Source organism: Girardinichthys multiradiatus, chromosome 7, assembly GCF_021462225.1.
Source record: "Girardinichthys multiradiatus isolate DD_20200921_A chromosome 7, DD_fGirMul_XY1, whole genome shotgun sequence".
Lineage (NCBI taxonomy): Eukaryota > Metazoa > Chordata > Actinopteri > Cyprinodontiformes > Goodeidae > Girardinichthys > Girardinichthys multiradiatus.
The window spans coordinates 48,192,606-48,334,057 of NC_061800.1; the positions used below are offsets into that span (position 1 = coordinate 48,192,606).

General features: G+C 42.6%; 8 protein-coding genes and 1 long non-coding RNA gene across 11 annotated transcripts; 4 read left to right on the forward strand and 5 right to left on the reverse strand.

The window, feature by feature from the left end:
- Window positions 1–17,992: 17,992 nt before the first annotated feature.
- On the reverse strand, window positions 17,993–19,071 carry LOC124871529 (methylmalonic aciduria and homocystinuria type D homolog, mitochondrial-like). The gene has a single exon (XM_047370901.1). It carries the CDS (start codon window positions 18,930–18,932, stop codon window positions 18,126–18,128), a length of 807 nt encoding a protein of 268 aa, XP_047226857.1. The 5' UTR covers window positions 18,933–19,071; the 3' UTR covers window positions 17,993–18,125.
- Window positions 19,072–21,901: 2,830 nt separating this feature from the next.
- On the forward strand, window positions 21,902–23,506 carry LOC124871739 (ASNSD1 upstream open reading frame protein-like). Its single transcript, XM_047371254.1, has 4 exons — window positions 21,902–22,107; window positions 22,238–22,291; window positions 23,219–23,294; window positions 23,365–23,506. Exons 1-4 carry the CDS (start codon window positions 22,033–22,035, stop codon window positions 23,403–23,405), a joined length of 246 nt encoding a protein of 81 aa, XP_047227210.1. The 5' UTR covers window positions 21,902–22,032; the 3' UTR covers window positions 23,406–23,506.
- On the forward strand, window positions 23,419–28,919 carry asnsd1 (asparagine synthetase domain containing 1). The gene is made up of 3 exons (XM_047371251.1): window positions 23,419–24,810; window positions 26,106–26,287; window positions 28,574–28,919. The coding sequence occupies exons 1-3, from the start codon at window positions 23,419–23,421 to the stop codon at window positions 28,827–28,829; spliced, it is 1,830 nt and encodes a 609-aa protein (XP_047227207.1). The 3' UTR covers window positions 28,830–28,919.
- zgc:136439 (uncharacterized protein LOC678627 homolog) lies at window positions 28,843–32,572 on the reverse strand. The gene is made up of 8 exons (XM_047371252.1): window positions 32,277–32,572; window positions 30,454–30,543; window positions 30,295–30,374; window positions 30,100–30,215; window positions 29,931–30,028; window positions 29,260–29,328; window positions 29,124–29,182; window positions 28,843–29,027 (listed from the first exon to the last, which is right to left on the reverse strand). The coding sequence occupies exons 1-8, from the start codon at window positions 32,466–32,468 to the stop codon at window positions 28,907–28,909; spliced, it is 825 nt and encodes a 274-aa protein (XP_047227208.1). The 5' UTR covers window positions 32,469–32,572; the 3' UTR covers window positions 28,843–28,906.
- On the reverse strand, window positions 30,718–32,270 carry LOC124871740. The gene is made up of 2 exons (XR_007039105.1): window positions 31,245–32,270; window positions 30,718–31,162 (listed from the first exon to the last, which is right to left on the reverse strand). It is a non-coding gene; the product is annotated as an uncharacterized LOC124871740 (long non-coding RNA).
- A 1,326-nt stretch (window positions 32,573–33,898) lies between the features above and the next one.
- On the reverse strand, window positions 33,899–55,985 carry sympk (symplekin). Its single transcript, XM_047371362.1, has 26 exons — window positions 55,826–55,985; window positions 55,436–55,557; window positions 54,163–54,228; window positions 53,900–53,953; window positions 52,716–52,789; window positions 52,496–52,622; window positions 52,173–52,422; window positions 51,902–52,072; window positions 51,298–51,770; window positions 51,056–51,206; window positions 43,228–43,447; window positions 42,996–43,146; window positions 41,917–42,152; window positions 41,372–41,453; window positions 41,183–41,296; window positions 39,932–40,079; window positions 39,506–39,666; window positions 37,844–37,952; window positions 37,661–37,761; window positions 37,486–37,576; window positions 36,987–37,088; window positions 36,122–36,309; window positions 35,829–36,005; window positions 35,655–35,744; window positions 35,382–35,546; window positions 33,899–34,182 (listed from the first exon to the last, which is right to left on the reverse strand). The coding sequence occupies exons 2-26, from the start codon at window positions 55,496–55,498 to the stop codon at window positions 34,015–34,017; spliced, it is 3,732 nt and encodes a 1,243-aa protein (XP_047227318.1). The 5' UTR covers window positions 55,499–55,557; window positions 55,826–55,985; the 3' UTR covers window positions 33,899–34,014.
- Window positions 55,986–56,964: 979 nt separating this feature from the next.
- LOC124871624 (solute carrier family 35 member F5-like) lies at window positions 56,965–71,949 on the forward strand. Of its 2 annotated transcripts, XM_047371073.1 has the most exons (15): window positions 56,965–57,122; window positions 58,070–58,211; window positions 58,915–59,064; window positions 59,362–59,424; window positions 59,501–59,582; window positions 60,489–60,679; window positions 63,578–63,659; window positions 63,773–63,860; window positions 64,088–64,152; window positions 64,241–64,345; window positions 65,192–65,351; window positions 65,435–65,525; window positions 65,610–65,764; window positions 68,520–68,601; window positions 70,289–71,949. In XM_047371073.1, exons 2-14 carry the CDS (start codon window positions 58,077–58,079, stop codon window positions 68,584–68,586), a joined length of 1,434 nt encoding a protein of 477 aa, XP_047227029.1. In that variant the 5' UTR covers window positions 56,965–57,122; window positions 58,070–58,076; the 3' UTR covers window positions 68,587–68,601; window positions 70,289–71,949. The 2 variants fall into 2 exon arrangements, with proteins under 2 accessions (XP_047227029.1, XP_047227030.1); XM_047371074.1 differs by lacking the exons at window positions 63,578–63,659; window positions 63,773–63,860; window positions 64,088–64,152; ... (4 more) ...; window positions 68,520–68,601; window positions 70,289–71,949 and adding an exon at window positions 61,805–63,557.
- A 5,798-nt stretch (window positions 71,950–77,747) lies between these two features.
- On the forward strand, window positions 77,748–90,065 carry gpr39 (G protein-coupled receptor 39). The gene is made up of 3 exons (XM_047370999.1): window positions 77,748–77,896; window positions 78,077–78,927; window positions 88,717–90,065. Exons 2-3 carry the CDS (start codon window positions 78,144–78,146, stop codon window positions 89,202–89,204), a joined length of 1,272 nt encoding a protein of 423 aa, XP_047226955.1. The 5' UTR covers window positions 77,748–77,896; window positions 78,077–78,143; the 3' UTR covers window positions 89,205–90,065.
- A 22,328-nt stretch (window positions 90,066–112,393) lies between these two features.
- Window positions 112,394–128,014, reverse strand: LOC124871669 (ly6/PLAUR domain-containing protein 1-like). 2 transcript variants are annotated; one of them, XM_047371136.1, is made up of 3 exons: window positions 127,903–128,014; window positions 124,999–125,127; window positions 112,394–113,559 (listed from the first exon to the last, which is right to left on the reverse strand). In XM_047371136.1, the coding sequence occupies exons 1-3, from the start codon at window positions 127,949–127,951 to the stop codon at window positions 113,312–113,314; spliced, it is 426 nt and encodes a 141-aa protein (XP_047227092.1). In that variant the 5' UTR covers window positions 127,952–128,014; the 3' UTR covers window positions 112,394–113,311. The 2 variants fall into 2 exon arrangements, with proteins under 2 accessions (XP_047227092.1, XP_047227093.1); XM_047371137.1 differs by lacking the exon at window positions 127,903–128,014 and adding an exon at window positions 125,343–125,431.
- Window positions 128,015–141,452: the final 13,438 nt, after the last annotated feature.

Genomic DNA, 141,452 nt, shown 5'->3' on the forward strand with positions numbered 1-141,452 from the left:
TCCAATACGGACGTTATAAGTTAAGCAAACAAATCAAATAGTTGCATAAAAAACTGTATCTTTCATGCATGAAGTGAAAAAACACGATCTCTTCATGATGACAGCTGTTGGGGGCGGGACACAGATGAAAGTAAATTGGTTGGGATGTTCAGGAACAACCCAGGCTCAGCCCTGATGGTCCCTAGGAAGCGCTGGAACACTAGTGTCACTGTCCACATCGAGGTCAGATTGACATCATCATGACAGGACCCTCTGCTCCAAAATAAAGCGGAGCTGCCTATGAGGGAAAGCCCTAACCCTGAGTTCTGTAGGACAGGTTTATGGTCAGAGCAGGCTGAGCTGTTTGCTTACAATGACAAGTATGCTTGGAAGGGTAAAGGCAAAAAACCTGAATGTAGCATACCAGCTGTCAAGCATGGTAATGTCAGCATCATGCTGTGGGGCATTTTTACTGCAAGCAGTATTCCTGCAGCTAAATGGTTGAAACCTGGACAGTGGGGCACTCCAACAGGACAATGATCCCAAACACAGATCCAAAGCAGGATAGCATTAGGCTTGTTGGATGACCTTCTCAAAGCTTTGATCTGTTGAAAACTTAGAGCTATGCTTAAAATTTGGTTTAGTGTCAGGAAACCAACACATTTAATGTATCTGGCAGCGAGTGAACATTTTTTCCTTATGGTTGATGCATTGGAAACAGGAAAAATGGACAAGCATAATGACTTGACTGAGTTTGATCAGGGCCAAATTGGGAGGTTTTCCATCAAGGTCAGACGGCTCCTCGTCTGGAACAACCTACGCTGTAAATGACAAAGCGGCTTCTTAGTTATAGCATGAGTGGTTACAACACAGCAATGCTGTGTCATATCTACCTCTGGCCTGTGGACACGTTGCTATTTGGTTTTAGAAAGAAGCAACATTCAGAGGCATCAAGCCTCCAGTGAAGTCAGCTCAAATACAAGAGCTCAGCCAAATGCTCTTTTTATACTCACAGGACTGAGTCATGAAAGTCCACTGGAACGTTCACTGGAGTCAGAATCTGACTTGGAAAATTAAAGATTTTACCTCAAAATTCAATATGGCTGCAGAGCCGGTGAAGCATAATGAAACTCACAATAATAAACTTGCCCATCTTATGGTGAGTATCTCCTCAACTCTTTCACAAAGAGGCAAATCCTTTGTTTGTACCTTATTGTTTGAATCCATAAAATACAGAGAAGCTTTTCTTAGATTGTGTTTCTGATGGCAGTTAGTAGCCTAGAACGCTGTTAAATCTGGCCAGATGGAGACATATGGAGGTCAACATTTAACTAATATTTAGTATAATTTATTTATAGCCAATAACAATGTGAAATGACAAAGGATTTAAAATATCAGCATAACTTTACTTTTGTCTTTGTTTAGTTTATCTGGACCTTGTCATTACTGCAGGTATGAGCAGAAAAATTCATTTTAGAACAAGATGCTAAATAATATGGAAAACAAACAAAACTGTTTTAGTTTTTTATTCATTTTCTTATTTAGATTTTCTTTTTAAATAGAGGAAAAAAAGAATAAACTAAATAAATATAATCAATGAAATGAAGGTTGCATTCATATTTTTTTGCGTATTTTTGTTCTTTTTCGGCCCAGACTCTCAAACCATGTTATTTGCTCTATGAAGACCTGGTGTTTTTAATGTATAGCTGACTGTTTAAAATTCATCCAACCAACTGAAACACATCCACAGACGTGGGATCCACGGCTAATTCACATTTCTTTTTTAGCTGAAGCAAAAAACATAAAAAATTAAATCTTAATAGTGTGCATTTAAACATTTTAAGCAAAAATAAACATTGTATAACCATCAAACTTTCTCAAGAAATATGCAAATGTGCAACAATATATGTGCAATATATAAATGCTACTGATGTTTCCCAGTAAGGTCAGAGATGTCTAACCCTCACAGAGGCCTTCACCGGGTGAAGTTGCAGCGCGACAGAGAAAGAAAATGATCGGACAGTAAACACGGAGCAGGTAACTACAGGTCAGAGGCTCCTGCAGACAGGAGTCTAGGGTTTCATTCAGCTGCAGTTCTCAGAAAAGTGTGCACAGGGATTCTCAAATGGCTCTTAAATTGTAAGGAGGTGACATCATTAATGAGGTGTTGTCTCGGAGCACAGCAGCTCCAGGTCTGACTCTGATTTGGAGGCCTTTCAGTTGAGAGTTTACAGGATTTTTTCTGTACCAGAATAAAAATCTGCATGTTGTGAATTATAGGCGCAGGATTGTCCTTTCGTGGCTAAGGATGAAAGTGTTTTGACTGTCAGGATACACCACTGGTACCTTACATGCATTTCATCATTTTGTTTCTTATTTACGGTTGTTTGGGTTTCATCGGGGGGTTTATGCAGAGGATCTTTCTCCAGTTTGCTGGAAGGAATATGAGTTTCTTCTATGTGGCAGATGTTGCTGGAAACATATTTTAAAATAAAATTATGGTCTGCATGTTTGCTTTTTGTAACAGGGCTCTAATGTTTCATAGGATTTAATCTGGAATAAAGACAACGATAATTTAATTACTCATCAGCTTTGTTGCAATTTGTGACACTTTAGTACACTAAATTATCAGAGCAGTAATTTAAATAAATGCAATAAATGTGTATAAAGCAAATTAAATACATTCTAAATATCATTTAAAATAAACTAAAGTAAAATATACATAAATACATTTTAAAATGTATTTTTAAAATGGAATAAGCAAAATTAAATAAACCACAACCAACCTAAATGTTCACAGGATCACCATCACACATTTTGGTTAAATGTTCTGTTAAAGGCCTGCTGTAATTTGAAGACTGAAGATAATTGAACTTTTGCAGAAACTAACAAAATGTTTGCAAATGATTAAACTTTCAGGTGAAGAGCTTTTGGAAAACACCTGCTGCAGGTGAGTTTTTCTGCAAGCAGGAAAAAATGCATGTAAAGCTTGGATTCGGATGACTTGCATTTATCTCCGGTTGTCAACAGGAGAGAATCAGAGGTGTAATTACAGGCTGCAGCAGAAGAGCTCCTCCTGAACCATTAAAGTAATAAACACACTGAGGACACAAGGACAGATGTTTCAATCTGGATGGATGAGAATGGACCACATGGATCTAATCTGAAAGGGACGCCTGCTGTTTTTTGTCAAAGATGAAACCTCATCTCTATTGATCAAGGAGGTGTTTTTAGATCTTCAGTGATGAATAATGCCCACACATACTCAGTAGCATTGTGTTGCTGCTTCTATGTGGTTTCCACATGTTTAGGAGCAGGTTTCTGACTTGCACGTATGCTGATGTAGTTTTAAACTCGCAAACCTTCCAGACTGATCCTTCCAGCTTTGGAAGGCCTATTGTGAAAGAAACAAAAATGCTATCTGGGTTGTTTCAGTTCTCCCTCAGGCACAAACAAATGAGGAGGTTGGGCCCCAATGACATCTTCCTCTTTCATCTGCAGATTTATGGCTAAATTCAGCACAAATTTAACATTTCTCTTGGGATATGAATTAAGTTTAGGGGCATTAGGGCCTAAGTGAGTAAATAATGGAGTCTGGAAACTTCATGCAAAGTGTAAAACGTGTATTTTTATTGTCTTGCACTTTATAAAGTTCTTTGTTTGTTGCAGAACAAATTAAGCTCAGTTTTTTGTTATTTAGTTATAAACAACAAAAAATTGTGTTTATGTACTTTGGGTCCCTAATCAGACAAAAGGTACCTGTTCTGACCTGAAAAACCCGAGGGAGGGTCAGAAACTCCAGGTTCACCAAGAACTAACATGCAGAAAGTTCAACCTGTGCAGAGCGAGTTTTAAACATGACATTCGACTTTACAGAAGATTATCAGAGCAAAGATTAAAGACCGTCTGTGGAGTTATAGAAAACAGATGCAGCCATAGTTGTTAATTTGCTCATAAAATGCTATTCTTAATGCCTCAATCAGCCGGGGTCATCAGTCACTGCCAGAGGTGAACAATATTTAGACAAGCTGGAGCTGCAGAGTGACACTTCAAGGTTCAATTCAGTTCAGTTTATTTATAAAGCGCCAATTCACAACACATGTCGTCTCAAGGCTCTTCACAACAGTCAGGTTCATACATTCCAATTAATCGTAATCATTGAACAGTTCAGTCAGATTCAGTTATTTATTCAAAATGGATAAAAAGTTTTTCTATCTAAGGAAACCCAGCAGATTGCATCCAGTCAGTGACTTGCAGCATTCACTCCTCCTGGATGAGCATGTAGAGACAGTGGACAGTCACTGGTGTTGACTTTGCAGCAATCCCTCATACTGAGCATGCATGTAGCGACAGTGGAGAGGAAAAACTCCCTTTTAACAGGAAGAAACCTCCAGCAGAACCAGAACCAGGCTCAGTGTGAGCGGCCATCTGCCACGACAGACTGGGGGTTTGAGAGAACAGAGCAGAGACACAAAGAGAACAAAGAAGCACTGATCCAGGAGTACTTTCTATGGGAAGGAAAAGTAAATGTTAATGGATGTAGCTCCTTTAGTCGTTTCATCTAGAAAGAAAGAACAGATAAACTCTGATCCAGTTTTCAAGGTTAGAGTCTGAAAGAGAGCACATAGAGTTAGTTACAGTAGAAGCTCAGTCAGTAGCCATGTCTAGGAGAGAGAAAGGGTTAAACACTGAAAGACAGGACCATGTGGATCATCTGTAGAAGGTGAGCATTAAGTTGTTGCAGAAGCTCGGACGATTCCCCTCTCCAGAAAGGTGTCACAGGTAGACACAGAGTCAGGCCAGGTGTAGCTTCTAGGAAGAGAAAAGAGAGAACATGAAGTCAAAAGCTGAAATAACAGCAAATAATGCAAAATTGGAGAGTAGTATGAGAATGTAGCAAAGAGGGTGAAAGTGGTCATTATGTCCTCCAGCAGCCTAAGCCTATAGCAACATAACTACAGAGATAGCTCAGGATAAACTAAGCTGCTCTAACTATAAGCTTTATTAAAAAGGAAAGTTTTAAGCCTTAAAAGTAGACAGGGTGTCCATCTAGAGCCCACTGGTGGTCATTGTTATACTAACAACCACAAGGATTGGGATACCTCTCTCTGTCAGACTGATTATAACCAGTGGAAAAGAGAAGGGGTCATACAGGTAGCAGAAATGGAGGGTGTGTTTGCACCTCAACCATAACTGAGCCGGTTTAGGCTAAACCTGACTCCCCCTTACCCACACAAGGTCTTCTCTGTCATTTGCATGTTGACATGTAAATGTGCCTCAGCTGGATGCATAAACACAGAAGAGAGAATAGTGGCAACAACTGGCTGTACCTGCTGCTCTTCTTGAAACTCAACTGAAAAAGAATGAAGTACCATTAATCAAAAGTTAAAAAACTGATGTGAAAAAGCCTCAATTTTCCTTCAATGGCTACCACATCTCCAGCAGTGGAAAAGGAGGTTTTCATCATGGGTTTTCAGCTGATAAATCTACAGCAAGTCCGTGATGCTATCATGTCAGTATGGACCAGAACCTCTGGGGAATTTTTCTGACTCCTTGTTGAATCTATGGCATCAAGAAATAAAGCAGTTCTTTAGGGAGAAGAGGGTCTGACCCAGTGCTAGCAAGGTCTACCTAATTAAGTGGCTGTATATATTCATCACTTCTAGTTCCTATTTCTTTATAACCTGAAACTTGGCCTACAGTGGAAGATCAACTGAAGGACGAAGCATCTCTCAGGTTCGGTGACATATCTTTGAATTTCATTTGCTTTTCTGTTTCTATTGCAGAAAGGTTTTAGGCCTTTAGCTTCTTCTGTTGTCCTCTTGTCCAATTTCGATATTTTTTTTAAGAACTGCATGCAGGCCTCCACTTTTATGGAATCATCTCGTTGGAGCTAAGAAACCCATTTCCTGTGTTATCTTTGGGATTTTCCAAGGATTCAACTAAATGAACTGGAATAAATTGTGTCTTTATAGCAATCCGCTGTTAAAACTGGTCCTTTGTAAAATTGTCTGTTATGGATTGACACAACACTGCTTTTGGTGTTGAAGAAAGGAGAGTTTTTACTGGTTTTTAAACGAAGAGCATCTGTTTTAGTCTGAAGTCAGTTTTCTTAAGGTTCCTCATATTTTTACACTTGGATATCCGACCTGCATAGTTACAGGAACTCTCCAGTTCAGCTCTGGAGTTTCTGCTGGAGCAAACTGAGCCGGTCCTAATAAGTTAAAAAGGATTTTGTGAATAAGAGGTTTCGCCTATGGGTGCTGTCTCATGGCATGAGGGAGCAGAACTCAGCAGCATAAGCAGATATTTTGAGCGCAGAGATAACAATAGGCTCATGTGTCTCTTTGTGATCTATTCAGGCCTCAAATAGAGCATTGAGCCGCGTGGAAGCCTGCACACAGACCGAGCCTGTGCAAACAGATTAGTGGGCCGGTGTGTCAGCCCGCCGGGCTCAGGTAGCTGTCATCAGTGGTCAGACGGCTGCTCTGTTATTTTCAGCTGCAGGTATGTCTGCCTCCTTTTTCTGCACAACAACCTGTGTTTACAAGGGCTAAATTTATCCCTGATGGATAAAAATATGAGAATGACCATCCTCCTTCGGCCTCACACTCACCGGTCCGCAGATAAAGAACAGATCAATGTGGAGGATATAATCAATTTTTCATATATTCTTTATGTGTGAGGTGAGGTTTTTACAGCTATTGCAAAAGACCCAAAAGGTGTTTCAGAACAGACCTGTTTGACTGATTAATATAACCAAGCTCAAATCTGCCCACTAAGATTCGCATAGACCTGTGGTGGTGATGATCATCTTCATCCATTTATAAAACACGGCAGTGCTGCGGTCTCTTTGTCTCTGTGGACATCTGGGCCCTAAGACTTTGATATGTGCCTACCAACTCCAGCACAGAACAATAAACATCAAAGGTCACTGTCTGGCTGTGACAACGTGGCCACCTTTCCCAAAATGACGGCCCTTCTTCCTAGGACACGAGACAGCAAACATCTGACAGCTGTTTTGGATCAATACCATTCTGCAGCTGAGCTGGCAGCACACCAAATGGGCCGATTCACCCAGCTGTTTGAACGACTGCAGCCAAATCAGCAGCAGAGTCACCTTTACTAAAATAACAGGCTCAAGGACATGTTTTAGAGGAACACAGCTGGTTTTCATTCTTGTGCTCTGGGTGGATAATAGGAGATAGGTCTGTGCTTCTAGAGGTGGAGATCGTAGTCTGCCCACATCTATGGTCCAAAGCTGGAATATCATTCAAAAGAAGGCAGTGGTACTAAATAAAAATGCAACAGTTGCTGACTTCAACCTGGTTACCTTCATCTACTGTATTTTACCAAAAGCTGAACAGGTTGTTTGAGTATATCTCCAAGGAGCTCTGAAGGCCTCAGTTAGCATGCTAAATATTAAAGTTCATGATAATTAGAAAAACTCTGAACCACTATGGTTATTTAGAAGAGATGAGGGAGAAAGATTAATCTCTTAAAACAATATCTGAATGAAAAAAAGACCTCTGGTACAATTTCCTTTGTAGAGATGCTTGGCCATAATAAAAAGAATCACGTTTGGGGAACACCTTACAGCATATAAGCTCATTCACCTCATACCAACTGTCCAGTACAGTGGTGGAGGGATGATGATCTGGGCCTGTTCTGCAACCACAGGGCCTGGGCACCTTGCAATCCCTGAGTGGACTATGAGCTCCTCCGTAGACTAAAGTAAGAGTCAGATGGAAGTCAATCTGTCCAACAGCTGAAGCTTGGTCCAAACAGGTGATCTACAACTGAATGGCTGAATAAGAAAGATTCAGAGTGCTGCAATGGCCTAGTTAAAGGCCAGATTTAATTCTAAGTGAAATGCTGTGGTGGGACCTTCAAACCGTCAGTCCATCAGATTACAGCACCTGCTCGTCACATCCTGTACACTCTGGGCTTATTCCATCTCATGCCAATACTTAGGAACTGTTATATTTCTTCTCATGGATCAGAATTCCTGAGTTAAATGGGAATTCTCCCCTGAAGTGGGAATTCTGTTGTAAAAAGTCAAATATTTCTGACCACCCAACTTCTAAATCCAAAGTGGCTGCTGTTGGTTAAAAAACGGGGTGAAGTTGCAGTAAAAAGTTTTTTTTGTTTACAATTCTAAAGATTTGTACCTCATTAGTGTAGAATAAGTAGTATGTAACTACTGTTTGAATATGTTTATTTTCTTTTGAAAAATAAAATATTCTAGCCAACTCATTGTTATGGGTTTGTTTTCCTAGTAGTATTTATCCTGTTTACTGAAGGAAACAATCAATAAATCCCAGTGGGGGTCTGCATTTTTACTGAAACCCAGTTCCAGTAAAAACTGGAATCCAAGTGAGATTCCAAGTGGGAATCTCGGAATTTCACTTGGAAGTGAGATTCCCACTTCCAAGATCTAAACTCAGGGAAGTAGAACATAGTCTTCCTGAGAAACATAACTCAGGGCATCATTTCCCAGTCAGCATCAAATGTACTTTGAAAGTTTCAACATGGCTTGGAGTTTAACAGGTGTTTGTTTTTTATTTCTGAGTTTTCTATGTGGTGTAAAGTAATATTTTTCCTTCCATAGTGATTTAGAAGTTTGGGTATTGTGTCATTAAAAAAAACTAATGCTTAAAAAAGTATTTTTCAGTGTTTTGGGGCTAATAACAGCTTTGTAGCACTTAATGAAGTTACATATTTATACTCTGATCCTGTTGTGGGTGCGGTGCTTGGTGGGGTCTGCCCTGTTGCGCCGGTGGGCGGGGGTGGGGTTGCGGGAGGCCCTTGCCTTGCCGTTGCGGCAGCTGTGTGGTGGGGGAGCGGGGTGTGGCAGGGGTGCTTAGAACGGGGCTAAGAGTGGAGCTTGCGCTGGGTGGGTGGGTGTGGCTTTGTCGGCCTCTCTGCTATGGAGTTCCCCTGTGGGGGTGTTCCCCTGTGGGGGAGGGGATTCGTGGCGTTTGGGTTCGGGGGCATGTGTTCGATATCGGTGTCCTTGTTGGGGGTGGCCCTGTGGGGAGGTTCATGTTGGGGTGCACTGGGGGTGGGAGGCTCATGGGGTTGGGATCGGAGCTCATTGAGGGGTCAGGACTGGTCCGTCCTGGGGCGACTCTGGTTGGCGGGCTGGTTTGGGCCATGTGGACCCCTCTTTTGTACATAGCCCCGTCTCCGGAGGTGGATAGGGGTTGTTGGGGACTGGGTTGGGGGGGGGGGCCGGGCCGGGACCGCCCGGGTCTGGGGGGTGCTGGCGCTGTCTGCCTGTCTCTGCCACAGGAGGGAAGGGGACCATCTCCTGGGTCCGAGGGCTGGTTGCCCCTAGGGGGTACCGGCACCTGCACCTGGGAGTATAGAGCATGCATGGGGAGTGTGAATGAGTGTATGACGTCCATTGTTGTTTGTCTTTACGTTGGGTGTGAGTGATTTTATGTGTATGCATGAGGGTGGGAGTGGGTAATTGTGACTGAGTGCCTGTTTTTTTTTTTTTTTTGTGACAGGTTGGGTCTTGGACTGCTCCCTCTCCTGGATCAGCTTAGGCCCCCCCATCTTATGGGGGGCCTATTTCCTCCCTGCCATACTACCTGCCGGTGGTTGGAGTCTTTGCCCGCTGGTGTACTTGTGGTTCTCGGTGTCCGGGACCGGGTGCTTTGGTGTGTGCTGGCTCACTTCCGGTGGCTGCTTGCCGGGGCCTGGTCCCCTGGGCTCTGTCGGGCCTCTGCTTGGGGGGTGGTGTGTCCCGGGGTCTTGGGCCTCTGGGTCCATGGCTGGATCTACTCGGGCGTGGACGGCTGCCGGCGGGGCCTGTGGGCTTGTTGCTGCGGCTCCCTGGGGCTTCTGCATTGTCACTGCTGGGTGGTTCCCCTTCTTCTCTGGGGGGGTTGCGGTAGTCCCGGCGGTGGTTCTCCTGGGGTTCCTGTGCTTTTGGGGGCCTTTGGATGTCTGTGGCTCGGATCTCCTCAGTGTCCGTCCAGGGACCATGGGGCAGGTCTGTGGGTCCTCACACTCGCTATTGCATATTTTTGTGGAGAAACTTTGTATACAAAGCGCGTCCACACTCATACTCACAGGTGTTAAACTTCAGGTGTTGACAGATACACAGATGTTCTATATTGGGCTGCACCTCTCACTAAGTACATTTTACATTCATAAATACCGTGTACTATTTTGTTAAAAAAAAAAACAGCTGTAGGTGTATAAGCAAGCAGGGTGTAATCTTGTATTCTCTTCATCCTTCTTTCTCTCCTCCACTCTTTCCTTCCTTTCTCCCGTTTTCTCCTTTTGCCCCATCTCTCTCTTTTTCAAGCTTCCGTTTTCCTTCTCATGTCCGTAACAATTTAAATATTCCCAAAGAAGTTTATAATAAAGTTTCTTTTATAAATATCAAGCAGAGCTTTAAAGCATTAGCTGTGATGCTCTGCTTGTGAAAATAAATCTGTTGGGCTCCTTCTTGTCACTCAGACAACAATTCTGAGATACTCTGCCGGACAGGACACGGTAAAAAACAACAACAACAAAAAAACTAATGCTTAAAAAAGTATTTTCAGTGTTTTGGGGCTGATAACGGCTTTGTAGCACTTTAATGAAGTTACATATTTATACTCTATATAATAATATAATGTAGACTGGGTAATGTAAGTACTTTATTTCAAATGTGGGAGGTTTTCAATTTTTAGCTGATCATTAAAGTATTGTGCAAAAACAGTTCTCTTGGTTATAATGGAGACTTGATTACTCCAAGATGCCTCTCTTTCCTGCAGTTCTAAAGATGTTTCTATGATGTGGTGAAAGATAAACTTGGATCCTCATCCAGCTTGGTTTGTCACACTTCCAGTTGGTTTAAATTTGTTAATTAGCGCTCTGGTTGTTGATATGGACAGTGTAGGGCAGCAACAATTTTTAAAATATGCCTTTGTTTCACAAACACAAGCGAATTTTCCTCAAAGCTTAACAAGGATGTTGGTGGTTCCAGTAGTTGTGGTAGCAGTTTCTCACGCATCATTGTTAGGATTTTCAGTTCCAGTAGAGGGCGCTGCAGCACTAACTGCCATGCAGTGTTGATCAGAATCCACTTTCCTGAACATATCTGATATTAGGTGTAATGATTTAAAGGCCTTGATTACTAATAATTATTAAGAGAAAACATGACGAAGAAGGAAAAGTTTAATTCACTTTGTGAACTAGGCTTAATAAAAATTATAAAAATGTAACAGATTTTTCCAAACACATATTTATCCAAACAACAAAATTGACGGTGAAACCTGTTGCTACAGGATGAGGAGGCAAGTAGGATTAGTTTGGAGAATGATGCATGCCCACTAGTACCTCTTGAAACGATGCCAGTTATGGAGTGAAAGAAATGGAAAGATCTAAAAATTAAAAATGAAACGATTATCTGTACTCACAGGGTTTGATCTCTGGTGAGGCAGAAAACAACACCCATTACTTTTAGAAAGAATTATGATCAAATGTGTAAAATAGTAAAAGGAAGATAATATCTAATATATACTAGCATTTACAAACATTTCTCTGGCAACGTTAGATATACAGTGAAGCAAAAGTGGGAACTAGAAATGAATGTTGTCATTGAAGATGGGGAACAGGAGGAGATTTGTGAAAAGGGTTATGGGACCACCCATAGTCCATGGGTGGAAAGCATTTGATTGGAAATTAAGAACGAGTTTCTTCAAAATATCCTCCAGCACATCAAAATATGACAAAAGTGTTACAAATTTATGCTGGAGAAACTGCAATCAGATTGGGGACCACCCTCACATTTTTTGGGATTGCCGGATATTGATCTCATTCTGGCAGGGAGTCCAAACATAAATTATATATTGGGTTGGAATCCAGGAGGAAATATTGAGAAAAGGAAAGTCCAGTTATTATGGATTCTTCTACTTGTGGTGAGAAAAGTGATAACCCTGTCCTGGCTTAAGCCCCTGCAGATGTGTATATAATGGAAAAGATAACAGCAAACTTCATGTACGACTTGACATTTTTCTGAGTGCTTGGATCCCGGCTCTCTCCCAGTTTGGATGGCCAGCCAGATGAGAACGTAGTAATGGGTCATAAGGAGATGTGTTGACCCTTTGTCTCTGTTATTTTTGCTAAGGTTTTTGTTGCTTCAGATATTCTGTGCAGAAAGGCTTTCTTCTGGTTACCTCAGAGCACAGGAAGCCCAAAAGCAAATGTGAGCTCACAACAATACATCACAAGCATCAGGGCATAACTTAACAACTGGTTTAAGGTGTAACAGATCTATGGTAGACATATTTATCATTTGTTTTAAAACAATGTAGATTTTTTTATTATTATTATTTTAGTGACAAATTATTGGGTCATTCTGTTTGATTGGGCCTGTAAATCTATCCTTTAAAAGTATCCTTTATTCTATCCAATTTTATTTTGTAATAGTGGTAATGAAGACAAAATAATGGAGAATGGAATGTATGGAAATGCTGTGTTTATGACAATTAGATTATTGCATTAAATGCCGGACAAATTATATATTTTGTTGAAATCAATTATTTAACCAACATATTATATCGTGCCAACATTCTACACTCTGTAAAAAATGATGTAGCAGTCATGGTTATTGGTTTTATACAGTACATTTGCATATACCCATCAGCAAAATCTGTAATTTTGGCAGATCAGTACAGTTATTCAGATTGATAAATTTATACAAAGAACAGATTTTTGCCAGATACAGAAGAAGAATGAAATGGAATAAGTGCTTTGCTCTGATGGTTTTAATATGATGACTGTTTTTGTGAAATATAAATTAGTTTATGTAGAGATGTGAATTTATTATTATCATTATTATAAGGCTGATTAGGACAGCTGCTCCATGGTTACCAGAAATTTCTATCTACACGATAAATATACAAAAAAGCCCAGGTTAGTTTTTTTCATCTGTTTCATTTATCTTTGTTATTTAATTTAAAAAAACAGATGTTTTTAAAAAGGAATCCATCTAAATTGAGCTTCTTCACAATCACGTCACAAACAAATCAACAGATCCATCAAGTGGTAGAACTGTGACACTGCAGGACATAAAATCATTCATTAATCTACTATACCTGTTTCTTCCATAGTGGGTCGTGGGGAAGTTGGTGTCTATCTCCAGCCGTCTACGAGCGAGAGGTGGAGTTCACCCTAGACAGGTCGCCAGTCCATCGCAGGGCAACACAGAGACATGCAGGACAAATAACCACACACACACTCATTCACACCTAAGGGCAATTTAGAGAGACCAATTAACCTAACTGTCATGTTTTTGGACTGTGGGAGGAAGCCAGAGTATCCAGAGAGAACCCACGCATTCACAGGGAGAACCTGCAAACTCCATTCAGAAAGACCCCTGGCCGGGAGTCAAGCCAAGGACCTTCTTGCTGCAAGGCAACAGTGCTACCAACTGCGCCACCGTCTACTGCCGCTAATTCAATTCAGTTCAGTTCAAAAATACTTTATTCATTAAAATTAAATGTTGCGTAGCTCATATTATGCAGGTTTGTTCAAAGAGCCGTTGTCCTACTGTAGATCGGCAGAAGCCTCTGACTAAAGACACTCTGTTGTTGTACGACAGTCTCATGAAGACTGGCCCGGATTTGGAGGAGCAGAAGACTGCCTTCTCTATTCACCCAAGCTCTCATGGCTGACACGCCATTTCAACATAACTTGGCCGTCTGGGACAGTAACTCTGGACAAGCAGACCGGTTTGGTGGTTGACAGGGGTGTGTGTTTCACCTACAGGGGGATCACACTCCTCAGCCTCCCTGGTAAGGCCTACGCCAGGGTGTTGGAGAGGAGAGTCCTGCCAATAGTCGAACCTTGGCTTTAGGAGGAGCAGTGTGGTTTTCGTCCTGATCATGTAACACTGGGCCAGCCCTACACCCTCTACAGGGTGCTGGAGGGTTTATGGGAGTTTGTCTAACCAGTCTACATGCGTTTTGTGGACCTGGAGAAGGCATTCGACTGTGTGCCTCGTGGTACAGTGTGGGACTGCGTTCCAGGAGTACGGAGTCTGAAGCCCTTTATTAGGGGCCATCTGTTCAAGCAGAACAGGAGTTTAGTTCACATTGCTGGCATTAAGTCAAACTTGTTCCTTTCATGGACAAGATTTCTAAGTGAAGCCAAGGGCCGGAGGGGGTATGGTTTCAGTGGATTTCATTCCTCTTTTTTGCAGATGACGTGGTCCTGCTGGCTTCCCCTAGCCAAGACCAACAGCATGCACTGGGGCGCTTCACAACAAAGCACGAAGCGGCGGGAATGAGGATCTCCCCGTCCAAGTCTGAGGCCATGGTTCTCGACAGAAAAAGGGTGGCTTACCCTCTCCAAATTGGAGGGGAGTTCCTGCCCCAAGTGGAGGAGTTCAAGTATCTTGGGATCTAGTTCACGAGTGAGGGGAGAATGAAGCAGGAGACCGACAGACGGATCGGTGCGGCTGCTGCAGTAATATGGAGTCTGTGGCGGTCCATGGTGGTGAATCGCCACAGAGATTTACAGGTCGGTCGACGTTCCTACCTTTAACTATGGGCAGGAATTTTAGGTCATGACCGAAAGAACGAGATCCTGGATACAAGGGGTCCAGGAGGTCATGCCTCCATAAGTTGTGATAAATGATGCACCAGAATATTTAAACTATTTTTATTTTATAATAATATTTAACATGTCCTTGACCTGTAGATTGGGATTTCTTTATTGAATGTGAATTAAAAGCGAAGTGTGTGCAATCCATTGTTGTTTTTACTGTTAGCAGCCTGAGTAAATGACAAAGAGAAATAACTAAGGTAATTAATTCAAACATGTTGTTAAACTCTCAAAAAATGATCATAAACAGAGTTTACTCATTCTGTCTGATGAAAGTTGCTCCTAAACTCACAGAATCTTTGCTCATTCAGTGTCTCTTATAGAGGAATCCAGATAACTAGATTTTTCCTGTTTTTAATCAGATTAGATCTGAAAACCGAAAATATTTTGTTCACTTTATTTTTGTTGAACTAAAATAATGTTTTATCACTGAAGAACTTGTTGACTTCCTGTTGTGGGCGGAGATGTACACAGGTGGGCACAATTGTCAATAAAAGGCCACAGGTTGCTCGAGGTTTCGCTTCACCCAGGCCAAAAGAAAACTGAACGCTGTATTTGTTCTTCCTCCGTTTGTTACCGGCGTTTCCAGCCCTTTAAAGATGAAAATGTCAACATCTACATTGCTCACCCTTGCAGCCATCAAAGACACCATATGGACCTCCAGAAACGTGTACCCCACCTCTCACCCAATAACTGCTGGATAAAGCCTCCAGCCCCCTATTAACCCCTATGGATGGAGGAGTCTTTTTGGCTGCTCAGGTATTCATGGATCACCGCAGCAAATCAGTATAACATTTACAGTTTCCTGACACAACTGAGCATCAGAGTCGAATCCACCATTTCAAAGACGTGGACTTTCCCTGCTACACCATGAAGGGCCTCTCAAAGCTCTAAAGACAAGCTGTCATATTCATGGAGGTGTCTGCAGGTTCGTGTGTGTATATCTCCTATACTACCTGTCAAAAGTTTTAGATACACTTTCTCAATCAATGGGTCTCTTTATTTTCATGACTATTTACATTGTAGTTTCTCACCAAAGGCATCAAAAGGATGAATGAAGACACATGGAAATATGTAGTAAACAAAAAGTGTGAAATAACTCTAAATATTTTTATATTTTAGATTCTTCCCTTTGCTCTGATGACTGCTTTTGCTCTCTTGGCGTTCTCTCCATGATCTTCATGAGGTGGTCACCTGAGATGGTTTCCAGAGAGTCTTGAAATAACTTCCTAGACGTTCATTGAGAGAAGGTCAAAGGTTAATATTTCAGTCATCACAGCATAGGGCGGCTACTTTGAGGAATCTAAAATATAAAACATATTTAAAGTTATTTCACAATTTTTTCCTTGCTGCTTAATTCCATATGTGTTCATTCACAGTTTTGATGCCTTCAGTGAGAATCTACGGACAATGGAAATAGTTATAAACATAAAGAAAACCAGTAAATGAGAAAGGCGTTCTAAAACTTTTTACTGGTAGTATACTTCCTCTCATTCCACAGCAAATCATCACAACTTATCTCCTTTCTTCCCAGGGTGTGACCAGCAGGTTTAACCTCACAGCTGAAGTTCATTAAGGCTCATCAGAAGGAGCGGGTTCCCTGGGGCAGATGCCAGATTGTTTTGCTCACATGAGTGGTAATCAGGTTCTCTTCTTCTCAGTCTCTAACATTCCTGGAGTTCTTTGCTGTCACTCCTCAACAGAAATCAGTTTCCTTTGTTGATACTCAGCACTTGGACTGCAGGAAACTGCTTTCTCGTTCCCCGTGTTAGTTTAAAGGTTTCTCCTAAAGAATCTCCTCACTTCCTCTCAGGCTGCCCTGAGATTACAAGTTACATGTTCTCCTCTTTAACTCATCGCTCACTCACCTGCCTGTCCACCCTCCAATGTTTCACCGATCCACTACTCCAACATGGACCAGAAGGACAAGAGAAGACAATCACCAACTATATACCAATCTCCTGCCAACCTCAGCCTCTGTGGATATACTCATCTCCTCTGCACCAGTAAACTTTTCTAAAGTTGTGCATAACTGTTATGTATGTACGACTGAAGTTGAATCTAACTGACCATTAAAGTTGGTGATTTTTAGCTCTGCCATGTGAATCCAGCACCACCCAACTACTTCCCACAGGAGGGAAAACTTTCTTTCTCACAGTGAATCTGAGGCCTTCTGAGCATCTGGCAAGTTCTCCAGTAACCAGCATGTCACACATAAACCAACACTTACCCACAATGTGTGAGCAGACCTGTGGCCACCTGTATCTGTCCATCGGTCAAATACCGACAGCACAAAATCTGGAATCACAGCTTATGGAGGATCAGTTAAATCACAAATATTTGGGATATTTAGATTTTTTAGGGAGAAAATAAAAACTAAACTAGAAGGTCTTTTTATTTTGTCCTTTATGCCTCCATTGCTCGGTGCCTCACAGCGATGTGATGGACTCTCATGTCTGGGAGGAGTTGTGGTCCAGGAGAGCAAATCCAGCTATGTTGGAAAATTATTATTCTATACAGCCCAAAATGGTGATTTTAGTGATTACTATAATGAAACACATTATATAGATTAACTGCACACTAACTGATGTTTTCAAGCCTTTATTTCTGTTAATTAGGATTTTCTGCTTACAGCCTAATTAAAACGTAACATTTCAGATTAGAATATTACACCAGACCAATAAAAAAGATTTTAAACATCTACTTTAAATGCCCATACCATGCAAGCCCTGCAGGTCTGAAAACAAACAGGAGGGTTGATAAATGACTTTCTTGAAAACATCAAAAATGTTGTTGGTAACCTCAAACTTTTATTTAGAATTGATCAAATTAAACCACTGTAGATAATTTAATGACTTGTTACTAATTGAAGGAATTCTTTTAAGTTGGAGCTACATTTTCTTTTTAGAGTGCAGCAATTATTTGTAAAATAAATTGAAACAAAACTTGTCGAATCCACAGCTTGATGTTCTAAACTCTGAATCCACTGTGATGCATCCATTTTAGTTTCATTATGATTCATTGTGGGATATTACTAATTGACTTATAAAAATCTAGCATTTTGACTTGATTTATCTGACATAATTATTTAAAGTGGGTCAAGAATTTGTGAAAATGTTTAAAACATTTCTAAGTCATATTGTCATAAAAGCAATACGTTTCTCTATGAAAAGATACCATTAAATAAATGAAACTAGGAATGAGACGCCAACATCCGATTGGTTAAAATCCACAGCAAGTTTACACCATTTGTATTGATTAGAGCTGTTAGCTCCACCCACTGTCTGATAAAGAGGGCTAATAATAAAATGAATGCTCTTTGTAAACAACATTTGAAAAATATGCGTTTCATAAACTATATATACTTCTTTCCAGTTGTAATAAATAAATAAATGATGGCGCGTTTAAGTAAATATATGTTTATTTTTTGAATTATAGCACTTTCTGACCTCCATACTCTCAAAGAAATAAATGCCAACACCTTAAAATGGTGCAGGAATAAACAAATCAAGTTTTTTTTTTTTTTTACTGGGTGTTTAGATGCTCTGCAGCTTCTCTAGAATGAAGGATCTAGATGGTGTGCTGGTGAAAATTGTCCCAACAAAGACATGCGTTCCCCAGAGGGAATGTCGGATCACTCTGCAGCAGCCCAGGTCCTCGATGTGGAAGCCCAGCTGAGAGTATCTCTCATCCGTTTCAAACAGCGTGTTGTTGGTGTAGGAGCCAAAAAACGCCAAGCCAGAAGAAGGGTCGATGAAGTCAGCCCAGTACCCTTCTAGCTGCAGAGCCAGGCAGATCTCCTTCGCTCCATGAACAAACTTCTCCAGCATCTGCTCCCTCTCCTGCTCCACATCTGTGCTCCACGAAGTCATATCGTTCTGGGTCTTCTGGGTCACCGTGATGATCATCATGTCAGAGGAAGGAGCCTCAGGAAACATAGAAAGGAAATCTTTCCTTAATAATTCAGGGCAGGAGAGTACGGCACACTCCACCCTGGAGTCGGAAAAGGAAAGTTCAGATGGAGGAACCTCCTGGGAATCATCTCCACTGATCTGGAAAACCCGGAGCTTATTTCTCCTGTTGTGCTCTCCATCTCCCTGCAGGGGGCAGTGTATGTCCACTGGATCAGACAGGTGACGGTGATGGTCCAAGAGGTCCGAACCGGCAGGGTTCTGGTCAGATCCAGTTGGTCTGACTGTGACCAGACCAGAGTTTCTTACAGTGCGAGGTTCTGCTTCAGACATGGATCTGCTTGCAGCCATGCTGTGAACCAACACACTGATCCCGGGAAGGTACCTAACCAGCCTGGTTCTGCCAGACAGAACCGGACTCAGACAGGCCATTCTACCGAACCTCTGCCTGCAGAAGAATCCGTGTTTCGTTCCGTTTTTTCAGCGTTTTTCAGTTCAATAACAAAAACTCGTTGCGTCCTTGTAAACTCACATTCGCACATGCGCATTTCCGACCTACTTCTTCACTCCAGCATTTTACATTCAGTTGGGTTATTCGCCCTCTAGCGGTCTGGAGCATAAACTCCTCTTTTTTAACTTTGAAGCTTGTGTCATTCTGCCCATAAATAACCTTCATGCACAAAACCTAAGAGACAGCAGCGCAGTACAGTAACGATGGGATCATAAACATGTAAAGTGTTTGCATAAAGTAAAACATGTAAGGAATTTAAATAAATTAACACGTGTATAAGGGAACAGATATGGCAAAAATTTTATTAAAAACAATAAAATAAAAACTAAAATGTAAGCATTACTTAAAACGACGGAAACGTTAAAAAGCTAGTTTAAAATCAATATCTTGGACATGAACCGATGAAATAATCTTTAGACATTATGACTGAGCAGTAATGTTTTTAGCCTAGAAGTAGGAACGAACCGTTTCTGCACATCTCGGGTTTTCAGGCATGTTTCCAGAGCTCAGGAGCATCGAAAGTAAATGCTGCTTCCTGTTGACAAACAGAGAGCCAGCGCAGCAGTTTAAAGACTGGTGTTTTATGATGAACTAGCTGGCTGCCAGGGTGATTTATTAATTTATTTATTTATTTCCTGGAGACCTGTGTATGGCCACTCATACTGAGACCATCTGTCCGCTACTTTTAAAACCGTCCGTCTTTAACACACCTGTGTCCAAATTATGTCCTCAGGCGTCATCATATTCTGGAGAGACCTGCTACGGAGCCATTCATTTGATTCAGGTGTGTTGGAGCATGCATAAGGGTAGCACAGAGACTGGGGTTCGAGACATCCCTCAATCCCCAAAAAGATGGCCAATCATACTAAGACCGGTTGTGCTGCAGATTTCCTCCTGTTGAAGACGACTAATTTCTCTCTACTTTTGCCATATGCTTGCTCAAGACTGGGCGGTGCTTGTTAGAAAAATATGTATACAAACAGCTGGACTATTAAATAAAAATCCTTTCATTGGTTGGGATTATATGATCAACTGAATTTGACTGCATGGTAGAATAATAAAGGGACTGAGTTGGACTGTATGTAATAGGTTTGCATGAGTGGACAGAACTGGACTTATTGGATCATATAGTTATTTGATGTGGCACTATATACATGTTAATTCTATTGAATTAGACTGGACTGCACGGTGATGTGGCGGCCAGCATTGTGGGACTGACAACCTGTCCAGATATAAAGTGTCATATATAAAAATTATACAGTACAGACCAGACGTTTGGACACACCTTCTTGAATATTGTAGCTTCACACTGAAGGCATCAAAACTATGAATTAACACATGTGGAATTATATACTGAACAAAAAAGTGTGAAACAACTGAAAATATGTCTTATATTCTAGGTTCTTCAAAGTAGCCACCTTTTGCTTTGATTACTGCTCCGCACACTCTTGGTATTCTGTTGATGAGCTTCAAGAGGTCGTCACCTGAAATGGTTTTCACTTCACAGGTGTGCCCTGTCAGGTTTAATAAGTGGGATTTCAAGCCTTATAAATGGGGTTGGGACCATCAGTTGTATTGTGCAGGAGGTGGATACAGTACACAACTGTTAAGAGGAGACTGTGTGAATCAGGCCTTCATGGTAAAATAGCTGCTAGGAAACCACTGCTGAGGACAGGCAACAAGCAGAAGAGACTTGTTTGGGCTAAAGAACACAAGGAATGGACATTAGACCAGTGGAAATCTGTGCTTTGGTCTGATGAGTCCAAGTTTGAGATCTTTGGTTCCTACCACAATGTCTTTGTGTGGCGCAGAAGAGGTGAACGGATGGACTCTACATGCCTGGTTCCCACCGTAAAGCATGGAGGAGGAGGTGTGATGGTGTGGGGGTGCTTTGCTGGTGACACTGTTGGAGATTTATTCAAAATTGAAGGCATACTGAACCAGCATGGCTACCACAGCATCTTGCAGCGCCATGCTATTCCATCCGGTTTGCGTTTAGTTGGACCATCATTTATTTCTCAACAGGACAATGACACCAAACACACCTCCAGGTTGTGTAAGGGCTATTGGACCAAGAAGGAGAGTGATGGGGTGCTGCGTCAGATGACCTGGCCTCCACAGTCACTGGACCTGAACCCAATCAAGATGGTTTGGGGTGAGCTGGACCACAGAGTGAAGGCAAAAAGGTCCAACAAGTGCTAAGCATCTCTGGGAACTCCTTCAAGACTGTTGGAAAACCATTTCAGGTGACTACCTCTTGAAGCTCATCAACAGAATACCAAGAGTGTGTGGAGCAATAATCAAAGCAAAAGGTGGCTACTTTGAAGAACCTAGAATATAAGACATATTTTCAGTTGTTTCACACTTCTTTGTTCAGTATATAATTCCACATGTTAATTCATAGTTTTGATGCCTTCAATGTGAAGCTACAATATTCATAGTCATGAAAATAAAGAAAACTCTTTGAATGAGAAGGTGTGTCCAAACTTTTGGTCTGTACTGTACATGAGACAAAAAATAAAATATAATAAAACCTAAACAAGCAACAAGTTAAACAGAGCTTTCATCAAGTGTTCAAGCTCACAATTTTCTGAGTTACTAAAATAAAAAATAATAACTTTGAGTTTTACAGAGTTTACAATATTTGCAGCATAGAAAAAAATAAGACTCAAGATCACTCTAAATCTTTTTTTGTTACATCACAGCAAAAAATAAATGTGGAGTTGTTTCTGATTCTTTTATTGCAAAACGTGCAGCAGCCAGTGGTCTGTAAATTCAGCTATGATACATTTCACAGGAAATATGTCAAAATTACAATGTAATTCTCCTGCTTTATTAGAGATGCAGTAGTTTCTGCGTGTGTTGCCTGTCCCATTATGGCGGCGACGTTGACGTACGACTCTGACGCGTTCGTGAACCGGATATGGTCTGATGGGGGCGGGGCCTAACCCGGATGCTGAAACTGCAGCGCTCTGCCGCTGCTAGCTCCGTTAAACTGTCTGTTTTTGGCTTTAGGACAGAATGTCTGCGCAGAATTTAGACAACAGCGAAGATGTGAGCGAATGTTCAGCGTTGAAGGAGGAAATGAACAGAAAGGTTCGTTAAAAACGGGTTCTGACGGTTAACACACAGGAGGATTAACACTAAATATGTATTAATATTCAGGTTTGGATATTTTACATGAACCCGTGGTTGTGGTTTGGTCAGCTGTGTCTTTATTTTGTAGGTAAAGGAGCAGAAGATTATTGTGGACGAGCTCTCTAATCTGAAGAAAAACAAGGTGAGCAAATTCTGAACCAGGTTTTCACAAATTTAACATTCTAGGTTTTAAACTAGAGCAGATTAATGACGTTCAAGGCAGTGAAAAGGTGGAGTTGCTCGTTAGCCGTTTATCAAACCGGACGCCATCATCTGAAGCTAACTTCAGTTTGGTTCCGGAAACTCTGGACCCGCATGTTTAGGTGCTTCCCTCCTTCTACACCTCTGCCTCCCATCAGGTTTGATCACCTGATGGGAGGCAGAGGAGGTAAAGCGTTTAAATCAGATCCATCTGAAACATGGAGGCCACAGGTGTGTGTAAAATGATACTATTGTGGAAGTTATTTAATCTTATTACTCTGATCTGACTTGTCCACCCTTGTCCAATGATTGCTATTATAAAAGGACCAGACTTTTCATTATTTCTGTTTTCAATCTCAGATTAAAAACATGTGATCCAAAGATTGAGAAAATCACCATGAGCTGCTAATAAAAACAGAGTCTAAATGTAGGATTAACCAGGCTAAAACCGGGTTAGATTGGATGTGGAAAAGAGAACATCAGAGTGGAAATCATGTCCTGCTTTCTCCACCAGCTGCAGGATGAATGTCCAACTCTTTACCTCCCAGTCAAAGGGCCATCGTCACCCTGACAACTGACCCGGGTTTCTGGGGCTGAATCCTAGAAGGGTTCCAGGAGGGACAACAAAAAGCAGCCAATGAAGGCATAAAGGAGGTCAAAGGGCAAAGTTCTATGTGCTGAACTCAGTTCTGGTTTGGGTCATATGAGCTGGAATGAACACTTGTTATATTTTCAGATGTTCCTAACTTAATGACTGAAGTCTTCATTATCTAGAGAGGAAAACCTGGATCCAGGCACATGTTCAAAGGTGGTCCAAAGTCTGAAAAGTTTAAATGGATCAAATGTTTTCTTGTTTGATTTCCTGCAGAAAGTTTACCTCCAGCAGAGGAACAGCAACATCTTCTTCCTGGCAGACAGAAACCAGACTCTGAGTTCCTGTAGAAGTAAGTAGGACCAGTTTAAACTTCTGCCTCTGATGGAGATGTGATCCTGACGTATACCATGTGTTTGCAGAGGATCTGGATTACATGAAGAAGGAGCTGCAGGATCTGTGACGTCACCGCCACCATGTGTGGCATCTTTTGCCTGTTGAGTCTGTCTGCAGCTCAGTCCAAGCAGGACAAAACAATCTGGGAACATCTGCGGAGAAGAGGACCCGACTCGAGCCGGGACGTCACGGTTACAGGGACAGACTCTGGTTATCGGTGCTCATTCTCCGCCCATGTTCTTCACATGAGGGGCCTCCTCACCCCTCAGCCACTTCAGGACGGCGCTGGGAACGTCCTGATGTGGAACGGGGAGATCTTCGGAGGCCTGCCTGTGAATCCTGAGGAGAACGACACCACTGCTGTCTCTCAGATGCTGGAGTCCTGCAGAACACCTTCAGAGATCCTCTCGGGCCTATCGGCCATCCGCGGGCCGTGGGCGTTTGTTTATCACCAGAGGGTTGAAGACTTCCTCTGGTTCGGGAGGGACTTCTTCGGCCGACGGAGCTTGCTGTGGAAGTGCGCCTCGGAAACGTTGACTCTGACATCGGTGGCAGCTCGGGCGTCGGGGCCCGATCTCTGGAACTGGACAGAAGTCCCAGCAGCTGGTGTGTTCAGGGTTGATCTGAAGGAGTTTGCACGAACTGGTTCTGTTTCACTGGAGATGTTTCCGTGGGATCATGCCGGTAATCCCACAACCAGTTTGGAATCTTTTCCCAGTGACTGCAGGATTGTACCAAACCAAGCTGGTCTCATTCTCTCTTCCCCAGTTTGTCCTTTAAATGTGTCACTTCCTGCTTCAGTAAGTAAAACAGAACTGCACCCAGAATCCCGTTTATCTGTTGGGGACCTGGAGAAGCTGCTGGCGGGAAGAGAGCGACCGGATCAGGTGAGGCATCTGATCCAAGTCCTCAGTGAGGCTGTGAAGAGACGAGTTCAGTCTCTGCCTTTCAGACCACAAGAACTCTCTTCTTCTCCCAACGATTCTGCAAGTGTTGCTGTACTTTTTTCAGGAGGGATCGATTCGATGATCCTGGCCGCTTTAGCGGACCGCCACATTCCCAGTCATCAGCCGATAGATCTGCTTAACGTTGCCTTCAAACTCCAGGAGCCAAAAAAACACAGCAGCTCTGCAAAGAAACTCGGGAACCACAAAAAGGATTCCCTGGACTCCAGGAGCGACCCGACAGGTTCCCAAACATTCGGCCCCTTCGACGTTCCGGACAGACTCACGGGAAGAGCCGGGCTGGAGGAATTGCAGCGCTTGAATCCAGACAGGCATTGGAATTTTGTTGAGATCAACGTGACTCAGGAGGAGCTGCAGAAGATGCGTCAGGAGCGGATCTGTGATGCGGTCCATCCTCTGGACACGGTCCTGGACGACAGCATCGGGTGTGCCGTGTGGTTCGCTGCGAGAGGAGCCGGAGCCGTCGAGGAGGACGGCGGTCCGACAGCCTTCACTTCCTCAGCCAAGGTGAACGTCCAGCTTCACGCTCCATGAATGAAGCTTTGTGGCTGTGCAAAAGTCTTGAGTCAACTGTCATTTCTCTTTCTTCCTTTAAAGTAGAGATGCACCGATCAGGCTTCTCCTTGTTCAGCAGAACATGTGGGTTTCACCTGCATGTTCTGATTCTTGTTTTTAATTCCAGAACCACAACAGATGAGAGAAAAAATGTGCTGCTGTTTCTTTGATTGTTTTGGATTCAGCAGAAAATGGAGGATTTATATAATTATCCCCATTTATGCAGCAAAGCTGAGCGTCACCCGATTTCTCTTTATTCCACTCAGGAAAGTAGTTTTGATGAATAGGGAACAAAAAATCATATTCTGCAGAACCGAATGTTGGTGCATCTTTTAATTTATGGTGTTCTTGACTAACATCTCTGTCAAACTGTTTCATTTACCACAGTTTGACAGACAGGAAACATGTTTTAGGAGCAACGAGGTGAATCCCAAGGAGGAAGTGTTGACTTTCTGTTAAGTGTCTAAAAGTCAAGTTTTGAAATGCATTAATATTAATATGAAATGCAGCCAAGCTCTTTAGTAGGCCTTAAATCTGTACGTTGGTTCATCGTTTGTTCTGCTGTCTGTCTCTGGATGATGAATTTGGGAGTTAATGTTGAGAAAACTACAAACCCCATGATGCCTTAGAAGCCTTCAGTCAATGAACTCCGCCCCTTTAGGGTTAGATCATGTAATACTAACGTGGTTGTGTTTTCCTCTCATCGGAGAAAAGAGTAAATGTTAATGAGCTGCGGCTTTGATCACAGTAGCTGAGGAGGTAGAAGACGGTGGAGAAGATCAGTCTGCTGTCCTCCTCCATCTGTTGGAGGCTGGAAGCAGAGAAACATGACATCAGATACTGATGCTTCCAGTTCTGTGGTTCTGAGGAAGCAGGCCAGGTTCCTCAGACATTCTCCGCCCTGGTGCTCAGGACCGTCCTGCAATGTTTTAGGTGTTTCCCTGCAGCTACACACCGGCCTTAAAGGATTACCTGGCTTCTGCAGCCTTGGTGGCCTCCTGGGGGAGCAATACAACCCTGTTACTGCGGTGTGGTGGAGCAGGGACGTGTCTAAAACATGCCGGTCCGTGGGCCCTGAGGACCAGGGTGGAGAGAAAAGTCTGGAAACCTGAAGCGAGGTTTGGCTGCTTGAGAGGATGTAAAGAGATGACGGATGAAGCAGGACTGCAGGCTGCTTTATTCTGTTTCTGAATCCACACGGGCCTCCTCATGGTCCTTCCTGTGTTTCTACATCTACCTACCTGCAGGTAATCCTGACTGGGATCGGAGCGGATGAGCAGCTGGCGGGTTACTCCCGTCACAGAGTCCGATTTAACACGTCTGGACATGAAGGACTCCTCCGGGAGTTGTCCATGGAGCTGAGCAGGATATCCTCCAGGAATTTAGGCCGGGATGACAGAGTGATCGGTGACCACGGGAAGGAAGCCAGGTAGGGTTCCCTGTGGGTCGTCTTCCCTGAAAGACCTCCACATAGTCCGGAGAAGTCGGTAAACCCGTTGGGCTTCGTTCATTTGTCTCTTCTAATGGCTGCCAAAGAAATATTGTGGTTCAACATGTTGACCAATTTTTTTATGAATGCCATTATTAACAGGAAAACATGGTGGATCTTTTCTTTCCAGAACTAAGTTGAAATGTTGAGGAAGAACAGCTAGAATTTGTGATTAAATATAGAGAATAAATCAGAACTATTTTCAGTGTGATTCTGAAAGCAGGTTTGTTCTCTTCAAGTTGGCCTCAGAGAGAAATTATTTCTTTGAATAAATCTGGTTTTAACATGAAAAGTTAGAACTCATATACAGGTGCTTCTCAAAATATTAGCATATTGTGATAAAGTTCATTATTTTCCATAATGTCATGATGAAAATTTAACATTCATATATTTTAGATTCATTGCACAATAACTGAAATATTTCAGGTCTTTTATTGTCTTAATACGGATGATTTTGGCATACAGCTCATGAAAACCCAAAATTCCTATCTCACAAAATTAGCATATCATTAAAAGGGTCTCTAAACGAGCTATGAACCTAATCATCTGAATCAACGAGTTAACTCTAAACACCTGCAAAAGATTCCTGAGGCCTTTAAAACTCCCAGCCTGGTTCATCACTCAAAACCCCAATCATGGGTAAGACTGCCGACCTGACTGCTGTCCAGAAGGCCACTATTGACACCCTCAAGCAAGAGGGTAAGACACAGAAAGACATTTCTGAATGAATAGGCTGTTCCCAGAGTGCTGTATCAAGGCACCTCAGTGGGAAGTCTGTGGGAAGGAAAAAGTGTGGCAGAAAACGCTGCACAACGAGAAGAGGTGACCGGACCCTGAGGAAGATTGTGGAGAAGGGCCGATTCCAGACCTTGGGGGACCTGCGGAAGCAGTGGACTGAGTCTGGAGTAGAAACATCCAGAGCCACCGTGCACAGACGTGTGCAGGAAATGGGCTACAGGTGCCGCATTCCCCAGGTCCAGCCACTTTTGAACCAGAAACAGCGGCAGAAGCGCTTGACCTGGTCTACAGAGAAGCAGCACTGGACTGTTGCTCAGTGGTCCAAAGTACTTTTTTCGGATGAAAGCAAATTCTGCATGTCATTCAGAAATCAAGGTGCCAGAGTCTGGAGGAAGACTGGGGAGAAGGAAATGCCAAAATGCCAGAAGTCCAGTGTCAAGTACCCACAGTCAGTGATGGTCTGGGGTGCCGTGTCAGCTGCTGGTGTTGGTCCACTGTGTTTTATCAAGGGCAGGGTCAATGCAGCTAGCTATCAGGAGATTTTGGAGCACTTCATGCTTCCATCTGCTGAAAAGCTTTATGGAGATGAAGATTTCATTCTTCAGCACGACCTGGCACCTGCTCACAGTGCCAAAACCACTGGTAAATGGTTTACTGACCATGGTATCACTGTGCTCAATTGGCCTGCCAACTCTCCTGACCTGAACCCCATAGAGAATCTGTGGGATATTGTGAAGAGAACGTTGAGAGACTCAAGACCCAACACTCTGGATGAGCTAAAGGCCGCTATCGAAGCATCCTGAACCTCCATAAGACCTCAGCAGTGCCACAGGCTGATTGCCTCCATGCCACGCCGCATTGAAGCAGTCATTTCTGCCAAAGGATTCCCGACCAAGTATTGAGTGCATAACTGTACATGATTATTTGAAGGTTGACGTTTTTTGTATTAAAAACACTTTTCTTTTTTTGGTCGGATGAAATATGCTAATTTTGTTAGATAGGAATTTTGGGTTTTCATGAGCTGTATGCCAAAATCATCCGTATTAAGACAATAAAAGACCTGAAATATTTCAGTTAGTGTGCAATGAATCTAAAATATATGAATGTTAAATTTTCATCATGACATTATGGAAAATAATGAACTTTATCATAATATGCTAATTTTTTGAGAAGGACCTGTATGAGGCACCTGTTATTAAAATGGACGCATGTTTTTTCTCCATCTGAGCCTAAAACTCAACGAACATTTTTCATTTCCTGCAATAAGTCTGATTTTTCTTTACAATAAACACAGTTTTTGTAGATTTTTCCCGGCCCAGACCTGAGGTGTGAAACATTGGCAGCAACGTTGATTCTGATCAACTTTAAAAAAGGAATCAGATTTACTTTTTCATCCTTTATTTGTAATTCATGAACAAATCCACACCTACTGGATGACAGCGTACCACGAAACATGGAAGAAAGAAGTCTGTCCTGTTTTCTCTGCAGGTTTCCCTACTTGGACGAGGACGTGGTGAGTTACCTGAACTCCCTTCCCGTCTGGGACAAGACGGACCTGTCTCTTCCCCGCGGCGTCGGTGAGAAGCTCCTCCTGAGGTTGGCGGCGAAGCAGCTGGGCCTCGGCCAATCAGCTGTCCTGCCCAAGAGAGCCATGCAGTTCGGCTCGCGCGTCGCAAAGATGGAGGACCGCCGTGAAAAGGCTTCAGATAGATGCAGGAGACTCCTCACGGGGCAGACCATTTAATGATGGGAAACACTTTTTACAGTCAGACTGATCTGTCTGAATCATAAAAAAAATCTTTTTTTATTAAAAGATTTCTTCTAAATCATGTAAGATTTGTCATCCTGAAGTTTTTCCTTAAAGTAAAGGTCACATTCCAGGTAAGACTGCAGGTTTCCGACATCAAAACGTCCAGAGATTTCATGAACGTAAACCGGTTTCCTAACAATGAAGAAACGACATGTATGAATGTGGTTCTGTTGTATGAACGGATTCAGAGCGAACAAAGAACCCGACTAGATCCCTGATCTGGGTTACCTCAGAACGAGCCAGGACACAAAGTTTCCAGGAGCGTCTTTTACTTCAACTGGAGCGTCCTGATGAGTAAAAGTTCGGAATGAGAATCCAATGAAAACACGGAGATGTTAAATCGTGACGTTAGGATTCATTTTACCTTCTTTTCCTCCAGGAAAGTGTCCAACAGAAGAAGACTTCTCTTGGAGAACACGTAGAAACACGGGCACTGAAAGAACAAACATGATGATACTCAGCATCCATTCAACGGTTCCTTCAAACCACAAACTCAGATTTACTGGGATTTTATCTGACAGAGGTTCCCTAGAGAACATCGGAGAACATCCAGCATCATGATCACCAAGGAACACAGCAGACAGGTCAGGGAGAAAGTTCTGGTTCACTTTAAAGCAGGGTTAGGTTCTACAACAACATCCAGAGTTCTGTTCAATCCATCATCAGAACATGGAGAGAGGATGGACCACCTGCAGACCTACCAGGACATGGACGTCCACCTAAACTGGGTAAGGAGAGCGTTTAGCAGAGGAAACGGTAACTCTGGAGGAGCTGCAGCTCAGGTGGGACAGTCGGTCCATTCCTCACTAGATGTTTGGAGAAAACCAGACACCTCATACCAACCGTGAAGCGTGGTGCTGGGGGGAGGCCTGACGTTTGGGCCTAGTCAAAGTCCACACTTCAGTCTGATTAAATGCTGTGGTGGCTGAGCAGAAACCTCAATGAACCGAAGCAACGTTCGAAAGAAGAGCGGACCAGAACTTCTCCACATGGATGTGAGACTGAAGTGAGAAGCTGCTTCTCTGATGAACTCACTGCTCTCCTTGACTCCGTCTCTGAAGGCCGAGGTTTCTCCTTCATGCAGAGGACGCGGAGATCATGGTCCACCTCCAGTATCCCATACTTCTGGGTTTCTGCAGAGCAACATGAACAGAGTTAATTACTGGTTGTGAATACTGGGTAACTGGGAAGCCATGGAGCTCACCTTCATCCCTGCACTGGTATGAAAGCACCAGGCAGCTGTCTTCACGCCTCACCTGCAGCTGAGAAACCTTCTCTGTAACTTGAGCCAGGCTGAAGTCCTCCTTGAAGAGCGTATCTCTGCAGAACCAGGTCAGAAACGAGCCTGAAATCCTACAGAACCATGTTTGATGGTCTGGATGTAAAACGAGAAGCTCACCCCCCGACGACGAGCACCTGGTCCTGGATGTAGAAGTGTTTCACAGCGAGCTGCAGGCAGGCGACGGCGCCGAGACGCTCCTGAGAACAACAGCATTTGGTTCAGTGGAAACTTTGAATCTGGGTTCTGGTGTTAAAATTCTGTTCATGTTTGATTTACTTCGTTGCTTCTGGTCCGATCACTGAGGACCCGGACGTCTGGAAACTGTGCGGCCCATTCTTCAAACGCAGCCTGGTACACAGCGTTGGTCTGTGGAGATCAAGAGATTCTGCTGAAATATCCAGAACTCTCACTAGAACCTGTTAATGTGCTCTACAGAACCAGGCAGTCCAGTTTACAGCCAACATTTACAAAGGGTCCTAAATTCAGATCTGATTTAATATAAATGGTTCTGGTTCTAAATGATTCCAGACAAGGTCCAAATGATCAGATTCAATTTTATTCAGATAATTAGTTTCTGAAAGCCCAGCAGAACCCAATTAAAACTCAGATCAGTACATCTGTCAGATAAACTGATGCATTTGATACGGTCCAACTGAGCCAGAACATTCTTTAAAAACGGATTCAAATTCAAGCTGACAAGCAGCCCGAGTTCCTGAAGAGTCGTTTAGCCTCAGCACAGTCCGATCCGGTCGGGTTAAAGTCCAGTTGACTCAGGTTCAAACCCACTAACTGGAGGTCCATCTCAAATCAGTACAGTTGAGTTTAGAGATCAGTCCAAACGGCAGCTTGTTTTACATGAACCCGGGTCCAATAAGTGGTCCGTCTCTGGACCTCTGCAGCACCAGGTGTCATGCTGAGGAGCTAAACCCTGCAGGACGAGCTGGACCACAGTCCGATCTTTGTTTAAATCTGGAAGTGACAGAACCTTCTCTGCTGCCGGGCCCAGACTGCGTTGTGTGAAGGAACCTTCTCTGCTGCCGGGCCCAGACTGCGTTGTGTGACAGAACCTTCTCTGCTGCCGGGCCCAGACTGCGTTGTGTGACAGAACCTTCTCTGCTGCCGGGCCCAGACTGCGTTGTGTGACAGAACCTTCTCTGCTGCCGGGCCCAGACTGCGTTGTGTGACAGAACCTAAGTCAGAGTTTCTATTTTAATTAATTTAAATAGAAACCCACATGTACCGGTCCAATTCACTCCGTCTGGAATATAATCCAGCTGAGTGCAAATTAAAACAGTCCAGTGTTCAGTATTGGGTTTCACTGCGGTTCCGATACGACCACCTTTCATGGATCCTCACCAGGATTATTCGACACTAATGGCAGATAAAACTTTTCTTCTGGAATCTTCCTCTCTATCTCCACCCAGAACTATTCTTCCTCACATCAACCAGAACCCAAAGGAGAAGAAAATCATTTTTAAAAGTGGACTTTGGTTTCTTCTCCATCCGCCCATCAGACGTCAAGATGTTTCCTCATCTCAGATCCTGATGTTTCTCTCCTGCTCCCATCCCCTGAGCTTCCACCTGCATGATGACAGGACACCAGTACCAGTACCTGCTTCTTATTTGGGTTCTTGTTGTGAGCTTTAGATGGAGATGAAGAGGGAAATGGTTTTCTGTAATCCTGTCCAGGGTTGAGTTCTGGTTCCTCTGGTTTTTAAGCAGGACTCCGTGTAATGAGCTTTACTGACCAAAGAAGCCTTAAAATCGCTCTTTGTTCTGTTTTTACCACAAAAACGTTCCTCAAACAACGAACTGGGTCCAATAGAATCTCTAATTGGAGTGAAACGGCCCAGTTCAAGTTTGAAGATTCTTCTTGTAGTAGATGTTTAACTAGAACGGGTCAAAGGTTGACTAGAGTGGGTAAAAGCGGCGGAATCATTCATTTATGCCAAACGTTCATTCCAATTAGTATCAGGAGAAAAGGTTCATTAAACTCGGATCGGTTCTAGTTAGGATCCGATTCAGTCCGGTCGTGTGAACAAGTTCTGTATTTAAAATTCAGTTTGATCAACAAAAACTCATCGGTTTTTGGTTCCTACCACCACATAGATCCCGTCCACGGTTCCGGACCGGCTCAGAGCCCTGATCCAGCGGGTTATCAGCGGACACTGACCCACCGGCAGCAGCGGCTTCGGTACCCCCACCAGGTGAGCGAACCTGCCGCTGCTGTCGGAGGAAACATCCCTCTGCAGTCTGGTTCCGTACCCGGCGGCGAGTATCACGGCTTTCATTAGAACTCTGACCCGAGATCTGAGTCAGGGTTCTGGTACCAAGTCCACCTTAATAACTGAGTCAAAGTTCCAATTCTTCTTTGTGTTTCGCTGGAGGTTTGGAAAGAGCTTATTGTGCCACTATCGCCCCCTGCTGGAGGCTCAGAAACGGAACAAATAAACTTTCTAACTGGTTACAGAACATCTACCGGAACAAATCAAGCTGAAAACTGCAGATTATGAATAATTCATTTTCAACGACTTTCATTTAAATTAATCCTGATTTATTCTTTACTTCATAAATCCATCTAAAACTATTTGAATTTGTCCTGTAATCTTTTAACTCTTATCCTCTTATTTTTATTCACCTTATAATTTTTCTTCAGCAGCATTGAAGCAGTTTTTCATGGTTGCACCATCCATGTTCCAAGCCTCACCTGTGGTCTATGGATCATTCCTGGAACAGCGAGGTTCCGGCAGGACTGGAGGTTTGGAAGACTACCAATTATTCTAGAATTGCGCTGCTCAAGGTGGTAGCAGGTTGGAGTAGCTGTTACATTATTTTCAAGAACTGTCTTCAGTCAGAGGCTTTTTCAAATGTGCTGTAAGACAGACCGCTACAGGAGATCCTTCCTGCCCACAGCATCTACAACGGCTCTTTGAAGAAACCTGCAGAATATACGCTACAACATTTAATTTCCCTTTGGGATTAATAAAGTATTTCTGAATTTGAATTGAATGGGAACTCCTGTGGGTTTTATTTCATGGATAAAGTTGGAACCAGAAGATCTTAGATGTTTAGTGTTTTAATTTCAACTTGATAATTCATTCAGATTTATTCCTGCATTTCATTCCAAAACTAATTCTTTCAACATGTTCCTCTAGAGGTTCAGGTGTTAACATGGAATCGACACGCAGGACAGGACCATAATGGTTTCAGGACAGGAAGCCAGTCCAGCTGTAGGTGGTCATTCAGGAATGCTTCTGCAGCGTTTGAGCAGAGATGGAAGAAACGGGGAAAGTTTTGGAAAACACCAAAAATAACATCAAAGATGGATCCAAAGAAGCCCAGCTTACAGATCACACCCATGTGTTCTGGAAGGATGACTCAAAGCAGTTTCTAAAGCCAACATATCACCAGAACCCAGTTCTGGATCATTGTCTGATGCCAGATGAACAAAGATCTACATCTACAATCTGCTCCTCACTACAGCCTCCGTATTTTTCTCTTTTTATTGTTTCTAAAGTAAAAAACTCAAATTGTGTTAAAATAAAAAGAAACGCTTCTGCATGCGGTGAAACCTCAATTGCATGAAGTTCACCAGTTTAAAAATGTCCAGAATTTGTGAAAGCTGCTGTGAACACAAAGACCTGATCCTGATCTACATTCAGAACCATTCATGTAGAACCTGTGATCAGACGGACAGCAGACAGGAAAGATGAAACGGAAGTTCTGATAAACCAAAAACTTAATTTTATTCACCAACTCGGGTTTTTCTCCAGATGACTTTACAAAACTTTTCCTCATTTGTTTTCTAGTCAAAACCACAATGACAGAAATGTTCATTTAGTCCACATCGTCCGACCCACTTCCAGCTTCAGGCGCTGCCATGTTTGATTCAGGATCTTTGAGCGACTCCGGCTGATCCGAAGGTTCAGGCTGGGGCACCTCCATCGGCTCCTCAGCTGGTTCTGGAGGCGGTGTCGGTTCCTCTGCATCCTTTGTCAAATCCTCCTGCAGAAAAGATTTGAACGGAACACGTTTTAGACAAATACTGACATCTAGTGGCAAGGTTGAAGAATGCAAGTTCTGGATCATTGAACATGAGTTGAATTTGTTTAAAATATTTAGTGCTGCGTGCTCGTTTCATATAAAAAAACATCTGAAGTTTTACATGTGTCTCCTTAAATCTTTATTTTAAAAAAACCTGCTTTTTGGCGTTTTTTGTTACTTTAAGGACAGATTTCTTGTTGTGAGCTTTTAGATGACCACAACACTTACATAATTGGCTTACTGTACAAAAAGAAATAAATGATTCAGTTAAACTTAATATTTCTACTGTTGCACACGGAAACTTAAAGTTTGGTACAATGTGCACAGCTTTAAAGACAAATAATAGAGATTAAAGCCTGTTAATGTTGAATTTCTGCTTCTAGTTCGTTGTAATGACTAAGTTAACGGCTGTCTTCATTAGATGTTCCTCTAAATCGGGTCTGAAGGGTTTTCTTCTCCTCCCTCTGAGCTGCAGAAGTTTTAATAATATTAGGACATTATTTTCTAAATCCAAATTAAATCCTAGGTTCTCCATTCTGAAATGTAAACATGTTAAAATTTGAGGGATAAATTACAACATAATGAATGAGACAAACTGTAGCAAGTAAATGATAAGATGAATAGAACAGGAAGTGCTTTTATTTTGTTATTTCCAGTAGGAAGTTTCCTTGTAATGTAGCAGCTAGCTTAGCAGAGAGAGGAGGTTGGAGGTCAGTTACGTTTATTTTGTTCCTAAATGATCCAAAGTCATCTATTTCAGCGTTCAGTTGGAGAGACGTTCATGTGGTCATTATTATGAAGCTACAGCTAACAGGAACCGGTTGTTATGAGCCATTTACATCCCATAATAATCCACCAACATCACTGGCTAATAATGAAGCTCATCCTTTCACAGTAAAACATGCAGCAGCTGCAGTCTGGAGCTCACAGACCAGCTTCCTTTCACTCTTCATTACAGGAGATAAAAACTGGAACTAAGACTCGAGTCTCAGACCACGAGTCCAAGTCAAGTCATCAGAGCTCTAGTCTAAGTTGAGTCTGAAGGGTTTTATTTTTGGGACTTGAGAGCGAGTCTGAAACTCGAGTCGTCATCCCAGACATTACCTGAAGTCACCAACAGGGGTTTACAGAAGATCCATGTTTTTAATGATCTATCTTACCTGGGAAATACTGTCAAGAGTTTCAGCTAGTGGTGTATGTTCAGCCTCTTCCTGCTCCATCGGTTCCTCTTCATCCTTTAGTAGAATCGGTTCCTGCTGGAGAGGCGGCTCGGGTTCTATGGACTCCATGACAGAAGGTTCTTCAGCAGCTGGAGCCGGTTCAAACTGGAATATCAGAGGAAATTACAGTGAAAACCACAAAAATGACCATAAACAAAAATTAAGCAAAGCCTCGGTAGACTCCTGAAAAAGTGATGAGAAGTAACTGCTCACCTCCTTCTCCATGACTGGCTCCACAGGCTTTGGTTCTGGCTTTTTATTTGCTTCCAGGACCACCATGACGGAGGTCGGGATGTGAGCTTGCTGTTACAGACAATGGGGCAGGAGGATAATCAGGGCTGTTGCACAGAGACATAAGTTGGAAGAGAAAACAGGTCCAGGTCTAACCTGATGAGGCGTGAAGGAGAGGACGTGCTGCAGGAGAGAAGCTCTCATCTCTGGACAGCGCTCGAACACACTCGTCAGCTGTGCAGGGGGCAGCTGAAGGAGCACGCTGTAGGACTGAGGCTTCGTCCTCTGGCAGCACTTCACGAATCCCTCCCACACTTTAGGATACTTCCACACCTGCAAGGACAGGAAAACACTAACTTTTAGGAACAGGTGAGGAAAAGGGATAAAAACCTCTGAAGTCCTCCAGAAAGGTTGGAGAACTGATGGAGACTTTAGAATAGAACAGAAACCTGCTTGACTATCAGGCGGGACAGGATGTTCATGACAAACCCGACCAATCTGGGGTACATGGTGAGAGACTGGATGACGGTGCGCATGAGCAGCATGGGGAGAGGACTCTGCTCCATCAGCTGCTGCATCACCACGGCCAGGACCTCAGAGGTGTAAACGTTCTTCTCCCCAAAGCAAAGGTTGGTGGCTGTTGGTGAAAAACAAACTCAGATTCATTAGATATGTTCAATAAATCCGCCTGAACACATGAAGATCTTTCTTCTGAAATCCCAGCAGGAACCAAATCAGATTTTCTAGACATATTTAATCCCCAAACTCGTCTGATTGGTGGAGTTTTTCATGCCAATTCTACAAAATCCCCAAACTTCAAACCTTATGTGACAAATACTGTCATCTAGTGGTGAGCTTGAAGACTGCAGGTTCTGGATCATCTTTTCAAACATGAGTTCAATATGTCCGAATTATTTTGTGCTGCGTGGACTGTTCGTTGCAGCTGGATGGTAAGATCCTTATGGCTGCAGGAGACTGGAGGTAGGAAACGGTAGCAGCTGCACCACCCAGTATGCTGAGCGGTGCTGGTGTGGTCTGTGAGAAGGTTGTAGCCTTGGCATAAGGCCAGCTTGGCCACATCTGCTTCAATCTCTTATATTCAAGCCAGGTAGAAGCACACAAGCTCCACATCATTGATCTGCTGCCGCCGTGCTCCACAAGAACCTCGGCACACGGTCCCATGACCCCCTCTAGAGCACTTAGTGACCTCTCACGCTTCGTCACATAAAGTTGTGGTGTTTTCACTCCCAAAGTGACCGTCTTGAAAAGCTGAAGCAAGCTGTCTTACCCGAGGCTTCATTTCTGAACACTTACCTTTTATGATTGACTTCATGTCACACTTTGTTGAGTCGATGTTGTGTAAGGCGATGAGCAGGTCTCCTGGAGTTAGAGGAGAAACCGAGGAGCTCCCCTCACCTGTGAAAACACAGAAACTCCACGCTTCAATCCCTTCATTCATCCACAGATGCTGGTAATAAACAGCATCTGTTGTTACTCGGGGTGAAACGGTACACACACAAAAAAAAAAAAAAAAAAAATCACATTTCGCTATGTTTTCAGGATGCTTTGGTCCGCAGGAAACACAGAATCTTCTTCATTTTCTCAAAATAATTGGATTTTTTTATGAAACTCGACAGTTTAGAACTGACTGGAGATTTGGTTTCAATGAGTAAGTAGCAGAAGCAGGCGTAGCAACGCCTGGACAGATATATACAGCTATATGACCTCCTGAAGATCTGATTCAAAGCGTGAATGGAAATACTAAAGAGGGAGAGGAGATGACGCCCCCTAGTGGAAGATGAAAGAGTCATACTGTGTTGAGTTCCCAGCAGTCTGTTGAAAACCTCCTTCACAACAATCGGGTTGAGTTTGATGAGTTTTGGTAGAGCCTGGATGACTTCGCTCTGAGGAGAAAAAACAAAATCATCCGTCAAACCCAAGACCAGAGGCGTGGTGATGAATCCTTAAAGGAATCTAGAGAACTCCACCTTTTCCAGACCGTTGATGACAGGGATGAGGAAGCGAACATCTGGCACTCGTTTGTGGTAAAGGTCTCGCACTCTCTCCACCAGCTCCGGTGATGGAGGCACTGAACGGAGGAACGACAGACTCGCATCAGTACCAGAGCATTTTCATGTGGACCTTTCAGTTTGGGTTCAAATCGTTTCTACCTTTATCGGTCAAAATGTGCAGACAGCGAGTGACCAGAGTCTCTGCTCCTTTAGGGCAGTTTTCAACCAGAAGAAGCAGCTCAGGAGAGTTCATCCCCATTCCACGGATCTGCAAGGAAAACAACCCAAACGCACATCAGAATGATTCAAATTACAGATGGACCGGTCCGGCCTTTCCGGGCCGACTCTGACCAGAACACACAGAACTACTTCCTCTGTCCAGAGAAGATGTTACAGGATTTGATCCATTTCAGCATCAAAACAAAGTTGCTGACCTGGACCTGATTTTCATTTAGCAGGTTGATGCATTTATGGATGGAAAACTGGACCCACTGATCGGTGCATCTCTGACCTGTTTTAGAACCTTTATGTGACCCGCTTCATCTAGCTTTAAACAGAGTGACAGTTGCTCATTTAATGACGTGTTTCGGACTGCAGGTGTTGGGTCGAACCACAGGCCCAGACCCAGCTGATGTTGCTGGGCACCTGGTACCTCTGCCCATCAGATGGTCCAACATTCCTGTCCCGTTTCCTGGAGCAGGTTTTGGTTCATCTGGGAAGTGCAAGGATTCATTCCTGAAATCAAAGCTGAGTTCTGGAGGAAGTTCGGTTTGTCAGATCACTCATCCGTAAAGCTGCTATGATTTATAAAACTAGAACCGGATCAGAGACCCGGTTCTAGTTTTATAAACTAGAACTAGAACCGGGTCTCTGATCCACACAGGCTCAGAAATATACATACACCCCACTAATATTTGTCTCTTAGCAAGTTTCACTTGGACCTCACCCATTCTGTATAAATCAAGAGGTTCTGGCATCATTCTGGCTGATATCGGACCGCTCAGCTCGGCAGAACCATTTCAACTGGTTGGTTTCTTGCACAGATTCAGCTTTTAAGCATGATCCACACATTCTCAACTAGGTTGAGATCAGAACATTCCAGTTTGGATCCGTGTTTGAAACTGTCCTGTTGGAACACCAAACTGGGTCCAACTTCCAACCATCTTGCTGCTGGGTTGAAGTGAAAGGTTTGTAGGTAGTCCTCGTCTACTGATCTTCCAGCCTCTTTGCTGAATGCATCAGTACAATGAGCAGAGAAACAGTCCCACACCATCATGGAGCCACCACCGTGCTTCACAGTCTGCTCAGTGTCTTTGGATCTGGAAGCCTCACCAAACATTCTTCTTGTCATGGAAGCCAAGCAGCTCCATCTCCAGAGGTCCTCTGGCTTCTCCAGGTGGGCAGCTTCAAGGTTCTGGTTTTGGACCAGGAGCTACTTCTGCACCCTGCCAGTGGACCGAGATGTTAAACTGGTTTCCTGTGGGCAGGTACGCTGGTGGGAAATGGATGCTTGTAGGAGCCAAGGTGAGGCTTACAAACCTAAGCACATTGCATGGTGGTGGCAGCATCATGCTGTGGGGCTGTTTGACTGCCAGTGGTACCGGTGTGCTTTACAAGAGGTGGATGAAACGAAGAAGTAGAACTGCCTCCAAATCCTTGGAGGATTATTACAGTTGTTGGTAAAATCGTTCCAACCTAAAAATGGTTTCAATAAATCATTAAAAGCCCAAATTAATTTATATAACATTCCTGGAAACCTCAAACTGGAGCTAGTCTCAGTTTTGTCGAGTTCTGGGACGGAGAAGTTGGGAATAAACTCACGGGCTGCTCGATGGCTCGGAGCACGCTGCGTTTGATGTCAGCGATGGCCTCGGTGTAGACAGACGCCAACTCGTGGACCAGCCGGTGGTTCAGAGGAAGCAGAGACAGATAGAGGAAGAGACACTGTCTCACAGTGTCTTCAGTCCATGGAGCAGCCACCTCTGAGACACAGCAGGGACATCATAGTTCACAGCTTAAACATGTTTTACAGGTCAAGCTGCAGACAGTCTGAACCAAAATACTTTCATGATTTTATTTGTTAAAATCTAGTTCTGCATTTCTGGGTCAAAACCTTCTAACGCTGCTCATCCCTCTGGATTTAAACATCTAAACCAACAAAGACCTTCAGGTGTTATTTTGTCTGCAAACATCTTAAAGTTTGTCGCTGTTTCTACATTCTGTGATTCGTCAGTGAAGAAAGTGAACCTGTGTCTTTGTCGGCTCCAAACAGCAGAGACGGGGGGTTGGGGTGAACCAGGAGCTGCAGGTAGTTCAGGGCAAACTTCTCGATGTAGTCTCTGAGGTGGTCCTTCTCATACATGCGCTTCAGAAAAGCCAACGCTGTGCTCCGAACCTGAAACACACCCAGATGTTCAAACACCCAGAAAACTCCAGATAATATCCGGGTCGCTTTACAGAATAAACATGAAATATTCACTGAATTTATGGCTGATTTTCTTTCTAGACACCCTTCAAAAAACTGGATGAATGGATGGAGAACATCACTTTCAAGTCCTGCCACAGATTCTCAGTTGAATTTAGGTCTGGACTTTGACTAGGCCATTTTAACACATGAATGTAGTTTAATCTAGAACATCCATTGTAACTCTGGCTGAATGTTCAGGGTGGTTGTCCTGCTGGAAGGTGAACCTCCACCCCAGCCTCAGGTCTTCCACAGGTTTTCTTCCAGGATGGTCCTGGATTTACCTCCATCCATCTTCACACCTGAGATGTGAGTCTCTGTACCTCCTCCAGAGTTACCATGGACTTCTTGACTGCTTCTCTGATTAATGTTCTCCTTGTCCAGCCGGTCCGTTTAGATGGACATCCATGTCTTGGTAGGTCTGCAGGTGGTCCATCCTCTCTCCATGTTCAGATGATGGATTGATGAGAGCTCTGTGAGACGTTCACAGCTTGGGATGTTGTTGTAGAACCTGACCCTGCTTTAACCTGAACCAGAACTTTCTCCCTGACCCGTCTGCTGTGGTCCTTGGTCTTAATGATGCTGGTTGTTCTCTAATGTTCTCTAAAGAACCTCTGAGACCAGAAACAACACCTGCTGTTGGACTCGATACACATATTTACTTTGAACTGGATTTATTCAGAGGAGTCACAGTAATTTATTCCAGATTTTATTCATAAAGAGTTTTGAAAATCATCATCCTTCATTAATATGTGTCGGTCCACCCAGTAAGAAGGTCAGGGGTCGTAATGTGACAGAAATGTGAAAAAGTCTAAGACTCTGTCACCAAATGTTTACGTCATTTATACTGGTTTATAAAAGCAGGTCTTCTGTCTGGAGAATGTAGCTGAAGACATTTATGTGGACGGAGGGACATGGAATAAAGACTGGAAGTATCAAACTTCCCAGTTTTACAGTTTCCAGGCTAGTCTAGTCAATTTAGGAGCCCCAAAACACAACCCAACCACAGCAATGAATCCGACCAGCACCATCACCTTCTCCTTCTCATGCGAGCTCAGGTCCAGGAGCACGTGCAGATACTGAAACTGCCTGGAGGGCCGCTTGACGATGAGCTCCTTCAGAGTTGTCATGCCCAAATACACCCGAGACTGAAACAAAGATCAGAGGTTAGCAGATGGTTCAGTGGGACATTCTGAAGGTGGAGGAAACAGCGTCTCCGTTACCTCGTCCTCGCAGTACCGTCGGATCACTTCCAGCGCCGACTCCGTGATGATAGGAGCCTCCAGGACCAACTTTGTGAACAGACTGAAAAAGGAAACGGATAAATTATTCTAGAGTTGCTTCTCATTTTCACCCAGACAGTCCTTAACAAACTTGGATGGATAAATGGAGGGATGAAGGAAGGCAGACAGACAGACGCACAAGGAAACACAGGACAGAAGGGAGGTAGGGCACAAGGAAGGAAAGAGAAGACGGAAGGAAAAAAGGACATAAAGAAGGATGATAAAGAAATGGAGGTAGGACATAAGACTTCTGTCTTAGGATGGAAGTGGAGTAGGATTCAACGGAGAAGGGAAATAAATGAAAACAAGGAGAAAGAAGGAAAGAAAGAAGGAAGGAAAGAGTGTATAGAGGTAATGGTCGTAAGGAATGAATAGATGTAAGGAAACAAGGAAGGAGGAAGGAAAGGATATGAGTGAGAGACAGAGGGAGGACACAAGGAAGAAAGAAAGGAGATTATGAAGGAAGAAGGATAGTGTGGCCTCACCCGTCCCTCTGCTCAGGCTTCTCCTGGAGGCCCGACAGCAGGGTGTAGAGACAGTGGTCGTAGCTGTCCAGCAGCCCCGTCGGCAGCTGGCTGAGGTAGGTGTTGTACTCCTGGTAGAGAAGAGCAAACGCCAGGTCGCTCCTCGTTCGGATGTCGTCCAGAATGTACTCCAGAACTTCTTCTTTCATCATCCCTTCAAACTGGGTCACCAGCCTGGAGAGGAGCTTCACCCTGACCTGCAGAACAGGTTCAAAGCAGAAATCTTTTAAAGAAGAAACCCCATCTGTACCGTGGCAGCTTAAGGTTCTCTGAAACGTTCTTCCACAGGGAGAACCGGGTGGAGTCAGGTTAAAGGTCTGGAAATGAGTTTCCAGAGCTGCTCGCTGTAAAATGACCTCAGACGTTCAGGACTGTTGGAAACGTAGAAGCTGTTCAAAGATCTCGTGAAACGAGACGGCTTTGGAGAAGAACCAACGGAAAACTCAGCCTCTGATGTTGAATCAGACTCCAAGCAGAAACACAGTTCATTATTCCACATCAGCTGTAAGTTACATTCTCCATTATTTTAAATGTGTGTTTATTTGCATTTTAATTTTTCTGAATATTCAGGTCTTTTAATATTGAAATCTTAAAATAATACGATTGTTTGGGAACGTTAACCTCACGGTTTCTACAGGTTTTTCTTTTCCAAACCCAAATTTCAAACATTTTCCTACAAAAAGAGAAATGGACCTAGTTGGGTTTTATCTTTATGAACAATAAACCAAGACAATATAATTCTGAGGCTGGCTTCTGACGCAGCACGCCGGTAAAGTCACTGGTTTATTATTATTCTATTTTAATGTCAAATCTATAACACTTTGATTAATCCTACAATAAATACAGATTCTTTATTTAGAACAGAAAAAGGTCTGGAAACATTTTCCATACTCTGTTTCTTTTCATCTAGAATTATTCAGACCTGGGAAAATAAAAGCTATTTCCAGACGTTCCCTTCATAGGAACCCTGGAACCACAATCGGACCTTCCAAATGAGCTTTTACTGATCCCAAAGAATAAAATGAGCTTTGGGTGCTTACATGGGTCATCCCGCTCTGTGTGATCGCCTTTTCTGAGTGGAGAATACGCTTCACCGCTTTGGAAGATAAAATCCCAATCTGGGAGTCGGATAAAGGCTGGATCACATCTGCCAGTCGAAACACCTTTTTCCTCCCACCGGCTCCCGTCATCCTGCAGGACAGAAACACCACGGAGGGTGAGGATCATTATACTATGGTGGGTGGTGTCTGGTTCTGGAGTGTCATAGCTCACTTGGTCTGTGCAGAGGGAAGGATGGGTTCAGGAAGCCTCTTGACTGCAGGAGCTTCTGTGGTTGGAGGCTTCTCGGTGTAACCCCCCACCACAGAGATGGCCTGGCCCATCATCACCGTGGAAAGTTTCCGCTTGATCAGAACATCTTTAGCAGCAGAATCATCCTCAGTTTGATCCTCTTTGCCCCCTTCGTCCTCTCTGGCTTTGCTCTGTTCCAGACCTGAGATGTAAAAAAAATGATGTCGTCATTTTCTTCAACGCATCAAATTAAAACCTCATTATCTTGATTCCTCAGTCAATTAAATCAGATTCAACTCCTCCTGTTTTATTTCATTAAAATGTTTTATATTTGCTGCAAGTCAGAATAATCAGAGAAGATTTTTATTCCATTTATAAAGCCAGAGGTTTACATACACTAAGATTACTAAACCTTTAAACTATTCAGGAAAGCCCAGATGATGATGTCATGGTTTTGTGAGCTTCTGATTGGTTAATTTATAAACAGGGAGTTAAACAGAGGAACACTTGGGGACGTATTTTAAGGCAACACCTCAATCTGAAGAAATCAGCCGAGATATCAGGAGAACTACAGACCTACACTCTCTTCGCTACATTCTCATACTACTCTCCAATTTTGCATTATTTGCTGTTATTTCAGCTTTTAACTTTGTTCTCTCTTTTCTCTTCCTAGAAGCTACACCTGGCCTGACTCTGTGTCTACCTGTGACACCTTTCTGGAGAGGGGCATCATCCGAGCTTCTGCAACAACTTAATGCTCACCTTCTACAGATGATCCACATGGCCCTGTCTTTTAGTGTTTAACCCTTTCTCTCTCCTAGACATGGCTACTGACTGAGCTTCTACTGTAACTAACTCTATGTTCTCTCTTTCAGACTCTAACCTTGAAAACTGGCTCAGAGTTTATCTGTTCTTTCTTTCTAGATGAAACGACTAAAGGAGCTACATCCACTAACATTTACTTTTCCTTCCCATAGAAAGTACTCCTGGATCAGTGCTTCTTTGTTCTCTTTGTGTCTCTGCTCTGTTCTCTCAAACCTCCAGTCGGTCGTGGCAGATGGCCGCTCACACTGAGCCTGGTTCTGGTTCTGCTGGAGGTTTCTTCCTGTTAAAAGGGAGTTTTTCCTCTCCACTGTCGCTACATGCATGCTCAGTATGAGGGATTGCTGCAAAGTCAACACCAGTGACTGTCCACTGTCTCTACATGCTCATCCAGGAGGAGTGAATGCTGCAAGTCACTGACTGGATGCAATCTGCTGGGTTTCCTTAGATAGAAAAACTTTTTATCCAATTTGAATAAATAACTGAATCTGACTGAACTGTTCAATGATTACGATTAATTGGAATGTATGAACCTGACTGTTGTGAAGAACCTTGAGACGACATGTGTTGTGAATTGGCGCTATATAAGTAAAATGAATTGAATTTTCCAGGTATCTGAAGGTTCCACATTCATCTGTCCAATTATATCCAAGCATAAACAGCATGGAGATGTCCAGCCATCATACGGTTCAAGAAGGAGACGGGTTCTGGTGTGAATCAACACCAGAACAATATCTGAAGACCTTGTGAAGATGCTGCTGAAGCTGGTAGGAGAGTAATTATCCACAGTGAAACCAGTCCTGGACCAACATGGGCTGAAAGGCCACTCAGAGAGGAAGAAGCCATTACTCAGGGACAGAGACCTTCATTACTGGAGACATGTCCTGTGGTCTGATGAGACTAAACCTGCAGTGTTTGGACATAATGTCCATCGTTACGTTTAGAGGAAAAACAGGGAAGCTGGAAGCCTGAGAACACCATCCTAACTGAAGTACGGGGGTGGCAGCATCATGCTGTGGGTGGTGTTCTGCTGCAGGAGAACACCACCCCCAAATACCCCCCTCACCACCCTGAACAACACTGTGTCTGCCGTGGACCACTTCTGGTTCCTAGGAACCACCATTTCTCCAAACCTGAGATGGTCTTCAGACATAGACACTGTTCAGAAGAAGGTCCAGCAGAGACTGTACTTCCTGAGGCAACTCAAGAAGTTCAACCTTCCACAGGAGCTGCTGGTCATCTTCTCCACTGCCATCATTCAATCTGTCCTGTCTTCATCCATCTCAGTGTGGTTTGGTTCATCCACAAAACAGGACCGGTCCAGACTGCAACGAACAATCAGGTCTCCTTGTTTGTCTGAACAAACTTGGCAACAAAGCTGATTCTGAATAAAAAGGTTCTGTGTCTTTAAATATCTGGATGTCATTCATAGCATTCGTTTCGATGTCTCACTATGTGAAACGCCTCTTGCCGTATTCCCCAGAAGCATCATCTCAATCATCCTGATTGGCTGGTGATCGCGACGCCAGCGTCATTCGAAAACCTCTTCTCGCTTTGAGGCATATCTCTCATAGCAGGCTAGCTCAACTGTCCACTGGCTCTCTGCCGACGGGCGCTAGCCCCAGCCTTCACCATAGCCTGGAGCTACAACCACCTGTATTAGCACACCAGCTAACACCATCCGCTTTGAGCGGTACACTTTGCTCTCTGGTTTTGTTTTTGCATTACAGAATATACATATTTACAATGTACAATATACACATATATAATAAAAAAGGTGCATTTGCAACATCTGTATGCTGTTGTTTTGTACTCTATTAAATGTTCATCAGAGAAACAGCCTGGAGGAAGAAACTGTCTCTGTGGCGGCTGGTTTTAGTGAACAGTGCTCTGTAGCGCCACCTGAAGGTAAAACTCTAAACAGTTTATGTGCAGGGTGTGTGGGGTCTGCAGAGATTTTAGCAGCTCTTTTCCTGACCCTTGACCTGTATAAGTCCTGGATGGAGGGAAGGTCAGCTCTGATTATTCTCTCTGCAGTCCTGATTATTCGTTGCAGTCTGGACCTGTCCTGTTTTGTGGATGATCCAAACCACACTGAGATGGATGAAGACAGGACAGACTGAATGATGGCAGTGGAGAAGATGACCAGCAGCTCCTGTGGAAGGTTGAACTTCTTGAGTTGCCTCAGGAAGTACAGTCTCTGCTGGACCTTCTTCTGAACAGTGTCTATGTGTGAAGACCATCTCAGGTCTTCAGAGATGGTGGTTCCTAAGAACCTGAAGTGGTCCACAGCCGATACAGTGTTGTTGAGGATGGTGAGGGAGGTGTATGGGGGTGGTGTTCTCCGAAAGTCCACCACCATTTCCACAGTCTTGAGTGGATTCAGTTCCAGGTAGTTCTGACCGCACCAGTGGACCAGCCGATCCACCTGCTGTCTGTATGCAGACTCATCACCATCCTGGATCAGTCCAATGACAGTGGTGTCATCTGCAAACTTAAGGAGTTTCACGGACGAGTCCGATGAGGTGCAGTCATTTGTGTTCAGAGAGAAGAGGAGTGGGGATAGAACACACCCCTGGGGGGCACCAGTACTTATTGATCTGGATCGGGAGAAGATGCTCCCCAGTCTCACCTGCTGCTGTCGGTCCATCAGGAAGCTGTTGATCCACTGACAGGTGGAGGCTGGGACGTTGAGCTGGGTGAGCTTCTGGTGGAGGATGTCTGGTATGATGGTGTTGAAGGTGGAGCTGAAGTCTACAAACAGGATCCTGGCGTACGTCCCTGGGTGGTCGAGGTGTTGCAGGATGAAGTGTAGACCTAAGTTAACAGCATCATCTGCTGACCTGTTTGCTCAGTAAGCAAACTGCAGGGGGTCCAGCAGGGGGCCTGTGATGTCTTTCAGGTGCTTCAACACCAGCCGCTCAAAGGATTTCATGATCACAGACGTCAGGGCTACAGGCCTGTAGTCATTTAATCCTAGGATGGTGGGTTTCTTGGGTACCAGGATGATGGTGGATCGTTTGAGGCAGGAGGAGACCTCACACTTCTCCAGTGACTTGTTGAAGATCCGGGTGAAGATCGGAGCGAGTTGATGTGCGCAGGCTTTCAGACATGATGGGGAGATGTTATCAGGTCCTCCAGCTTTCTTTGTTTTCATGCGCTGAAAGAGCCGACATCGACAAAGGACGACATTCTAGATATGCCGATCATGCCGGAAGGCATCTTCGGTTCCGCCTTAGCCTCCACGCAACAGCGGTGTGAGGCTTGAAAGAAGAAAGACGAACCGCTCCGTTTCTGACTTCCCAGGAAGACGGAGCCTTCTCCTCGGGTGTCGTCGAGGCAGTCCTACATCCAGGCGACGCCTCGGCCCCTTCCTTTCAAGATTCCCAGGCGACCACAACCCCAGGCTCCTCAACCTGCAGCGTCCGGGCAGGGAGGAAGGCAGGGCTGGCCTGGGAAATCTTGAGCGCCGTCGGCAGCTTCTACGGCGAGACAGCCGGCACAGACCCCTAGTCATCAGGCCAGAAAAAAGAAGAGGGCGACCTGACGGCCCAGCCTTCTCGCGGGTGATGGAGTTGGACGTTCACCAGTTCTGCACACCCAGCTACAGTGTGTGTCCCTTCGACTCTCTGCTGCGAGACGTTCCCCCAGCCGAAGGACGAGGAGGCTCGACTAATGGGATAGCTGGCTCTGTCCCAACCACGAGTCACACAAACACACTCACATGTTCAAAGATAAAGCATGTTTCCCTGTTGCATCGAGACCCAAGGTCGAGGGCGCAGATGAAAATATTAAAAAAGAAAAATAAACGGGTCAATAACATCACTGCTCCTGGAAGGGGCACCCCCCCTCTCGCAGACAGCAGATTGGGATCGGCTCCGCAACAGTTTTATCTCCCCACGCATGCACATTGCCGTCCGTCGATGACGATGACGACTCTGCCAGGCCGCAAGACGGCCCCATGAGCAAACTTTTGAGAGTGGACGGAGAATCCATAGGGACGTCACTCTCCGCTCAGAGACCCAATTGGGCTTACTTCATGACGTCAGCCTGGGTTCAGTGAACTATAACGCAGGGATACCGGCTTCAGTTTGCTGTGATACCCCCTCGCTTTTCTGCCATAGTTTCCACTATGGCAGAAAGTGGAAACTAGGAGGAAATCTGCTGAGGAAAGAAGCAATCAGCCCCATTCCCGCGGGGCAGAGACGTAACGGTTTCTACTCCAGGTATTTTCTGATCCCAAAACGGGGTGGGGGAGGACTTCGCCCGATCCTGGATCTCAGGGCCCTAAACGGTTATCTCAGGAAATACAAATTCAGGATGCTTACACACGCATCCCTTTTACGTCTGGTGCGTCGGGGCAATTGGTTCACCTCGATCGATCTGAAAGACGCATATTTCCATATTTCGGTATACAGGAAATATCTGAGATTCGCTTTTCAGGGCATCTGTTCCGAATACACAGTGCTACCATTCGGCCTCTCCCTGAGCCTGAGAGTGTTTGTGCGCTGTACCAAAGCAGCTATATCCCCACTGAGAAAGCAGGGTATCCGCTTGGCCACATATTTGGACGATTGGCTCCTTCTGGCTCGATAGCACAGAGAAGCTGTGACACACACGCAGATACTCGTCCGACACCTTTCGGTTTTGTGTTGAATTACGGGAAGAGTGTGTTACTCCCGACACAGAACATCGTCTTTCTGGGGTTAGCGCTGGATTCGGTTTTGTTCACCGCTCGTCTCTCAGCAGACAGGGTGCACACGCTGGAATCCTGCCTTGCTTCATTCCGCCCGCTCAGATCAATTCCTTTCAGATTGTGCCTTCGGCTGCTGGGATTGAAGGCTTCTGTCATCTTAGTCGTCCCCCTCGGCCGTCTGCATGAGGGGATTTCAGCGCTGGGTAGCCGCGCACAAGCTTCACCTCGTGCGTCACGGCGCAACAGAGTGTGCTCAGAGTGTGTCAGAGCGCTGCGCCCCTGGCGCTGTCCGGGCTTTCTGAAGAAGGCTGTGCTGCTAGGTCCTGTTGTATCACGGAAGGTGGTCACAACGGAGCCTGTCAGAATTCAGGAATTCACGAGGGCCGATGCATAAGAGGTCTCTGGAGCCAGAACCTCCAGCGGTCCCACATAAATTATCTGGAGCTCTTAGCAGTGTTTCTCATGCTAAAGTGCTTCCTCCCGTTCCTCAGCGGTCATCACGTCCTTGTAAGGACCGACAAACCACCACTAGAGTGGCTTATGTCAACCGTCAGGGAGGACTGTGTTCTCTTCGGTGGCACACTCTGGCTCACAAGCTGATCTTATGAAGCAGCAGGCATCTCCTGTCACTCGGAGCTACCCATGTACCCAGAGCTCTGAACCGTGGAGCAGACATGCTGTCCAGGGGCGCTCCATTATACGGAGATTGGACCCTACATCCAGCCATAGTGGAACAGCTGTGGTTCCAGTTCGAGCAGGCAACGGTGGACCTGTTCGCCTCCAATGAGAACGCTCAGTGTCCACTGTTCTTCTCGATGCGCGATCAGGATGCGCCAATCGGAGTGGACGCCCTCGCGCACGCCTGGCCCCACGTTCTTCTGTTTGCCCCCCCCCCCCCCGGCTCTGATTGCACGTACTCTAGCCGGAGTGAGGGAGCAGCACCACACGCTGATAGCTCCACACTGCCCAGCGACGCACAGGTTGGCGGAGATATATCAGCTCCTGAGAGGACAGGCTTGGCAACTCCCGCTGCGGGAGGACATGTTGTCTCAGGTAGGGGGGATGCAGTGTTTCACCCACACCCAGAGCACCTACAGCTATGGGCCTGGCCTGTGAGTGGTATAAATTGAGCACAGCAGGGCTCCCTCAGAACGTTACAAACACCATTCAGAGTGCTAGGTCTTTATAAGACTGTAAGTGGAGAATTTTTGAAGAGTGGTGTTCTGACAGAGGTCTCCTCTCTTTTCAATGTCCTGTTAGGGTGATTTTGCCATTTCTGCAGGAGCTGGTTGACAAGAGAAAGGCCTCCTTCTAGGGCCTCCTTTTGCAGCCAATACAGCATCAATTCGTCTTGGGAATGACATATACAAGTCCTGCACAGTGGTCAGAGCGATTTTAAGCCATTCTTCTTGCAGGATAGTGGCCAGGTCACTACGTGATACTGGTGGAGGAAAACGTTTCCTGACTCGCTCCTCCAAAACACCCCAAAGTGGCTCAATAATATTTAGATCTGGTGACTGTGCAGGCCATGGGAGATGTTCAACTTCACTTTCATGTTCATCAAACCAATCTTTCACCAGTCTTGCTGTGTGTATTGGTGCATTGTCATCCTGATACACGGCACCGCCTTCAGGATACAATGTTTGAACCATTGGATGCATATGGTCCTCAAGAATGGTTCGGTAGTCCTTGGCAGTGACGCGCCCATCTAGCACAAGTATTGGGCCAAGGGAATGCCATGATATGGCAGCCCAAACCATCACTGATCCACCCCCATGCTTCACTCTGGGCATGCAACAGTCTGGGTGGTACGCTTCTTTGGGGCTTCTCCACACCGTAACTCTCCAGGATGTGGGGAAAACAGTAAAGGTGGACTCATCAGACAACAATACATGTTTCACATTGTCCACAGCCCAAGATTTGTGCTCCTTGCACCATTGAAACCAACGTTTGGCATTGGCATGAGTGACCAAAGGTTTGGCTATAGCAGCCCGGCCGTGTATATTGACCCTGTGGAGCTCCTGATGGACAGTTCTGGTGGAAACAGGAGAGTTGAGGTGCACATTTAATTCTGTCGTAATTTGGGCAGCCGTGGTTTTATGTTTTTTGGATACAATCCGGGTTAACACCCTGCTAATTGAACCTTCTCACTCTGCTCTTACTGGTGCAATGTGCAATGAATGAAGACTGGCTACCAGGCTGGTCCAGTTTAGCCATGAAACCTCCCACACTAAAATGACAAGTTTCAGTTTCATTGTCCAACCCATGTATATCTAATTTAAAGCTGCTGACCTGGGCCGATCCCTGCTGCAGTCATCTGCGTCGCCATCAGTCTGGCCAGATGTTTAATTTGGGCATCAGTGCCAGCTGACTCTACAGGTGTGTACGTGGCCTGGAAGGACGCTGGCATGACATCGGGCAGGTAGACCATGCTGATGAGCACCTGAGCACAGAGATGGACATAAGCAAGGAGGTGTTAAAAGGCAGGATGGGTTCAGAGTGAAGCTGACAGAAAAAAGACGGCGCCTCCTCACCAGGTTGGCTACGTTTTCCGATGTCAGCAGTGGGCAAAGGAACTCAGCCGTGAGGTCAATGGCAGATTGTGGAGCTGAAACCACAGCTGGCTTAGGGACTGTGAGGGGAGCTGGCTCCTCTTTGTCCTCATCGTCTTCCATAAGAGTCGGCTCTGAAGGCAGGATAACAAAACATAGTTTGGTACTGAGAATAAATGCAAAGTCAGGATCTCTGAACATGTGTCGTAACTCACCCATCTTGACCTTCTTCCCCTCGCTGGACTGTTCATACCGAGGCCTTTTGCGCTGCTCCCGTGGTACAGGAGTGTGTCGGGTTATTTCGCTCTGAGGCATTCCCAGATCCAGGAGCAGAGTGCTGATTTGAACCTGGAACTCGAGGCTGCTGGGATGCTTGAGAACCGCTACCAAGTGTAGCTTCAGGTTCTTCCGAACGCTGCTCACCTGAGACTTAGCCAGAGTCGGAGGGAGGTTTGCTGCAAAAATCAATCAATCAATCAAACGTCCATCCATCCATCTATTACACCACTACCCAAACTACTTGGTAGGAAAAAACTCAGGGACTGGATCAGGAGTAGGTGTGACCTCAGGGGTTCTTAACTCTCACCATGCAGCGTCTCGTAAGCTTGCACCACTTCTGACATAAACATTGGTCTCTGACGGGCGATGGTGGCCAGAGAACCCAGTGCTGTGGTCAGGTTAATGCTGGAAATCGCTGGGTGGACCATGAACTTCAACAGTTTCTCCAGGGCGGTCTTCCCCTCCTCTGACAAGGTGTCTGTGGGTTATCCAACACAGAACAGATCAGTTTTAAAAACGGACCAAAAGTATTTTAAACACTTCATAATTTCCTTCTAACCAGACCCTGGGATGTGTACCGTAGCGGATGTAGGAGTGGTCTCTGGGAACTTTGTCCAGACTAATGTCTCCTTCCTGTCTCTTAGGGACGTCGGACTCCGGCGTCCGTGGCGATAGGGTAATGATCAGTGATTCTGTGAACTTGATGGCGTGAGTGCGAATGCCGTCGTTCTCAGAGTCGAGCATTGTCAAAACTTCCCCGGTCATCTGCGTGACCAAGTCCCAGCATGCCTCCTGCATCTCCGACACCGTTTTGGAGTGCACCAACCACTGCCGGAAAGAGAAAAGAAATAAAAACAAGGAAAATGACAGCGGCATCCATGAGACACCTGACTGTGTGTACCTGTAGTGTAACTTTGTACAGCTGAGTAAGGGTGAGGATGACCTTCTTCACCACGTTTACACTCTCGTCCTTCAGCAACATGTTGAGGTTGGCGATCAGCCTGAGGAGAAGCTCGTTGTCCCGTTTACTGATTGGATCATAAAGGACAGGAGGTGCTAAACAGGTGTTTTCTACAATCTGCAGGATTACGACTGGAACAGGCAGATATCTGATGGCTCACCATGCTTCCTCTATGAATCCAATTACAAACTTCCGTACTTCATTCGACCTGTCGGTCTGGAAGGCGATGATCTCCTGCAGAGTTTTAATATTAGCATTAATATTAGAAATATTAAACCCCTCAAATTTGGCAGAAGTGATAAATCAACTGGATCTAAAAGCAATGCAGCAACAAAGAAACACAAGGAGAAACGTTCCTCAGCAACAGACTAAACGTGGATCAAGGCAACAAACGAACTTGTTTCCACCCGTGTTCATTATATTTCAAATAAAATCATATCTAATTCCTAATCTCACACTGAAATTTCACTTTAAATTAACAATCTTTATTTAATGAGGAAGAAAAACACATTAAGACAGACTTGTTTTAACAAAATCACCAAGAATCCCTATAATATAAAAGTAGCTAAAGCAGTGTTTATAATAGATCAGAGTGAGCAGGGACCTTCGGTTATTAATGAATGCCAATAAAATAAGGCAGAGGTGTGTTGATCTCCACAACTGCTGGCCTAAATGTCTCATATCTACAGTCTGAGCAATAATTCAAACATCTAAAGCAGCTGGAACTGAGACAAACAGGCCAGATGAGGACACAGGTTTATTTGCCAGCACACACCCAGGAGGAGCTCACTACTAGATGCAGCAACAAACCCTCCAGCTGGGTCTGCTGTGAAACAAGGGACGAATATGTGGAAAAGCACGGTGGAGGATCTGTGATGCTGTGGGCTTGTTTCTCTTCCAAAGAGAGTCTTTTAAGAGGACAATGATCTAAAACATGTGGCCTCATCAACACATAAATGGTTCAGCAAACTAAAAATCTACCTTTTTCTTCGTGTATTTTAAGAAGTAACCTCAGGGATGCCAACAACTGGGTCAGTGGGTTTTTATTTTAACTCAATTAAGTTTCTGAATTTAAAGGCTGGAGTTTTCACTAAGATTATACTGCTGCAACAAAAGCTTCATTTATTTGAAGGCTTTATGTTTACCAGCAGGGGCAGTTAACTGTGAAAGCTGCTGATAAATAAAACGACTTTTATTGTGAGGATAATTATAGAACCGTAATTTGTTAAAACAGAGCCCGTCTTCTGTTGGTGCAGATGAATAATTATTTTAGCTCCCTACATTATCATCTAATTTTTTTAGATGTCCAGTTTTTAAACAGCTGTCTTAGTTTATTTTACTTACATCCAAAAAGTTGTCGAGAAGAGATGGATCCTTATTGAGGATAAGTTCTTGAACCTGAAAGAAATAGCCAGAATCAGAACAAATTTAGTCCAGCTTCCTCCATCAGTCAGCAGGGGCTGCCCTCAGGGCAGATCAATAAATAAATACTTTCTGATAAAAGCTGGAGAACACAAAACAATACCATAAAATTTACAAACTGATCAACCCAATCCCCAGTGTGGTTTTACTCTGGTTATTATTGTAGAGAGTTTAAGGCAACAAACCTGTTTGAGAACATTAAGCTTTTCATCTGTGGGTATCAGAGCTGCCTGATTCAGAAGCTCCACGACCTGAAAGAAGCCAGAGTTTCTGTCAGCTGCTGATTGAGCGTTTAACTGAGACTGGATCATTCCAACAAACAGTTTGTGGCTTCGGTCCACAAGCAGATCCAACTTCTCTGGTTTCTAAAGGAAAGAACTTAAAAATATGTTTCAGTTAAAATACATAAAACTGTTTAATTCTCTCCAAACGACAGCTTCAATTTCCACCTAATTATCTCTAATGCAGTAGCTACTTTTCCTCCTTTGGTCCATTATTTCTTCCTTCCATCCTTCAACCCTGAATAAATCCAGACAGAATCCTATCTTCTAAGCAACATTCAGTAAGAGTTCCTGGCGTACTCCAAGATGTTCCCAGTCCAGAAGGGATGTAAAGTCCCTCCAGTGAGTTTTAGGATAACCCCAGGATCACAGGGCGGCATTCTTATCGGAGGAACCATCTCGGCTGCCTCCTTTTGAATTGGAGAAGCAGCAGCTCCACTCCAATCAATATTTAGAAGATGGAGCCCCTCACCTTATTTCTAAGGCAGAGCCTGGTCAATGGACAGGAGATAGTTCTCAAGGTCACAATCCACATCGCCTGACCACCCGATGCAATAGCAGGCTGTGAATCCAAGGTTTGACAGCAAGAAATATGGTTTCCCAGTGAGGCAGAGAAGTGCGATCCTGTTATAGTTGAAACACTCTCTGGTCCTGTTTCTGAAAGATCTGGTCCATCAACCCAGACTGTCACTGTTGACCCAGTCCTCCATGCTACATTGCAGAGGCTTGTCAGCCCAACAGCTGAACAATTTCTGGAGACTTAAGCAGCTGATAGGGAATCTCGTCCCCTCCTGGCACCCTGCTGCCAGGGAGCTTTTCAACTAACTCAGAAACCTGTGCCACAGTGATGAACTGGTTCAGACTCAGCACGCTTCACAGAGGACATGGAGACCAGATTAAAAGGCATCTTCCACCTCCTGACAACATCCCCAGTCCCATCCTTGTTTATTGTTGATAGTGGTTAACTAAATTTAAAATCAGCTTTCCAATAGAACAGCCACGAACTCTTGCTGTCTTCTCCAATAAAAGCCCCTTACAGATTCCCTTTGCTTTTGTTGTATGTCACATTTAAAAGCTTCAATTGATTTCATGCATTTTCTCTACAAACTGCCGAATGATCACCTCTTATTGTTTGGTCCCGTTATTCAGCCGAACCGGAAACCTTAATGATTCTTACCTTTTCACTGGTGGTGATGTCGATGACAGTGAGAGGTCCCCCCTCCTTTGAAGGACGCTCCATGATGCTGCTCTTTGTGTGTCACTGTGTGGACAGCATGGTCTGGAAAGATCCTGCAAACCCTGGATAATCCCGGGACACATCAAACAGGTTCAATCGAAATTAATCAGAAAACTGGAGTTCAGATTCAGGCGGATAGGAACACTGAACGAGTCAATAATAAACACATCTCCGTCATAAATAACAATCAAACATGTTTATCATAAAGATTTAAAGGTTTAGAATCTTTAAGCAACACCATTAGCTCAGAACTGTTAGCCGCCATGCTAACAATGATGCTAACTGGTTCCGTTAAAACTTTATTATAACAGTTTATACACAACAACATACCGCGTTATGTCTGCTCTCTGGTTAAAATAAATATTTACACCCCGGGCTTATAAAAGGAATTCTTTCGAGGAGATTTAACTAATTTATTTATTACAAAAAATGTTTGCGCCGAATGCGGGCTGCCATTCTTCCTCGTTTGTTTTAGGTTATTAGCTGTGAAGCAAAGTGTTTATGCAATAGCACCACCTGCTGGACCGGAGAAAAGTCCAAAAATAAGTGAATGAGTGTTCCCCCTCTTCAGTTACCAAGCAGACAAGTCATTAGTTTAGATGTCTTTATGTAAACTTACGTCTTTTATTAGGTTTTTATACTATTTTGCTGTATGATTTTGTTGAATTTGATCTGAATTAATTAATATGAACTCGAGGCTGCAAATAAAACGTGATTTAAACTGAACTGAATTGCACGGTGGCGCAGTTGGTAGCACGGCTGCCTTGCAGCAAGAAGGCCGGGGTCTTTCTGCATGGAGTTTGCATGTTCTCCCCGTGCATGCGTGGGTTTTCTCCAGGTACTCCGGCTTCCTCCCACATTCCAAAAACATGACTGTTAGGTTAACTGGTTTCTCTAAATTGGCCTTAGGTGTGATTGTGTTCATAGTTGTTTGTCCTGTGTGTCTCTGTGTTGCCCTGCGATGGACTGGCGACCTGTCCAGGGTGTTTGCCCCTCTCACCCTTAGATTGCTGGAGACCCACTATGAAATAAGTGGTATAGAAAATGACTGACTGATCCTGTATGGCACTGTTATTATAAGCCTAAGTGTGCATCTTTTCAGAATCCGCTAAAGGCGACTTACTTTGTGTTTTAATGTGCAAACCAATTAGAAAAAAATGAATGTATGTATTTACTAGTTTTTACAGTTTATGAATGAATACGTCAGTGTTTAAACATACAAAACTATTCCAGATTTAAAGGAAATGAAATTGCAAAGAAAATGAACAATAATTTCTACAATATTAACATATTTCACGTTCTGTGCCGCCGGCTATAATAAACATGTAACCTTAGAAACATGCTGTATAAATGTTGAAATTATGATATCCATAAAACCAAATGTTATAATGAAAAACGAGTTTTTTAAGTTTACATAAAATCACCTTTTCCTGGAAAGTAACTCCCAGAAGTCTTTGCACCAGACGTGACGTCACTAGCCAATTACGAAGAGAGCAGGAAATGCTAATATTTATAAGCTGTTAAGTGGCACCAGTTCACAACATAAGCTGTGCTCTCCGTAATATTGCTGTGTGTGAAATGACAGTTAGATAATGTCTCAAGTTAAATGACGAGGTTACTCATTCAGGTAAGAAAAATGGATTTTTATCGCGCTTTTAGTCTGATATTTTAATCGAGCTTGTTAGCGCTTAGCATGATAAACAGATCGCTACACTGCTACCTAAACCTTGCTGTTGAAGCGAGTTTAAACTTTACTAAAGACGTTTTATGTATGTTTATGCCTCTTGTTCACCTCAGTATTATTGTTCATTATGAATAAAATAATCTGGCTTTTTTTATTACAAATAACAATATGAAAATTGTACCACTGACATCAAGTGTATTTAAATTTGTCCCCATTTATCCCAATACCCCAAAATAAATCTCACTGCAACCCAGAGCCTCCAGAACTCACCCTAACCAGTAACCAGAGTCCAGCTGTGTGTAATTTAATCTGAATCTGACTGCAGCTGTTTCTGGCCTCAGATGTTCTTTAGAGAACATTAGAAAACATTCAGCATCATGAAGACCAAGGCCCACCTCAGACAGGTCGGGGAGAAGGTTCTGGTTCAGTTTAAGGCAGAGTTAGGTTCTAGAACAATATGCAAAGCTTTGAAGATCTCAATCCATCATCTGAACATGGAGAGAGGATGGACCAACAGCAGACCTACCAAGACATGGAGGTCCATCTAAACTGACAAAAACTGATATTTTCCATACAGTATCAGTGATATTGAGCTGTTTTACAAAGAAGAATGGGCAAAAGTTTCAGTTTGAATGATGGTTAACATTGGTGGAGACAAACCCCAAATGACCTGCTTCCAGAGGTAGTTCTACAAAGTTCTGACTGAGGGGGGGTGAATACCGATACATGCCACACTTTTCAGATTTGTATTTGTAAAAAATGATGAAAACTTCTTTCCTCTTCACAATAATTCACCACTCTGTGTTGGTCTGTCATAAAATCCCAATAAAACAAGTGTAACACGACAAAAGGGATGAATTAGTTTGTTGTGTTTCTAACTGTGTTGTCAGCGTCCTGATGGAGTGGGTGTTCATCATGAACCGGATGAGCTCTCAGGGCAGCTCTGCATCCCAGCGGAGGCGGATGGCCCTGGGAGTGGTCATCCTCCTGCTGGTGGATGTCATCTGGGTCGCCTCGTCTGAGCTCACCACAGTAAGCATGTTTCATCCCTCCTCTCCTGTTTCAAGGTGGATACCAGTGGTACTAATTCCACTTGATCAGAGGGGCGGTTTTCGGGTTTTTATCCATAAAGTCAAAACAAAACAAATTAACTGACAGTTACCCCTGCAAACAAATCAAAATAATAAGTGATCCAAGCAAAAAATCAACTCATTCTAGATGGTAAAATATGATGACTAGCTCATATGGAAATACTTAAATCACTGAGACACGTATGTCTAGTTGTATACAGTATGTATATTCTGTGTAGCATCTGTTTTTATTTTTGGTTTTATTCCTTGTGTAACATCAACCTGCCAGGGGGAACAGCAGATGGAAATTAGCCTAAGGCTATAATCTGGCATATTTACATTTGTGTAAATGTTCATTAATATGCATTGTCCCTCCTCTTTTTCTTAAATAAAACTATAAATAAACCCAGCAGTCAAAGTGTTAAACAGGTTTGAAGTTTGGCCACCAGTCAGATTGGAGACCATCATGTTCTCCCTTCTGGTCCAGTTAGTTATATTTACTCCTCCTTGTCTGCCTGAATGTGTCTCAGAACAAATGTCATTCTTTAAGGATAAAACATGTTTTAATAAAGAATGGAAAACTCTTAATACAAACCAGAAAATCCACCAGTAAACCAGTAAAAATGGTATCCTAACCTTTTATTCTTGTTTAACCTATTCTGTAGTACATCTTTAAGCGACAGGAGTACAACAAACCTTTCTTCAGCACGTTCACCAAGACCTCCATGTTTGTGCTGTATCTGCTGGGCTTCCTCCTGTGGCGGCCCTGGAGGCAACAGTGCACTGGCTCGCTGAAACGTCGCCAGTCTGCATTCGTAAGTCTGTTTCCTTTCCCAATTTGAGCTGTAGGTCTCTTAGGGTGCACTTATTTTGTTTAAATGCTGCAGCATGATTACAAAACCTGCTTTCTGTCATTTGTCCTAAAAAGGAACCACAACATATTACAACTTATTTAGGATATTTCAGAAAAAAACAAAATGTTAAAATCTTGGTTTTAAAGCAGCAACTTTGATGAAACTGAGTGATTCCTTGGGTTTTCAGTCAGTGCATCACACAGTCAGGATGTAAATAGTTGTTTTCATTCAGGAACTTCATGCTGTGTTGCTCCACAGTTTGCTGATGCTGAGGCCTACTTTGCACCCTGCACCACTGACAGCACTGTGAACAACTGTTTGGTATGTAGTTTACCTGCACAAAAAGATCTGCTCAGGGTAACAGTGAGCTTTTAACTGTAACAGACTGTTTGTGCAGAGTGAGCCCCTGTATGTCCCGATGAAGTTCCAGGATACAGCAACTGACCCATATGACTGTTTAACTGCAGACTGTGAATCTTGTGAGTACATATCTGGTCTTGTTTTTATTTTTAAATGAAGCTTCTAAAAGTTTCATATCATTGATTCTCTAAAAACCCAAGTCGGTGCATTTAATGGTTTGCAGCAGCCAAGTGCTGCTGATGATGAACTGATCATCAGTGTGAGCCGTCCAGACCTGGACCTGCTTGAATGGATGTTCAATGACCTTCAGGGAACTGAGCAGGAACCTCAATGAACTGAAGCAACGTTGTTAGGAAGAATGGACATAAATCCGTCCACAGCTACGTGAGAGACTGAAGTCAGACAACAAATGTTTGCAAACCTTAATAAACTGAAGCAACATTTGAAAGGAGATATGAGATTTCTGACACCTTTTCCCACCAGCAGAGGGCAGTGTTAAGTCGTCAGAATACGCTGACATAATCGTTGCCGACATCACTCCACCCATTCACCGTCTATACCCACCTAATCCTGTAGGGTCACCGGGGGGCCGGTTCCTTTCTCCAGTGGTCATTGAGCAGGAGGCGGAGTCCACGCTGGACACGTCGCCAGCCCAATTTGGGCAACACAGAGGCACACAATCACACACACACACATACCTACTGGTAGTTTAGAGAGACCCATTAACCTAACGATGGTGTTTTTGGACCGATGAAGGAAGCTGAAGAACCCTGTGAGAACCCATGCATGCACCTGCAGAACATACAAACCCCACGCAGAAAGAGCCGAGGCCGGGATCCGAACCCAGGACCTTTTTCAGTGATTCACATTATTGACCCTGTTTTATGTTATTGCTTCTATTCAGGCAGCTAATAATTAGCCTGCATCCAACAGAATTATATTATTACATGATGTATCATTGAGGATTTGAATGAATCCTGTTTTTTTTTCACTGCATCTCCTCCCCTCTCTGGTCCAACACCCAGCCTCCAAAAAGCAGCGGGTCCGTTTCAGTAACATCATGGAGGTGCGTCAGCTGCCGTCCACTCAGGCGCTGGAGGCCAAGCTGTCCCGTATGTCCTACCCAGCTGCCAAGGACCAGGAGGCCTTGCTGCGTACGGTGGGGAAGCTGACCATCACTGATGTTGCCAAAATCAGCTTCTTCTTCTGCTTTGTGGTGAGAAAAAATCGTCTGCAAAAAGCAGTTGTGAAGGTTGTTTTTGTATGGTTGCATCTTCCTTTCTGGTAGCAGAAGTTGTTTACTTTTCTTGCTGAAGTCCTTCCCCTGTCCTCCTTTCTTTGTGTGGCTTCCAGGCACTCTGGCTATGCAGTAATCTTTTCAGATGATCTTGATTCATACTTCTTCAGCCTCTCTGAGGTTGTTTTTTAAAATATTCTTCACTAATAAATACTTTGAAACCTCTCATTTAATTTTATTCTAGATAATTTAAGATTTTTTTTCAAGACAGACATTGATTCAGGAATACTTTGAATCATTTAGTAATTATAAATCTGAGCAAACAAAAGTTACACGTGGGGTTCCTCAGGGCTCCATTCTCAGACCACTTTTATACAACATCTATATGCTAACTTAGACCAGATCCTGGCGTTCTACGTCGCGTACCATACATATGCTGATGACACAGTTATATTTCTGTCACCATATGATGAGCATAGCCCATTACAGTGACTCAGACTGTCAGTAATATTAATGATTGGATGTGTCAGTTTCAAACCTTCTCAGAATCTCCTTGTTTTAATTTTTTTATTAACAAAGTTTGTGTCGTTCAACCAGCAAAGGTTGTGGTCTAAAATTACTCTCACTGTACCTTTGTGTCTCAGAAGCTGAGAGCTGTGAGATCCTAGGACACTAGTCAATACTGAAAGACACTTTAGTGAGCGCTTCCCTAACAGGAAACCGGTTTCAGTTCTGAACCAGTGCTAGCACTTGCTTACCTCCAGGACTTTCTGTTTCTCCACTTTAAGCAGAGACTCTCGCACAGTGACACTGGCTCCATCTCAACATCAGGTCCAAGATCCCAGAACTAAAGAGCCATGGGCTCATGGAGACCAGCTACCAGTCTACAACATTGACTCTTAATAATTTGGGTTTCAGGTGGGCAGTCACATTAGAACAGTTCTAGGGTCCAGCTTTTATCACTTAGGGCGCTTAGCAAAGATGAAATCTTTCCTGTCCAGGCAACCTTTGGAAACAATTATCCATGCTTTTATTTTGGTCTGATTAGATTGCTGTAATGGAGTTTATGTTGCAGTGAATCAGTCCTTGTTCTCTTGTCTGCAGATGGCTGCTGCACGTCTCCTAACTGGTTCTCCAAAAACAGAACACATATCCTCAGTTCTGACCTCACTCTGGTTGCCCGTACATTTCAGAGTTCATTTCAAACTTCTTGTTTTCAGTTTTAAATGTTTGAAGGACCTTCCACCACCGTACCACTTTGAGCTTCTTCATCCCTACTTGCCTTCTGGGCCCCTCAGGTGGGCTTAACAGCTGCTCCTGCAGGTACCAAGTTCTAGGTGGAACCTCAGACGGAGCAGGACCTTCTCTGTTGTTGCTCCTGAACTATGGAACAACCGAACCCTGAATATCAAAGAGGCTCCTTAACTGCCTGCTTTTAAAACTTGTCTTTAAACCCATTTTCATCCTTTGGCTTTTAACATTAGTGAGACTCAGTTTAACCTTGTTTGTTTTAATTGTGTTTATATATGTCTTATTTAATGTATGTTCATAATTTGCCGTTATGTGCCGCTTTTTGTTCCTGCTGTGGTTGTTTTAAAGTGCGTTATAAATACAGTTGGTGTGGCTTAAACGTAAATTAGCTGTGGCACTACATGGGCTCACTGAATCTTATCCTTCTGTTTGTTTTATTATTAGCTGTCATGTAATGGAGACAGGTCACAATCGCTGATTTTAGCTGAACATATAAACAGTGTTTGACTAATTCTTTAAGGATGGTCTGATCTTTACTGTCACCATCTGCTGCTTAGAAATCCTGACTGAAACTGTCTTCGGACCACCGGTTAGTTCACCGATGACACTGGAACATCTGTTTACATGGACAATGAAAGAAATACTGCAGTTTGTGCAGAAAACCCATCTCCCTGGTTTCAATGTGTTGTCATGTTGCCGGCAAATTCTGCCCCCATTGCTGTGGTGTCCCTCAGGGATCTGTATTCGGTCCAAAGATGTTCATTATGTACATAAGAAAATTTATATGATATATGAACTGTACAAGTCGGTAACATTTGTAGATGACACAAATCAGTTTTTGTCTTGGTGAAATTTATATAAATTACTTGAAAATGTGTAAAAAAATCTAACAATTGTTTGACAGGATTACCTGACAGTATTAAATCAAAGTAAAACTGAAATTGAGATTTTGTTAAAGGAATTCAGAAGGGCAGAAACATATGGATGCTGAGGACTTTGAACAAGTTCCTGGAAAAAAAGTTCTGGTGTGATTTAAAAATCTGAGACATACCAAATTAAAATTGATCTTCAGCAGTTTGGAGTAAAACAAATAAAGGCTCTTTGCTGACATTATGTAGAGTCATATTCAATAAAACTGAATATTATTGAACACTTCATTTATGCCACTAATTTCATCACTAAAACACGTTATCTAGATTAATTCCACTCCGATTTCAGGTTTTAAGCCTTTATCTCTGCTAATTATGATGATTGTCTGCTGTCAGCCAATGAAAACACTGCATTTCTGATCAGAACATTACATTAGATAAATAAAACATTTTATTACAGAAATATGGGTTTAATGAGAAGAATGTTTAATATCTGCTTAAAGATTGTTATTTTCTAAAGGTTCTTTTAATCTGACAAACGGGCCTCATTAGAACATGTTCTGGTTTATTGACTACATGACTGTATACTGCAGAGTGTGGCTGATAAATTGATAAATGTATGAGTCGGTTCTCTGGCGGTGAAAACCATTCTGGGTCTCATTTAGAACATAACTTAGAACATTTTTTAGCACTGAAATCACTGTGGTAGAACATCAGGTTAAATGTAATGTTCTCACCTCCTCTGTTTGTCCTCCAGTGGTTCCTGGCTAATCTGTCTTACCAGGAAGCTCTGTCTGACACGCAGGTCGCCATCGTCAACATCCTGTCCTCCACCTCAGGTGATTTTCTCTCTGGTTCTCCGCCTCTCCATTTCACACTATGAAGCTAAAGTTTTAGCCCTGAATTAAGTTTAATGAAAGCTTCTGCTTTGGTCCTGGGTTTGTCTCTTTAGGCCTCTTTACGCTCATCTTAGCAGCCATCTTCCCGAGTAACAGCAGCGATCGTTTCACGTTGTCCAAACTGTTAGCCGTCGCTCTCAGGTAAGGAAGACGTGGAGACATTTATCTGATGTTTAAACAGGGAGAGGTGCTGAAAAATGAAGGGAATTTGAGTCTAAGATGACGATTGTTTCTTTATTTTTCTGTTCAACTGGCAGATTAATGTTGTTTTCAGTAGCACAGACTGGGGTCATGGTTGCTGTTTCCAGCTGGTGTTTTCTAAATCCTGATGGAGATTGATAACTTCTCTGTGTTTCATTGTTTTTCAGCATAGGAGGTGTTGCTCTGGTGAGCATGTCCAGCATGGAGAGTCCTGATGAGAAAGGAGTTGCAGGTAACCAAGGAATCTCTGTTCTCCTTCCTCTGAGTCCATTAAACCTTGTTGTTGGAAACGTTTCGTTAACTGTAGAACTTATCTGAAGGTTCTTTGTGGTCTCTGGCGGGGGCGATGCTGTACGCTGTCTACATTGTACTGATCAAGAGGAGAGTGGATCGGGAGGATAAGCTTGACATCCCAATGTTCTTTGGTAAGGCATTTCTTCATATAGCCCTCATTTTTCCTTCCAGTGATCTTTCACCTATTTCCAGTTTTAATATCTTGATATTAATTTTGGAATGACCAGCAGCCTGTCTTAAATATGTTTAGGAAACCTGATGAGAAAGCCCTGCCTCTGAGAAACAAACAATCCAGCAGAAACCTGGACCAGAGCCCCAGAAATCTATTCAACATCCCTCAGTTCAGCATCTACTGCACGCCAGGTTTTCAGCTAATGATGAAAAAGCAGCCAAAGACCAAAGAAAACTTGAGAAAAACCAGCAAAAAGAAACACTTTATATAAACTTTTAATAACCAAGTAATGTTCCCTGTAACCAGGACTGGGTTTTTGGAGGATGTGGGCCTCTGGTCCAGTTTTGGTGCCCTACCTTCACAAAGTTCTGTTACTCGTGGAAATTAAAATATATCGGTGGTTCGGACCACTCATCATTACAAAATAATGCAGGGTCGGTTTAAAACATTCCCTGGCCGATTGCTCCATGTTCCCAAAAAGGGATTGGACCAACAGACCAGCACCCTTTTAATGTTGCCACAACTAACCCGGGCCCGTTTGTGTCGATGTCTTGCACCCAGATCCACGAAACTGTGGAGCATGCTGCTGTCAGAGGCGGAGATATAACTCATCATTTCCAAACACTTTAATATTGTAGATATTCATAAAAGTTCAACAATATTAAAACACCTCACCTGATGTGGGCCCACGAGTTCCAGTACCTTTGCAGGACCTGCACTCACTGAAAATAAATAAGAAACCCAACCTGTACCATAGGAGAACATCATGAACTATGCTGAGCTGCAGCTGTTGCATGTTTCTCAGGGTTTGTGGGGCTCTTCAACTTGCTGCTGCTGTGGCCTGGATTCCTCCTGCTTCATTACACAGGCTTCGAGGCCTTTGAGCTTCCCAGCCAGCTGGTGTGGACCTACATCCTTATAAACGGCCTCATTGGAACGGTTCTGTCCGAGTTCTTGTGGCTCTGGTGAGCGCCTGCGATGTTATCTGAGTGTCTGTGTGGATTTGGTGGGATGATGTATAACAAGTAATGCTTTCTTTTTTCCTCAGGGGCTGTTTTCTGACATCATCTCTTATCGGGACTCTGGCTTTGAGCCTCACCATCCCACTCTCTATCTTGGCAGATATTTGTCTGCAGAAGGTAAATCTTTCTCCTTTACAGGAACAAATCATATCGCTCATAATGCTGTCATGTGGTCACCAAGTTATAGACGTTTCTCTCCAGGTTCGTTTCTCTTGGTTGTTCTTTGCTGGAGCAGTTCCCGTCTTCCTCTCCTTCTTCATCGCCACGCTCTTGTGTCACTACAACAACTGGGACCCCGTCCTGGTGGGGCTGAGGAGACTGTACACTTTCATTTTCAGGAAACATCGTATTCAGAGGTACAACCTGACAGAAACTGTAGCTGGGTTTAATGTTTCAGTCTGCCATTCATTTCACTGGAAATGCTGCTAGAAAAGCAGAAGTAGGCGAGGAAATGGTTAAACTGGGACATTTCTCATTAAAATCTGAATGGTGCTAATGATGGAGATAATGATGCAAAGTGTTGAGTTACTGGGGAGGAGGCCATGTGCTTTTCCTCACACAGGCAGGAATAAATCTGTCAATGTGCAAAACGTATAAATCCTATTAAACCATTTCATGAACTGAATGGCAGAACCTGCGGGTCGTCCCATTTTCCATGGTTTATTTCAGGGATATAACCCATCTAGAGACCCTTCAGTTTCAGTTTGAAAAGAAAAAATCAGATGTAGTTTGGGTCTGGAGAGATGGGACTGAATCCAGTAAGACCTACGGAGGTGAGAGAAACTCTGGGTGAAAGATCCATCTTCATTTGGACCTAAGAAGTGTCCATATGGAGGACAAACTGTGGGAATAAAACCTGTTTTAATTAACAAAATTCAAAAAATGTATTTAAGGACATCAGAAACCATCATCACACTCAAACCGGACAGTCTGGAAAAATCTAAAACTAATTCTGTAGAAGTAAAAGTGTTTGTGTGTAAAGATTCATAGACCAACTCATTCAGTCCAGCTTTCTGCGGCCCGTTTAAACTTTGAGTGGTGATTCTGCTGTGCAGCTCCAAAGATCACTGGGTTTTCTCACTCTTTACAACAAAATCCAGTCATTGTGTTTTTAGGGACATGTTCACCAGTTCGTTTGCCAGCTTCATACGCAGTAGATTGATCCAGATGTGGTCGAACTCTATTGGCTGAAATGTGCAGGTCCATCGGTCTGAATCAGAAAGTATCAAAAACAGATCATTTCAGTGATTCAGTGAAAGAAACGAGACTCTTTATTATTTAGATTCGTTCCACAAACAGTGTTTATTTCCCCGTCGCTACGTCGGCGTTCAGGAGGAGGGATTACTGCCGCTTCAGTGACTCCGTGGCTGAGTTTTCTTTCAAACTTTGGGAATCCGTTGAGACGACATTCATTATGAATCGAAGCCACAAAAATAAACTGATGGCTCTGGTCAGGCCAATAAAACAGTCTTTTAACACAGAAATGTGGACCTACTGAACAGAACCTGGAGGTACTGTTCAGTATCTGTACTCAGTACTTGGTCTGGGCTCCTTTTGCATGAATTCCTGCATCAATGCGGCGTGGCATGGAGGAGATCAGCCTATGGTTCTGCTGAGGTGTTCAGGAAGCCTTCAGGTCATTTGTATTGTTGGTTCTGGTCTCTCTCATCTTCATCTTGACAATACTTGGTTCTATACGGGTTTCAGGTCAGGCCAATTTGCTGGTCAACCAAGCACAGGAAAATAAAATCAGCATCTTAATGAAGCTTCACTGCAGAAGGAAGCATGAAGTGCTCCAAAATGTTCTGGTAGATGGCTGTATTGACTGTGGACTTTAGAAAACCTAGTGGATCAGAACCAGCAGATGACACAACACCCCAACCCATCAAAGACTGGAAACTTCACACTGGACTTCAAGCAATGTGGATACTGGGCATCTCCACTCTTCTTTCAGACTCTGGGACTTTGATCTCCAAATGAAATGAAAACCTCGCTTTTATCTAAAAACAGGAGTTTGGACCACTGAGCAACGGCCCAGCTCCTTTTCTCCTCAGCCCAGGTGAGAAGCTGGTTCTGCAGTGGCTTAACAAAACTAAATCACCCATGTTCTGACTCGGTGAATCCTCTCATGGATATGATTATTATTCATGTTGCCTATCCACACTTTTTTTCCTTCCACTAAATTTTCTTTCAATATACTTTGATAGAGTACTCTGAACAGCCAGATTCTTAAGATTCTTGTTGAAAAGCTGAAATAAATAAACATTCTGATGATATTCTGATTTGTAGAGCTGGAACTGTAATTTTCCAATGTTGTGAGAGTAACAGAACAACATGAGGATGCTCTGATATGACCCAATAAACAGCTGATCAGTCTCTCTGTAAAGCATATATTAGAAGAAGACAAGTTGAGGGAAAATATGAACCCATGATCAACATGAATCAGAACCAGTCCTTTATTTCAGGCATGGTCCAATTATTCAGACATCAAACTTGTTCTGCAAATGTTTTCTAGATGAACAAATGAACCACTTTCAGTCACACCCGACTCATAGCACCACCTTCTCAGTCCAGAGGTCACAATTAGTCATTAGTGGTTCAGTCATGTTTCAGGTGGTTCTGTGGTGTTTGTGACGCAGCTGCAGAAAGCATGAAAGCTGCTCCACGTCCTTAATGGCTGAACAATCTGCCTCCATTGTTGGAGAACTTCAGAAGTTATTTCTGAGACGGGCTAATTGAAAGCACATTAAGTCTGAGCAGGAAGTGAGCTGTTGATAAACCTTTAAAGTTCTCATAAATGGGCTCCTGCCTGCTCTGTCTTTTTCAAGTCCAAGCTTTTAGGGGTAAAAACTAAGTGAATGAAGTTTCCTGCTGCTGCCTGTTAATGATCTGGAAATCACTGTGACTCTGTTCTTCTGTCCTCGTTGCGTTGTTAATGGACTCAGAGCCGCGCTAAGTGAGGTCTGTAATCACTTCAGCGTGCTTCACTGACTCACCTCCCTGCAGCAGCATGTGCTACATTCTTCTACAAACCTCTGGCTTCACGTTGGTGATCATAATAATGCTGTTTGTCAAGATGTTGATGACTGACATCCTGCTTCTGTTCCCCAGACTCTCAGACAACAGCGAGCAGTGTGAAAGCCTTATTCCTCTACACACAGTTTCCCCTCATGAGTGAACCTCCATCTTGAAGGTGAGTGGTTGCTATGACCTTCATGGCCTCATGTGAATGTATGTTGGTCTTCATACATGACTATCCCAGATAATCCTGGAGTGCAGCCAAAGTGGAGGTTCCTCTAGAACATCGGTGGGAGTTTCTCAGTCAGAAAAGCTGTTTATAGGACGGTTCCAGGATATAACGGCATAATTTAGCTTCAGTACCTGAAGTCACACAGAAGCACAGACTGAAGCTGTAATTCAGTTCAACTCAGTCAAATTCAGTTCATTTATTTTGGCCGATTCCCAACAAACGTCAAACGGGTCCAGTCTCCATGTTCAGTTCAGCCCAGTCAGTCAGTTTTCAACCAGACCCTAGTTATAAAACAGTGCAGTCAAGTTCAGGTCATTATTTATTGTTGGTAAACCAGTTTCTGTCTAAACAAATTCACCTGATTGCATCAAGTTGCTGAATTTACAGAAAACCAGATATTTACATACACTGTATGAAAAGAAAGAACCTTTGTTCTCAGTCTGACATTAAATCAGGCTAAATCGTTACTGTTTCAAATCACTTAGAAATACCAAAACCTAGTTCTGTTTGCGAAACGCCAGAATAATGAGAGGACCTATTATTAGTTTCTTCAAAGTTGGAAGTTTACATTCGCTTAGATTACTCTACCTTTAAAACCAGTCCTGGACCAACATGGGCTGAAAGGCCACTCAGGGACGAAGAAGCCATTACTCAGGGACAGAGACCTTCATTACTGGAGACATGTCCTGTGGTCTGATGAGACTAAACCTGCAGTGTTTGGACATAATGTCCATCGTTACGTTTAGAGGAAAAACAGGGAAGCTGGAAGCCTGAGAACACCATCCTAACTGAAGTACGGGGGTGGCAGCATCATGCTGTGGGTGGTGTTCTGCTGCAGGAGGGACTAGTGAACATTATGTGGAAATATTGAAGCAACATCTGAAGACATCAGGCAGGAAGTTAAAGCTGGACACAGATGGGTCTTCTAAATGGACAATGTCCCTCAGCAGACCAGCAGATTAGTTACTAAGAGGTTGAAGGACAACAAAGTCCAAGTTCTGGAGTTTCCTTCACAAAGTCCTGATCTCAGGCCCAGAGAACATTAGTGGTCAGAGCTCAAATGTTAACCTGACCCAGTTCCACCGGTTCTGTCAGGAGGAATGGACCAAAACTCCAGCAAACTGTTGTGAGAAGCTTGTTGAAGGAAACCCAGAACATCTGACCCAAATCAGACAGTTTAAAGGGTGATTCTACCACAAAGGAAATGTTTTTAAACTTCTGACTTGGATAGAAAATGATGAAGAAAATTCTCTTTTATGATTCTGAAATTTAACAAATGGAGATAATTGTAGGAATCTCAACTGAGCTAAAACAGGAACGTTTGGACAATAGGACAAAAACATTTTTGTCTTTTATGTTATATGCGTTATTATTGGTATGTAAATATCTGTTTTCAGCTTCAGATGTGAACTGTTCTATCTAAAGGTCAGTTTTAATGGTTAATTAAAATTTAGATTTTATTTTTACCTTTACTGTTTGGATCATTCAGTACCACCTCATTTATAAATCACTGTTGAAACAAGATGATGGACTCATAATGAACTAAAGATGAACGTGGATAACCTGACTACCAGAGACCTCCAGTTAGAGATGGACCTATACATCTGAACTGTTTCTCTTCTCTTCGAAGGTGTCCAGCGAGGAACCTGCTGAGCTGACAATCTGGAAGCCTTCCTGGACATTAAACCAACCCCGGTGCCTCTGTTTAAATTAATTTATTCTTCATCAAGCCTGATTTTAATTTTTTCTTCATCAAGACTGACATTCAGTTCTGTTTTTTCTGTGTAAAGCAATGTTGCAGTGCAACAAGCTGCAAGGTGTTGATTATAATCACTCCAGATTCATGTCAGTGAAACGGCTTCAGGTCTGTTTGGCCCTTTAGTAATTCCCTCCATTTAGTCCTCTTCTGTTTCCATCTCATACCCCTGCATCTGTTTTTCTATGGACTTTGGTATTTTCACTAGTTATGGTGATAAATAATCATAAAAAGTCTCAACTGTATGTTAATATTTGATAACCTTGTGTTATACTTTGTTCCCACACTGATAAAATCTGACAGATTATGACAGATTAAGATCAAACCAAGATACCTCTGACCAGTCTGCTCTAGACTGAGAGTGGATTAGAGGATCTTGCCCATGGCAGATGGGAACTGATGCATTGTAGAAAAAGTTATGCACAAAATGGCCAAAACTGTAGAGCTACGAAATGGCAAAAGGACAACATGACCGAGGCCTTGTTGAATGGAATGGTACGTTAATCTTGACCAGAACACTAATTTCTCAATCTTCTGAAGCATTTACATCTCTGGAAACAGTCATCCTTTAAACTCCCAGGAATTGTAATCACTGTTTGAAGGAATCAATCAGCAGCAGTGCTACTGGGAGTTTCAGCTGCTCAACCATTTAGAAAATATTCTAGAAGCCAGATATTCATCATCTGTCCACACAACTGGAAAAATGCTCTTCTGCTTCCCTTTTGGGACATGTTTGTCTCATAAAATATCAAAACACTTTTCCCAAGCATGAAGGCATCAAAGCCTTTGTATGATGGAGATGCTGCATCCTTCTGCTGGAAGCTACAAGAACTCCTCGTAGCAATCAGTCATCAGCTTAAACGAACCTTATAAAGACGGTGTGTTTACTTCAAAAATGACAAATGAACACAGTGTTATTTTATTTATGAAACCCAAATGATCACTGGAGACTTATGGGAAAACCAGTTTACATGTCGCTAAACCATCACCACAGCAACAGAGATTACAGCACAGCAGGTGGGTTTCTGTTTCAGTGTAAAAGAAGAAATGAGCTGTTTATGTTGAGACATGAAGCACTTCTCTTCAGGCTTGATGTCTTTCATGGAAACACTACAAATGGAGGTTTTTCCACCCATCCTGGTAAATGTCAGATTTTATTGCACTTGTGGTTCCGTGTTTGCATGAAGCAGACGAGTCTGAGCTCTTTAAGTTGTTTTGTTTGTTTGTTTGCCTCGATCTGTCCGCCCCTCTGCCGTGATTTCGGCTGAGAAAGATTTTAAAGGACATTGTTTCCACAATGAACGGTAATGTTGATCTTTTATTAATGGTGCTTGTGAAATCATGGGTAGGGTTTTTCTTTCTCAGGTTCTTTGTCTCATTTTGATTCATTAAGGAGGATGTTGTACAATCTGAAAAAGGCTTAAGAAAGCCATAATAAGCTTCCCTTTATCAACCAACTCTTGAATAATTATTTTATTTTTCAAAACTGTTTTCATATTTCTGTGCACTATTAAAACATATCTTTCTAAAATTTACAGAGAAATGTGTTTAATATTGAAATGAAATGTTTTCAGATGAGTGTTTGCTCCACAGTGGCTCCTTCATGGTGAAGAGATGCACTGGAAATGATAACTTGTCGTTTTACATTCCATTCGTCCAACATTTTATGCAAACATTAAATTGGGAAAAAAATAATCACATGTCCTGTAAATAAGTATTCACATTGTTGAAGCACCTTTGGCAGCAATCACAACCTCAAATGTTCTTTAGTTTGTCTCCCCAGCTTGGCTCACCTGTTTTGGGTTTTTCCCCTTGGGTTGGGTTATCTTGCATAGCCTGGACGCCTTCCTCGGGAGGTGTTCCAGGTACGTCCCACCGGGAGGAGGCCCAGGGGACGGCCCAGGACACACTGGAGGGACTATGTCTCTCAGCTGGCCCGGGAACGCCTTGGGCTCCCCCTGGAGGAACTGGAGGAGGTGTCTGGGGAGAGGGATGTCTGGGCATCTCTGCTGAGTCTGCTGCCCCCGCGACCCGGTCCTGGATAAGTGGAAGACGACGAGACGAGACCTTGCATAGCCAGCTTCAGTAGATCTGGGATCTGGCTGGACCAATCACAGACTGCTTCTCTAGCCACTACTTTTATCCTGGCTTTGTGCTTTGGCTCGTGTTGGAAGATGAATTGTTACATTAGTCTGAGGTCCAGAGACGGTTCTGCTCTGGACTCCATATTTGGCTGCTGTCATCCTGCCCTCTACAGGGAATGGTCACCCTGTTCCTGCCCCAGAAAAAACATCCCCACTGCACGATGTTGGCAGCGTCATGCTGTGGGGATGATGTTAGCCAGACGATGAGCACTGACTGTTTTTCTCTAGAGGTGACACTTCCACTTTTAGGCCAGAAACTTTTAATTTGATTTAATAAGTCCAAAGAATTCAACTTCTCAGTCTGACAATCTTCTGCAGTTTTCCAACGGGCTGCCGTGTAAATCTGGCCTGGTGGGTGGAGCTTATTCACAGCGGTCAACCCTCCGGATAGTTCCCATCTCTAAAACGGATAACCTCCAAGTTATCGCCAGGCATACATAACTTCTCTCTGGTTTCTTCAACAGCCCTAAAAACATGTATGTAGGATAACCGGCTGCTCGAAATTGCTCTTAGTAGTGGGTGCGTGTGCATGCATGGTCTACATATTGCCCTGAGAGGTTCTGGTGACCTGTCTAGAATACACACGCCTCTCGCTTGAAGACCACTGGAGATAGGCAGCAACCCCAATGACCCTGACAAGGAATAAACGGCTACAGAAATGAAAAATGAATGAAAGTTTAAAGACTTACAAAATCAGCAGGGAAAAAATAATTAGCACCTCTACTGAACGTCAGCAGGACGTTCCTACGACTGTCCTGCTGCCGGGCCACATCCTGACATGATTCCCTCAAACCGCTTCAAGATGAAGCTTCCAGCAAGACAATCATGCTGCTCTATCACCAGAGACCGAGCCACACTGGTGCACTAACAAAGCTGGAGGTAACTGTCCCCGCCTTATTAAACAATATCCAACACATTTTATATGGCCAAAAGTATTGGGTCACACCACCAAATCAATGAACCTTGGTGATCCCATCACTTCCATGGCTGTGGAGAACCTTGACTGACCTCCAAAGAGTCCTGACCTCGACCTTCTTGAACACCTTTTGGATAAATTCAAGCAGAGGCTACAGTTCTGGTTCTGATCTTACTATGAACAAACTATTAAGCCTTGGAAGATGGTAACAGAATAGTTCAAGTTGCTGTTGCTGGCATCAACAAACTGGACCTTATAGGTTAGGAACAGTAATATATTTGAGAGCCACCAGCATGTTTAACACTAATCTAGTCTGTATTTGTGTGTTTGGACCAGCAGTTTAATGATTGTGGTCCAGTTGTTAGGTCTCATGCCTTGAAGCAGGAAGGCCGTTCTGCATGGACTTTGAAAGTTCTGCCCTCTGCATGATTGCGTTCTTTCCAGGAACTCCGGTTTCTTCCTACAATCCAAAAACATAGCCGTTGGGTTGGACCTTTCCAAGTTGCCTTTAGGTTTGAGTGTTTTCTTGCTGTTTGACCTGTCTCTGTGTTGCCCTCTGATGTACCCTGCCTTATGGCTAATGGAGACAGAGATGGAGATGGGCGCCAGCAACCTTGGTGAGTACAGAGGATGGATGTACGTTTAGAACCACTTAGAGAAGTGGACAGTTCAAAACAACACCCAAGTTTCTTGAGCTGGCTACACGTTTAAGTCTGAAAGGCAAACTCCCAAAGAGGGAACATCTTCCAAGCTTTGGTACAGTCGGAGACTGGACCTTGGATTAGCACGATGGACAAGAAGAGACCCGGTCTGGTTTCATCAAGTTTGATTTTTAATGCAATCTCTTGAATGCAAGCACTTTTTACAGCGATATGACAAAGATGATGTCTCACACTGAGTAATTCCTGCAGACAGTGGGAGTTAATTCATGTTATGAGATAACAGGAGTGAGTGGAATGAACAATCAATTCTGGATTTTCTTTCCTTCATTTCTGACAGGGAACATCTGGCCTCGCAGAGCTGGGTGGTCTAATTGATGGTGCCTGACAGCGACATCTATCAGCATTTAGACATTCAAGCTGTCATCATTTCAAATCTGTTTAACTTAAAGATATGCCTGCAAAGTTGAAGGAGCATAGTTTTTTTATTTATTTATCTAAATAGCAAATGCATTCAGCAGCATGACTCCTGGTGGAATGTGAAGTCTGTTAGTGTTTGAAGGATTTAATATAAACTGGTTGTCTGGTACATCTGCTTTATTTCAGCCAAGTTCCCGTCTGTTGAACTTCCCTCTCTGTCCTTTATCATCAAACCTAATATCTACTTTAATATTTATCTTCCTTTTTCCTGGATCTCATTATCAACCATGTTCAGAGGAGACATTTGAAAAACCAACATAAGTTCAAATATCTCCAAACTGTTCATAAAATAATTAAATCTGCAGCCTGCTGTGAATACGTCATATCTCAGTGCTAGGAATGCACACTCACCTTCGAGAGATGGAAGCAGGAGTTTAAATCCAGTTTGTTTCAGTCATATTGGAAAACTCAAAACAGCAACTTTGGAATTCATGGCAGGACTGCATATTCAGAAGATAAGCATTCGGGCTGATGGTCATAGTGCAGTAACAGAGTTAAAATCCAAGCAGTGATCTGTGTTTATGTTCCACAGAGATACGTCTTGGGTCCTGGGTCAGCCTCTTCTCCTACAGCCTGGACTAAACTTACCCAGTCAGGCTGAGGCGTCTGATTGTTGGAACACCTTCTCAGGCCCTTTTTTAAAACCTGGATCCACCACCTCGGTCTGTCACTCCACAGACTTTGTCCCGGTTCTCCATGTGACATTAAAGAGGTGAAGGTCAACCAAAGTAGACCAATAAAATTGAGCCATCAGCGTGGAGATCCTGAACATCACCATCTCGAACTTCATCATACTTATAGTTCACCAGCTAAATTGTCTCAGTCAAAATCATAGTTTCCAACAGAAAATATTTTATGTTCAGTCATCAAGCTTTGAAACAAAAAACCCCACTATGTATGAATTAGCATGTTGTGTTTACAGTCTGGCTTGGTCAGCTTATTTATACACCAGTCTAACTCTCCTCTATTCCCTGTGCTATCATTGTATTTCAGCTGTATCGAATATGGATAAAGCTGCTTTATTCATTTATATTTCTGTTTCTGTTGTCTAAAAACTGAAAAGTATAAAATATGGACGAATACCAGCTGAAAAAAAAACTCTTCTCACATAAATGAAAGACAATCCCTGTGCTGTAGATTTGGCTATGGTGCAAAAAACGTGTTGCAGACGCATCAGACAACCACATCCATTCCTCCAGGGAGTTACTCTTTTCTGCATAAAGGAGTTAAAATTGATTATAAACGTCTCTCAGCTCTTCACTAAAACAAAATGCCATTTAATGTTGTGACACTGGCTAATATCATGTTTTTTTTAAGCGTAATTAAATTTAAAGTTTGCAGTAAATGTAAACCCATGAACACATTAATTTCATTCTGCAAAACATTGATTATTGAGCAGCTAAACCTACATTTGAGCCAAACTATTTAACTACTGAATTTGTTTATTGGTCTGATGTAATTTACAAATTTTAAATGTCGTGTTTTCATTGGCTGGAAGCAGAAAATCATAATCAACAGAAATAAAGGCTTGAAAGTCTGGGTGGAATCTATACAATGTGTTTCATTTAGTGAACTGCGATACTGAAATTCAATAATATTCTGATTTATTGAATATGTCTGTAGGCCTATAAACAGAACTTTAAACTAGGCTTGACGGCACGTTCATTTTTGTCAAACTTCTGAACTAAACTGTAATTTGATGTGACTAAAGTGAAAGATAAACTTTATTTCAAACAGAACAAGGCTTGTGAAGCAACATTAGAAATATGTCCTGGTTACTTAATAAATGCTAAAATAACACCAGAGGTGTCATCACGGCAGCTAACTTTAGCTTACATCTTCATCTTCCTTGGTAATGGGAGTGTTGAAACTCGTACATTTCAGAGCTGGTTTCAGGTAAATTAAAATTAAAATGTACCCGTTTGTTGTCAGAACCAGTCTTTACCCAGTCTTAACTGTAATGAATCCGTCTGTGCCAGTAAGGTTTTAGGATTGCTAGCAAATCAGTGTCATGTTTTGGGTGGCTAATTCAGTTTTTGCATTCAACAGATGAGGGACAAAAGGTCTCACACCACAGATCCCACCATGTCAAAGATAAAGCTAAATTTAAAGGTTTGTCAGAAACTAATTACACCCCAAAAACATAAAAGCACCCAGTTGATGGTAAAGTTGTCAGTGTGGTCGTGCTAATGAAGATGGATTTTCAGTTTGTATTCTGAAATCAAAACTTCTGAGTTTATAATTCAGAAAAACGTAACTGGAACCTCCCTCAAAGTTGGAATTCAGACTCAAAACGTTGCAGGTTCTTTACCAACCCTGACCTCAGAATCCAACATGGCTGCTTGCATAGAAAAGACAGTGACAGCAGGATTAATGAACTGTTTATTTTGCTTTAGATGCTCTGTACTATAAAATTAGTCACACATTATACTGTTCAATATCTATTTGTATGTTCTTTTATAGTTTGAATGCATAAGATGCAGATAAACCCGTTATCTGCTTGTACTGCTACTAACTGTTAGCATGCTCACTGTCAGCCAGAAACAATTAGCAACTCTCACAGTTTTTCCAAATTACAACTGAACCAGGGTTCTGCAGGGTCTGACATCATTTCAAGATTTGCTTCTGACTTCCAACATTAATGGGACGATTACTTATTTTATAAGCAACCTGAAACAGAGTTTACACCATAGGATTAATTATTTAACAGGCTCATCTTCTGTGTATAGCAGCAGATTTAGTTTCTTTTATTTCCAAATCTGACATTTTTTTTTGCATAAACGAGCTCCCTTTCAGTCCAGTTGTAAAGTCCAAGAAAGTGACAAATAAATTAGAAAAGAAAACAAATTAAAGCACAGAGTCAAAATTATTATGTTATATTGTTAATACAGTTAAAATAGGCCCAATATCACTTCCTAAGTAAACCACCTCCCCAAAAATACCAAGTTATAAAGCTCACACATCTCATTAACAAAGTATTTACCCTCACCCGGGATCTCTGTAAAGAACAGATATTAAATGTTGATGTAAGCAGAAGGTGCATTAATGCTGATAAGAAATGAAACCGCTGCCTGTGGTGCTGTTTAATGTTTAACTGCCCAGCCCTCTTGTGAGGGAGGAGGACATTAGTGTGAGGTAAATGTTGGCTAACACTTGGCTCCCACCGAGCTGAAACCAAGCAGTATCTGCACACGGATTTAAGAGGAATTTTGGACATCTTACTTATTCATCCAGACGGACCAGCGCCGAGCCAGAACCCTGGAACAGCTCAGTTTTTAATTCAGTGAGTTTGAAGAACAAAACAGAAAGTGCAGAGGGGTCTTCATTTTTTAAACCTAGGCTGTTATTGGGATCTGTGTTTCCAGCTCACTCAGAATAACTTCTCGGTCAATCAGGAATATTTCAGACACGTTTTCAGTTTAGTCGTTTTGAACTGTTGCCTTTTGCTCTTGGCTCCATTTAGGTCTGTGCCCAGCAGAGCTGATAAGCTAATCAATACCAGGAAAATCTTGGCTCACCACTCTGCCATCATGAGTGAGGGTAATAATACAGATGGGAAAATAGACTGGAGTAAACTGGAACCCACTGATTCTGTCAAGATTTTCATGACCATCCTCTACAGCCTCATGCTGGTTACCGGCATTGTGGGTAATTCAGTGACCATCAGAGTGACACAGGTGCTAAAGCGTAAAGGCTACCTGCAGAAGAACGTCACCAACCATATGGTTAGCCTGGCCAGCTCCGACCTCCTGGTGCTCCTCATCGGCATGCCTGTGGAGCTCTACAGCGCCATCTGGTACCCCTTCGGATCTGCATCAGGGAATGTGTCCTGTAAGATTTACAACTTCCTGTTTGAAGCCTGCAGCTATGCCACCATCCTCAACGTGGCTACGTTTAGTTTTGAGCGCTACATTGCCATTTGCCACCCTTTTCGCTACAAATCCCTGAGTGGAAAACGGACCTCTGCTCTGATTACCTTTGCTTGGGTGGTGTCCATGCTTGTTGCCTTGCCATTGTTGATTGCCACAGGAACCCAGGGATATATACCGGTTCGAGAGGACAAACCGGTCCAGAATCTGAATTTCTGCACCAATCTGAGGGAGCACTGGGTGATGTACAGAGCAAGCATCTTTGGGGCTTTCATCCTCTACATGATTGTGCTGATCTCCGTTGCCTTCATGTGCCGGGCAATGATCTTGATACTGAAGAAACCTTTTGGATCCATGGAAAAGGGCACCAACGGAACTCAAAGGACCACCAAACATGTAAGCGAAATGACGAAGATGGCACGAAAGCAAACAATAATTTTTCTAGGTAAGTAGTTGATTTACATTTATCATCCATGTTACCAGTTGCCTGAGTCATAAAGGTATGGTACACGGTTTCCTAACAATTTACCTTCAGAAGTGGGATGTCCACTTTCTGCCATAAAAAGTAATAACAGTGAGTCCAGGAAAGGTTGTTTTTGTCATTATGTTTAAAATACCTGAAATATTATCTAAAGAACAGTTATAAAAACTGTTTTATGTTACAAATTCAGTCTTTGTCAATACATTCACAGTTAAAGGACCAGAAGTAATGATGGTCCGATTTTTAGGTAATCTGATACATATGAAGACGTGTAAGTTGGAACTGGCACTACAGAACCAGCACCAGAGGGCCTAAAAGTGTTGGCATCATAATTCCACAAAACCACCTCATGCAAACCCAATGTTACCTGTATTAAAGTGAGCCCGAAACCATACCCTATGGCTTCATCCCATGGTGCCAAGAGGAGCAGCATTGGGTCTGTCCACCACCCTGATCATTACTCCTTGAGACAGCCAAACGCATAAATCCATCTCTCCTGGCTACAGCACCACTCCAAACTCAGCTGTTTCTGGTCTGGAGTTCTACACATGGGAAAGGGAACCTGTAGTCTGCTGGTACCAGTTGTTGACACACATATTCGAACGGATCAGGTGTTGCTAAGAGCCCAATTCTTGTCCTTATGGGCAGATGAACATTTCTTCTAGTTTTGTGGTGTTTGGAGAACAACACGATACTCCTCCATTGATGAGGTCTATCTTGGGGAACAAGCTGTCAAACCTCCTACCTTCTGCTGATCATTGTAGATGTTCCAGCCTATTGGTAACCAAACTATTTCCATCCTCATCACTGGTCTTCATGTGCATGGAGTTATTCCCACATTGGACCAGTTCTGGGTGCTTTTCTCAGTGGGTGTAGGTCAAACAGAAGTACAAATAATCCTGTCCGAATGTGAAGTCCAAAAGCAACATGGCAAAGTTTTAAACTAAGCTTTAATACCTTCTGAGGATTAAAAAAAGATAAAAGATCCAACAAAGATGGAATATTTTTCTGAGGCAGTCAGGTATTCAGTGACTTCCAAGTGTAGTCAGATAAAATATTAATAAAAGAATCTGCAGGATAAAGAGGATGTGAGCAGCGATGTGGACCAGAAAAGGGACTCCTGTGAGAATGAGCTTTGTCTCGGTCGGCTGGACATCAGCCAGGATCATAGAAGAGACAAACTTGGAGATGTAAGCTGATGCTGGCATGCTCTGCTGCGGATGTGCTGAAAGGAAAATACAAAACAAGGCAATATATTCAGGAACGCGTCCAGCCGCTTGGTTTTACAGACACCGGGCTCAGAAAAACAATGAAAATACGATGTCCGTTTCATCACCTTTTAATGGGATAAAGTTGCATAAAACACCAAAAACTGGAAAAATAAAATTACAGCTGGACATAAAGTGGTAACAGTGGGTTGATCAGAAAGCTGTCATAATCGGTAATATCCTGGAGCTACAAAATAATCATCATTACTCAGCAGTAGTATTAATTGCCTCAATGTCCTCAGAGTTACATGGATCACATACATTAATTTTTTAACAATCTTAAAAATGACATGAAAGGACCTTTGGGTTACTATCAGTCAGCCTTCAGTACTGGATAAAATAATTAGTTTATGGTAATAAAGAAATCAACACAAAACTGACACTTCATCTGTTGATTAGTAGAAAAATTCTCTCAAAGAATAAAGAATTAGATTTTTAATAAATATTCTCACTAAAATCTGTAAAATTGTAACTGAGCTAAATAAACACAAACAAACAGATATCTAACCAACAAAGAGCAAGTCATGGCAGCACTCATGGAACCAGCTGGACCTCTAAGTGGTTCCAACCCATAGTCTCTTGGCTTGTTCTAAAGTACCAGAAGGAACCTTACAGAAAAACAGCTCCTGTAGGCGAAAGGTCAAATCTTAGGTGTTCATGTACACTAATCATGTCACAAGTAATAAGATGCCAAGTAAAGGTTTTATTTATGTTAGACAATCTTAGGCCCAATTGTGACATTTCTGAATATAATAAAAATAATAAAAAAGATTTAAAGTGGAAAATAGTTGAAGACCAAAACCATAAATGCTTTTCTTTGGATTTATCAATTTAATTAATTAAAATAGTCATGAAAACAAAAGAAAAAAACTCTTTGGAAACAGATTAGTGAGAAGATAACAAAACCGCCTTATTTTTGTATAAATAAACACCAAGTCGCTAAATAATAAATAAAAGAAATCAGCATTGTTATACTTGCAGGTAGAAACCAAAATATTCTTAAATCATGTTTTTTAAATTATTTAATTTGTATTAGGTCATTATTGACGACAACAAACGATCAATTTTATCAATTGTAAAAAATCCAAATGTCTATGAATTAAAATAATTAAATGATTCTGAATATTTCTACACTCACATTATGAAGCTCAGATCAGGTAGAGATGTTCATCAGGTCTCAGTGAGTTCCTCTACTGTTTCTTCCTCATCATCTCACATAAATAAGTTTCAGTTTCACCTGCTCCACCTTGTTGTCTCCATTTCCTGCTCCTGCTTCATAAGCTCCCTGTTTGTCAGATTTTACCGTTCAGGACATGCATGTTTGTTTTCCTGTTTAAATTAAATTATTTTCAACTCACCGTGCTTCTCCTGCCTGACGGTCTGCAGTTGGGTCCAGCTCCAAGAATGTCCTGACATCATTATACCTCTAATCATTTTCCAGGTGCCTTAGATAGGAATAATTTGAGATTTATCATTTCAGCGGCCATAGGGTCAATTGCTCAGTCATGCTGAAGCACCTTTCAGGAACTAGCGCAGTGTTTGCTTCATGAAGGGGACCTGCAGAGAAAATAATCTTCTCCAGCTCGCTGGAGATGACTTTCTATCCTCTGAAATTGGTCAGCATGCAGCTTCAAGAGGAAAAAGGTTCGATACACAGCAGAATACCAGTGGGTTTGTACTTTGCATTCAGTTTCAACCAGAAGCAGTAGCAGGGATGTGTTTGATAGTAAAATAGACACAGATACTGGACTGTGCAAAAGTTTTAAACTAGGTACCAGATTCGCACCCTGAAGTCAGATCTAGGAATTAAATAAGACCAAACCAGTGACCACGCTCAGCACAGTTAAACGTGTATTTCCAATACAAGACATTAACGATTCATTTGAGGAACATGTTCACAGGCTCTATTTGTGTCACTGATTTATTCAACTACAAACTATTAAAGGTGGCATTAAGCAGTTTATTACTGAATTATTAATTATTATAATTAATTAAATTATTATTAATTTCTAGAATTGCGCCGCTCAAGGTGGCAGCAGGTTGGAGTAGCTCTGTTACTTTTGATTCTGATTTATTCTTTTTTGGGAACTATTCCTCTTGTGGTGGATACAGTTGATTTTTTTTGGACGACTGTCCACTCCGGTGTCGGATGCTGTGCAGCTTGGAGGATTTTTCTTAATACTTTCTATTTTTGGACATTTGTTATGATGCATTGCCATGGCAATGGGGTTGTTTCTTACAACCGGGAGCAGCTGATTAATATCTCAAAAGCTCAAATAATACTTCAACTACAACCCCAAATCCCTGATGAGTTGAAAAGGAGACGCCGTGGATGCAGAGCAGGAGCTAAGAGAAGAGAGAGAAGGAGGAAGTTCAAACCATCTCTTCCGTCGGTTATGATGGGCAATGTGAGATTGTTGGGAAACAAGTTGGATGAACTCCAAGCCCTACAAAGGACCCAGCCAGAGTACCGGGCATGCAGTATTATGTGTTTTACTGAGACATGGCTGCAGGATCATATCCCCGACTCCAGCGTCTCTCTGCCGGGCTTTTTAACCATACGAGCAGACAGAGATTTAAAGAGGAGCGGCAAATGTAAAGGAGGTGGACTAGCAGTACTTGTGAACAACAGATGGTGTAATCCAGGACATGTAACTGTGAAGTGTCATCTCTGCAGTCCAGATATTGAACTGTTGGCAGTAAGTTTTTGTCCATATTATTTACCCAGAGAGTTCACCAGTGTTATTTTGGCAACAGTTTACGTTCCACCTTCCACTGTTGCCAACACTGCATGTGATGCCATCAGCTCAGTTGTTGCTAAGCTACAGACACAAAACCCCAATGCTTTTGTGGCAATTTCTGGTGATTTTAACCATGCTTCACTCTTTGCTACACTTCCAACGTTTCAACAGTTTGTCAGCTGCTCTACCAGAGAAAACAAAACATTGGATTTGTTTTAAGCAAATGTCAAGGACTCATAAATCTCTACAGCAAGACCTCCTCTAGGCAAATCAGATCACAATCTTGTTTTTCTCTGCTCAAAATATAAGCCCCTTGTTCACAGGCAACCTGTAATAAAGAGGACTGTGGGAAAATGGTCACAGGAAGCTGAAGAAGCTCTGCAAGGTTGTTTTGAGGCTACAGACTGGGACGCACTGTGCCAGCCACATGGAGAAGACATCAATGCCATGACTGAGTGTGTAACCGACTATACAAACTTCTGTGTGGATAACATCATCCCCACCAGAACCGTGAGATGCTTCCCCAATAACAAACCTTGGATCACCAGTGACCTGAAGGACCTGCTTAACAAGAAAAAAATAGCCTTCAGAGAGGGAGACAGAGAATTATTGAGGAGTTTACAGAAGCAACTTAAAGTCAAGATAAGAGACAGCAAGGAGGTGTACAAGAAGAAGCTGGAGAGCAAGCTCCAGCAAAACAATATCAGAGATGTGTGGACAGGGATGAAGAAGATCACAGGCTTCAAGCAGAAGGATGATCAGACCAATGGAGGTCTGGACAGAGCCAATGAACTGAACACATTCTTCAATAGGTTCAGTTCAGAAACAAGCTCAGCATCCTCCTCTCCTGCTGACAACCAAACAGATATCCCACCTTCCTTTGACCCACAGGACCCACAGCTGTCCAGTAACACCTCAAATGTTTTATCTTCCACCTCAGCCCTAGAACCTTCTGCTTCTACATGTTTGCCATCAACCATATCAGAAGATGCTGATGCTTCCTTTGCCTCCCCCTTCCACCTGTGAGTCTCAAGAAGTCAAGTGAAGATGCAACTGGAGAGACTGAATCGGAATGGGAATAAGCCTGCAGGTCCAGATCATGTCAGCCCTAGAGTCCTGAAGGGCTGTGCAGAGCAGCTCTGTGGGATTCTGCAGCACCTCTTCAACCTTAGCCTGGCCTAGAAGAAGGTTCCGGTGTTGTGGAAGACCTCCTGTCTTGTTCCGGTACCAAAGAAAACTCACCCATCAGTCCTCAATGACTATAGACCTGTTGCCCTGACATCCCACATCATGAAGGTCCTAGAGAGACTCCTGTTGGCCCACCTGAGTAAGCAAACAGTAAACCATCAGGACCCCCTTCAGTTTGCTTATCGCTGTGGAGTTGGAGTTGAAGATGCCATCATACACCTGCTTCAACAAACCCACTGTCATCTGGACAAAGCCAGCAGCACTGTGAGGATCATGTTCTTTGATTTCTCCAGTGCATTTAATACAATCCAACCTGATTTGCTTTGTCAGAAACTCCAGAAGACTCAGGTGGAGGCCTCAACAATCTCCTGGATCAAAGACTACCTGACAAACAGACCACAGTTTGTGAGACTGAAGGGTTGTGAGTCTAACCAGGTAGTCAGCAGCACAGGAGCACCACAGGGGACTGTACTCTCACCATTCCTTTTCACTCTGTACACCTCAGACTTCCAGTACAAGACAGACTCCTGTCATCTGCAGAAATACTCGGATGATTCTGCAGTTGTTGGTGGATCAGAGATGGACAAGAAGCTGAGTACAGGATGGTGGTGGACCGCTTTGTGGCATGGTGTTGAAACAATCATCTCATGTTGAACGTGACTAAAACAAAGGAGATGATTGTAGATTTTAAGAGAAACAGGAATAAGTCAAAAACTATTTCTATCATGGGAGAAGAAGTGGAGGTGGTGGAGGAGTATAAATACCTCGGTGTTCACCTGGACAACAGACTGGAGTGGAGATGCAACTGTGAAGCCAAGAAGGGACAGAGCAGACTGTACTTCTTGAGGAAGATTAGGTCCTTTGGTGTTTGCAGAAAGATGCTGCATATCTTCTATAAGTCTGTTGTGGAGAGTGTGATCTCTTCTGCCATCATCTGCTGGGGAAGCAGCATCAGAGCCAGGGACTTAAAAAAGCTCAACAAGCTGATAAAGAAGGCTGGTTCTGTTCTAAGGACTCCTCTAGAACCTCTGGAGATCATTGTGGAAAGAAGGATTCTTCATAAAATGAAGAACATTATGGAGAACCCTGATCATCCTCTTCATGAGACTGTCCTACAACAACAGAGTGTCTTCAGTCAGAGGCTTCTTCAGATCTGCGGTAAGACGGAGCGCTACAGGAGATCCTTCCTGCCCACAGCCATCAGCATCTACAACGGCTCTTTGAAGAAACCTTCATAATATGAGATATAACAACATTTAATTTCCCTTTGGGATTAATAAAGTATTTTTGAATTGAATTGAATTGAACTGTAGCTAAGATCTACACATAGATCGATGGTGAACAGAGGCTGAAGGTTTTCTCTGGATGTCTGGTTTTTCTTTAATGACGTCCTGTACACACACAACTCTGTTAGTCATTATGAGACTTTGCTGGATCTGCTCGGCATTGAATAGGAGCCAGAAATTCCCTGTGAATCAGTCATTGATCAGAGATTATTTCTGGCCTTCAAAAGAGCAGCGTCACATTATTGATTTTAAAACCTCAGTGTTTGCTGATGGACTTGCAATGGTAATTTTTATGATTAGAAGATTTTTGGATACTTTGTCTTTTGTTTTGTGTGTCTATGAAATTGATCAAATTGGCAGAAATTAGTAGTTTTCGGTTTGTTCTGCAGATCTAATTAGTCTCTCGACCATTTAAAACAGTTTGATTAGCTCCATTCACCTGCGCTTACCTTTATCAGTGACATTCAGCTATATTAAACTATATTAATGTTTATAAACCAATCCTTCTCATAATCTATCACAAATCCATCTGGAGGATCAATTTTTGGATCTTTCCATTTAGCGATCTTTATTACAGATTACAGGAAGAATCAGAAGATCTCATATGATTATACTTTTACTAAGGATGATAAAAAGAATCAACTAGAGTTAAATTTTACATCAATTCACTAAGAATTAAAAAGCAAAAAACAACAACAAACAAACACATATGATGGTTAAGGAGTAAAAGATGAATATTGCTAATTCTAGTAAAGAGGGGAGAGTTTTATGCTTGGAGAAATAACATTCAAAATGCTGTTTAACCTGATTAAAAACTAAGATTTACCTGCATGTACAATTTTCTGAATCTGCAAGGAAAGAATATTACCAAGAGTTTGACTCAGTTTCACACAAAGTGGGACAACCAAGGTGTGTGGAGGAAAAAACCAGAATCTTGCAAAGGTTCCACAAATATATCAGAACATAACGTGGCAAACGATGCAAACAACAAATGGGAAGACGAAGTCATGTAAGACAACCAGATCTTGAAAATGTGATCAGTCCTCTCTGACCCAGTCGGAAAAAACATTTTTGATCAATTCGTTAATTAATTAGTTGTGGTCTGAGATTCCAAATTCAGCTCTGGAAACATGTTACTGGGTTAGGAGTCATCACGAGGGACTGATTAACCAATCAGAAATAGACTTGGGGTAAGATAATAGCCACAGACAGTCAGTGATAAATGGATTCTAGTATTTTCCTAAAATACCTTCTCAAAGTCTCCAATTTTCAACACTCTCATATGAGACCATATACCAAACCAAATTATCTGTCTCATGATTGGTTCTGTTGGAGGATCCACATTAAACCAGGAATCAGGCAGTCATAACAAAAAGTCCAAAGCTAAACGTAAACTGAAACAAAAAGATTCTTAGCAGGGGACCTAACTAGCAGAATCAATATCTGCTGCTAGAGGAGCAGGACTAGAAAACTGAAGGAAGGTGAACAATAAACACAGAGACCAGAAAAGAATACTGCTCAGAACTCAATCTAAAACCAGAACAAACACTAACCAAAAGGTGAAAAAGAAACAGGAAGTGGGCAGAACACAGAGCTTGACGGGTAAATAAAATTAAAACAGGAGCTATGTTTTACGACTAAAAACCAGAATCTAAACCAATATATGAAACACTAATGGCATGCAAAACTTCTCTATACCCACATGCCTTGTGGGGCATTACCTCACCTGAGTTGTCTGTGCATGCTTGTATTTTGTCCACTGTTTTTGGTGTGTTTCTGTGGCAATGTCACAGCGCCACCAATGGGCCTGGCATAGATACTACAGCTTTTTCAACGGCGCTGCATGAAGGTCAGATTGTCTCTGGGAAATCCTTCATCTCAGCTGTTCAGACCAACTTCACTTTAGTCTCTGTATATTTTGTAGGAGAAAATATTGCCTGCTTTGCATTTTTACATCTATTCAAAAATAATGCTGCAGCATCAACTCCATGTTCTGTTCATTCTAAACAAAAATCTGCATCCATTTAACGGTTGCTTTGTTTTGGACTTTATTACTGCTTTCAGCTCTGCCTTATTGGAAGTTTCTGCCCTCCAGCTATGCTAATACAGAGGTTAGCAATACCTGTGAGGAGGCGCAGAGATTTGGCTCCTGTTTAGGAGAAAGTTTGGACAATGTTGGCAGATTTTTAATCAACGAGGAGGGCTGGAACGAGCCGCTGTTTGCTTGCTAATCTTTGAGGGATTCATGTGGGTCATTCATCCCCAAACTCTAATAACCAACACACTAGAATATTGATGCATGTATAAATATTGATGAAGACTGATATTTTGTGTTTCCTATGGCAGAAATACGACTCCTGATTTTATTTTTTAATATCTCAACATTTATTAAATCCAAATTAAAAAACGAAGTGAATGTAAGTTTATCATAAATCATTTTTAATCCTAATCAGCAGATCTTCTCCAACACTCATAACTGCTCTGGCCCAATCATAACCTGTGAACCTACTGGACTTTCAGTGTAATAATTAAATATTACAGCTTACTGATATTACGTTGAGGGTCACGGTAAAGTCTGCAGAGTCCACAATCAGACCGGCTGCAGGACACTCCGAGGGATTCCTAATATAAACTGTTACTGAGTTCTCGGCTGCCACTAAGGAGGTTTGCCTGGAAATAACCGTTAGTCCTGATTGGAGAGTAATTAAAAGCAGAGAACGTCCATGATAGGCTGACCACACATCCAGGACAGAAGGTTATATATAATATGGATATATAGATATTTTTCTTACTCTGAGTCAATGTTTTTAGTAAATATAAATTTGTTTCTATTTTCTGGCCTTAATGTTGACTTTAGTTGGATATTTGTGACCAACAAATGAAACACTGAAGAACATAAATGTTGTTTTTACATCACTTAAAACTGTTTTATCTCAGTCATTCTGTCATTTTCTGTACCGCTTCTTCCATAGTGGGTCGCGGGGGAGCTGGTGTCTATCTCCAGCAGTCTACGGGCGGGAGGCGGGGTACACCCTAGACAGGTCACCGGTCCATCACAGGGCAACACACAAACAACTATTTACACACTCATTCAGACACCTAAGGGCAATTTAGAGTGACCAATTAACCTAACAGGTTAGAGAGATGATAACATAGTCGAGATGTTTGACCATGATGCCTCAAAAAGAGTAAAGCGCACATATACCAACCAACTGCATAGTACGACACAATAGACTGAATTCTAACTTCTGGTTTTTGGACGTTTCCCAGGTCTCATTGTGGGATCCTTGATGCTGTGCTGGTTTCCCAACCAGATTCGTCGTCTCATGATGGCCACTGTTCCAAAGTCCAACTGGACTCTTTCCTACTTCTGGAGCTACGTCACCCTCCACCTCGTGGCCGATACCTTCTTCTACCTGAGCTCTGTCATCAACCCCTTCCTCTACAACCTGTCCTCCAGACAGTTCAGGGAGGTGTTTCTCCAGGTGTTGCGATGCCGCCTCACCATCGAACACGTCAATAGACGCAACGTGCAGCCGTCCAACGCCTCTTCTGCTCGCTCTCTGCGGCCGCTGCTGGTGAAGTCACTGAGTCACACCAGGGCGAGCAGAATGACTGTCCAGGAGAAACCTCCACCCACCTTCACAACGTTTCAGACTGACTCTGGGGTGGTCTCCAGTTCTCAAATGACCGTCTCCCTAACTGAGGAGACAGATCCGATAACAAGGACTGACGTGCTATCAGAGACGGAAATATAAAGTGCTGTACATGGAAGGCTTAAAAACAAACATGGCTGAAATTGCTTTATCCCTGGTCTCCTGAACCAAAGCCCAAATGGTCAGCTTGGCATGAAAACTCTGAAGCTAAAGGTGCACGTTAAAATGTCATACCACTAGTATGGTAGTGACAGGGTCCTACTCAATGTGTTTAAAACATGAGTTTTAATGAAAGTTTCTTAAAACCAACATCTAAAAGCTGTGTGTGAATAATAAAGTCTGACCTTACTGCATCTAGAAGGGTTGAAAAGGTAAATACAAAAGCAGTCAATGTGGCTTCGGTTTGGAAAGTTGCATCTAAACAAATCAGAAAAGTTCTGGAAGTTTAAAAAACCAAAACCCATCAAATTAGCACAAAAACCTCCTACCAATTGTCAAGGACTGTGGTGAAGGTGTAATGATTGGGGCTCACTTTACAGACACCTAGTAGTCACTGAGTGGATCACGATCTCCTTGGTAGACCAAGGTTTTCTAGAGTCAAATGTAAGTACATCTGTCAGCTTAAGCTTGGTCCAAACTGGGTCATCAACAGAACATTGATCCAAAACACAGCACCAGATCTACAGCAGAAAGGCTGCAAATGAGAAGAATCAAGGTGCTGCAATGGCCTATTAAAAGTCCAGACCTGAGCATGATTAAAAAGGCTGTGTTTGGACCTTCAGAAAGCTGAGCAAAACCTCAATGAATTGAAGCAACGTTGAAAAGAAGAGTGGTACCGAGATTCCACCACAATGATCTGAAAGAAAATCAAGCAGAACCACTGCTGAGGGTTACTGCTGCTGGATCAGAGGATGTACAGGTCTTTGGTTTCATCTTTTTTTAATAAATAATGATGGTGTGAAATCTGTTGTTGTTTGTACACTTAAAGTTAGATCAAAATAATTTTAGAACCTGGTAGAACCAGAACATTTAATTGTGTGCTAATACATAAATCCCTAGACTGAAATGAGGGTGTACTTTCTTTCTTCACATTTTATGTAAAATCTGTGTGTGCAGCTGATACCTAGTTTAAAAGAATTTTGTCACACATTTTATTCCAAATATTTTTTATGATGAGAAGATTAAAGGTTTCATTTCTTTATGTCCTCAAAAAGTACAAAAGAAGGTGTAAAAATCAGGTTCAGACAATAATTGTTCTCAATTAGAATTATCATATTATTAATTATTGTTAATAAAAGTGGAGGAGTTTAAGTATCTCGGGGTCTTGTTCACGAGTGAGGGAAGAATGGAGCGGGAGATCGATAGACGGATCGGTGCGGCTGCTGTAGTAATGGGGGCACTGTGCCGGTCCGTTGTGGTGAAGAGAGAGCTGAGCCGAAAAGCGAAACTCTCGATTTACCACTCAGTCTACGTTCCTACCCTCACCTATGGCCATGAACTTTGGGTCATGACCAAAAGAACGAGATCCCGGATACAAGCGGCTGAAATGAGCTTCCTCCGTAGGGTGGCTGGGCACTCCCTTAGAGATAGGGTGAGGAGCTCAGCCATCCGGGAGGAGCTCCGAGTAGAGCCGCTGCTCCTCCACATCGAGAGGAGCCAGTTGAGGTGGCTCGGGCATCTATACCGGATGCCTCCTGGACACCTTCCTCGGGAGGTGTTCCAGGCACGTCCCACCGGGAGGAGGCCCAGGGGAGTGCCCAGGACACGCTGGAGGGACTATGTCTCTCGGCTGGCCTGGGAACACCTTGGGCTCCACCCGGAGGAGCTGGAGAAGGTGTCTGGGGAGAGGGACGTCTGGGCGTCTCTGCTGAGTCTGCTGCCAGCGCGACCCGGTCCCGGATAAAGCGGAAGACGACGAGTACGAGTACGAGATAATAAATTCTACGTTAGTAATTGTCTAAATTAGCTCAAGTCAGTTTTTACTGTCTGAACTTTCTCTTGAACTTCTCTTCCTGGGACTGATGGAGTTGGGACAGAGAACTTGACTCCTTGATTGGCTGTTTGTGTGGCCTAGTTCAAACCTTTTCACCATGAGCTGTAAACAGGCTCTCTGGACCTGATCGTGAAAGTGCTTCATCTTCTTACTCCTGAAGCTTCCGTTGTCTACGTTGAGTGGCAGCTGAGCTCCAGAGTCCTGTGGCCCCACGGAAGCTAATGTAGCTGAAGGCAAGCCCCCACTGAGAGATCCTCCAGGGAGGTTACTGTGGAGACGGCCCAGCTGCAGCTCTTAGCAAGTTTCTGGCATGTTAGGCTGGTAACTCATGCATCCTGACACTCATGCATCCTCACTCAAACTTGTTTGACGTTGGAGTATTCTTCTGATATTTTAGGTCTTTTCTTAAACTCCACATCACCTAGATGTTTTTGTTCTTCTTTGTTCTGGATCAGTTAACGAGTCTGGACCTTTGTAGCACCAGCCAAAAAAATAATGTTATCAGTTGTAATTCAGTTTTTTTTCTACAAACATCAACTCAAGGCAAAAAGTATTTATCCCCTTGAGTTTTTTCTGTTTTGAGTGGTTCAGATCACCAGATTCAATTCAATTCAATTCAGTTTATTTATATAGCACCAATTCACAACATGTCGTCTCAAGGTTCTTCACAACAGTCAGGTTCATACATTCCAATTAATCGTAACCATTGAACAGTTCAGTCAGATTCAGTTATTTATTCAAATTGGATAAAAAGTTTTTCTATCTAAGGAAACCCAGCAGATTGCATCCAGTCAGTGACTTGCAGCATTCACTCCTCCTGGATGAGCATGTAGAGACAGTGGACAGTCACTGGTGTTGACTTTGCAGCAATCCCTCATACTGAGCATGCATGTAGCGACAGTGGAGAGGAAAAACTCCCTTTTAACAGGAAGAAACCTCCAGCAGAACCAGAACCAGGCTCAGTGTGAGCGGCCATCTGCCACGACCGACTGGGGGTTTGAGAGAACAGAGCAGAGACACAAAGAGAACAAAGAAGCACTGATCCAGGAGTACTTTCTATGGGAAGGAAAAGTAAATGTTAATGGATGTAGCTCCTTTAGTCGTTTCATCTAGAAAGAAAGAACAGATAAACTCTGATCCAGTTTTCAAGGTTAGAGTCTGAAAGAGAGAACATAGAGTTAGTTACAGTAGAAGCTCAGTCAGTAGCCATGTCTAGGAGAGAGAAAGGATTAAACACTAAAAGACAGGGCCATGTGGATCATCTGTAGAAGGTAAGCATTAAGTTGTTGCCAGCAGAAGCTTGGACGATGCCCCTCTTCAGGAAGGTGTCACAGGTAGACACAAAGTCAGGCCAGGTGTAGCTTCTAGGAAGAGAAAAGAGAGAGAACATAAAGTTAGAAGCTGAAATAACAGCAAATAATGCAAAATTGGAGAGTAGTGTGAGAATGTAGCGAAGAGGGTGAAAGTGGTCATTATGTCCTCCAGCAGCCTAAGCCTATAGCAGCATAACTACAGAGAGTTTCTGTTTCAGTTTATTTATTTATTTAGCACTTATTTACAACAATGTCGTCTCAACGCACCCCACAAAGGGTCCGGAACGGTGCGGGGCCGCCGGGGAGACCAGACCAAACCACCGAGTGCCAGAGCCCAGCCACCCCAAAACGGGCCACGTGTAGGGGTACTAAGTAAAATAATAAACTGATAAAGTTTGTCCATCTAGAGCCCACTGATGGTCATTGTTCTACTAAAAACCACAATGATTGGGATACCTCTCTCTGTCAGACTGATTGTAACCATTGGAAAAGAGAAAGGGTCATACAGGTAGCAGAAATGGAGGGTGTGTTTGGACCTCAACCATAACTTGTAATATTAGTCAGTGATAACCAGAGTAAAAAGAAAAAGCTGTTTTTACATCTAAACCAACCTGGCCCTATGTGACATAACTGAGGATGAATTTTGACTTCGCAAAACTCTTTTAATTCAGCCATTACAAAGCGAACAACCTATTTGGGTTCATGCTCCATCATTTCAGTTGGATTTAATTTTGGACTTTAACTTGGCCACTCCACTTCCTTGGTATATAAAGGCTAAATAGATAAAAGTCATTCAGATGTGCCCTTTGTGGTATGCTTTGGATCTTTGTCCTACCGAATCCCCAAGTGTCGTAGAGCTTTAAATGATGAATGATTCATTTATTAAAGAAGCTCAAGTTTGTCCACACTAGCCTTGGTCATCAATGTCTTCATAGACCAGTGTCTAGTTATGTTGGAGGAGAGTGGGATTATCTCAAAGCTGTTCCTACAAAGTTGGAGCTATGAAATGGTCCAAGTGTCTGCTTAAGCATTAGGAGATCCTTTCACTGGAGATCTAAGGAGATGAGCCCAACTCTTGAAAAACACCCCCACACCATAAATCCTCCCTCCACCAAACTTTACACTTGACACAAAGCAGTCAGAGAAGTGCTGTTCTCCTGGAAACTTTTCAAACCCAGACTACCGGATTACCAGAAAGGAGCAGCATGGTTCATCACTCCAGAGAACATTCCTCCAATACTTGGCTGCATACTTCACATCACTGCATCTGATGCTATGCGTTACACTTGGGGATGCAAGGCTTTGTTTCAGCTGCTCAGCCTTGAAAACCCATTCCATAAACCAAGGCCACGTGATGTTTGGAGGTCTGTAGCTACTGCCTTTGCAGAAAGTTGGAGACCTCTGTGCCTTAGCATCCTCTGACCCTGCTCTGTGACTTTACCTGACCTTCCACTTCATGGTGGAGTTGCTGTTGCTCCCAAACACTCATATTTATTTATAATTCCACTAAGAGCCGACTGTGGAATGTTTAGCAGGGAGAACATTTCACTACTGGAGTTATTGCATGGCTGGTATCCTACCATGGTACCACAGTGGAGTTCACTGAGCTTCAGAGAGACACCAATTATTTTACAAATGTTAGTAGAAGCAGTCTGCATGCCAAGGTTCTGGATCTTATACAGCTGTGGACATGGAGGTGACGGGAACACCTGAATGCAATGATTCTGAGGAGTGACCCAAAACAGGGGGGCTGTATAACCTACATGCTTGTTTTAAATCCACATGCGTCATTTATGGGTTTTAACTGGGTGAAGTTTGAAAAAACCTAAAACCAAGAAGATCCAAACCAGATTTGTACACTCTGAGAAGACGTCTATCATCAAACACCTCAAACTGTAAATAAATTGTCATTTGTCTCTTTAAGAGAGTTTTGTTATTAAGGATGTTCCTGTGAGCGACGCTGCAGAGGGAGGAAGAAGGTCTGGAAAAGCTTTTAAATGTCCTGCAGGATGGAGAGCAGCCTGACACAGACCAGTTAGTTTTTCTTGATTGGAAGTGAGAGATGAGAGCAGCAGGTGTTCCTCGTGCTGACAGAGGAACCAACAACGATTTACCTGAACATGAATCTCTCTGCTTCTTCCTTGCATTATTGTATTAATGTACTGCTGACCCACACATGCAGTACATACAGGGAAAAAGTATTCACACCCTTAAACATTTAATGCTTTGAACACGTTACAATGACACACAAACATCTGTGTATTTTATTAGTAGTGTGAAGTTGTGAAGTGGAAGGACATTTATGTGGACATTTGCATTCAGCTTCCCTCAGTCAGAGCTCTGGAGAACCTCCTCTGGCTGCAGGTCTTTTGGGGTTTGTCTCTACCAGCTTTGAACATCTACAGACTGAAAAATCTTCACCATTCTTCTTTGCTAAACAGCTCGGGCTCAGTTCAGGCTCACTCATGTTCACAGAACATCTGTGAACATAAGTTTTCAGTTTCTGAATTAGATTTAAGTCTGGACTTTGGCTAGGCCATTCTAACACATGAATGTGCTTTGATCTAAACATTTCCATTGTATTTCTGGCTGTGTGTTCAGGGTGATTATCCTGCTGGAAGGTGAACCTCCACACCAGTCTCCATATTCTGCAGCATCTAACAGGTTTTCTTCCAGGAATGTCCTGGATTTCGCTCGATCCATCTTCCCATCAAGTCTGACCAGCTTCACAGGCCCTGCTGAGGAAAAGCATCCCCACATCATTATGCTGCCACCATCGTGTTTCACTGTGGATTGTGTGTCCAAGGTACTTATTTATCTCCACATGTTGGCCGGTTAGTTTAGTTTTGGTCTCCTCTAACCAGATCAGCTTGTGTCCTACATGGTTTGTGGCAAACTGCAAACAGGACTTCTTCTAGCTTTTCTTCAACAATGGCTTCCTTCTTGTAACTCTTCCATAAAGGTCAAATTTATGGAGAGCACCACCAATGGTTGTCCTGTAGACAGATTCTCACATCTGAGCTGTGGATTTCTGCAGCTCCCCCACAGTTGGCTGCTTCTCTGATTAATTATCTCCTTGCCCAGTTTCCTTGGTAGTTCTGCAGGTGGTCCATCCTCTCTCCATGTTCAGATGATGGATTGAACAGAGCTCTGGAGATGTTCAAAGCTTGGATATTATTTTAGAACCTAATCCTGCTTTAAACTGAACTAGAACTTTCTCCCTGACCCGTCTGCTGGGTTCTTTGGTCTTCATGATGCTGCTTGTTCTTTAATGTTCTCTAGAGAACCTCTGAAGCCAGAAACAAAACATCTGCTCTTAGGCTGAGATTAGATTACACACAGTTTGACTCTGGTTACTGATTAGGTGACTTCTGATGCAGCGGGTTGTTCTGGATCTTTACAAGATAAAGATTTCGGAGCTCATTTTCCCACAAGCAGTAAATTTAAAGCATTTTCTGGGACTGACAATGGAACCTTCAGAGTTTCTGGTTTAACTGGGCTGTAACCACCAGCTCAGTGAATGAATTATTTATAACCAGGTATAAAACAGCAGTAAAAACCATCTGACCTCGGTTAATAATCACTTGGGTGGATTATTTCTACCTTCAAAGCCAAAACAAACTCTGAGTAGATAACAGGAGTCCTTCATGAGGAGCCAGAGGAGGATTATCTGTGTTTAGAGAAGCTTAGCTCCGGGTAATGTAATACCTTCATTTATAACCATGCTTGATGTTTTTGTTTAGAAATGTTCTACACCTCTTGGTAGTGACACATCATTTGATGTTCACACCATTTTCTAAAATCTACAAAATATTTTTCCCCTAAAAAAACAACCAGCTTCTGTTGAAAGGAGGGAGAACTTCGGCCCTCCATGGAGGTCCACAGTCACACATTCCTGCAGAAACACCATTCAAAGTTTGAACTGGTCACAGAAAATTGAACTTTACCCTACTGAGCTGAAATTCTGGTACATTTACAGGTGTTTTTTAATTATTCTATTTTATATTACGTAATATTCAGCCTAGTTTGTTGAGATGTAACACTCTGTGAAATATTTACAAATCCTCTGATTTAACCTCCTTTCATGGCCACAGCTTCATCTCCACATCTCCAGGTTCTCCATCCAAACGTAGGTATTTCTGTCTCTTTCCAGCCAGTGTGTCTGTTCCTGTTATTGGACAGTCTTCTGTCCAATCAGAGCCCAGAGTGCAGAGAGACACGTCCAGCTCTGAACTTTCTTTCCAAACCAGAAGTGAGGGGTCCTCTCTACTCCTTGACCTGTTAAAGCCTCCACATAAAACACTGCAGTCACATAGAAATGTGCAAGTGTGGTCCAGGGGAAGCTTCAAACATTCACTGTCAAGAACAGTTCTGATACAACTGATTTTACACAGTGAATGTTTAAAAATATTCTGTTGGGTTCTGTTGGTTCCACTTTTCTCTCCTCCCCAGAAAAGGCGGGAATCACTATAGCAACCCGTGACTCAGCATTTGTTGCCTCTCAGGTTTTTAGATCGCTAGGCAGCTTCTTCTTTTATGCCCTAATCCATCATGGCTGCATGGCGCTGTCATAATTTGGATTATTATTTAGTTTTTATAAGATTCCCAACATCCTGACCTCATATCTACTCACAGGACTCTGCTGCTGTAACTCAAATTATTACTGATTACAATGTTCAGAGGAAAGCATTTAGATTCACCACGAGGGGAACAATGCTGTGTGTAGGTTCTAGCAAAACACACTATTAAATGGAACCACAGAGAAAAGCCTGTTATGAGCCAAAATGATCAACAAGTCACATCAAAACAAGTGAGAACAAGAGCTAACGTTAGCCCAGCACCTCACTTTCTTCATGTCCTAGTTGTTTATATTCATAGTGTTTTAGTTCATTTGTTGTTTTTAAGGTTCTTAGTTCAATCTTGTGTTCATTTTTATTGTTCTTCTCTGTGTTTCTCTCTGTGTGCTCCTGTTTATTTCTCTCTTCCCTCAGCTCTCTGCCTTCATTGGTCTCAGCTGTTCCTCATCTTCCTCCTGATTACTCTCACCTGCATTCAACGCAATTCTCCACTCTGCCCACAGTTCTCCTACCTGTTCTCATTGCTCCCTGCTGGATCCTTCCGTTACACTCCTGTTCTTCCTCGTCTCCATATCGGTTATTTTTTCTGTGTTCCTTGTGCCTCCCTGTAAGTTCTCTTTCTTTATTTAATACATTATTATTATGGTCATCCATAATAATAATGTATTGTCTGCGCCTCACTCCAACACTATATGACACTATCTTCATGTCTGTTCATATGTTTCGTTTCTTTACTAGCATATGTAACATTTCTGCTTCCATTTTCCTATGAAACCACTAACTGCTTTATATTTTATTTATTTTTCTATTAAATATTATTTGTTGGTACTAATTTGTTTGATTAGAGTTCTCAATATTTACTGTTAGACGTTAAAGCAGCATTAGCTGCAGACATAAAACGCCACTTCTGTAGCTTATTACAAAAGTAATAACTGAAATATATTCATCACCAGTTGTCCCTGGCTTTTGACCTTTGTAGTCCTTTGAGAACCTGTGCTCAAGAATATTGTACTTTTACAAGGAACTGGGACTTCCTGCACAGCAAAAGCCCAAAGAAAAACATAGAAGGACCTTCAGGAAGGAGGAGAACCTCTGAAGATGACCACTTTTGAGGCTGGCTGAAGGTCTGGCTCCTTTCCACATCAGGGAAAACCTCTGCAGCAGGATGCTCTGTCAACAGACACTCAGATCTTTCATTCAGAAAATCTCCTGTGAAACGACTGGATTATTTCCACTATGAATAATATTTGTCTGTGATTTACAGAAGTTAAGATGGTTTAATAGCTGAGGGCTTTACATGGACAGGAGGTCATTCATTCAGTGAGGATGGTCGAGGGCTTAATTAACCTTTTGTTGAGTGTTTCTGCCAATTTACACATGAATTTGTGGAATAATCCAACGTCTTAAAGTCATTTGTCTTTTTTAGTCCGTTTTAAATTGCTTAATGTCTACCTGGCATTATCTAAATTAACCGTGTAGTTAGAACTAATTACCTGGCAGACAGAAATGATTATTATTCAACTAATGTGCTGAATTGGGAATCTAAAAAAGCTCCCTTAAACTCTTTGTGGCTGTAAATCATCAGTCTCTGGCTTTCAGGGATGTTTGTGCTCTCTGTCCAGGATTTGATGAGGTTTGTCTTCATCCTCGGCTGCTTGTTGTCCACACGACGGCTTTGTAGTACAGCTTCATCCAGTCAGATCAATAAGACGCCTGATGGATTATTTACTCAGCTTGGAGTTGGGAGTCACATTGATTTTCTTCTTTACTTTTATTTCCTGTCAAACACTTATGAACACACTATGTTTTCACAGCAGTACACAGCTGTGAAAAGTATTTACCCCCTATCAGATTTCTTCTGTTTTTTTTTTTTATCCAACTAAATTATTCACATTAAACTGAAGTTAATGTAAGACATAAATAACCTGATAACAGACCAAAAGCTCTGTTCAAATAATTATTTCTTTTATTAAGTGATACATTTACCCAAACCAACCTGATTCTGTGTTAAAAGTATTTACCCCCTATACCTAAGAACTGGTTAGCAGCAGCTGCCATCCAGTGCTTGTGATAACTAGTAATGAGTCTATACCATCACTGTGGAGGAATGCTGACCCACTCTTCTTTGCTGAATTGTTTTAATTCAGAAACTCTGGAGGGTTTTCCAGCATGAACGGCCTATTTAAGGTCAGGCTACTGCATCTCAATCCAATTCAAGTCTGGACTTTAAATAGGCCACTCCAAAACCTTCTCTTTGTTGTTTTTTAATCCATTCAGTGGTGAACTTGCTGGTGTTTTGTGGATCATTGGTAAATGGTCAGTACTTGTATAGCACTTTATCAAGTCCCCAGAGACTCCAAAGTACTTCACACTACATTCATCCACCCATTCATCCACCCATTCATCCACCCATTCACACACTGACAGCGGTGAGGCTGCCACACACTGACAATATCATTGTCCTGCTGCAGAACCCAAGTGGCCTTGAGCTTTAGGACACAAAAGGATGATCGCAAATTCTCCTTCAAGATTTTGTGCTAGAGAGCAGAATTCATAGTTACACCAATTACAGCAAAACAGGCAGGGAGCTGATCAGAGTTTATGAAAAAGAATGGAGCTAAATCAGAATCAGAATCAGAATCAGAATCAGAATCAGAATCAGCTTTATTGCCAAGTTCGTACATACAAACAAGGAATTTGACTCCGGTACACTTTGCTCTCTGGTTCTGTTTTTGCATTACAGAATAAACATATTTACATTTTACAATATACACATATCTAATAGAAAGGTGCATTTGCAACATCTGTATGATGTTGTTTTGTACTCTATTGAATGTTCATCAGAGAAACAGCCTGGGGGAAGAAACTGTCTCTGTGGCGGCTGGTTTTAGTAAACAGTGCTCTGTAGCGCCACCTGAAGGTAAAGCTCTAAACAGTTTATGTGCAGGGTGTGTGGGGTCTGCAGAGATTTTAGCAGCTATTTTCCTGACCCTTGACCTGTATAAGTCCTGGATGGAGGGAAGGTCAGCTCTGATTATTCTCTCTGCAGTCCTGATTATTCGTTGCAGTCTGGACCTGTCCTGTTTTGTGGATGATCCAAACCATACTGAGATGGATGAAGACAGGACAGACTGAATGATGGCAGTGTAGAAGATGACCAACAGCTTCTGTGGAAGGTTGAACTTCTTGAGTTGCCTCAGGAAGTACAGTCTCTGCTGGGCCTTCTTTCGAACAGTGTCTATGTGTGAAGACCATCTCAGGTCCTCAGAGATGGTGGTTCCTAAGAGTCTGAAGTGGTCCACGACCGATACAGTGTTGTTGAGGATGGTGAGGGGGGTGTATGGGGGTGGTGTTCTACGAAAGTCCACCACCATTTCCACAGTCTTGAGTGGGTTTAGTTCAAGGTAGTTCTGACAACACCAGTGTATCAGCCGATCCACCTGCTGTCTGTATGCAGACTCATCACCGTCCTGGATCAGTCCAATGACAGTGGTGTCATCTGCAAACTTAAGGAGTTTCACGGACGGGTCCGATGAGGTGCAGTCATTTGTGTACAGAGAGAAGAGGAGTGGGGATAGAACACACCCCTGGGGGGAACCAGTACTTATTGATTTGGATCAGGAGAAGATGTTCCCCAGTCTCACCTGCTGCTGTCGGTCCGTCAGGAAGCTGTTGATCCACTGACAGGTGGAGGCTGGGACGTTGAGCTGGGTGAGTTTCTGGTGGAGGATGTCTGGTATGATGGTGTTGAAGGTGGAGCTGAAGTCTACAAACAGGATCCTGGTGTACGTCCCTGGGTGGTCAAGGTGTTGCAGGATGAAGTGTAGACCTAAGTTAACAGCATCATCTGCTGACCTGTTTGCTCGGTAAGCAAACTGCAGGGGGTCCAGCAGGGGGCCTGTGATGTCTTTCAGGTGCTTCAACACCAGCTGCTCAAAGGATTTTATGACCACAGACATCAGGGCTACAGGCCTGTAGTCATTTAATCCTAGGATGGTGGGTTTCTTGGGAACCGGGATGATGGTGGATCGTTTGAGGCAGGAGGGGACCTCACATTTCTCCAGTGACTTGTTGAAGATCCATGTGAAGATCGGAGCGAGTTGATTTGCACAGGCTTTCAGGCATGATGGGGAGATGTTATCAGGTCCTCCAGCTTTCTTTGTTTTCATGCGCTGAAAGAGCCTGTTTACATCTTCCTCGGAGATCTTTAGTGCAGGCAGAGGATCTGATGGTAGGAGGTTTGTTGCTTTATGGGAGGAATTTGTTCCTGAATGGGATGTGGAGGAGATGATTTGAGGTGTGAATGGCTTCTTGTCATGTCTGCAGTAGAAACCATTGAGACGGTTGGCCAGGAGACGACTCTGTTCAGGATGGGTGGAGGGGCTCTTGTAGGCAGTCAGGTTTCTCAGACCAGTCCATACAGCTGAAGTGTCACCAGAAGAAAGGCTCTTCAGCTTCTCACTGTAGCTTCTCTTAGCTGCTTTGATCTCCTTTGTTAGTTTGTTCCTGGCCTGCCTGTACCGCGCCCAATCTCCACTGCTGTGAGCTTCTTCCTTTTCCCTGCGCAGATTCCTGAGGTGTGGAGTAAACCATGGCTTGTTGTTCCCAAAGGTGCAGAAGGTCTTGGTCTGCACACACATGTCCTCACAGAAACTGATGTATGATGTCACCACATCAGTTAGTTGGTTTAAGTCAGTGGCTGAAGTTTCAAAAACAGTCCAGTCTGTGCATTCAAAGCAGGCCTGTAGCATCTGCTTTGATTCCTCAGTCCACTTCTTAACAGTGTGAACCTTGGGTTTGGAAGCTCTTAGTCTCTGTCTGTAGGTTGGGATGAGGTGGATTAGATAATGATCTGAAAAACCCAGAGCAGCCCTGGTAACAGCATGATATGAGTCAGTTTAAAGCTGTGTAACAATGGTCCAGTGTGTTTTTGTCAATCCTGGAAGAAAACCTGTTAGAGACTGAGGAAGACCTGAGACTGGGGTGGAGGTTCGGCTTCCAGCAGGAGAACCACCCTGAACATAGCAGGAGAACCACCCTGAACATATAACCAGAGATACATTAGGTGGTTTAGATCAGAGCAGATTCATGTGCTAGAATGGCCTATTCAAGGTCCAGACCTTGATGTAACTTTGAGTCTCTGGTAGGACTTAAAAACTGATGTTCACAGATGTTCTCCATCCAATCTGACAGAACGTGAACTGTTTTACAAAGAAGAATAGAGAAGATTTCCAACTTCTAGATGTTCAAAGCTGGTAGAGACAAACCCCAAAAGACCTGCAGCTAGAGGTGGTTCTACAGAGTTCTGACTCAAGGTGCAAAATGTACACAGGCATGACTTTCTATTACATAAAATCCCAATAAAATACATTCATATTTGGGCTTATAAAGTGATAAATGTGGAAAAGTTTAAGCATTATTAAAACTTTTGCAAGTTGTTGTATGTCTACACCTAAAGTATTGACTTCTCTTCTGTTCACAAGTTATTTTTTTCCATTTGAAGCTTGGACCTGATTTGTTTCTCCTGTAGAGAAGCTTGATTTAAACACAATCAAGTTACGGCAAAGAAAGATGATTAATTGTTCCGATAGTCAGCTCTAATTAGTCGATCTTTTCGTTTTCTTCTTGCAGAGGAATAATGATTCTGTTCGGCTCCTGTCAATGTTTTCAGGAAGGCAAGCTCAGCATGATGACGTTGGCAAACTGACATGTGAGCCCTCAAAGACGCACCATGCAGCTTCCCAACCTGAGCTGTACACCAACCCCTCTGCAGGGACGTTACTGGTCTGTGCTGACTCAGTGGCAATTTTCCAGCCCAGTGCTCAGACTGGGATCAATGAGCCACAGTGACAGGTAGAAGCAAAGAGAAAAGAGTCGTCTTAAAGGAGGATACTGCCATTATATTCTCAGTCTGCTGCCTTGAACAGAGAATTCAGAATCAGAATCAGTTTTATTGCCAAGTTCGTAAATACAAACAAGGAATCTGACTCCGGTACACTTTGGTCTCTGGTTTTTGTTTTTGCATTACAGAATATACATATTTACAATGTACAAATATACACATATATAAATAAAAAGGTGCATTTGCAACATCTGTATGCTGTTGTTTTGTACTCTATTAAATGTTCATCAGAGAAACAGCCTGGGAGAAGAAACTGTCTCTGTGGCGGCTGGTTTTAGTGAACAGTGCTCTGTAGCGCCACCTGAAGGTAAAGCTCTAAACAGTTTATGTGCAGGGTGTGTGGGGTCTGCAGTCAGGTTTCTCAGACCAGTCCATACAGCTGAAGTGTCACCAGTAGAAAGGATGTTCTTCAGCTTCTCACTGTAGCTTCTCTTGGCTGCTTTGATCTCCTTTGTTAGTTTGTTCCTGGCCTGCCTGTATCATCTCCACTGCTGTGAGCTTCTTCTTTGTCCTTGCACAGATTCCTGAGGTGTGGAGTAAACCATGGCTTGTTTACCACAGATTTACCACAGATAATAAAAGCAGCCATGTTGGCCAGCAGCTACAACATGCTGTGCTTCTTTAAGCAATGCTTTCAGAGACTCTGCGAGCATTAAACTTGGAATTAATGCATAACTCAACCAGGAGTCACTGATTCAGAGACTGAAAATACCTTCATTCTGAAGGATGACTGGATAAGGTGAGACCAGAGTTTGTCTGCATGGAAACAGAAACAGCCCATTCTGACTGCTAACTGTGTGGATCTGAAACAATCCACAACAAATTCAAACAAATTCAAACTTCTGCACCCAGGTCCTGTTTTTACAGGTTCCCCCAAAAAGCATAAAAGGAATGACCTGCATGCGAATGATGAGTGGATGGAACGTTTTTACAGGAACTGCAGATGTCATCAATCAGACGTGTTTATTTGTGAAATACCACAAGCTAAGGCATGTCGTTTTAAATGCCGGAACTGAATCATCCTCATAAATTATCAGGACTGGTGATGGAGAGAGCAGGATGTTTCAATTGAACTGTCTTCCTGTTATTATTCTGATGTCCAGGTTTGATTTATCTAAAATGCTCAGATCAATAACTCAGATTTCAGCTCCTCCAGACATTTCCTCCACATTTGTTGACACCTCTGATAAAAATATGTAAGACATTTTGGGCGCATGTTGGCGAAGCGGTAGAGTGGCCCATATATAGAGAGGCTTCGGCCTTCGATGCGGATGACCCCTGGTTCGAGTCACGTCGACCTGTGCTACATGTCTTCCTCTCTGACCACTTTCTAAAAGAAATGGCAAAATAAAGGCAAGTAATGCTGCAAAACAAATCTTACAAAATCTTAGAAGCTTTGAATCCAATTATTCTTTCATAGTATCAGCACAATCTCACTCTGAAAACATTTAGAAAAATCCAACTTCTAGCTTGAGTTCTTTTATTGTGTCACAGGTCATAGTTTAAAAACATTATTAATATTAGCTTTTTAATAAAATCAGTTCTTGGCAACACTGCTGTAATACGTTGTACTCAGGTCAGAACTTCTCTGGTAACATCTCACTCGGTTGGTTCACAGGTTTTCTACAGGATGGAGGTCTGGGGACTGAGATGTTCAGGAGGTGCTTGATTTAATGCAGAACCATCTCTGTTTATATGGTCAAATGTTTTGGATCATTATCCTGCTGAAATACCCAGTGACAAGGTTCTGGTGTTTCAAAGACTTCATGCTGCTATGTGCTCTAACAACCTTTGGAAGAGAAACAGGCCCACAGCACCACAGGCCCTCCACCGTACTCAACAATGGTCAACAGGTGCTTTTCTACATATTCATCCAGTGTTTTCTAGACAATCCACCTGGACTGTTTGTTGCTGGAAAGCTCCATCTGAGTCTCTTCTAACCAAAGCTCCTAGGTCCAATTAGAGTGTTTGTAATAGTAGGACAGAAAATGCTTTCCTCTGGGATGCCCATGTCAGGGCATCCCACTAACTCTGTTCATGGAAGCTTGTTTAAAAATGCCTGTTTTTGGTCTCTTTGCTTTTGGGTTATATCACTACAAACAAAAAGAAAGAATGAAATTATAAATACCACCAATCAGTTATATTTATTTTTAAGGGATAGTTAGACGAGTAACAATACAAATGGCACCAAATATTTCTTAATGTGGCATTTCTTTGCCTTTGAATAAATGTTCTCAAATTAAAAGCATAATTTATTTTTCTGTGTGAGCTGATGATGCTGCAGGAAAAGAGGAATCTGTTTTAAGGCTTTTTACTCATGTTTAGCAGGGAGCCAATAAGTGTGAAGGAAGCTGTAAGTCAGCACTTCACTAACGTGTTTGTATGTTAGCATTGTTGTTCAGTTACAGTATCTTTACTGCATTTGTGAAACTGTAGCTATGAGTTTGCCAACAACACATTACTGCCACAAGAAACAACTCAAAGCTTTTTATTTCCGTTAGATGTTTTCTGCTCCTGTTGTTTTTGTGGGTTAAAGCCATTCAGCAAGAAACCGACCCGCAGTGATGAAGTGAGTGGCTCTGCTAGGCAACCGCATGCTCTGAAGATGATCTGTCCTTACTGCCATTAGGCTGAAATGACATCAGCCTCGGGCCCCACACCGATGCTGTGTTTGCACATGTTAGAGCAACTCACGTAGCTCCTGAAAAACCCAGTGCAGTGAAAGGCTGCAGGAACTTGAGCCGGTGCACGAGGAGAAGCATCGGAAACACAATAACAACTCTGCATCAGCCCTCCACCAACACCTTTGGCTGCTGTTATGCTGCATCATTACAAAACTTGCAGCTATGCTGCTGATGTAGACGGCTGGACTGCTTCAAACGGAGCCGTGGTGAGAAGAGCTCCAGGTCTGCTTGGTAAACATGCACCTTCTATGGAGATGCAGAAATAAATTCAACAGGAGAGCTGTTGGCATCTTTTATTGAATCTTATGAATCAATCATGACCTGGATCCAACAATAATCTGAAGACTTTCACAGGTTTCATCCCCAGTTGTTACATTTTGGACAGTTCTGTAGGAATATTCAACTACATTAAATCACATAAATGTTCACAAACCAAACAATCTCAAACAAATAAAAAAATAGGCTGAAGGATCAGTTCTTAACCTTTTTACTGAGGAGCAGATTTTTGTATATTTGGCAGGATTTAAAATGTATTTGGAATAAACATAAAGATTAATACAACTAAAATGACATGAAAATCCAATGTAAGTCAGTCACTGAAATTAAAAAATCTATTTTACTAATAATAAATAAAACATAAACTGACCAAGAAATGAGAAATGAGCACATCTGGGACATCATGTCTCGCTCCATCCACCAACGTCACGTTGCACCACAAACTGTCCAGGAGTTGGTGGTGCTTTAGTCCAGGTCTGGGAGGAGATCCCTCAGGAGACCATCCACCGTCTCATCAGGAGCATCTCCAGGCGTTGTAGGGAGGTCATACAGACACGTGGAGGTCACACACAATACTGAGCCTCATTCTGACTTGTTTTAAGGACATTACATCATTTAATTTTGTGTGTGACTCCAAATCCAGGCCTCCATTGGTTAATAAATTTTATTGATGATTTTTGTGTGATTTTGTTGTCAGCACATTTAACTTTGTACAGAACAAAGTATTCAATGAGAATATTTCATTCATTCAGATCTGGGATGTTATTTGAGTGTTCCCTTTATTTCTTTGAGCAGTGTATTTATATATATATATATATATATATATATATATATATATATATATATATATATATGTATATATATATATATATATATATATATATATATACATATATATATGTATATATATATATATATATATATATATATATATATATATGTATATATATATATATATATATATATATATATATATATATATACATATATATATATATATATATATATATATTGTATATATATATATATATATGTTCTAAAAACATATGCTAAGATAAAAAAGGTTCATCAATATAAAGACAAAAACAGTAGAATCTTTCCCCAGTATGTATATATATATATATATATATATATATATATGTATATATATATACATAATCATGGGGAATGTGGAGCAGCTGGTGACAAAAGATGCCGAGCAACTGAAGCAGGAAGGCTGATTAACACAGATGAGCAGGAAATCTAACACACCTCAATAGACAGGAATATGAGTAGTAAAAAGTTAGCTAAAAAACATAAATATCTAACACCAGAATGAGTCATAAACCTGGTCTGATATGAATGAAATAAAAATAACAGCAAGTGAAGAATATAAACAGGGAGGAAAGAGATCTGTAAAGGTAACTTAAAACCAAACACTGCAGGATTATGAGTTATGAATATCAGTATTATACAGTATGATCAGTCCTCTTTCTGACCCAGTCAGTCTGCTTATTGATGGGTTCTAAAGAATCCTCAAAAGAATCCTTCTTCAGGGGAGGAGTTGTCAGGAGGGACTTCTCAGCCAATCAGAATCAGAGTTCTGGGTAACATGGTTCATCCAATTACAGAGCCAGTGATAAATGGATTCCACTATTTTTCTAAAACCCCTCGTTTAGATGACTTAGAGACTCCTAGTTCTAAATATGTCAGCAATCTTTCAGCCGTATCCAATGGCTGAGGCTGTTTCACATTCAAACATGCGATTAATCCCCGGAATAAAAGACAGGTTTACATTCACAGTTTGACACATTTACTCTCAGTGTTGATATTTACATGTAATCATGGATTGATTGAAAGCTTTCTGAATTTTTAAATAAAGTCATAATTTTCACCTTAATACAACTTTGACTTGTTCTAGGAGGAACCTTTCACATATTTTATGGATGAAAAACTGGAAGATCTGCTCATAGACACGACTAACAATGGAAACTTTGATGTTTCTTCTCTGAAGAATATCTCTTAGCAAGCCTCACAAATATCTGATATTATTAGGAGACATGAAGCCAGTTCACAGTAAAAGGCCTGAAATAAAAGCCTCTTTAAGTGGCCTATAAAGTGGTTTTTGAAGAGGTACGACGGAAATGTCCTTGGTGTTGTCATTGGTAACACATGCAACGGGAGCAGTGATCACAGCTTTCTGATCAACATTAAGAAACAGACGGTAGTTTTTCTCCTGAAAAGCGCCCGATTCCGACCTATCTGGCTCCTTTCAGGTGAATAATTCCCTCAGCGTGTCTGGGACCCGGTCATATAAATAAACGTGTTTTTGTTTGTGTTGCTCAGCAGGAAGGCTGATAATTTGTGCTTGCAGAGAGGCTGTTTAGTCTCAGAGTCATTCAAGTCATCACCACTGCAGGGATACAGATAAACACCAGACTAATGATGGACGATGTTTTAGTCCATCTAAAGAAAAAATACAGACATGAAAAGACAAGATGGCAGCGTTCTGATTGTTGCTAGGGGAAATTTACAGAATGACCTCTGCTTCACATGCAGAAACAGGTGGAGGCAGCACTGACTGTCACTAGGCAGTGAATCATTTAAATCAATGGGGAGCAGCAGTTTTAGGAGAATAAAAACAGTTGAAGAGTCACAATTTAACACAGTTTAACTTTACATGCTTATTCTTTATTTGCTGTTAAAAATATTTTTATCTCCTCTGAATCAGAAGCTAGTTTCTATCATCATGAGCATACATTTCATCATTTTAGGTCTAAAGGATTTATCTGGACCATTCCAACAAACAGCTGCAACCATTCTTAAAAACAAGAGCTGGATGCAGTTTTTTTCTTTATTTTACATTTTCTCTGATCCACACACAGTTAAACTTTTACATACAGGCTCAAATATATACATACACCCCACTGATATGTGGTTAAATGTCTCTGAGCAGGAGGCACGTGGACCAGATCCATTCTGGATCCATCAACAACCTCTGGCATCATTTGCACCAGTTACACCATGCCGAGCAGAATGACTGTCCAGGAAAAACCTCCTTCACAACGTTTCAGACTGACTCTGGGGTGGTCTCCAGTCTTCAATTTTCAAATGACCGTCACCCTGACCGAGGAGCCAGGTCTGACTGGACTGAGGTACCATCAGAGAGGTGCTGTACATGAAAGGCTTAAAAACAAACATGGCATAAAAAAAGACAAAGAAGCGGAGTTAAGTGTTTGTTGACGGTTTCTTATTATGTTTAAAAGTTGTTCTACTCTTAAAGCCCCCAAAAAATCAAACCTTTCTGCAACCTGAAGAGTTAAGAGAATAAACAGTAGCAGTCAGCATGACTGAGGTCTGCAAAATAACACCTAAAACAAACCGCAGGACTTCTGTTGGCCATAACTCACGACACCATGCGACTGGTCATAATGTTATGCCTACTCAGTAAGGTCATGTTTTCTGTTACCAAAACAGAAACTTCTTCTTGGCTTTCTGGTTTATTTTCTTGCTGCTCCACGTTTAGCAGCAAAGAATCAAACATCATCATCATACATCTTCTGACTAATGTTTGAGCTCTGCTTCAATGGAGGCAGATGTGATCACCAGTGGTTAGGTGGCCTCATAATAGCAGTTCCTGATGGAAGCTCCACACAGGAAGGTAGGAGCTTCATCTGTCATATATTCCCATCATGCTAGATCAGAGATGGAGCCAATGAGTAGCTGTAGCTACTGCAGAGCTGGGAAGGATGTTCTCTCAAGGGTTTTACTGAGTTTCCATCACAACCTGCTGAGCTCTGCTTCCACTGATCCATCATCAGTTCCAGATGATTGCTTCACTGCAGTCTAGATGAGAAGCAGGGACTCATATTCCTGCTGCGGCTGATTGATTTTTAGGAGACTTTGGAAGCTGATGTGTTTCTGTTGAACATTCCAGGTTTTTCCACAATTTTCTCACCAGTTTTCCAGATTTTCCAGGAGATCTGCCCTCTGGAGTCTGATTTTGCAGTGTTAGCAGGGAGCTGCACAGTGGAGGATTGGGTAGCACTGTTGCCGTGCAGCACAAAGGTTCTGGCTTTGAATCGTCTGCATTCTCCCTGTTCATATGTGGGTTCTCTCTGTGTACTCTGGCTTCCTCCCGCAGTCCAAGAACAGGACTTTAACTGGTGTCTCTAAACTGTTCTCTCGTGCATGGTTGTGTTTCGGTGTGTGGGCAACCTGTCCAGGCAGAACCTCGGCTCTCATCCAATGACCGCTGCAGACAGGCAGCCCAACCCTGCAAGACGATGATGTTTTTTAAGCATCTTGGTCACATAGATAAAAAAACTGCTTATTTTTTGCAGCCACATTATGTAAAGTTGAAGGTTTTGGTTGACTTTAAACTCCAAATGTATGGAAATAAATAGATTTAACTGAGTCAGTCAACAAACACAGAACATTCAGCAGTAGAATGAATTTATTGTTGTTCAAAAGATTCTCAGAGTTTTTGGGACTGAAACATTTTACGGATCAGTACAGAAACATAAAGCTGAGCAGACATAAAAACACAAACGGAGATGAGCTAATTGGTTTGATCCTTAACTTCTGTGTAGGGGAGAAACAGGTTTGGTTCTCCCCTACAGAAAATCACAAAATCCCGTCCCCTAGAGGGCGCTGTTACCAAATATATGTGTGTAACTTTTTAAAATAGTTGTCGAGACTCTTAAGTTTTCATTTCAGCAGATTTATATTTGACATCAAGGTGAGAGGACTTAAATTGTTTTCCCATCATAATGCAACTTTTGATTTTCCCAGTATTCTTTTTCAATGAACTTATATGATTCATACTTAAACACGTATTACCATTTAAAGGTACAGAGAGCTACATTTAGAACATTTCTTTATCTTTGCTAGACTAAAGCATGTTCTTGTTAGCAAAACTGCTTGAAAAAAATCACTGCTGGGATTGGAGGTCAGATGGGTCCAGTGAATACAAAACTGTCAAAACTGTGACTCAGAAAGTGCATAAATAAAATGATGGGTTGCCTGAAAGGTCTTAAAGCTCAGCCTTAAACCGCTGATGAAAACCTGGACTTTACTTGAATGAGCTGGTAGTTGGAAACCTTTTATGAAAGTCTGTTTTTCTCATTTATGTTCAGATTAGAGTGTCATGATGTCACCTGCTCTAGGATTTCCCCATGAAAAGCATTTAGAAACAGTTTAAACATGAATACATTTCAGTCACTTTGTGTCTCACTGCTAACAAACCTTCCCGTTTGAGTGAATTGGTCTCCTGAACCTGTAACATATCCTACATGAAACATCGTAGAAACATGAAAATAGCAGGACCACCAGAATGTTCTGAGACTCGATGTAGTTTTTACACATTGACTGTTTAAGGTTTGAATTTCTGGCTTTTTGATAAAAAGAGTAATGCTGTGGGCTCCCCCTCCCCTTGTTCACCAGAATAGGTAAGAATCTCCATGCTACCAGTGACGGGCCATTGTGTTCTTTTGGATCAGCTGTGGTTCGGGTCATGGAATTCTTCCACGGATGCCATTTTTGCCCAGTTTTTGATTCCTATGGTTGAATCATAACCTCTGACCTTAACTGAGGCAGCGAGGCCTGCAGAGCTTTATATGTTCTTCTGGCTTCTTCTGAGACCTTCAGCGTGAGTCACTGATGATCCACGTGTTCTCCATGTGTAGACAATGGTTCTTACTGAGGTTCTCTGGAGACCCAAAGCCTTAGAAATCTGATATGTTGATTCTACGGGTCTGGCAGTGATCGGGAAATTATATTTTTCGACAGGGTCGGTTTGGTTTGGAAAGCTTTTACCCTTAATTAATGAAATCCTTATTTAGAAACAGAGCTATGAAAACCATTTTGATGTATTTCAATGTAGTTTGATATCATAAACCTTTTCAAATAAAATCTTAGAAACAAACGCAGAATCGGGTTCAGGATTTTGTTACTGATGTCGCAAACTATGGTAACTATTGTTACCATATTTCAAAAGAAAAAGCCTTTTCAAAAATGCTTTTTCATTTTAAGAATGTGGCTGCATTATTTGACTCATAAATGAAATTGGTAATCAATAATCCTATTTGCATTTGCACTTTCTTCTTCAAGACTGCTCATTGCTTCACTAAATTAAAATGAAAAAGAAATTGATTGAATTGCAGCAGGGCCGAGCTCAGTTTGTGGCAGCGGCAGGCAGAACTGGCAGTTCTGGTGGCAGACTGTGGCATCCTCATGACAGCCTTATGGCCTGGGACATCCAGCGTGTTTTTAAGCATTTATTTATAATTTTCTGTGAGGGACAATTCAGAATTGCTGCTCGTGCTCTATAATAAACCACAGCCAATGCAGACGTGTACAGCGCCCCCTACCGAACAAGATGGGTAGCTCGGTCAGCTGAGGAAGAGCGGCTGCTGACGTCACTCTTCTGCGCCCGCAGCTCGGAATGCTTTTTCATTTTCGAGTTCTGGGCAGTACTTTGCGGGCAGACCACGAAAACGAAAAAGCAATGTTTGCTTTGTTTTCTTTTTGATTATGGCATAAAATGTGAAGTCGTGAAGAAGAAAATGCAAATAGGATGATTGATTACTAATTTTATTTATGGGTCAAATAATGCAGTCACATTCTTAAAATGAAAAAGTATTTCTGGAAATGCTTTTTCATTTGAAATATGGTAACGATTTGCTTCCATAGCCAACTGCCACTGCCAGCCGCGCAAAGAAGGATGAGGTTTGGCACTTTATCGCCATCTTGTGGTGATACTGGGAGCAAGTTAAAGTAAAGCCATGCATAATGTATTCTCTACTAAAAAGCAGAGTGCATCCATGCATCATGTTGGTTTAGGTAACAGTAATCAGAGACAACTGATGCATCTTCAGCTTGTTGAAGAGGAGCTGTTTTCCATCCACTTCCCTATGGGATCTATGATGAAGCAGCTTAGGGACGTTGAGGGGCAACACTAGGAAACGATTCAGCCAAAAAGGCTTTCAATAATATATGAAGTACACCTTTAATTAGTGTAAAACCTAACCTGTTGGTACCATATGTCATATTGTTTTACTGTAAACACTGTAACTGAATCTGTAATAATTGACTTATTATATGTTTATAACTAACCCGTTTTTATTGGCATGCTAATACTGTCCTGTAGAGATGATGGAATTTAGGTAAAATGGCATATTTTCTTACATTAATCTATATTTATGGTCTTTCCTGCTGTTATTGTATTGAGTGCATCAGTAAAACTAACAGGAATTAATGCATCCTGGAAAATCCGCACAATTTTCCACTTCGACAAACTGGCAGCTCCATCTGGCCTCAGCCAGCTCCTCCCAGGGCAGCACCATGGCTTTTATATGTGAAATGACCAAAGCTGACCGTCTTTGGGAGCAGACACTCAGGATCTTTACATCTTAAAGCTTGATCACATATAAAAACACATATCTGAAATCACAAAGTTCAAGAAGATATCATCTTCACATTCTGTCAGCAGAGGATGGAGTCCAGCAGGAGGAGAAGGATGCAAACAGGGACCAGGAGGAGCTGCAGCGTAATCTGGGCGACGGCGGAGGACGACGACGGGTTCCGTTTTTTCTGCCGTGGGCCATTGCACAGCGGTGTGTTGCAGCAGGTGATACACACTGAGTTGAGCTTGTTGGTGCAGAACTGCTGGTAGCCAGAGGAGGCGATGAGACAGGCTCCTGATGAGGCGCAGGACTTGCGGTAGTGAATCCCTGAGATAAGAACAGAGATAGAGGCAGGAGAACTGTAATGAGACGATTATAAGCTGCAACTGTTGGAGAGGAAACAGATGGCTGAGGCGTGTAATTGGGGATAAATAGCATCTATTCTTTCATCTTGGGGATCTGAACTTGAAAGGAAACAGATTTCAGCAGCTTTTTAAGTCAGATTGTCACGGCAACACATTTCTTACTGTTGGATTTACTGGTTTTTGTCAGAATTAGATGGGGTAACAACCTGCTGACGGATAAGGACTGAATCAAGCTGCTCTCTGTTAGCAATCATTAATACAAGAACTTCTCTGAACAAGCAGGAACATACAAAAACCAGGCACAACATTATGACCTTATGAAATGATGTGTTAGAAACAGGAAAAATGGACAGCTTGAGGATTTCAGTGAGTTGGGCCAAAATGTTTTGGCTAGATAACTGGGTCAGAGCATCTCCAAAACTGCAGGACCTGTGGGGTTCCAGGTCTGCAGTGTTCAGTATCTGTCAGAAGGAGTCCAAGTGGTTGTGAACCGACATCAAGGTCATGGGTGGCCAAGGCTCATTAATGCAAGTGTGGCGTAAAGGCAGGACCTCAAATTGCTGAAAAAGTTAACGCTGGTTCTGATGGAAAAGTGTCAGAATATCCTGTCAAGCAAAGCTCTGGAGTGGACCCCAGAATGCAGACTGGCAGGCAGAACCAGCTTGAGGTGGAAGAACCAGGCAACAACATGCGAACCAGGCCTGAGCAAAAACTGAATAAACCAGCGGAGAGCAAAGAGAACAGGAGATTATAAATACTTCAACTCACAGATGAGACATTTGGACTGAATGAAACCGATTACTAGCTGACTGTGGCAGGGAGTGGGAACTAAAACCTGAATGAGCTGAACAGAGATGCAAGGAAACAAACTGACCAAAGGAAAATCTTACAGATGTAACAGAACAAAAATAGACCAGGAACAAAATACAGTAACAGAATAAATCTAAGGAATAAACTAATACAGCACCATTTGGAGAAGCATAAATGATAAAGATCAGAGAAGAGATCTAAAAATAATAATAAAGACATGTTATGGATGGTGCTCCAAAGCCACTGACTGGTCCATACTAACCCCTATTCACTGTTGAGTGAACCAACCATGGTGCATGAACATCAGAACCGGACCTCGAAGCAATGGAAGAAAGTGGCCTGGTCTAATGAATCGGGTTTTCTTTTACACCACAATGACGGCTAAATGAGTGTGAGGAGCTCTGGTCATAATATTAAGCCTGAAGGGTGTCTACAGTAACTTCATCAACGTTTAATTTTAACACAGAAATGAACAGTGGAGAAACCATCCATCCATCCATCCATCCATCCATCCATCCATCCATCCATCCATCCATCCATCCATCCATCCATCCATCCATCCATCCATCCATCCATCCATCCATCCATCCATCCATTTCAATTCAATTCAGTTTTATTTATATAGCACCAATTCACAACACATGTCGTCTCAAGGTTCTTCACAACAGTCAGGTTCATACATTCTAATTAATCGTAACCATTGAACAGTTCAGTCAGATTCAGTTATTTATTCAAATTGGATAAAAAGTTTTTCTATCTAAGGAAACCCAGCAGATTACATCCAGTCAGTGACTTGCAGCATTCACTCCTCCTGGATGAGCATGTAGAGACAGTGGACAGTCACTGGTGTTGACTTTGCAGCAATCCCTCATACTGAGCATGCATGTAGCGACAGTGGAGAGGAAAAACTCCCTTTTAACAGGAAGAAACCTCCAGCAGAACCAGAACCAGGCTCAGTGTGAGCGGCCATCTGCCACGACCGACTGGGGGTTTGAGAGAACAGAGCAGAGACACAAAAAGAACAAAGAAGCACTGATCCAGGAGTCCTTTCTATGGGAAGGAAAAGTAAATGTTAATGGATGTAGCTCCTTTAGTCGTTTCATCTAGAAAGAAAGAACAGATAAACTCTGAGCCAGTTTTCAAGGTTAGAGTCTGAAAGAGAGCACATAGAGTTAGTCACAGTAGAAGCTCAGTCAGTAGCCATGTCTAGGAGAGAGAAAGGGTTAAACACTAAAAGACAGGGTCATGTGGATCATCTGTAGAAGGTGAGCATTAAGTTGTTGCCAGCAGAAGCTTGGACGATGCCCCTCTCCAGAAAGGTGTCACAGGTAGACACAGAGTCAGGCCAGGTGTAGCTTCTAGGAAGAGAAAAGAGAGAACAAAGTTAAAAGCTGAAATAACAGCAAATAATGCAAAATTGGAGAGTAGTATGAGAATGTAGCAAAGAGGGTGAAAGTGGTCATTATGTCCTCCAGCAGCCTAAGCCTATAGCAGCATAACTACAGAGATAGCTCAGGATAAACTAAGCCACTCTAACTATAAGCTTTATCAAAAAGGAAAGTTTTAAGCCTAGCCTTAAAAGTAGACAGGGTGTCTGCCTCACGGACTAAAACTGGGAGCTGGTTCCACAGGAGAGGAGCCTGATAACTAAAGGATCTGCCTCCCATTCTACTTCTAGAGACTCTAGGAACCACCAGTAAACCTGCAGTCTGAGAACAAAGTGCTCTGTTAGGAACATATGGACCAATCAGATCTCTGATGTATGATGGAGCTAGATCATTAAGGGCTTTATATGTGAGGAGGAGAATTTTAAATTCTATTCTGGATTTAACAGGGAGCCAATGAAGGGAAGCTAAAATAGGAGAAATATGATCTCTCTTTTTAATTTTCATCAGAACTCTTGCTGCAGCATTTTGAATCAGCTGAAGGCTTTTAACTGCATTTTGTGGACATCCTGATAGTAAAGAATTACAATAGTCCAGCCTTGAAGTAACAAATGCATGGACTAGTTTTTCAGCATCACTCCTGGACAGGATATTTCTAATTTTGGCAATGTTCTGGAGATGAAAGAAGGAAATCCTTGAAACCTGTTTAATATGGGATTTAAATGACATGTCCTAGTCAAAGATTACACCAAGGTTTTTTACTTTATTACTGGAGGTCAATTTAATGCCATCCAGGTTAAGTGATTGACTAAGCAGTTTCTTTTTTAAAGACTCCGGTCCAAAGACGACAACTTCTGTCTTGTCTGAATTTGGAAGCAGAAAATTTAAAGTCATCCAAGTTTTTATATCTTCAAGACCTGCTTGTAGTCTATCTAACTGGTTGGGTTCATCAGGATTCATGGATAAGTAAAGCTGAGTATCATCAGCGTAACAGTGAACATTTATCCTATGCTGCCTGATAATTTGACCTATTGGAAGCATATATATAGTAAAGAGAATTGGCCCAAGTACTGAACCCTGTGGTACTCCACAATTAACCCTGGAGTTTAAAGATGATTTATCATTTACATGAACAAACTGGAATCTGTCAGACAGATAAGATTTAAACCAGCCTAGCGCTGTTCCCCTGATCCCTACAGCATATTCCAGCCTTTTTAAGAGAATATTATGGTCGACTGGATCAAATGCAGCACTGAGATCTAACAGAACCAGAACAGACACAAGTCCATTATCTGAGGCCATAATAATATCATTAGTGACTTTCAGCAGAGCTGTTTCAGTGCTATGATGAGCTCTGAAACCTGACTGAAACTCTTCAAACAGGTCATTGCTGTGTAAATGTTCACACATTTGATTAGCAACAATTTTCTCAAGAATTTTAGATAAGAATGGAAGATTGGATATAGGTCTGTAATTTATTAAATCATCTCGATCAAGCGAAGGTTTCTTAAGTAAAGGTTTAATTACAGCTAACTTAAAAGCCTGTGGTTCTGATCCATTTACTAAAGATATATTAATCATATCTAAAATGGGGCTGGTAATCAGAGGGAACACTTCCTTAAATAATTTGGTTGGGATTGGGTCTAACATACAAGTTGAAGGTTTAGATGAAGCTAATATTTCTGATAACTCAGGAAGCTCCACAGGATCAGAACAGTCCAAACACAGATCAGGTTCTGCAGTTACTTCCAATGTTGTCTCACTTACTGAGGATGAAGTAATCATCTTCAGGAGCATGTCAAAGATTTTCTTTTTAATAACTGAGTTGTTAAAAGAACAAAATGTTCAGATAGACGTGAAATGACAATCTGGAGAACTGCTGATCAACACTTGGAAAGGAAGCACTGCTGTAGATTGTCTGAACCTTTTTAACACTTTCTACCTTAACATGACAGTAACAATGTTTGTCCCATTAGTAATGAGCATGTCATAACAAAATACTAAAGCAAGAGCCAATAAAAAGAAGGACATTACGTTAGAAGATTTGCATGTTCTCCCTGTGCATGTGTGAGTCGTCTCTGGGTACTCCTGCTTCAGGTTAATTGGTTGCTCTAAGCTTCCCTAAGGTATGAGTGTGTCTGTGTTGGACTAGTGACCTGTCAGGGTGGACCCTGCCTCTCGCTCAATGACTGCTGTAGGTGGACATCAAACCCCCTGGGACCCTGCATGGTTAATTAAGTATAGACAATGGATGAATAGAATCCATCCATCCATCCATCCATCCATCCATCCATCCATCCATCCATCCATCAGGTGCTGGATCTACCTCTAGCCCTGCGTTATATTTCTAGTGTTTGATCCCCTTATGTTTTCATCCTTAACCAAGGTTACCTTCTGAGTCCCCTTAAACTTCTCCTCAGTGAAGTTTCCTGGATTTGCTCAAACCTTCTCAAGCTATAACCTACCAGACTACTTTCTTTCATGACGCAACGTCAAGCTCCCACCGAGTTGGAAAGCAGGAGGAGTCACAGGAATTATGAGAAAAATAGGGTTTTTAATTTTAACCCAAAAAGGTTATAACTGCAAAAATGACAACTGAGCTCATAAAAGAGGCCAAATAAGCTAAAGTAAACTCAGGCAAAAAATGTGAGCAAACCAACTGACTGCACAAACAAACATAACTGACTTGTTAAGACATGACACACAAAGGTATTTATATGGGTTGATTAGACCATTACAACACCACAGGGGTAACTAAAGATTACCAACACCAACTACAAGAAACAGCACGGTACAGTTAAGTTTGTTGCTAAACTGCACACAAAAGAAAGGAATGAAATCCACTAAACTTTAAATACAGATCTTTAGTTAAATACAGAAGAGCTACTTTAACTAAAGAAAATACAAATTCCCCCACTCCTTCAGGAATTGATGGCGTAGTCCAATTTTCCAACAGGTATGTAGGTGCTCTGAGCCCTGGCCATCACCTTTTGTCTGGCCAGACTCCCAGGGATCATGGAAGGTAAAAACCGGCAAGAGAAACAAGAATTAGCAATAATTACAAATCAAAGATCAAAATGAGTTGATAAAAATACATGTGAACCAAATGTGCACGCCTACAAGTAGAACCCATGCATTTAAACACCTCAATAAAACTTTGTTGCATCTAAAGTGTATCATTGTGTTTGGATGAACGAACAATGAGGGTGCATGAGAGTTACTCCATCTTACTGGATTTGGCCATCACAACCATCTACTCTGTTTTGCAATAAATCTGTTAAACCTTAATCGTTGTCTCTTGGGTCAGAAGCTCGCCACAAAACATACCACCTCCTTCTGAACCTTGGTTGGAAACTTTGTGGATTGGAGCTGAGGTCCAAACAAACCAGTTCAAAAGTGGGGCAGAAGAAGAAAAGCAGAAGACCAGTGTGTCTGAAGGACAATGAGATGCAGTTTAGAGCTTAGAGTTCAGAATATCTGCAGCAGACCACACATTACATTTATCTGCTGCATAAACTCAACAGTTCATCATTTCAGGTTTGAACCATTGTTCTCTTAGTAGAAACGTTCACTAAATATTCCTCGATTTAAAGGTGGACTGCATCTGATAGCCTAGATGTCAGCTGTTGGTCCACAGACTGCTCGCTTAAGCAAGGGAAACAACCTGAAGGCTTCATGCTGAAAGGTGGTGGGGAAGAAAGTCGTCTTCTTTAGACACACAGGGATAAAAACATTGCTTTATAATTTCATTTCACATAACTGGAGGAGAACGAAGATCATCTTCATAGGAGATGGAAACCCAGGCCTGTCTTATCCTGCTCTCATGGTGTTTCTACCTCTGATGGTTTTCGGAGAGCTTGTCCACACTTGAGCAGTGATGTCAAGTTGTTCCAGGTCAAATTAAAAGGTAGAAGAATTGATAACATCTTCCAGAGAGAAAACTAATCTCTGCACAGGATTGGTTAAGCATATACTCCAGCAGCTCTTTATCTGTAAGCTGCATCTTTATGAGTTCAGGCTCATTGAAGCAATCCTAAGGCAAGTGTTCTTGGTGTGAATCATGGAGCTTGACTAATTTTTATTTATGTCACTTCAGCACACCACACTGATATGAAAGGTATTATGAATGTGTCTATTGGTAAATCCCACCAGTGATCAGTCAGTGAAGGTTCTCCTTCCTCTTCCTCGTGCAGAGCAGCAGAGATGATAACACAGGCTGAGGTGTTCATGAGCACTCAGGCAGAAATGTTCTTATTAAAGAGCTGTGGAGGCCATCGTGAGGTGCTTCACACAGACAGGACCTTATTCAGACTCCTCATCACGCAGGGAATAAAAAGGAGCGCTCCAGTATTTACTGGAGGGTTATAACAAGCTGGAACAGAAAGACATGAGTTTCATCACCAACTACCGCAACATATATTCCACAAAACGGGCAAAAGTGGCTCAGTGCCCACATTTCACATTCGTGAAATGACGTGTGCAGAAATCTGCAAAAAATTTGACATTTTTATAGAAGTTTATCAACAAATATGGAAGCTGCTTTTTAAGCCTGGGTTCTGCAACCTTTACAGTCCAAAGAGCAATTTTTCCTTAACTGTTCCTAACGTCTCTCTCGAGTTGCAAAATCTACACAAACAGTGTAGATTGTGCAGTTTTTACTGATTAGGGCTACAAGAAAACTGCGGTATGCCTTAATTCAGATGAAAGTCATGATAACAATAACCTGGACTTGGCCTGAAAATCTGAACAAGCACACCTTACAAGTCTCTCCCCCTTACCTTCTGCTGTGGTACAGCTCCTCCCCAACAGCTCCTTCTCTACAGCTCCTCTTTCCACAGCTTAGAATATGAGACAGATAATCTGTCTCATATTCTACTGTCAGGACGTAGTGACAGAAACATAAAAATACATTTGTAGTCAAACTTAAAATCCAGATAGAATATCCAGCTATAGGGAAATAAATCCAGTTCATCATTTTCATCTTTTCAATATGGCTTGCTTAAAAAAGTTGCATCTCCTGTTTTAGTAATTAAATACATGGTTGTACTTTTTTAAACAAATTCACCAAACAACAAACATCACCAGACTTCACTGGGAGTATCAATTTTCATTGGCTAATCTTTATTCCATCCAAAAGTAGTTCTTTGATATTTCTTCTAGCGGTATTGTGATGATGATATATTTATGTAATAAGGCACTTTTATCCATTTTATCTCTGCTGTTTGGTGCTGGGAACTCACAAGGTTCTTTCTCCTTTTGAAGTCCTCCCAAAACCCAAAGTAACCTCATGTGTTAGAAATTCATGGGGTGAAAACCCCACTGATATATATTACTGGACAGGACATCACATGACTACACACACAACACACATTCACCTTTGCCATACATTGAGTCAGGACTGCTGCAGAAGCAGCGTCAAAACACAAAACTGTTTATTCTTTAAGGCCAATAAAGTTGTAGGAGTAGGATGACATGTTGCTTTAACAGTTTGTCTTGAGTGTAAGTGATATATAATTAACATGAAATGTTATTTGCAAACGTGTTCGTGTCATTGTTTTCGTAATTTGTCTAACAGAGTTTGTTTTGCCTCTTTGGTTCCTCAAAGTGAAACTAACCTCCTCATGTACCTAGTTGTGCTGGAGAGGCTATGCTAGTGTTTTCAGAATCAGAATCAGAAAAGCTTTATTGCCAAGTACGTTTTTGGACATACAAGGAATTTGTTTTGGCGTAGTCAGTGCAATACAGTACAAATTAAACAGTATAAACATATCTACAATATAATATAAATATATGTGCACAGTTTTAAGTGAGTGAGAGTAAATATAGAGCAGTATAAGATGCAAGAGCAATACAACAGTGCAGGTGATCATTGTGCAAGTAAAGCAGGAGTCCAAGCTGAGCGTTAATGTAACTCATAGAGTTACAGGTTACAGGTGTCCTGTCAGCAAAAACAGGGGGGTTGTGGGGGAAAGGGAGAGTGTCAGGGTGGTTTCCGGGCTTTGTTAACCAGGCTGGTGGCAGATGGGAAAAAACTGTTCTTGTGGCGTGAGGTTTTGGTCCAGATGGACCGCAGCCTCCTGCCAGAGGGGAGAGTTTCAAAGAGTCTGTGACCAGGGTGGGAGGGATCAGCCAGAATCTTCCCTGCCCGCTTCAGGGTCCTGGAGGTGTACAGTTCCTGGAGCGACAGTAGACTGCAGCCAATCACCTTCTCAGCAGACCGAATGACACGCTGCAGCCTGCCCTTATCCTTGGCTGTAGCAGTGGCATACCAGATGGTGATGGAGGAGGTGAGGATGGACTCAATGATGGCTGTGTAGAAGTGCACCATCATAGTCTTTGGCAGGTTGAATTTCTTCAGCTGCTGCAGGAAGAACATCCTCTGCTGGGCTTTCTTGATGAGGGAGCTGATGTTTGGCTCCCACTTGAGATCCTGGGAGATGATGGTTCCCAGGAAGCGGAAAGATTCCACAGTGTCAATTGTGGAGTCACAGAGGGTGATGGGGGCAGGTGGGGCTGGGTTCTGCCTGAAGTCCACAACCATCTCCACTGTCTTTAGAGCGTTGAGCTCAAGGTTGTTCTGGCTGCACCAGTCCAACAGATGGTCCACCTCCCATCTATACGCGGACTCGTCACCATCAGAGATGAGTCCGATCAGGGTGGTGTCGTCCGCAAACTTCAGAAGCTTGACAGACTGGTGACTGGAGGTGCAGCTGTTGGTGTACAGGGAGAAGAGCAGAGGAGAGAGAACACAGCCTTGGGGGGAACCGGTGCTGATGGTCAGGGAGTCAGAGACGTGCTTCCCCAGCCTCACGCGCTGCTTCCTGTCAGACAGGAAGTCAGTGATCCACCTGCAGGTGGAGTCGGGCACACTCAGCTGGGAGAGTTTCTCCTGGAGCAGAACTGGGACGATGGTGTTGAAGGCAGAGCTGAAATCCACAAACAGGATCCTGGCGTAGGTTCCTGTGGAGTCCAGGTGCCGGAGGATGAAGTGAAGGGCTAGGTTGACTGCATCATCTACAGACCTGTTGGCTCTGTAGGCAAACTGCAGGGGGTCCAGGAGGGGGTCGGTGATGTCTTTTAGGTGTGAGAGCACAAGGCGCTCAAAGGACTTCATCACCACAGAGGTCAGGGCGACGGGTCTGAAGTCATTAAGCCCTGTGGTCCTTGGCTTCTTGGGAACAGGGACGATGGTGGAGGACTTGAAGCAGGCTGGAACATGACATGTCTCCAGTGAGGTGTTAAAAATGTCTGTGAAGACTGGAGACAGCTGATCAGCGCAGTGCTTCAGGCTGGCTGGTGAGACAGAATCCGGACCAGCAGCTTTCCGGGGGTTCTGTCTCCTGAAGAGTTTGTTTACGTCCCTCTCCTGGATGGAAAGAGCCGTCCTCGGCGTGGGTAGGGGGATGGTGGGGGGGAACTTCAGGGTGGGGGTTGGAGGTGCAAAGGCCCCTCTTGAGGCCTTGGCACTCTTCATCACTAGTGTTTATGTCTCACTTGCTGCCTTATGAATAAATATTCATTTACACACATTTGTTCCATTCGCAGCCAGAGCTTTTATCCTCTCTGTTCCTCTCTGGCTGTCTCTGCCTGCTGTGACAGACATCCTCAGAAGAAGAAAGAAGGAGTCGTCTATCTTCAGTCTGGGAGCTTCAGGCTGTTACTAGAGGGAACTACGTAGATGTTTGTTTAAAGAAATCACACGCGACCCGAACCGAGCCTTTGGTCCTGCCTCTCGGTGATAGCTGAGTGGACCGGGCCGCAGGAAATGTCCCGGGGCCAGTCCTTCCCTGGCCTAGGTGACAGGAGTCACATGATCCCTCTTTTACTAAATCAGTTTAGAAATTTCAGCATCAAGGCCAGAAACCCACAAACTGTGATATAATAATCACAAATTGAATCTTGAGCTGTTAAAAACCAACTGGCAGCATGGAGATCTTTGTAGGACAGAAGGTATACCTGTCAGCACTATAAGGCACAGTCCCCACACTGCTTATAGATTTATGTTTAGGGAGAGTACATATTTCTATCTATCATAGCATCTGATTTAATATGAGCTATATTTTATAAAACACTGGATAAAAATGAGGCGCTACGACCGTGACAGATGCTCATCCTGCATCAGAAAAGGATGGTTTGTTGACATGAGTCAATGCATAGCAATGCACCCACATGTGCACGTCACCCTCTGTAGCGGCTAATAGGCCATGTCCAATCCAGTAATTATATATATATATATATGAACCATAAAGAGAGAACCATGAATCTATGATCAGGGTTAATTTTTGATTTTCCAGCTCAGGTAATTATTATAACTCACAAAAATTTCTCTTCAGGTTGTTTTTAGTTTGTAATGTTTGTTATTTTAGCTTTCGATATTTTCGTTTGATTAAGTATTAGTAAAATAAACTCTTGAGGCGATTTGTGACAAATCTTATCTTTGATTATGTTGAGTTATTTGATGGGTCACATATAAATTCCTAATTTTGATAAATATACAAGGACCAGTTGTTCCGGACACATCAAGGCTGACCAAAAACACTCAGGTAAATCAGCACTGAAGCCCTGATGAAGTCAACATCAGTTTACAGTCATTTATCCCGCAGTGTTGTGGGCAACCTCGTCCCACCTGAACCATGACCTCCACCTTAGAGGAACCGACTCTATTCCCGACAGGTGATTTTTATGTCAGTCTCTACAACACCGACTTATCATTAGCAAGGAACGAGTCTTTGAGGAAGTAAGACTCACTGAATCAACGTTGATGAATCAACAATCCACTCACACAACCCTACTTTTATGCAGGTCAGTTTAATTTATACTGCATGCACAATGTAGAGAGTTTCATGACATAAATATAGTAAATTAGAAGCAGAGTGACTCTTTAAATCAGGGGTCTCCAACTCCAGTCCTTGAGAGCTACAGCTCTGCTCCAACACACCTGAATCAGATGATTCTATTAGCTCTTCAGCTTGTTATCAAGTTCAGCAGAGGTCTGGTAACGAGCCATTTATTTGATTCAGGTGTGTTAGAGCAGGGATGCATCTAAAAGCTGCAGGACAGGAGCTCTGGAGGACTGAAGTTGGAAACCATTGAAAACTCTCAGTGAGGGATAAAACTCAATTTATCATACTTTTGCTCCAAAACCTGCAAATGAGGTAAATGAAACATTGTTAAAAGATGGAGTTTATTCTGAAGGTCTGACTTACCGTCATCCTTCACCAGCACCTCCTTCTGGCACATGTCCTGCACATTCACGGTGCAGTTGACGATGAACTCTGGCGTAGCGCAGTCCTGTGTCATCTCACACTGGTAACACTGGATCTGTAGGGCCAGTCCTGCGGCACACAGACAGAAATACACCCTGTAGTCCGTTGTTGGACCAGGATATGGTGTGTTGGTGCTGAGATTCATTTTTTATTATGTTACATTTATGAAAACGTTCTTTAATAAAAATCATCCATTATGACAAAGTGAAAACATGTCTTTGGATATTTATGTGAATTTATCAAACCTGTAAACATTTCAAATGAATATGTGCGTAAGTCGTCACCTTCAACAGCAATCAGAGCCTCACGTCTTCTTGGGTTTGTCTCCAGCAGCTTGGCTCACTGGTTTTTGAATGTTTTCCACCATTCTTCCCTGAAGATCTTCTCAGCTCAGACAGGCTGGATGGAGAGCATCATTAGGTGGACATTTTCAGGTCTTTAGAGATGTTCAGTTAGACTTAGGTCCAGGTTCTGGCTGGGTCACTCAGAGACACTCACATACTGCTCCTCTGATATCTGGGACTTGGGCTTCGGGTCATTTTCGGGTTCGAAGATGAATTATCACCAGAAGCTGAGATCTGGAGCACTCATCTTACCCTCTATGCAGAACAGTTGCCCAGTTTATGCTGCAAAAAGACATCCCCACAGCATGATGCTGCCGCCACCATGCTTCACAGGAGGACGTTGATCTCAACAGACCAGAGCATTTAGTTTCTCTAGGTCTAACAATGTCTAAGGTGAGTTTCTGCTACATTCAAACAGGCTGTTATGTTTTAGGATATGTTTCATAATATTTCTGGCCAGTCCGTGAATGTCCTGTTGGAGGAATACGTTGGTTGGACAGACAGACCTAGGGAAGGTTCTGGTGGTTCCGAGCTTCTTCTTTTCTAAATAACGGATAATGCAGAGCTTTTCAGGATGTTCAGTGCTGCCAGATGTTTTTGTGTCCTTCCCCAGGTTTGTGCTTCTCAGAGGTCTACAGACAGTTCCTTTGGCTTCATTGCTTGGTTTCTGCTCTCTAAGCCTTATGTAGACAAGTGTGTTTAAATCCAAACGATGTTCAAACAGCTTATTTACCACAACTGGACTTCCATCAAAATTGTTTGTCATCATTTGTCTGCATCTTAAAGGTTTACATTCTCTACACATTTACAACATGTTTTTCACTTTGTTATGATGGACTAAGAAGAAAACCAAACGTAGAAGTGCGTAGGCTAGCAAAATGTGGAAAAGGTGAAGGGGTGTAAATACTTTCTGGTACTGTATGAATTTAAAATACATATTTTTTGCTACTATTTCTGTGCTTTTGAGCACTTTGACATTTTCACTGAAAATGTTAGGTGCAGAGTAAATAAAATGCATTTTTCTCCTTCTTTTTCCTCTTATTATTATCATCATTATTATCATTATTAGAAGGTAGCCAGTCAAACCAGGAAAAAGAAGACAGGTAAGAGTCACTGAGGGTGCTGTGTGCGAACTCTGAGCATCCTCCCTTTATACGTGGTTTTATGTCATCTTCTTTGTTTCATTTCATTAACAGCCCTGTGTTCTGACCTGGAGGACATTACAAGTGAAGCTGTTAAGCTCTTAAGTTCTAGTTGAAAAAATTTGGTTTAACGCAGATGATTTTAACCAATTAGTCAAAATTAGCTTCCATGAAAGGCTGAGTTTCTGCGGAGCAAAGATGTCCACAGGATCTTCGATTTGATAACAGATGTATGGGAACAACTGAGCTGAGCTGATCAAAACCTCTGCTCCACAAAGACAGAGTGGCACATTTCTCCCTCTAAAGTCCAGAACCTTAGTCCACAGAGCCCGACCTCTGGTCCTTCAGATGGTTTTGCATCAAGAACCATCATCCATCTGCTGCTGACAGAACCATGTGGAGCAGGGATTAGTTTGGAGAACCTTTGTCTAGCTCTACAGTAAAGAGTCACATGCATTAACTGTGCAGCAGCTGCCCTGAGCAGCACTCGGGTCAGAGCTGTTTTTAGATGTGCTTTATGAAATAAACAGAGATTTTAGAGCAACATCTGCTGGCTTCAAGACCACGTCTTTTCCAGGGATGTCCATGCATTTTTCACAAGGAAAACCACATTCTGAAAACCTGGCTGAGGAAGAGGAGGGTACGGCGGCTGGAATGGTCTGTTGAGAAACCAAAGATGTAAAAAAGATGAACCTGTACTGTTGGAAAACCAGCTAACATGACTGCATTAACAGATGGGACGTGTCTCCTGGAGCTCTTCATAGCTTGGTTTCCTCAATGCCAGAAGGAATGGGATTATTAACAAGTGGGTGAAGCTGCTCTGGTCTGATCTTCATGTTTTATCTTTTAGGAAAGATTCAGTGTCAGCTCTCAATGATTACAGTACCAGAGAACTACTGGAAGGATGGTTGAAATACCTTTAACAATTACTAATGCTGTTTTCATTTTAATAATTATAATAAAGCACTATTATTAATATTACTTTTACATATTTAACTTAGTTTTGTACTTCCGTTATAGTTTAGGGGTCGCTGGTTTTCTGACGGATTAATAAAACCCACCTGGAGCGGTTGTTGCGCACAGAGCGCAGCGCAACAGACAATCAGACAATAGCAGCACCACTGAAGGTCCGAAAAGAACCACTTCTATCAGGCTGGATCCAGATATGAAAGATCCTTTACCGCAAAGAGCTAAAAAAAAATCAACAAATCTGTTCACATTCACGGAGGATTCCTCCAAACTCATCTCCATCTTCAGCTTTTATCTGTTACACCAAGTCTGATTCATGCCTCTGTAGGGTTGGGAAGTTTGTTTGGAAATTCCGGGATGTGTTGGGAATGAAAGCTGTGGTTCCATACCTGAGCCAAAGAGGGACAGCAGCACAGCTGAGAAGGTCCAGAGCCGCATCCTTCCAGCCTGAGACTCGGAGAAATGCTGCGCTCCTCCGTCCTCCTCCTGCAGCCGCTCCGAGTCCCGCTGCTGGTGCACGGGCATGCGCATGCACGACAGCCTTATGTACCACGTGATCCGATCAAACCCATCTTGGTTATTACTTCCCTTAGCTAACGCCTTAAAACATTTTATTGCGTTTATTTTCTGCACATTATTCATTTGAGTAGTAGTAGTTTCTCAAAACAAAAAAATATAGATGCTGGAAAAAGGAGCAACAAAAACCATATTTGGAACCCAGTTTTGTTGCTAAATTTAAATAAAGCCTAAAGAAGTATTTTCTTAAATTAAAAACCACTTTTCACAGAAATGGACAAATTTATAAGGAAAAGGCTGTACATACACACACACACACAAACCGGAATTTTATTGCAGGTAGAGGCGGTTTATGATCCGTCCATCCATCCATCCATTGCAAGCATGAAAGCCACACTGCTCCTCCTGGATCAGATGTTAAGTCAGAACCCTACTTTCTTAACCTGAATTAAGTTTTCCCAGAGAGGCTGACAAGTGTGAAAAGTACTTTAATAATCACAAAACGAATTTAAATGTTGCAGTAACTTAAACTACAAGTTTCTCTAGGGAGTGATTATTATGGATGGTGAATAACCATAACCACCTCAGTAAATACTAAAACTGCTGTTACACTGTTTCCAGTCCGGCCATGTAAGCTGGCATTCAGCATCCTGAGGTGAGTAAACCTCTGCACAGTGTGGTGGGAGATTATATAGTTATTAGCAAGTCATTGCTGCTTAAGTTGCAGCTGCGTTGATAGCGGTGGTGCTCGTGTGGTAAATGTGACACGTGAGAGGTGCGGTGCTCATGTGACAGGATTTTGTTTTCAAAAAACCCCTGGGAAAAAATCCTGGGAAATTGCAAAAAAATCGCAATTTGGAAAGTCAGATATTTCTCGCCAACCTCAATCTAAAATTTAATATGGCTGCTGAGTGTTTAAATGTAGCAATAACTGCAGAAATAAACAGTTTAATTTCACTTCTGAAGGGAAAACTAAATCTCTCTCACACACTAAACTGTATGTTAGCAAACATGTTCCCTCATTGGTTGAATACTTAAAATTAAGAAGTGAAATTTACTGTTGTTAGCTTGTCTTGCTAATAGTGGCTACTTAGCTTGTCACTCAGCACAGCAGTTAGCATATTCCTCTGGTTTTCCAGCTTGCAACTAGAACTCTGTAAACCCGGTTTGATGTCATCATCACGTCCATGTTTGGACTTCAGAGCTATTAAAAGTAGCCACCGGAACCTATTCTAGGTTCGCCGTGGTCCGTCTGGTTTTAGTTTTTACTGGGAGTTCTGGAAATATTTTCTGCTGTGCATCTCTTTTGAGTAGTTTCTGATAAAAAGCAAAAATATGTCTGAGCAGCTCATCTTTTTGACTGTTAATTTACTTTGTACTTATCTTGTAAATGGTTAGACAAACATTATTCTGAGTGACTCTAAAGACAGTCCAAGTGCGACAGTACCAAGAACAGAGAGAACCTCTTTGTTTTTTTCACATGTTCTGTCTTTGCATTTCAACACGCCATACAGAGCAGCTGTCTTGTCTGAATTAAGAAGCAGAAAATGTAAAGTCATCCAAGTTTTCATGTCTTGAAGACATACTTGTAGTCTATCTAACTGGTTGGGTTCATCAGGATTCATGGATAAGTAAAGCTGAGTATCATCAGCGTAACAGTGAAAATTTATCCTACGCTGCCTGATAATTTGACCTATTGGAAGCATATATATAGTAAAGAGAATTGGCCCAAGTACTGAACCCTGTGGTACTCCACAATTAACCCTGGAGTTTAAAGATGATTTATCATTTACATGAACAAACTGGAATCTGTCAGACAGATAAGATTTAAACCAGCCTAGCGCTGTTCCCCTGATCCCTACAGCATATTCCAGCCTTTTTAAGAGAATATTATGGTCGACTGGATCAAATGTAGCACTGAGATCTAACAGAACCAGAACAGACACAAGTCCATTATCTGAGGCCATAAGAATATCATTAGTGACTTTCAGCAGAGCTGTTTCAGTGCTATGATGAACTCTGAAACCTGACTGAAACTCTTCAAACAGGTCATTGCTGTATAAATGTTCACACATTTGATTAGCAACTATTTTCTCAAGAATTTTAGATAAGAATGGAAGATTGGATATAGGTCTGTAATTTTTCAAGTCATCTCGATCAAGCGAAGGTTTCTTAAGTAAAGGTTTAATTACAGCTAACTTAAAAGCCTGTGGTTCTGATCCATTTACTAAAGATAGATTAATCATATCTAAAATGGGGCTGGTAATCAGAGGGAACATTTCCTTAAATAATTTGGTTGGGATTGGGTCTAACATACAAGTTGAAGGTTTAGATGAAGCTAATATTTCTGATAACTCAGGAAGCTCCACAGGATCAAAACAGTCCAAACACAAATCAGGTTCTGCAGTTATTTCCAATGTTGTCTCACTTGCTGAGGATGAAGTAATCATCTTCAGGAGTATGTCAAAGATTTTATTTTTAATAGAATCAATTTTATTTAAGAAGAATCCCATAAAGTCATGACTGCTAAGAGCTAAGAGAATGGATGGCTCAACAGAGCTATGACTCTGTGTAAGTTTAGCAACTGTACTAAAGAGAAACCTAGGATTATTCTTGTTCTCTTCTATTCATGATGAGAAATAAGCTGTTCTAGCTTGGTGAAGTGTCTTTTTATACAACAGTAAGCTATTTTTACAGATTAAGTAGGAATCCTCTAGGTGTGTAGAGCGCAATTTTCTCTCCAATTTTCTAACAATGTACTTTAAAGTATGCAGATCTAAATTAAACCAAGGGACCAGCCTCCTATGAATGATTACCTTCTTTTTCAAGGGGGCTGCATTGTCTAATGCATCACGCAATGATGAAGAAACACTATGAACAAAAGAATCAATTTGTGAAGGGGAAGAAACAGAATTATTGCCCTCCATTGTGCTTTTCAGTGATAATGAGGAAATCAAAGGTGGAACAGATTCTTTAAAGATTGTTACAGCATCGCCTGATAATGAACTACTATAATGAAATTTTCTTTCAGGTGTGGAGTACTCGGTTAAATTAAACTCAAAGGTTATTAAAATATGGTCAGACAGGACAGGGTTATGAGAAAATATTGTATATTGTATATAATATATGTCTTTACACTCAGTGCCATATGTCAGCACAAGGTCCAGAGAATGAAGACAAAGGTGGGTAGGTTTGTTAATGTTTTGAGCAAAGCCAGTTGAGTCTAAGATAGCATTAAACGCTATATTTAGGCTATCACTTTCAGTGTCAACGTAAATGTTAAAATCCCCACTATAATAACTTTATCTGTATTTAACACTAAATCAGATGAAGGTCTGAAAACTGATCTAAAAATTGAGAGTAAGGGCCTGGTGGACGGTACAAAACAACAAACAGAAGAGGTTTTAGTGCTTTGCAATTTGGATGAGGAAAACTAAGGATTAAATATTCAAAAGAGTTGTAGCTATTGATTGGTCTGGGACTAATCAATAAATCCGACTGAAAGATGGTTGCTACTCCTCCTCCTCGCCCGGTATTTCGGGGAATGTGAAAATTTAAATAATTAGTAGGAGTTGACTCATTTATAGTAACATAATCCTGTTGCTGCAGCCAGGTTTCTGTGAGGCAAAATAAATCAATCTGATTGTCACAAATCAGGTCACTAACTAGCAAAGTCTTTGAAGAGAGAGATCTTATGTTCAGTAAGTCACATTTAATTGTTTTATTTTTCTTTTTAGTCTGTGATGTATTTATTTTTATGAGATTTTCCTGATTTCCTCCTTTTAGATTATTTTAAAATCTATTCAATTTTGGCCGTGGGCGAGACAGTCTTAATAGGGTAATGGGTGGGTAGCAGTACAGAAGCTGCAGAGAGGAGTGTTAAACTACGACCCTGCTTCCTGGTCTGAACACTGGGTTGTCAGAGTTCTGGAGAACTAATAAATTCGGCCAGATTCATAGAAAGAAGAGCTGCTCCATCCAAAATGGGATGGATGCCGTCTCTTCGGATCAGACCAGGTTTTCTCCAAAATGTTCGCCAGTTATCAATGTAACCCACATTGTTTTCTGGACACCATCTAGACAGCCAGCGGTTGAATGACAGCATGCGGCTAAACATGTCGTCACTGGTCAGATCAGGGAGCGGACCAGAGAAAATGACGGAGTCCGACATTGTTTTAGCAAACTTACACACCAAAGCAACACTAACTTTGGTGACCTCCGATTGACGTAACCGGGTGTCATTACCGCCAGCGTTAATAACAATCTTACTGTATTTACGCTGATCCTTAGCCAGCAGTTTCAGGTAGGATTTGATGTCGCCCGTTCTGGCCCCTGGCAGACATTTGACTATGGTCGCTGGTGTCTCTAGGGCCACGTTCCTGACTATGGAGCTGCCAATTACCAGAGTTGGCTTCTCAGCGGGTGTGTCGCTGAGCGGGAAAATCTGTTAGAAACACAGACAGGTTGGTGGTGACCTGTGGGCTGGGATCTAGGACTATACTTTCTACGTACTGTCACCCAGCCAGCCTGAGGCCCCGGCTGCGCGGGCTCTGCTGGAGGACTGCTACGGGGAGCTACCCTCGGTGGCTCCGCGCTGGCAGGGGCCTCGGCTATCTGCTGGTTTTTCAACAGCGTGGAGCCGGGCCTCCATTTCCGACACCCTCGCCTCCAAAGCTACAAAAATGCTACATTTATTACACGTCCCATTATCACTAAAGGAGGCAGAGGAGTAACTGAACATCTGACACAGAGAGCAGGAGAGAGGAGGAGACTCAGAGAGAGAAACAGCAGAACGGGTAGTCATGATGGAGCTAAAGCTAAGCTAGCGACCCTTTACCACTACTAGAAAAACCGTGTAAACACGGAGAGTCCCCAAACGTTAAAAGTAGCAACAGAAACTATGTGTTTTAACGTGCTTATGTATTAGAACAAGTAAGAGATATCACAGTAGAGAGAAATCAGATCAAATGAGAGAGCTTCACACACCAAACAATTCACCAAGTGCAACAGTGGAAACAGGAAGTGACGAATACGCCTTACCACACCTGTCCAGCAGAGGCAGGTTTCAACCATTTGGATTATTTGTGTGTCAATGTGTGGGTGTTTGTGTATATGTGGGTGGGTGAGCATAATAAATGTGTTTGGGGAAAACACGGGCGACAACATCCCCACTCCCCTGCCCCAGTGCTGAGGCGGCAAAGCCTATACTCCCTACACCACTAAGTAATGTATTGAATTATTGGAGACCAAACCAATTCACATTTCTTCTGTTGGAGACATTCTCTCCATAGAAAGAAAAATCTGATAACACATTTAAAAATAAATATATTTTATTCTTCCAGTTCTTAAGTATTGTTTTTTTTTTGCAATGCTTAAAACTTCAAGAAGTTTGTGGTATCTGCTTGTTTCCAAATCGACTTCTGTGACTGACTGGGACTGTGTCCTCCAGGCATGTTTGTAGGTCTTCACCTACGTTTAGCCAAAATGGTAGATAGCCTGTACTTGTATAGTGCTTTATCAAGTTTCCAGAGACCCCAAAGCTCTTTACACTCCAATCAGTCATACACACATTCACACACTAAACTGTAGCTACAGCTGCCCTGGAGCAGACAGAACGCAGTGAGGCTGCCATGCAGTCGGAGCCACTGAGCCCTCTGACCACCATAAGCAGGCAAGGAGGGTGAAGTGTCTTGCCCAAGGACACAACGACTGAGACAGACAGGGCGGGGATTCGAACCGGCAACTCACCAGTTACAGGACGAACCCCTGCCGCCACCGTCGCCCAAAAAGCCAGAGACAGGTGGACAGTCCCAGGGAGTATGTACAGGGGTTGGACAATGAAAGTGAAACACCTGTCATTTTAGTGTGGGAGGTGTGGGAGCACAGTTTTGCTCAAAATATTGAAATGCACACAACATTGTGGGTGACATACCAGAGTTGAAAAGAGGACAAATTGTTGGTGCACGTCTTGCTGGCGCATCTGTGACCAAGACAGCAAGTCTTTGTGATGTATCAAGAGCCACGGTATCCAGGGTAATGTCAGCATACCACCAAGAAGGACGAACCACATCCAACAGGATTAACTGTGGACGCAAGAGGAAGCTGTCTGAAAGAGATGTTCGGGTGCTAACCTGGATTGTATCCAAAAAACATAAAACCTCAGCTGCCCAAATCACAGCAGAATTAAATGTGCACCTCAACTCTCCTGTTTCCACCAGAACTGTCCGTCAGGAGCTCCACAGGGTCAATATACACGGCCGGGCTGCTATAGCCAAACCTTTGGTCACTCATGCCAATGCCAAACGTTGGTTTCAATGGTGCAAGGAGTGCAAATCTTGGGTTGTGGACAATGTGAAACATGTATTGTTCTCTGATGAGTCCACCTTTACTGTTTTCCCCACATCCAGGAGAGTTACGGTGTGGAGAAGCCCCAAAGAAGCGTACCACCCAGACTGTTGCATGCCCAGAGTGAAGCATGGGGGTGGATCAGTGATGGTTTGGGCTGCCATATCATAGCATTCCCTTGGCCCAATACTTGTGCTAGATGGGCGCGTCACTGCCAAGGACTACCAAACCATTCTTGAGGACCATGTGCATCCAATGGTTCAAACATTGTATCCTGAAGGCGGGGCCGTATATCAGAATCAGAATCAGAATCAGCTTTATTGCTAAGTTCGTACATACAAACAAGGAATTTGACTCCGGTACACTTTGCTCTTTTGTTCTGTTTTTACATTACAGAATATACAAATTTACAATTTACAATGTACAATATACACATCTAATAGAAAAGGTGCATTTGTAACATCTGTATGCTGTTGTTTTGTACTCTATTGAATGTTCATCAGAGAAACAGCCTGGGGGAAGAAACTGTCTCTGTGGCGGCTGGTTTTAGTGAACAGTGCTCTGTAGCGCCACCTGAAGGTAAAGCTCTGAACAGTTTATGTGCAGGGTGTGTGGGGTCTGCAGAGATTTTAGCAGCTCTTTTCTTGACCCTAGACCTGTATAAGTCCTGGATGGAGGGAAGGTCAGCCCTGATTATTCTCTCTGCAGTCCTGATTATTCGTTGCAGTCTGGACCTGTCCTGTTTTGTGGATGATCCAAACCACACTGAGATGGATGAAGACAGGACAGACTGAATGATGGCAGTGTAGAAGATGACCAGCAGCTCCTGTGGAAGGTTGAACTTCTTGAGTTGCCTCAGGAAGTACAGTCTCTGCTGGACCTTCTTTCGAACAGTGTCTATGTGTGAAGACCATCTCAGGTCTTCAGAGATGGTGGTTCCTAAGAACCTGAAGTGGTCCACGGCCGATACAGTGTTGTTGAGTATGGTGAGGGGGGTGTATGGTTGTGGTGTTCTCCAAACGTCCACTACCATTTCCACAGTCTTGAGTGGGTTCAGTTCAAAGTAGTTCTGACTGCACCAGTGTACCAGCCGATCCACCTGCTGTCTGTATGCAGACTCATCACCATCCTGGATCAGTCCAATGACAGTGGTGTCATCTGCAAACTTAAGGAGTTTCACGGACGAGTCCGATGAGGTGCAGTCATTTGTGTACAGAGAGAAGAGGAGTGGGGATAGAACACACCCCTGGGGGGCACCAGTACTTATTGATCTGGATCAGGAGAAGATGCTCCTCAGTCTCACCTGCTGCTGTCGGTCCATCAGGAAGCTGTTGATCCACTGACAGGTGGAGGCTGGGACGTTGAGCTGGGTGAGCTTCTGGTGGAGGATGTCTGGTATGATGGTGTTGAAGGTGGAGCTGAAGTCTACAAACAGGATCCTGGTGTACGTCCCTGGGTGGTCGAGGTGTTGCAGGATGAAGTGTAGACCTAAGTTAACAGCATCATCTGCTGACCTGTTTGCTCGGTAAGCAAATTGCAGGGGGTCCAGCAGGGGGCCTGTGATGTCTTTCAGGTGCTTCAAACCCAGCCTCTCAAAGGATTTCATGACCACAGACGTCAGGGCTACAGGCCTGTAGTCATTTAATCCTAGGATGGTGGGTTTCTTGGGAACCGGGATGATGGTGGATCGTTTGAGGCAGGAGGGGACCTCACATTTCTCCAGTGACTTGTTGAAGATCCGGGTGAAGATCGGAGCAAGTTGATGTACGCAGGCTTTCAGACATGATGACAATGCACCAATACACACAGCAAGACTGGTGAAAGATTGGTTTGATGAACATGAAAGTGAAGTTGAACATCTCCCATGGCCTGCACAGTCACCAGATCTAAATATTATTGAGCCACTTTGGGGTGTTTTGGAGGAGCGAGTCAGGAAACGTTTTCCTCCACCAGTATCACGTAGTGACCTGGCCACTATCCTGCAAGAAGAATGGCTTAAAATCCCTCTGACCACTGTGCAGGACTTGTATATGTCATTCCCAAGATGAATTGATGCTGTATTGGCCGCAAAAGGAGGCCCTACACCATACTAATAAATTATTGTGATCTAAAACCAGGTGTTTCAGTTTCATTGTCCAACCCCTGTAGATATTCATCCAGTAAGTCATCCAGACTGAACCTATCTCGGACCTCTGCAGAAGAAAACCTGGGGGCCACAATAGGTCCTGAGTAGATCAAACAACTTATCTAATCCATGTGTGGGGTTGCTTCTCCTCCAAAACTCTGAGCGTGCCCCAAGAACTCTACCATGCGGAGTGGGACCAAAACGTCCTGAGGGAACATCTTCTTCCAACAACCCAGGACCAGCCTGGATGATGAAGGTTTTCAGAACAGACTAAGATGAGAGGAAACTGCTGGTCTGTGACAGAGATGGGTCAAACCAAACCCTGGCCATGTTTGCAGCTCTCTGTGGAGTGGGTTTTAAAACTGCAGCAGTTTTCATCCAGACTCACCTTCTTTTAATTAGTGAAAGGAGCAGCGTGTCCGTGATGCATCAAAGGGCTCCAGGAGAACTTGTTTGTGATTTACAACACTAATCGGCTTAATTGGAACTTGGATAATTACACATTAAGACACAAATAAACAATATGAGTCACTCGTTTTGATTGAAGTCTAAATCAGCATTTATGTTTTAATCAATGAGCAGATTTACAACAGCTGGAAGTAGATCTGCAGAGGAGGTAAGGAAAGTGAAACCTTGCACATTTGGATATAAAAGGCATGATGAGCAGCTGCTGAGATGGTTGTAAATGTGTTTTTTTTAGGAGAAAAAGGGGCAAATTATTTTATTTTGTATATTTTAACTTATTTTAAAGAGGTGTTAGCAGTAAACTAGTCAGCACTGTCAACCCACAGCCGCTGATTATGAAAATAAAGGTAAACTGATCCTGCACACATTCCTCCTACATTCACATGGTTGAACATGTAGGGACCTGATGGATTCAGGATGCAGCAGTTTCTCCAGAGCTGTCATCTGGCTTCGATCCTCATGTTCCAGGTCACTCAACAGGATAACCGAGTCAAACGTCTTCAGGAGCACCCAGACACCCCCAAAACCCCTGATTTTCTACAGCAGGTAGAATCTTCTCTGACCTGTCCTTTAGAGTGCGTTGGTGACATGAACCCAGCTTGGTTTCTTGTCCATATTGGTTAATGCATGGTTATTTCACTTTTTCTCCAGTCCACCAGGGTGCGACTAGAAACACTGATGTTAATCACATTGCATCAGTTTCACGTTTCCTTATGATTTAAAAAGGGGTTGATTACTTTTTCAAACAGGGACATGCAGGTATGGATAAATTAAATTATCATTTGAGAATCTCTTTTACTCAGGTTACTTTTGCTAACCACATCTAAGTGACTAGAAGAAGAACAGAACTCTGTGAGGGGGTAAATACTTTCTCACGCACTTCAGTGAATCATTTTGCATGTAAAAGTCAAATGTTTAAGTTTCTGTTGATCAAAATGAGGTCAATATGTAAAGCTGGGGAGACACTTCATGTCCATCTTCTGCTTAGTTGAGATCCAGGAGGAAAGGCTAGACTTAGCGCTCCCAGCAGCACTTTCCATCTCATCCTGGAGAACCTAATAGCATCCCAGGCCAGAAAGGACATATTGTCCCTTTAGCAAGTTCTGGGTCTGCCCAAAGGGTTTCCCTTGACATAGAAAACCTTGAAAGAGCAGAACAGGGGCACTTTAAAGAGGAGCCTAATTTCAGCCATTAAGTGCATATCTCATGACCATAGACGGTGGTTGGAACATTAATTAACCAGAAAGTGGAGAAGCTCATTGCTTCAGTGAGTTCAGGAGCAAAGCTCTCAAACAGCAGAAACAGAAACCGAAAGATTTAACAATATTTTTCAACAGTTTTGTGCAAAACGTCACATTTCTGCAAGTGAACAAATAATTCAGTTATTACACTGCATTTTACATCACAGTTATATGCATAAATACAGCAGCACGGTCTAAAACCCTGAATCCTGCTCTCCTCCTCTGTCATCTGTAGGGTGACGGTGGCTCAGGGGGAAGGTTCGTCCTGTAATCGTGGGTTCCAATAGAAGGACGACGCTGAAATATCTGTAAGACCAGACCAACATAGAACACCTTGACCTTCATATTCTGTGCTCGGGCTTCAGGATTTGTTCTCTGCAAGTTTCAGGTTCAGGAAACAAACCAAAGCAGATGGACTGAGACCCTTTAAACATTTCAGTCTGTTTCCTGCTTCTTCCTGCCAACCTGATCTAATTTCAGTTAAACTCCTTTACAGAGTCCTCCATTTTACTGCTCAGCTTCCTTCTAGAAATAAGAAGACCTTTGGAGCTCCTAACTCTAATAATGGTCATCAGAAGTAAGCAAATGATGGAAAAATTTATATGAAAACGTGGAACTGAGCTTTACTTTTAATTTCTAAAACAAATACCTGCACAAGATGAATCGGGTAAATGAGGCAGCAGGTGAAAAAGAGAGCATCCAGACCTTAACGAGCTGCTGGCCTTAACAATCTGGGCCTACCTGGTCCAGTAGGAGGGGTCCAAACTAAATGTTCAGGATTGTTCAGGAAAACCATTTTGTTTCCCTTTATGAAGGTATTTGTTTCAGAAATGTAAATTAAAGGCCGATTCTATAAGATTTTTCTCAACCTGATCTTTTAAAGCAATGTAATTTAACTCTCCTTGTTGTGGTGCAGTTTGTTTTACTAAACCAGAATCTGCAGCTGTCAATGTCCTCCATAGTAGTGATTCCCTATTTCCTCCCTGGAGTTGTAGAAAAAGTCTTCTTCCTGTTGCTCTGTGACACAAGACACAAAATAAGGTGTCTGGATTGTGATCTGTATGAGAACCAGTTTAGGAACCTTCTTCTTCAGCCAGTATGGCTCTGATTACAGGCTGATATTCAGGAAACTGTTTCAGCGTGCAATTCGAGGAGCTGCTGGTGGATCGTCCTGACTGGGAAACACAGGTCATCACTGCAGCCTTCAGGTTCATTCACAGCCAGACAATCTCAGCAGTCAGGTAGAAGTACTGAAATGGTTTATTTTTCTTTTCTGGACATAAAACAAAGATTACTGGTCAAAAACAACTCTGAGTTCGCTACAGTGACTGTCACACGAGAACATTACTGTAATAATTATTAATTCAGAAAAACAGTGAGAGACAATATGTGCACTAAATGTTCAAAACACTCATCAGTGCTGACTTACAAAGACGTTTGAGTAAATGTTAGAAAAATATGGCGCTCTGAAGAGAGCAAGAGCTGTTTTCATCATGCTCCATCCAGTCGGATCAGAACAGCCAACTTGTTTCCTGATCCTCACCTCTGCTACACCTTTTATATATTATTTGTTTTACTTTGAAAAGTTCTGATCCGATCCTGGGTTCTTTACATTTTCTCCAAAAACAAATAAAATACCACTTTGTTTTCCTTAATTTAAATGTTGCCAGACTTTCCCTGAGAGCTTTGTTGGTCACTTTCCGTCATGTTGTTGTTCCTGGCAGGCAGATGAGGAAACGTTGTTTGGTGTGAAAATTTATTGTAAACATATAATAAAAAAGAAAATGTATTTAAAAAAGAAATTAGTGGCAGGTGTTTTATGTTGTCCACAAATATTCCTTTTTATTTGAATGTTTCAGAGAGATGCCAGCAGCTCTTCAAGAGCCAGCCTGTTGCTGCCTAAAGATCCGATTTAAATCATCTTCACTGCCAAGTTGTCTGTTATTTTTCACCACAACACCGATTCATCCCAGGATTACGTGTGTGAATGAGTCTTATATTGGACTTATAAATGAAATGAATGGAAAAGCATCCAAAGTTACATAAAAAACTTTTGGGAGTATTTGAGAAAGTCTGGAGAACCGTTGACCAAGACTACAGGACGGTCTGGCTGTTGGGACTGAAAACAGAAAGAAATGTGGAACTGGATCAGGACTTTTCCTGCTGTAAAAACAGCTGCAGTCTGCATCGCCTCAAACTACGGTGGCCGACAGGTGCAAACATGCAGCAAACACATCAGTGATTTTCTTAATTGCTGTTGTTTTTGTATTTTGCAGCATTTTGAAGCGTTTTTCCTATGCATTAGTTTTTTTTGTGTTTTGAGTTTCATTCCTGAATCATGGAGCTTCCATCATCATGTGTTTTTGGTGCATTTCCACCGTCTGCAGCACCTTTCACCTGTCAGCCACCATATCAAACACATACACATGCAGCAAGTGAGCTCCTGGAGCTAAAAGGTAAAAGCAGTACGACGAGCGAACTAATAACACCGTGTAACATTACAGTGCTCCATGTGTTTAAATGTTAACTACTGTATTCCAACAGGATATGGCTATAGTCTGATATGTAGATTCAGTTGCATTCTTTATCTGTGTTTGGAGAGTATCTACACATGAAAAGCAGGAAACGGACAGAGGAAACATTAAAACTGTTCATTATTCCAACAGAAATATGAAGAAGGCTGCATCCAATGATCAAACAGAAGATACCGGATCTGAACTGAGATCATTACAACCGGGTCTGGATAATTCTCTGCTTTATACCAGCGTTTTCATATCTGAACTAATCCACAGCATCTATCAGAGACAGTAAGAGGTTCATTTCCCTGAGCAAGTAAAACTCCGCTGCTACGTTGTGTTTCCTAATAAAGGTTTCATGCAGAACCCGTCCTCCTGATGCCATTACTGTGGGCCCAAGGTGAAAATGGATTTCTCCAGGGGACGCAGGGACAGAAAGATTCAAGTCTTCATGTGATGGATATCAGAATCATTTGTTGTATTTCTGGGGTTAGAATAAACACAAAGTGAATGCATGCAAGTAGATATAAACACTGCGGCAAAAGAGTTTTAAACACACCAAAATATTCACACGACCTCCATCAGGTACAGAGTTCATACATGGCGTCCAGTAGGTACATGTTTAAGGATGAAATCCAAGCCTTCATTCCTGATATTCCCTCAATACGCTTAAACGTTTATTTCACATCAGACCTTCTTTTCACTTTGCTTTACTAAATTAGATTCACACT

Excerpts from the sequence above, each read along its gene's own strand:
- LOC124871739 (XM_047371254.1), top strand. The coding sequence starts at position 22,033 with ATGTCTGCGCAGAATTTAGACAACAGCGAAGATGTGAGCGAATGTTCA. Across the intron at positions 22,108-22,237 it reads AGGAGGAAATGAACAGAAAG|GTAAAGGAGCAGAAGATTAT; the intron begins GTTCGTTAAAAA and ends TTTATTTTGTAG. Across the intron at positions 22,292-23,218 it reads CTAATCTGAAGAAAAACAAG|AAAGTTTACCTCCAGCAGAG; the intron begins GTGAGCAAATTC and ends GATTTCCTGCAG.
- asnsd1 (XM_047371251.1), top strand. The coding sequence starts at position 23,419 with ATGTGTGGCATCTTTTGCCTGTTGAGTCTGTCTGCAGCTCAGTCCAAG. Across the intron at positions 24,811-26,105 it reads CCTTCACTTCCTCAGCCAAG|GTAATCCTGACTGGGATCGG; the intron begins GTGAACGTCCAG and ends ACCTACCTGCAG. Across the intron at positions 26,288-28,573 it reads GACCACGGGAAGGAAGCCAG|GTTTCCCTACTTGGACGAGG; the intron begins GTAGGGTTCCCT and ends TTTTCTCTGCAG.
- gpr39 (XM_047370999.1), top strand. The coding sequence starts at position 78,144 with ATGAGTGAGGGTAATAATACAGATGGGAAAATAGACTGGAGTAAACTG. Across the intron at positions 78,928-88,716 it reads GCAAACAATAATTTTTCTAG|GTCTCATTGTGGGATCCTTG; the intron begins GTAAGTAGTTGA and ends GACGTTTCCCAG.
- zgc:136439 (XM_047371252.1), bottom strand. The coding sequence starts at position 32,468 with ATGAAAGCCGTGATACTCGCCGCCGGGTACGGAACCAGACTGCAGAGG. Across the intron at positions 30,216-30,294 it reads CAGGTGCTCGTCGTCGGGGG|AGATACGCTCTTCAAGGAGG; the intron begins GTGAGCTTCTCG and ends CTGGTTCTGCAG. Across the intron at positions 29,183-29,259 it reads CTTTCCTGGAGGAAAAGAAG|GACGCTCCAGTTGAAGTAAA; the intron begins GTAAAATGAATC and ends TTTACTCATCAG.
- LOC124871529 (XM_047370901.1), bottom strand. The coding sequence starts at position 18,932 with ATGGCCTGTCTGAGTCCGGTTCTGTCTGGCAGAACCAGGCTGGTTAGG.
- sympk (XM_047371362.1), bottom strand. The coding sequence starts at position 55,498 with ATGGAGCGTCCTTCAAAGGAGGGGGGACCTCTCACTGTCATCGACATC. Across the intron at positions 52,073-52,172 it reads CCACTCCTACATCCGCTACG|ACACCTTGTCAGAGGAGGGG; the intron begins GTACACATCCCA and ends GATAACCCACAG. Across the intron at positions 37,577-37,660 it reads TCATCAACGGTCTGGAAAAG|AGCGAAGTCATCCAGGCTCT; the intron begins GTGGAGTTCTCT and ends TTTTCTCCTCAG.
- LOC124871669 (XM_047371136.1), bottom strand. The coding sequence starts at position 127,951 with ATGCGGCTCTGGACCTTCTCAGCTGTGCTGCTGTCCCTCTTTGGCTCA. Across the intron at positions 125,128-127,902 it reads GCTGTCCCTCTTTGGCTCAG|GACTGGCCCTACAGATCCAG; the intron begins GTATGGAACCAC and ends TGTGTGCCGCAG. Across the intron at positions 113,560-124,998 it reads GGTGCTGGTGAAGGATGACG|GGATTCACTACCGCAAGTCC; the intron begins GTAAGTCAGACC and ends TTCTTATCTCAG.
- LOC124871624 (XM_047371073.1), top strand. The coding sequence starts at position 58,077 with ATGGAGTGGGTGTTCATCATGAACCGGATGAGCTCTCAGGGCAGCTCT. Across the intron at positions 63,861-64,087 it reads CTGTTAGCCGTCGCTCTCAG|CATAGGAGGTGTTGCTCTGG; the intron begins GTAAGGAAGACG and ends ATTGTTTTTCAG. Across the intron at positions 64,346-65,191 it reads TGACATCCCAATGTTCTTTG|GGTTTGTGGGGCTCTTCAAC; the intron begins GTAAGGCATTTC and ends CATGTTTCTCAG.